The sequence below is a fragment of the Xenopus laevis genome, chromosome 7S (genome assembly GCF_017654675.1).
Source record: "Xenopus laevis strain J_2021 chromosome 7S, Xenopus_laevis_v10.1, whole genome shotgun sequence".
Lineage (NCBI taxonomy): Eukaryota > Metazoa > Chordata > Amphibia > Anura > Pipidae > Xenopus > Xenopus laevis.
This window is the reverse complement of record NC_054384.1, coordinates 100,367,167-100,493,179: the sequence shown is the minus strand read 5'-3', so window position 1 is coordinate 100,493,179 and position 126,013 is coordinate 100,367,167. Positions and strand designations below refer to the sequence as shown.

At 40.9% G+C, this 126,013-nt stretch overlaps 4 protein-coding genes across 5 annotated transcripts; 2 read left to right on the top strand and 2 right to left on the bottom strand.

Annotated features, from left to right (window-relative positions):
- Positions 1-4,579: 4,579 nt before the first annotated feature.
- On the top strand, positions 4,580-16,423 carry LOC108697813 (toll-like receptor 13). The gene is given in 5 exon segments (XM_018228244.2): positions 4,580-4,906; positions 5,658-5,728; positions 11,220-11,770; positions 11,772-13,990; positions 15,741-16,423. Coding segments are annotated over 3 exon segments (2,847 nt in total). The 5' UTR covers positions 4,580-4,906; positions 5,658-5,728; positions 11,220-11,299; the 3' UTR covers positions 15,898-16,423.
- A 1,817-nt stretch (positions 16,424-18,240) lies between these two features.
- LOC108697994 (neuronal pentraxin-1) lies at positions 18,241-28,903 on the top strand. The gene is made up of 5 exons (XM_018228448.2): positions 18,241-19,317; positions 22,909-23,095; positions 23,569-23,816; positions 25,306-25,485; positions 26,996-28,903. Exons 1-5 carry the CDS (start codon positions 18,472-18,474, stop codon positions 27,203-27,205), a joined length of 1,671 nt encoding a protein of 556 aa, XP_018083937.2. The 5' UTR covers positions 18,241-18,471; the 3' UTR covers positions 27,206-28,903.
- A 7,788-nt stretch (positions 28,904-36,691) lies between these two features.
- On the bottom strand, positions 36,692-72,787 carry cyth1.S (cytohesin 1 S homeolog). Of its 2 annotated transcripts, none has more exons than XM_041570602.1 (12): positions 72,416-72,787; positions 59,545-59,692; positions 58,218-58,284; positions 57,919-58,037; positions 56,111-56,191; positions 52,897-53,009; positions 51,525-51,673; positions 50,968-51,079; positions 44,504-44,580; positions 43,576-43,647; positions 42,439-42,593; positions 36,692-41,405 (listed from the first exon to the last, which is right to left on the bottom strand). In XM_041570602.1, exons 1-12 carry the CDS (start codon positions 72,432-72,434, stop codon positions 41,300-41,302), a joined length of 1,218 nt encoding a protein of 405 aa, XP_041426536.1. In that variant the 5' UTR covers positions 72,435-72,787; the 3' UTR covers positions 36,692-41,299.
- A 21,489-nt stretch (positions 72,788-94,276) lies between these two features.
- Positions 94,277-102,944, bottom strand: kcnj14.S (potassium inwardly rectifying channel subfamily J member 14 S homeolog). Its single transcript, XM_018228243.2, has 2 exons — positions 102,203-102,944; positions 94,277-94,994 (listed from the first exon to the last, which is right to left on the bottom strand). Exons 1-2 carry the CDS (start codon positions 102,932-102,934, stop codon positions 94,425-94,427), a joined length of 1,302 nt encoding a protein of 433 aa, XP_018083732.1. The 5' UTR covers positions 102,935-102,944; the 3' UTR covers positions 94,277-94,424.
- Between the last annotated feature and the right edge of the window lie 23,069 nt (positions 102,945-126,013).

Sequence of the window (126,013 nt, the reverse complement as noted above, 5' to 3'; positions counted from 1 at the left end):
ATTTTTACTTTCTTTAATGAAAAAGAAACCTATCTCCAATATACTTTAATTAAAAAATGTGTACCGTTTTTATAAGAAATCTGACTGTCTGCAGTGAAATTCTCCCTTCATTTACTGTTGTGGATAGGAATTGGCAGATGGTCCCTAACTACTGAGCAGGGAAACAATCATACTTATGAACAGCAGGGGGAGCCCCCGCCTTACTTCCCAGCCATGCAGAACTCAAGCAGCTTTGTTTATGACGATCCCTAAGCAGCACAGACCACACTGAGCATGTGCACAGTCTTAGTCTTGCAAAGATGTTTAACAAAGTTACAAGATGGTGACCCCCTGTTGCCAACTTTGAAAGCATAAATTATTTGTTTGATTAGGCTTGTGGTGCAGTAAGTTCATGTTTAGGTTTAGTATACAAAATACAGCATTTCTAGCCTTATTCTATTTTAGACTTTACATGCCCTTTAATTTATGGGGAGTCAGCGCTGCAAAAGCATTAGGAAACAAGCAGTATAACGATACGGTAATATATAGTGTAGTGTATTTATACCTTTGTTGGATTTGTTTAGCCAAATTACCAGAAAATCTCAATTAGACAAGAAGTAAATGTGCACCACACTCATGCGTCATCCAAATAGGTTACAGACAATTCACCGCGTGCAGTTTAGGTGTGAACTCACAGACGTTTAGATTATTTTCTAAGTCCTTCAAATTGTCTTAGTCCCTATCAGCATGCATTCTCTCACTCCGCCGCTTTAAATATGAAGTAGTGACATAGTGTAAAATCTTTTTATTTCGTTAAAAAAATTTACTAAAATTCACTCACAATTGTGGTATAACTACTAGCGTCAAAGTTCCCCAGTCAGTATTTCACCGGCACTGCCCGTGGTTGTTCTCCGGCCAGCGTTGCTTTTCCTCCGCGTGTATACTTTCGGGTGCTTGGGGATGACGTAGGGTCCTTGTGTCTCGCTCTGCCTGACGCGTTTCGTCGGTCGCCTGTAACCTATTTGGATGACACACGAGTGTGGTGCCAATGTACTTCTTGTCTAATCGAGATTTTCTGGTAATTGGGCTAAACAAATCCAACAAAGGTATAAATATACTACAATATATATTACCGTATCGTTATACTGCTTGTTTCCTGAAGCTATTGCAGCGCTGACTCCGCATAAATTAAAGGAAGTTTGGAGCAAGTTTTTGGGAGCAAAACAATCTTTGGGTATATCTACTCACAGGTAACAAAGGTTGCAAATGCTTGGTATTAGAGATCCAAGATTCGGTTCGGGATTCGGCCTTTTTCAGCAGGATTCAGATTCGGCGAATCCTTGTGTCAGGCTGAACCGAATCCGAATCCTAATTTGCATAAGTAAATTAGGAGCAGGTAGGGAAATCACATGACTTTTCATCACAAATGAAGAATTTTTTCCACTTTTTCCTTTCCTACCCCCTAATTTGCATATGCAAATTAGGGTTGGGATTCAGTTCTGTGCATCCCTACTTGGTATAAACTATTTGCAACAGGAGAATCACAAAAGTGTTGATATTGAGACAAAATAAAAGCGGAGATAAAAATGTCGGATTTCCCACCAAATTTACTAACCTCGATCTCCACTTTTGTGAATTTGTCTTTTAATGAGGCTTTTACACCTATAGGGTTAGACAGAAACGTGTGCCCTAACTATAAAATGCTGATCCCTATTAATATGATAATAATTCTCCAATGGGGCACCTATAAGAGGTGTGAAATGAAGATTATTTTAACCAAAGCAGAGCAATTTATTTTAGAATTGATCTGACACATGGGGAAGAGTTACACTGAGCTTTACTCCATTTTTAAAATGTCTGGAGAAAATGGCGTTTAAAAGGTCGTTTTTGCAGCAGTTTTATGTCATTTGAAAGACCAATTCATAAAAGTCTCTGTAAACTGTCTTTCTTCCACTAAATATGGAGAAAGTATTTTACTCGAGTTACCCACTACTTTTATTCCAAAAAAGGACTCTCTCCACTTTTGTGAATTCAAAGCACATGAACGTCTTTGCTGCATGTTAGGTAAACGTGTATGAGGTATGGAACCGTCATTACTCTATGAACAACTATGGGTCATATTAAGAGAGGTGCAAACTGTATATCTGTGCCACTTTTTACACATTGCTGTGCCATAAGAGAGAGAGAGAGAGAGAGAGAGAGAGAGAGAGAGAGAGAGAGAGAGAGAGAGAGAGGCTTTTTAAATATTCAGAAATTGAACTGAGCTGCATCGCTGGCTGAATTGATGAACTGATTTGTTCAGAAGGGTGGAGAGACCTAGTTCTATAGGGTTGTTACCTAACTGTGTGTCAAGAGCACAGAATGTGGTGGAATGTTGAACTCTATACTGCATTCCTCAAAGGTTTTAAGGTTCTTATCTTTACTGTAAATTAGAGATGTCGCGAACTGTTCGCCGGCGAACTTGTTCGCGCGAACATCGGGTGTTCGCGCTCGCCGGAAGTTCGCGAACGTCGCGCGACGTTCGCCATTTTGGGTTCGCCATTGTTGGCGCTTTTTTTTGCCCTCTCACCCCAGACCAGCAGGTACATGGCAGCCAATCAGGAAGCTCTCCCCTGGACCACTCCCCTTCCCTATAAAAACCGAAGCCCTGCAGCGTTTTTTCACTCTGCCTGTGTGAGCTGAAGAGATAGTGTAGGGAGAGAGCTGCTGCCTGTTAGTGATTTCAGGGACAGTTGAAAGTTTGCTGGCTAGTAATCGTTTTGATACTGCTCTGTTATTGGAGGGACAGAAGTCTGCAGGGTTTGAGGGACATTTAAGCTTAGGTAGCTTTGCTGGCTAGTAATCTACCTTCTACTGCAGTGCTCTGTATGTAGCTGCAGTGGGCAGCTGTCCTGCTTCTGATCTCATCTGCTGACTGCTGCAATAACAGTAGTCCTTGTAAGGACTGCTTTTATTTATTTTTTTGTTGTTTTACTACTACTACTACTACTACTATAAGAGCCCAGTGCTATTAGTCTAGCAGTGTTGGGGAGTGGGACTGGTGTGCTAATCTGCTGCTCCTAGTAGTTCAGCAGCACCAACTTTAATTTTTTTTTTTTAATATTCATTTTTTTTTTATTTTACTTTTTTTTATTTTACTACCGCTGTAGTAGTGTATAAGTTGACCTTTTAGGCATTATTTGCCCTGTAGGCATTATTTGCACACTGTTTTCTTCAACCCGCCATCTAGCTGTGTGACCTTGTTCACATTCTGTCTAAATATCCATAATATTACCGTCTCCAGAAAAAACACCGGAGTGACTTTTTTCAAGCAGCCATAATATATTTTACGTAATCCGTATCCACCGCTGTAGTAGTGTATACGTTGACCTTGTAGGCATTGTTTGCCCAGTTTTTTTGGGCCGCAGCCACTGAAGCACAGAGGCCAGAAAAAATATGCCATATAAATGCTGAAAATAGTCATTTTTTGCCATACGTTGACTCAACGTATATGGCAAAAAAATTACTATTTTTCAGCATTTATATGGCATATTTTTTCTGGCAACTGTGCTTCAGTGGCTGCGACCAAAAAAACTGGGCAAACAATGCCTACAAGGTCAACGTATGGCAAAAAATGACTATTTTCAGCATTTATGTGGCATATTTTTTCTGGCAACTGTGCTTCAGTGGCTGCAACCAAAAAAACTGGGCAAACAATGTCTACAAGGTCAACGTATTGGCGAAAAATGACTATTTTCAGCATTTATATGGCATATTTTTATGGCAACTGTGCTTCAGTGGCTGCGTCCAAAAAAACTGGGCAAACAATGCCTACAAGGTCAACGTTATGGCAGTTGTTTAAAGAGAACAGTAGATTACTAGCCAGCAAAGCTACCTAAGCTAAAATGTCCCTCAAATCCCTGCAGACTTCTGTCCCTCCAATACAGAGCAGTATCAAGCAGATTACTAGCCAGCAAACTTACTATCATCTGTCCCTGAAATCACTAACAGCTCTCCCCCTACACTATCTCTTCCAAGCACACACAGGCAGATTTTTCAGATACATTTTTGCCCTTGATCCCCCTCTGGCATGCCACTGTCCAGGTCGTTGCACCCTTTAAACAACTTTAAAATCATTTTTCTGGCCAGAAATGTCTTTTCTAGATGTTAAAGTTCGCCTTCCCATTGAAGTCTATGGGGTTCGCGAACCGTTCGCGAACCGCTCGCATTTTTGCGCAAGTTCGCGAATATGTTCGCGAACTTTTTTTCCGACGTTCGCTACATCCCTACTGTAAATGAGCTGAAGATGGTTGAACACCCCCATCCAGGAATTACCAGAACATTTCCATGGTGTGCTGCAACAATTCTTGGAGTCAAGCAATGCTCAAGTTTGGAGAGAAAGTAAGTTGATCATGGGACAATGTTTCCTTATGACATCAGTCAAAATTGGACGAGACATTTGTGTGATGAACTCCATCTTTAGTCTCCATTCTGCTATTAGGGTCTAGTAGAGTTTTTTTTTCTTTGTTTAGTTTCCCATGGGTCACATATGGCTGAAGCATGTAGAAGATAAGAGTTGATAATGCTTATAGCAGCACTTATTTGTTAGTTGGACTATTATTTTACTTTCTTCTTTATATAAGGCACATTCACTAGTAACGCACTTGGGGAAATTCCATTTTTGTTGTTGACTTATTGTAATCAGTCCAGTGTTCCCTCCTTCAAACCTGCATAGACCAATCAAAGTCTGAGGTTATAGAATGATGCTATGTTACAGTTCAAGTCAAACCTGTATAACCAGGCAGTCTACAAAGGCCACAGAAACTTTATTATAGGGAAAGCTACATCACTGGCAGCACTGAAAACCCAACGGGAAATAATTGAACTAAAACACGCCATGCAGATTTCATTGCCGCTAGAGCCTGATAATTACAGCACTTCGGAGAAGGTAAAGTAATGGCAATAAAAACATAGACTACAGCAGAAGGAGCCCAGTTTAGTCCATTTCATACATACAATAGGTAACCAGTAGTATCATTAGATTTTCATTTTCACTCTCCCTTTTCTTGTTTCTGTTGCAAAGTCTGTTGGCATTTTGTACATTCTCAGCTATAAATAGTGATGGGCGAAATTTTGGGCGTTTTACTTCGCCGAAATAGTCGCGAATTTCCCGCGAAACTGTGAAAAATTTGCGAAACGGCACAGGCATCTCGTTTTTGACGCCGACGTCTGGTTTTTTGGTTTCTGCAATTTTGGCGAATTTATTCCCCAGCGGGAAACGGTGAAAAATTTGCGAAACGGCACAGGCATCTCGTTTTTGACGCCGACGTCTGGTTTTTTGGTTTCTGCAATTTTGGCGACTTTATTCCCCAGCGGCGAATCATGGGAATTCGACACATATTCGCGACTGGCGAATAAATTCGCCCATATGTATATGTAGGGCCACTAATGTAAGCTGTACATTCTAAAATTATGCCAAACTTACACCCATGGTGCAAATGCCCAGGATATGGGCAGCAAATTCTCCATACTGGAAGACACATCAGGAACTTCTTTCCCCTTCTCCTGTCCATATGTCTGTGGACTCCTTTCAAGACAATGCAAGTGCCACCAATCTGTGTTTGTCAATACTTTCACAGGAAGGTAATATATTTATACTTTTGTGTTAAGTTCTCCTTTGTGTGTGTTCTATTCCAAAGGTAATTCTGTGTATCAAGCACCACCATAAAACCTGTCTTTAGGGGCGATTTTCGGATGAGGGCTATTACAGGTAAGTGCAGCTTCTATGAACATTCCATGGCTATGGTCTTGAGGTGCTGAGTTTGGAATCCCCGCTGTTGCCTATTTTACTGCTATGGATAGAGTAAAGCCTTGTGTTTCTCACCCATTCCAGGCTGCATCACTATACAATCATTTTTTATTATCTAGTTACAATATTCTGTACATTGTGGGCCTCTTGGTCACTGTAAATTGAAAATTAGACTGTAAACATAAAAAGCTGAACTAGGAAATGATCAGAAAAGGAACACAAGAGTAAAAATGCTACACTTAGGGGCACATTTACTAGGGGTCGAATATCGAGGGTTAATTAACCCTCGATATTCGACCCTCGAAGTAAAATCCTTCGACTTCGAATATCGAATTAGAAGGATTTACTGCAAATACTTTGATTGAAGGAAAAATCATTAGATCGAACGATTAAATCCTTCGAACCGAACGATTCGAAGGATTTTAATCCATCGATCGAAGGATTTTCCTTCGATCAAAAAAAAAAGCTTAGAAACCTTATGTGGAAGGTCCCCATAGGCTAACATTGAAGCTCGGTAGGTTTAAAGTGGCGAAGTAGGTAGTTCAAGTTTTTTTTAAAGAGACAGTACTTCGACTATCAAATGGTGGAATAGTCAAATGATTTTTAGTTCGAATTGTTCGAATCAAAGTCGTAGTCGAAGGTCGTAGTAGCCTATTCGATAGTCAAAGTACCCAAAAAAAAAACTTCGAAATTCAAAGTTTTTTTTACTTCGAATCCTTCACTCGAGCTTAGTAAATGTGCCCCCTAGTCATTACAATCAGTTGGTGAAAGCATATTGACTTTGATATGGTGCAGCTAGCAGTCTAATGTTTTTCTTATGAGCGACATGAGGTTGGTTATTATTATTGAAAACCCACATTCACAAGGAAAGCAATAGGGTAAATATTGGATCAGAGTGTTTATAATGCATCCAGGGACCCCAAACTTTTGAAAATGTGTCATGAGTCTGGAGGGAGAAAGCTAGTTAGTTTAGGGTAGATAGGGTAGATATTAAATCAGAGTGTTTATAAGGCATCCAGGGACCCCAAACTTTCATAGATGTATCATGAGTCTGGAGGAGGAAGCTAGTTAGTTTAGGGTATTATTATTAGCATTTATTTATATAGCGCCAGCATATTTTGCAGAGCTGAATAGATAGGGTAGATACTGGATCAGAGTGTTAATAATACATCCAAGGAACCTAAACTTTCAAAGATGTATCAAGAGTCTGGAGGGAGGAAGCTAGTTAGTTTAGGGTAAATAGAGTAGATATTGGATCAGAGTTTTAATAAGGCATCCAGGGACACCAACATTTCAAAGATGTTTCATGAGTCTGGAGGAGGAAGCTAGTTAGTTTTTCATTTCTCATAATCCAGTCAACTTTCTGTTTAAATGCCTGGAACGATATTGTTTTAGGTTCAATTTTTGTTGTTGGGGTTAAAACCTAGATTCTCGCAGTCATACAGATGCCTTGTTGATCAGCCATAGATGATTCAGAGTTTACAGCACTGAGCAGCAAGTTCCATAGAGCCCCAGGGAAGACAGAACATCAAGTTGAAACCTTGGGGTTGGAAAGAGATGGCTCAGGGCAGTGATTCTCAACCAGTGGCTCATGAGCAACATGTTACTTTCAACTCCCATTAATGTTGCTCCCAGTGGCCTCATAATAAGTGTTTAAATTCCTTGCAATTCAAGTTTTGGAGGCATAAAGACATGGGTTTTCTCCAACAGATCCTCCTGCAGACTAGCAGTGCACATGGGGCTGTCATTTAGCCTATCGCAGACCCTATTTGGCATTCCCAAGGAATTTCTTTTTTGTTTGTGTGGCTCATCAACAGGTTTTACATTTGAGTGTAGCTCAAGGGTTAAAAATTGGTTGGGGACCCTGGCTTATGGAAATAAGCAGAGCTGTATTTAGGACTGGTGCTCCCCTAGGATTTACATTGCAAGGTTTCCAGCAGCGGCTGGGACATTTTCTATTTTTTCTTTAAAAAAATTTCATTTTTTATATAGGCACCTGAGGGCCGCCCTCTTAAAGCTGCCACCCTAGACACAGGCCCTCAGGTGCCTATATATACATAAATACAGCCCTGGAAATAAGGGAAGGTCCCGCAATCCGACCGCCCGGATCAGCCTGATATTGCCCACCTCAAGATGGGCATATCGGAGGGAGATCTGCTCGTTTGTCGACATTGCCAAACGAGCAGATCTCTCAGTGTATGGCCACCTTGACAAAACATTAAGGAGCATGGAGACAAAGCAAAGAATCAGAGGAGAATAAAAAGGAGGATGAGGGGCTGAATACAGGAGGTGATACAGAATAAAATATTAGCGGGGGTAAAGGTGTGTGACAGAAGGGCGTACAATGAATGCAGCTGCTGTGAATCTACATTCCTTTCCCTTCCCAGTCCTGCATCTGAGTGTAGAGTTTAATTTATCCCTCCATGTATTCATATTGCTCCATCCTCCCCAGGCGCTGGTGCGTGACTAATCAAAGCCCCCTTAATATCCAGCAGCCTCAGTCCTGCTGGTACAGTGCATGGATCTGAGCATGTAGAGAAGCCCCTCATGCATAATGAAATGGCACATAGACAAGAGCTGGATTGCTTACCTCTGCACTGTGCATTCTACTATAGAGGGCTGCAGGCCTGGGCTGTGACTGTACGGAGTCGGGTTGTGTGCTGCAGTGGAGTATATTAGTCTGCGAGTATGTTCTCTGTGTCTGGAGCTACCACCAGGTTCTGTGCTATTAAACCAATGTGAGTGTATCAGAGCCCTCTCAAGGCACATACATTGGCAGTGCCTCAAACTGGGAGAAAACGATGACCTGCTCTTACAACTTGTGGCTGTTGTGGAACTACGGCTCGCATCATCCCCCAACTCTGGATAGCAGGTCCCATACCTGTATTTAGATTTTAAAAAAAGGTTCTCTACAAACACAATGATAGGTCAGTGGGACTTTAAAACCCGCATTATGATTGTAGTATGATTGTAGTCTGAAGTATGAATATATATATATATATATATATATATATATATATATATATATATATATATATATATATATATATATATATATATATTGAGAATAATAAGCTCTGTTCATCATAAATACTTGGCACACTGTGGCATTTAGTGGGTGTGGAATCACTTCCCCTTATAACGTGTCATAGTCCAGGTTTCTGAGAACTTGTATTATTTCATGTTAAGGGAAGTGTTGCCGTTTGAGTGCAGCGTCATTAGAGATTATAAGCAAATGAAAGCTCCAGGAAAGATCTGCACCAGGTAATGTATCAGTTTAAACTTGCTGTATCCTTCCAAGCCTGGATATTTTCATCCTGCTTTGTATTCCCTAATTTCTGTGCAGGTGTTAGTGATTCAGATGGCAGTTTCATATTGTTCGTAATACTTGCTTTTGCTCTTACCTACCTATTTGGGTTAGAGATGCCTGCCATAAAACAATATCAGTTCTCATCACCCATTTCTCACTATGTGGCACAGTTAAATAGGAACAGTTAAAGGGCACCTATCACACCCAAAATCAAACACATTTTAACAATCTGACCAGTACAACATAAACACGTTTAATCAAACTACATATATAGTTTTTTGAAAAAAACTGCAGGTTTTAAAGAATCCCTTACTTTGTCAAATGGGGAGGGAGGCCATACTGAGACTATAACAAAGACTATAATATGCAAATTTCAGGAGCATGCTCAGATTGTAACACTGCTTTGAGTATTCTACCCAGAATGCCTTGTTTTAGAAAAAATCCTCGACTAGAAGTATCATGAGATTTCCCTATCTTGTCCCCTGCTGGTGATGTTATTATGCAAATGAAGGGCACACACTAACTTCCAGCAGGTGGCAGCACTACTGTACAGCAGCTAACACACAGGTTTGGCTGATTTGAAAATAGCTTAGAAGGGTTGATAAACAACAAGGAATTTGAACTGAGCATGTGCGAGATTTCAGAGCTACAGTTGGCTGGGAAGAAATAGGTAGGAGGAGCCAGTGAAATCCAAGATGGCTGCCTCAGCTAGAACTGCAGGGGAGATAGGGGAGATTTTGCAGAAGGAATAGTGAGCTGATGATTTACATTATAGCCCAAGGCAACCACAGCCCTTTAGCAGTAAAGATCTGTGTCTCCAAAGATGCCCCAGTAGCTCCCCATCTTCTTTTCTGCTGATTCACTGCACATGCTCTGTGCTGCTGTCACTTACTGAGCTTAGGGACCCACTCACAATATACAGTATAGAAAGAATAGAAATGTCACAATAGAAGGCTGATTAGTAATTAATACAGATAATTACTACATGACAGCACAGAAACCAGTGCAATTAGCATCAGAATTTAATAATCAGCAAACCTGTAGCATCAGCTTATATTACAGCCAGGGAAGCTCATTTTCTGCTGGGTAATTAGTGACGAGCCCTAAGCTTAGCTTCTCAACAGCCAATCAGAGCCCACTGAGCATGTGAGTGTCACAGACACTTTCCAAGATGGTGACCCCCTGTGACAAGTTTGAAGTCCTGGATCATTGCTGCTATTGAGATGCTGAAACTTTAGGCTGGTGCAATAAGTTCAGTATATACCATATGGCATTTAGCCATATTCATTTGTAGGGTTTAGTTCTCCTTTAAGAGAAGCCCTTTGTGATGGTTTGACTGTCAAAGGACCCAATAGGGAACCTGGACATCCAGACAATGTGAGTATTTGTCTCACGGTTCCCATAGGAAGTAGAATTATACCATCTTAAAATTCAACTGATTTTATAGTATTTGTACAACATACAATTATGGCATTTTAGCCATATTCAGTTGTAGGGTTAAGTTCTCTTTTTAGAGAAGACATTTGTTGTGGTTTGACTGCCAAAGACATGAAAGGACCCAATAGGGAACCTGGTAATGTGAGTATTTGTCTCACGGTTCCTATAGGAAGCAGAATTTTACCATCTTAAAATTCAACTGATTTTATAGTATTAGTACAACATAATTATTGGGAAACAAATGCATGTGCCATGGAAATGTTAAAAAAAAAAAAAGACATCAACTGGCCAAGTCTAGTTGGGTCAACGCAAATGAAAAATTATGTCTAAGAAATGCATCATGAGACACAAGAGAAGAGATGTTTTGAGATGCAGAGGAATGATGGGCTTTGAAGTCACGGGGAAAAAGTTTGTAAATTATTCTTAAAGCACCTAAGAGAGAGAGAGAGTGTGAAAGAGAGAGAGAGAGAGAGAGAGAGAGAGCGAGAGAGAGAGAGAGAGAGAGAGAGAGAGTGAAAGAGAGAGAGATAGAGAGTGAAAGAGAGAGAGATAGAGAGTGAAAGAGAGAGAGAGAGAACATGGATCTACATTATATAAATAATAAATTAAAATATCCAGAAGTAATATAATAAAAGGTGCAGAGTTTGCTACTGGTCTAATCGCTTGTATCTGCTTCAGCTTTAAACATGTCATTTTCCATTTCAGATCAAAGGAGTGACCAAATTGATATTATGTGTCGTTAGACTCTAACTTGGCTGGTAAAGCTGTAAAGAAGATTGTCAGAAATGAGGCCTTACCATTCGACTTGCCAAATTGCTGCCCTGATGACACTGATACTTCAACGTTTATCATTGACAGCAGGTTATGGTTATAGGAAGTGTTCTCTGGAGGGTATTCATATGGAGTATGCTAACTGTGTAGGGCAGAGCATTGACACTTTAGCCAATGCCATTCAAGATCTTCCTTGTCAAATGAGAGTGTTGAATGTATCTGAAAATGGAATCAGCAAGATCGATAATTACACCTTTTCTCGTCTGCCCCAATTAAAAGAACTTGTGCTGAGTAAAAACACAATCGGTCAATTGGACACTTGGGCTTTCCACAACCTTGGCAATCTTCTTATCCTTGACCTGAGTTATAATCTGATTCAGTCGCTGGATACAGTGGACCTTACAAATCTCAGAAGTCTTCAAATATTTCACCTAAGTCACAACAGAATACACCAAATCCAGACCCTTCGACCTTTAGGAGCACTACGCACTACAAGAACTTGATCTATCATTTAATAATGTGTCTGATTTTCGATCCGTGGCCAATGCATTGATAGACCTGCCAGATTTTTTAAGACTTTGTTTGTGCTCTAATTTAATAGCAGATCTGAAAAGTGAGCAAAGTTTGCTTGTCCTCTTATCTCTACAGTCTTTAAACCTGTGCAATAATTCTATTTCTGCTTTGGACTTTACATTCTACTCCATGCCAAGTCTAACAGAGCTCAACGTCACAAGAAACAATATGTCTGCAGTGAACAAGAGCTCATTCAGCAACTTGCCCATGTTGTCTAAAGTCACTTTTGATGAAAACAATTTAAACATTTCACAATTATCGGGAATCAATCTTACCAACCTGACGGAATTTCATTGGTCAAGCATGCGACCGGCTCTCCAGAATGACTCTGCTTCTGCTTGCAAGGTTTTCCAAACATTCCCAAAATTGAAGTTGTTGGATATCAAACATTCCAAAATTGGAAGCGCTAACCTATCTGTCATTGGTAGGTGCACAAACCTGACTACACTCATTCTTACAACAAGTCCTTTCCGTAGACTCAAAGGAAAGGATCTACAAGATTTCAAGCATCTTGAGGTACTTTATCTTGACAAGTGTAAACTACAAAACATTGTTAATAGCTCCTGGATGGGTCTTGAGGCTCTTCATACTCTAATACTTGAAAGAAATCAACTTACGGTTCTGGAAAATTCATTGTTCTCCCCCTTAATTGGCCTTCGGTATTTGGACCTATCAAAGAACTACTTGACACACCTTAATGAAGAGGCATTCCATGGCCTCAGGCGTCTAGAATATCTCAGTCTTAAAGGATGTAAAATAACAGAGGTAACAAAGAACAATTTTAAGTATTTCACAAACCTTCATGTCTTGAATTTGCAAGACAACAGTATATCAGTCATTAAAGCCAATGCCTACTACTACCTTAGAACGCTAGAAACCCTTTTGCTGTCAGGGAACAAAATTTTAACAATTCAGAAAAATGGCCTGAAAGGTCTCGTCTCACTGAAGGAACTCTCACTGGCCAGCAATAATATATACAAACTCACTAATAATACTCTTAAATGGCTTAAATCCATCAGGAGTTTGGATCTCAGCAGAAACCAGCTGTGGCCTTTGCACAAACTTCAGTCTCCGTGTCCATTTCTAAATCTTACGCATTTGGAAATTTTGGATGCAAGCTATCAGACAACAGATAACATTCACATTCCTACTACATTATTTCGAGGTCTGCAGTCTCTTAAAGTACTGAAGTTCCAGGGAAACCCAAGTGTGTTCTTTAAAAACATATCATTTGAGTTTCTTTTAAACTTGACCGACTTAGACATGTCAGCAACCGTCTATACAATGACAGACCCTCCAGTTAGTTTTAAGAAAGAATTATTTAACATGCTTGGTCAACTTAGAATTCTTACACTGGACAACAATGGGATCCAATTCCTTCCAGAAGACATATTTACTAATGTACCCATGTTGGAACGCATATCTTTAAGATACAACAGATTGACCAACGTCACTGAAGCAATAATGAAAAATCTGTCTAAATTGACTTATTTTGACATGTACATGAATACTCTTTCCTGCTGTTGTGACAACTATTGGTTTCAGAATTGGTCTATAAGTAACACAAAAGTCCAGATACCCTATATTCAGTCATATAAATGTTTTGGCCTAGGTTCAGACGTGCTCTTTGTAAATCAAGACTTTAGTTTTTGCAACGAAATTGGCTACTACTACTTTCTTGGGAGTTTCATGATAACATTTTCTTTTTTGATTGTGACTCTTCTAATGGTCAAGCTAAAATGGACAATAAGGTATCTTTATTGTATGTTAGAAGTGTGGTTTCAGGGGAAACTTGAGACGAAGAAGAAAGCACACGAGTATGACGCATATATTTCTTACTGCGACGATGATGAGAAATGGGTAACGGAAAAGTTACTGTATATGTTGGAAGTCCAAGGCCCACGTAAATATAAGCTGTGCTTCAAGCCAAGAGACTTTATTCCAGGAATGTACCAACTTGACAACATTCAGGATGCTATCAGTAACAGCCGCAAGACTTTGTGTGTGGTCAGTAGAAAGTATTTGCAAAGAGAATGGTGCAGAGAGGAGATGCAGTTGGCTTGCTCTTGGGCCTTCTCCTATAAGGAAGATGTCCTTCTCATGGTGCTTCTAGAAGAAATTCCAGAATACAGGTAAAAGAGCATTTTTAGGAACCACAATAGTGATCATTTTGAAAATGTGATGTCATAGAAATAGGTAGACGGTCTTCAAGATATTAAAAAATAAACCTATAAATTACAAAACCAATTACAAACCTTGAGGGGAGCAAATAGTTCATCACAACAGAATATAAGCCAAACCATCAACTGGGAGGGTTCTGTGGGCTCTTATCTCTCACCAAACCACCACTATACCACCTCCTTGGCTTTGATGGTGTGGGGGAGACGGGGCTAAAACAGTGTTATTGGGAGATTTAAAGGGGTGGCTCACTTTTAAGTTAACTCTTAGTATGTTATAGAATGACCATTTCTAAACCGATTTTCCGTTCGCCTTCATTATTTATATTTTGTAGATGTGAATTATTTGCCTTCTTCTTCTGACTCTTTTCTGCTTTCAAATGAGGGCCAATTACCCCATCTATAACAAATGCTCTGTACGGCTACAAATGTATTGTTATTACTACTTTGTATTACTCATCTTTCTATTCAGGCCTCTCCTATTCATATTCATAATCAATGCATGGTTGCTAGGGTAACCCTAGCAACAGATTGATTAAATTGCAAACTGGAGAGCCGCTGAATAAAAAGCTAATTAGCTCAAAAACCACAAATAATAAAAAAATGAAAATCAGTTATGAATTGTCTCAAAATGTTAGTACTGACATCATACTTTAAAGGAGAAGGAAAGGCTTAAATTTACTAAGCTTTATCCAGAATGTGACAGATGTAATGAATTGCAATTGGTTTTAATACTGGGTGGGTCTATTTGTAACTGAGTATAAATTTTTGGAGAGATGAGTCTCATTTGGGATTGCCTATGACTATAAGTGCTAGGTAAGCATGAAATGCGTTAGGCTCCATGAGGGGTTGTCTTGATATTTTAATATGATGGAATAAAAACTTTATAATTATAGAGCATGCTTACGATATATTTTTTTGTACTATTATACATAATGCTTGGGACCTGGGGCTTTCCAGATAACGGATCTTTCCACACCATAAGTCTACTAGAAAATCATATAAACATTAAACAAACCCAATAGGCTGGTTTTGCTTCCAATAAGGATTAATTATATCTTAGTTGGGATCAAGTACAAGTGTAACCCCTTTTTGACTGAATAAGGGTATGGGCTACAAATGACCCTCTTTTACCAGAATGAGCTTTCGCTAAAGGGAAAGAACACGCGCTGATGTTGTTAAACTACAACTCACTACTGCCAAAAATGTAAAAAGAATAGAGTTGAACAGGGAAAGGAGGCACTGACAGGTAATGAAGCCATAGGGGCCATTACACTTATGGATTTTTGGATATGAGTCACTGTACCATATATATATATATATATATATATATATATATATATATATATATATATATATAATATATATATATATATATATATATATATATATATATATATATATATATATATATATATATATATACACACTGTATATCCTTTACTGTACAAGCCATGTATCATAGAATTAACCACAGCAGGTATCCAGCTGTTTAGCAACTATAAAACCACACAGACTGAGGTAGAAACTGAGGTTGGTTTCAAGTTTGTAGCTGCCTGGATATCTGCTCACTGAGTAACTGATAATGGGTGCCCTGCAATGAACCCCTTTCAGTGATGCCATTAGCGTTCCCCTATGCAGGTCATGTCTTGAGTTCTATTCTCTCAGCCTGTCTCTCATGCTGTTTCTCTTTTGTCTTCTTTAGACTTTCAGCCTACCACAAACTCAGAAAACTGATAAAGCAAAACTCATACATTGACTGGCCTGAAGACCCCCAGGGAGAAAAGGTCTTTTGGTTGAAGCTCCAGAAAGCATTGGATGGCAGGGTGTGTGAAGAGAATGACATTCAGTTGTGTGACTGACCGAACTGTTACACTCTACAAAACTTTGTGGTGTCTATAAACACAAACTGAAAGAGTCACTGCTGTAGAATAAAAAAAACAAGAGGGACCAAAGAGTATCAGAACATGTTTCTCATGTGTGAAGATGTAGAGTAATAGTTTAATTGGCAGACACGAGGACGTGTCTGGTTTTCAGGCGGGTGAGATGTAATAGGGGAAAATGTTAATAGTTTAATATAAATGTTTAAGTATTGGTTAATACATATATTTAGGTTGGCCACCAGGTTAACAGTTGTGAGGATAAGTCCCCAGTGGGTGGAGAAAAGTAAATTAGAAAAGGGAAAGTTTCAGGAAGTGATTTTTAGAGATGCATCATGGGACAGAGGCACTGCAGCAGAAGAGTGATCTCCTGGAAGAGATATTTAGCCTAGGTAGTGTGAGGCCTAGTGGTGTAATAGTATGCTCTAGGGAGTGCAAGTTAGAGAGGAAACTAGCATGGGCAGCTATGGCCCCAACTAAGTGGCAAATTCACTAACCTGCGAATTTTCGCCAGCGTCCGTTTCGCACCCATTGCAACACTTTGCCAGGTGCAAATGCCCTCAGACTACGCCAATTCACTAATATGCAGAGTTTCGTCCTGGGCCCCGAATGCTGGCGACTTTTAGCTAGTATTATTTCGGAAGTGCGCATTTCAAAACAAAGATGCACTAGCATTCATTTCTGCCTAGCAAAAATTTGGTAGTGAAAAAAACGGTTCCCCAAAAAAAGTTTGTTAGGACTTTTGCAGGCAATCAGGCTGAAAGTCTCCAGCGTTTTTTGAACTTTGATGCATTTTCGGCTTACAGGATATGATGTAAGTGACAGAAGATTGAGGAAGATGTAACTGCTTTATAGCACTTCTCCAGGTCTGAAGCGGCGAAGGCAAGGCTGCAGAGTAACGTCCATCGGGCAGAATGAAAAGTCGCCTGGCGATAGAGTGCGAATGACCGCTAGCGATGGTCTGTTGACGCCTGCGCCTGTTAGTAAATTGGTGGCAATGCTGGCGAAAAGTCTCTAGCGTTAGCCACTTCGCTCTTTAGAAAATTTACCCCAAGTGAGAGTAGACATAGTGTTCCCAGCGGGAATCCCACCAGCAAGGGTTTAAGAGGAAAGGCTAGATCCAGATTCAGGAGGGGTTCCTGTGAGCGTGAGTCTCCCCTGACAGTGTGCTGTTACGGGCAATGTTCTGCAAAAGGCTGGGCGATTGAGCCTTGTGAATTGCTCCTGTTCTAACGAGGGCCATGACAAATAAAGAGAATGTGATTAAACTGCAACTCTCTGAACTGTTTGTTTCACTGAAAGTTTCCCCCACACAATAGGTCAATGGTACATCAAGGGTTAACATAGGTACGGCACAAGAGATATTTGCCCCCTTTACACATATCTAATACATAATAATGTGTTAGTGTAACTGACTCTGCGCCAGGAACTTGATTTCTTTCTCCCTCTCAGATCTCTCTCTCGTATCTCTCTCTATTTCTCTTGTATCGCTCTTGTATCTCTGTCTCTCATATCTCCCTCTTTCCTCCCTCTCTCCCTCTTTCCTCTCTCTCTCTCTCTCTCTCTCTCTCTCTCTCTCTCTCTCTCTCTCTCTCTATATATATATATATACTGTATAAAAAAAGGAAGGAATAAAGAGCTCCCTCAAGTGGCCATGAGTTGTTGGAATACTTGGTTAGCGTTTATTTAGCAACAGTTTTGGAACAATACCGACTTTCTAGGTCTTAGCTATCTAGCTATCTAGTTTTAACAGATTGTCAATTGCAGTACCACTTCTTACCTGTTCTTGCTATTTTTATTTCAGGACAGAACCGTAGTTCTTATGGTGCTACAGATCAAACATGGATATGTTTTTTTAATACACATGTGTACATAGTAGCCTGTGTAACCCCTTAATTTGTCAAATAATAATTGTCAATATTTAACAGCAATGTGTTTGAATTTTTATTCCCTTTTTTTAGCCCTGTTGATCATTGTCCAAAAAAGCAGTTTTCCCTCTCAGTCAGTATAAATGTATTTTTCCCCCCAGAATAAATATTTTTCCAGTTTGACAAGTATTTGTTTGTCAATTTTGACTATTTAATTAGGGTTCTATAATCTGCCGACAGTTTGCCATATAAAATATGTAATAAATTGAATGGGGGGAATGGATTGAACTGACTGCCTGGTTAGTTTACCAGGACTTAATCTCTTTAAAGTTTTCCCGAGTTTATTAGCTATGTTTAATATAAGCCTATGATCTGCTCTGGTTACAAGTAGGGCACACAGACAGGAGGTAGGGCCTCCCAGGGATTAAAGAACATTAGCCTGGGACCTAATGCCCATCCAGACCAGGTTGCTGGAGTAAAGGAGAGGAGGGACAGCATCAGAAGAGGATTTGATAATTACACTGGGAGGGTGACATTAAAAACAAACCAAAGCAGATTTAGGAATCCTTTGAAAGCCTTGTCTGCTAAGAAGGACGACTAAAACAGCGGAAGGAAGAGAGGGAGGCAGAAAGGAACTGCAAAATCTGCTCTGACAATTCAAGACGTTTCATAAGATTTTAATATTAATATGAAGCTTTTCTTAGGATTCCTGGCTGTATACCTTTTTCTGGTGCATGCTTCCCTGGGGGAGCACTCTATTCCAAAATTTGTTTGCACCCCAATGCCTTTAGATATGGACTGCCATTCAAACACGCAACGTCACAGTAGCAGTGGGCATTGGATGGGCATGCAAGAGGAATCTAAAGAAACTATCCTGCATCTTCGTGAGACAGTGGTACACCAAAAGGAGACTATCTTGGATCAGAGGGAGACGATTAGGGAACTGACTGTAAAAGTGAGCCGATGTGAAGGCTACCCTCTTGGTAGGGGACATGAAGAGAGTTATGGTCATTCTTTGGAGCATGGACGTGATAGGGATCATGGGTATGAAGACAGCTATGGGCATGATAAAGATCATGGACAGAAAAGGGAACATGGACATGAGTGGGAAGAAGGTCATGACAGAGACCATGGCCATGAAAGAGATCATGGGCATGACAGGGATCACGGGCATGACAGGGATCAAGGGCATGACAGGGACCATGGGCATGAGAAAGAGTTAGAGTTGGGACACAAAAGAGAGCATGGGCATGAATGGGAAGAAAGACATGACAGGGACTATGGGCATGAACGAGAGGCTAGCCATGAGAGGGATCATCTTCATGGCCATGAGGATGTTCATGGTCATGGTAGAGATCATGAGTACCATCATCTCACCCACCGTGAGTTTCGTGAGCAACCAGCATATGATTCCTACCGCAAGGCCAGTGGTCTACCAAACACTATGGACGATCCTCCACAAGTAACACCACCAAGTATTCAACGAATGGAGAGAATGCTGGAGTCTTTAAAGGAAAGACTGGAACATCTACAGGTAACTGCTGAGGCACTGGTCAAGCTACACCTTGCTGCTTAACCACTAGGAAACTTTTGCTTCTAGAATTGCATGTGATCAAAGCATTTACATGCATATATGAGTGGATGAATTTGTGTGTATCAATGTGTGTGACAAAAAAAATCACCTTTGCCAGCACATGTAGAACATTGTTTATGTATTCAAGGCCCATACAAAATATAAGTAGGAACAAAAACAGCAAAAATTCTTAGTATTTATTCATATGTATCCTAGGTAGTGATCATAAAGGTAGAGTTCGAAATCCAGGTTGGTTTTTATATAACAGACAGGTGAGAGTAACAATAGTGTTATTTCCTGCTTCACACCTTCCAAGTACAGGTATGGGACCTATTATTCAGAATGCTCGCCACCTGGGGCTTTCTGGATAACTGATCTTTCTGTAATTTGGATCCTCATACCATAAGTCTACTAGAAACATTAAATAAACCCAATAGGCTGGTTTTGCTTCCAATAAGGACCCAACAATTGGATCGCCGGTGGTAAAATCTTCTGAAGTCACCCAAAGTTGCTCTAAGTGGAAACTTTGGGCAACTTCGGAAGACTGAGACGACACATGGGTCTTACCACCAGCGATTTACTTCATTGCCAGTGAGAAAGCATTTGGATGAGATTAGTCGGCCGCAGAAGAGGAGATTTGTCACGGGGTGACTTCTCTGACCCAAAGTTTTAATCACCAGCTGCCTTTTTCCATGAAGAAACTTTGTTTGATGCCCTTCCTTTTTCAAAAGATATTTTAAAACTGTCATGTGAATGCTAATTTCACTGGAAATTTGGGTAAAAACCACATTCTTCATGCATTTCCTAAAAACATGGATTTTACCAACTTCTAGAAAAGAATAATATTTGTACTCAATATATAGAAATAGTCTCACAGATATTGGAAAGTCCAGTGCTTTAATAAGGAATGGAAATAATTTGTAATGTCAATTACAAATTTTTTTGTAGTCGAAGTAAAATCGTTCGAATTGTTCGATTTTACTTCTACCGAAAAACGGTCAGATTCGTATATACTCGAGGCATATCCATTCAATGGTCGAATTTCGAAGTATATTTCACTTCGAAATTCGATCTTTGATAAATCTGCCCCATAATGTCCTTTTTTTATGTAATCAGCCCTTGCTACAAGCATCAAATTGGAAAACTTTGGTGACACAGTAGGCATTAAATGCCTGTAATACCACCTATAAGACTCACCCTCTACAGAGCTCTACAGGATTAAAGTAAAGGTAAAAATTAAACATGCCTTTAAGAAAAGTGTACAACTTCACTACAAGTGCAAAATAACCCGAAAACCAACACACAACCTCTTAAACTGCCATCACTAGAACTTCCCTTCAAAGGCGTGGTTCACCTTTAAGTTCACTTTTAGTATGAGATTAATTTAGAATGGCTTATTCTACGCAATTTTCAGTTGGGCTGCTTTTTTCCTTTTTTACCGTTTTTGAATTATTTACCTTCTTCTTTGGACTTTTCCCAACTTTCAACTAGGGGGTCACTGACCCCATCTAAAAAAATGAATGCTCTGTAAGGCTACACATTAAGGGGCAGATTTATTAAATGTCGAATTTGAAGCTATGTTAATTTTTTTTAACTCTAATAAATTTGAATGCACTCACAATTTGAATGGGAGGTGATTTATGAAAAAACTTGAACGTCTGATATTCAATCGAATATGAAAAAAATAAACAAACTCGAATGTCAGGAAGGCAATTGACATCTGCAAATGGTTCAACGGAACTCGGGCAGGTTTTAGATGTGATAAATCTCATATTCAAATTCGAACAAATTTGTGAGTTTTGACCCAAAACTATTTTGAAAATTCAAATTTGACATTACCATTCAAACCTTAATAAATCTGCCCCTTATTGTTATCGCTCCTAGGGATGAATTTTTTCGCCATGTTTCGCCGCAAAAATGACGCCCATAGACTTGTATGGCGTCGTACGTCAAAAAAAATTTGCCGTACAACAAAAAAATTTGGACGCCCATAGACTTTAATGGGCGTCGGCGACATTTCGCTTGCAGCGAATTTTGGGCAAATCGAAACGGGTCAAATTCGCCCATCCCTACTCCCTATATCATAATAAAAATGTATTTAAAGAGCAACCCCTTTAATTCCCTTTAACCTTTGTTTTTTGTTTCTCCTCTATCCTCTGATTACCCTTTGATAAGGACTAGTCTTTGTACACTCATTTAGCGCTTTTGACATCGTACATATCTGGAATCAGCGTCTCTGCCAGGTCATGTAAACATGACCTGCAAATCAGTAGTTACAAGTATTATTATTGTGATAAGGACACATAAAGCAGTAGCATCAGTAGCAAGTTACCTTTGTAATTCATTATTACAAATAAAAATAAAATCACAAGAACCCTTGGAGACAGGGGGGGTTCAGGCATGTAGTAAATTTAATAGCAAAATTTGCAATTCTTTAAAACAGCCCTGAATAAAAATGTAATAAAAAATATCATACAGGTATGGGAACGTTATCTGTAAACCTGTTATCCAGAAATCTCCAAATTACAGAAAGGCATCTCCCATAGACTCCATTTTATCTAAAGAATCCAAATTATTATTTTTCCCTTTTTCTCTGTAATAATAAAACAGCAGCTTGTACTTGATCCAAATTAAGATATAATGAATCCTTATTGGAAGCAAAACCAGCCTATTGGGTTTATTTAATGTTTTCATGATTTTCAAGTAGACGTAAGGTATGAAGTTCCATTCTCTGGAAAAACCCCAGGTCCCAAGCATTCTGGATAACAGGTCCCACACATGTACATTTTTTAAAACATATTACTGTAATTTATAAACCTATACGGTTTCTTTTTTAATTTGCCTTGTTTTTTAGTTTAGTCTTTGGATTCCTTGTAACTTGCATCTTGGAGTTTGAAAGTGAGAACAGAAATGAGACAAAGCTGGGAATAACCTGACTACAAGGTATAAAGTAATGGTCAATTTAAAGACTACAGTAGGGAATAGACAAGTATAATGTGCAACTTGGTGGAACTAAAATGACAAGGCAACAATAGGCAATAAAGAAGGATAACGTGTAACTCAAAACACAAGGCAATAAAGGTTGAATGCAAATTTATGGAACTAAAAACATAAGGCAACTGTAGCTAATAGAGATGGATATTATGCAACTTGGAGGAACTCAAAACACAAGTCTGCAGTAGTCAATATAGTGGCATAACATGCAACTTGGTATAATTTTAAGCACAAGGCTACAGTAGGCAATACAGATTGATAAAATGCCGCTAGGTGAGACTCAAAACACAAGGCTATAGCAGTCAATCAATGTCTTAAACATATTGATAATGGGTTGAGTGCAAAGGACCTCATGTATTTGTCTATAGTAGTCAATATAGTGGTACAACTTGGTGTAACATAAAACACAGGGCAACAGTAGACAATAGATAGAGAAATTATTCAGGCAAGAGTAGCTGAGTTCTTTTAAACAGGTCTGGGAACGTCAAAGTGACTTCATCCTCATCTTTTACAACAGGGGTTACATGATTTGTTGAAACATATTCTTCTGTATTGCAGGTCAACAGGAACTCTTCATTATTCTCAACATCTCTCAGAGACACACTACAGAAAAAGATCAGCATCTTGGAACACCAAATCCTTGAGAAGCACAATAATACTGAGCATCATGACAAAGAACATGAGCAGACCCATGAAGACCCAGTAAGACATAATCTGGATTCCACCATATCAGGAATTGAGAAAGGTAAACCATCAGGCCCCTCTATATCCAGCCCCCCCTAAAGCTCATAGCTAGGTATAGAGATATAAAAAGATTACTGTTTCAGCCATCATGATATAGTTGATATAGAAATTCCTAGGGCAGCAAATAAATATGTTACCCTACTTGACCTTCAAGCTTGAGTCATTGATATTCCCAAGAAATGACAATGAAGACCATACACTTCAACGCCAACTTCAAGTGCTGAGAGCTACAGTATTTCACATCTATTTTTTTAACAGACAGAAATATCAAACATGAATTTCTATTTTAAAGACTGTCACACAAAGATAAAGAAACCTCATAGCTTAAATATTAACTTAACTTCAATAACTATGGCTTAATAGTGATAATAAACAAAGACTTTATATACTTAGACATTTACTGACACTATTCAAAGTTCTGGGTGGACCTACTTATTTTAATGTTCTTTTTATCTTTGGCTCTTGTTTCTACAGGAATTAAATCGGATAAGCAGTTGAATGATTTTAGGGTCAGTTTTCCACTCAGAACAAGCTACATGTACACCAAGGTGAAAAGGACCCTACATCATGACATTTTTGCCTTTACCATCTGCTTGTGGCTGAAATCAAATTCATCTCCTGGAGTTGGAACACCCTTCTCATACTCTGTTCCTGGTCAGGCCAATGAGGTGGTGCTGATTGAATGGGGGAACAATCCCATGGAATTGCTAATTAATGACAAGGTAAACTCAGTTGTATCAAGCCTATCTATTGTCTTAGGTTGACCAGAGGTAGGTCAACATTTTGGCAACCCTTTGGTGGACCAAATTGGCTGATCATTCACCCCCAAGCCAAAAGACCATATTGTGGCTTTTGTGCAGATCTGGCACTCTCATGCATGACCTGATGTGATTCCCTGGCAATAGTCATTAAATGTAGTGCACTATTTGTAGTCAATATAAATATGGCTGCTATTGCTTGTGTTCAGATTGAACAAGAGAACGCTCGGGTATGTGATGCTGGTACAAAGTCCAAATTGGCCAACATGTAACAGCATAATATGATCCAAACTACATTAATTCTATTCAGAAGAATACAGATCTTGGTAATTTTGGCCAATTATAACATCAGCACATGTCATATAAAGAATAACTAGGCCTCCCACCTGATTTAACCATTGTATTGACCAGTTTGGCTACAGGTGATGTCCAAGGCAAATGTTGTCCAAGGATCTTCCCTTTTAGTTGTTGGGTGGAATAGGTGCATTTTGTATCAGAATCCAACTTAAACTCAACCATTGTAAACAATATGCCAGGTAATAATCTTTAGCCGTGTTGCAAGTCTGTGGAGGTTTGTATGTTTTGAAAAAAATCTGAATGCATATGTCCCTATGTGAAGACAATAAGGGGCAGATTTATCAAGGGTCGAATTGAAAATTCATAGTATTTCAAGCTATTTTTGTGTACTTCAACTATTGAATAGGCCAAAATTTGTTTCGAATTTGAAAAATATTAGACTATTCTAAGACTATTCTTTATCATGTACCATCTCTTTAAAACTTCAACTTCTACCATTTGCCATCTAAAACCTGCCGAATTGCTGTTTTAGCCTATGGGGGACCTCCTAGAACCTATTTGGAGTCATTTAGTGGACTTAAAAAAATCTAAGTTTTTTGGGGCAAATCCTTCTATTTGAATCGAATGCGCTAAAACTTCAATTAGAACAATTCAAATACCGCCTATTCACCAGAAGTTAAAAACGTTGATTTTTTTAAATACATTTTGATTTTTCTTTTTTTATTCGAATTTTGAAGTTATGGGAGTTCAAAAAAACCCCCATTACTTCGAAATTCGACCCTTGATAAATCTGTCCCTAAGAGTTGTAGATCAAGATTAGTAAACAGAAAAAAACCTAAATTAAATATTTGGCCTGGAGAAATTCATACCTGATGACCTAGGGATAAATTTAGCATTTAAGATCAGTTACAGATCCTTAACCGACCCACAGGTTTTTGTGAGATATATAAAACGATTTCCAGCATGAAGGATTATTCTACTAGGAAGTAGAGTATCAGTCTTAAGCCAATACACTATGTGTTACGGTGATGGTCTCTCTGCTGGGCTTTACTTGAAGTATTTAAATCAAGGTAAATCCATAATGCTTAACAAATGAGATTACAGTTCCAGTTTCCTTTTTATCTTTATCCTTTTACCTCAACGTTAATTTACTTAGGCTACTACTCTTCCACTTGCAATAAATGATGCAAAATGGCACCATATTTGCATCACTTGGTCAAGCAGAGATGGAATTTGGGAGGCTTTTCTGGATGGTGTGAAGAGGGGAACTGGTGAGAACCTTGCAGCCTGGCACACCGTTAAACCTGGCGGAGTCTTCATCCTTGGACAGGAACAGGTAAGGCTCCCTTTTTTTTATAAATAGAGGTACTACTCATGATAAATAGCATTTTAAGGAACATGTTCACTGCACTATCTATCTATCTATCTATCTATCTATCTATCTATCATCTATCTATCAATAAGTCTATCTAAGGGTTAGGTTTCAGGCAGGCCTGGATTTGTGGAAAGGCCACCTAGGCCCAGGCCTAGGGTGGCAGGATTTTAGGGGGGGCGGCATGCTACCCAACCACACCCACATTGGTTCAAAAACACTGGGAATGCGTTGGAGATACAATCATTTTTAAAATTTCCCCATTGATAATGAAAATTTGCACGAATAAAGGGGAGAGGACAGGGGCGATGAACGGCAGTGGGCCTAGGGGCGCCCACTATGTAAATCCGGCCCTGGTTTCAGGTGTAAAATACAAACTTTCAGAAGGGCTTGTGAAGAAAATATTGACTATTCAACCAACTTTCTCTTAGTTGATCAAGCCATCCTTGATTGCATCAGACAGCTCTTCATTACTGTACCTTGGGGCTTCTCCTTAATAGCTATGGTCTGGTCTGGGAAATAGTTACATGAACCAGAAGGAAGGAAGGAATAGTGCCAGCTGTAGAAAGAATTCTTGGTTACCTACCTCACTTGGGACAGATCATCAGAAATTATGAATCAGTTATAATTAGCCGCTACTGGCTAATTCCTACTTACTCAAGTGAGACAATTCCTAACATCTGTCCAGTTACCAGTTGCCTGGAGCAGAAATGGACAACCTTAGGTGCACAATATGTTGCATAATATCTATGTCAGAGCATCTTATCATCACCATGACCTTAAAATGCAGAGCTTTGTGTCTGGGAGCCGGGATGCTCCCACCATGGAGGTTGTCATGATCTAGGAGGAAGCCCACTGTGGGATCAAAAGTCGCGGTGTCCAAAGGGTTTATCAAAAGGATTATCAGAGTCCAGGCAAGAGTTCAAGGGCAGGCAGATAACAAGCAAAATCCAAAGTCTAGGCAAGGGGTCAGGCAACAATCAGGAACAAGATACAGCCAAAAGTAGCTCACATGAAACCCAGGAAACACACAGTAATGAATCCTAAACTTGGGCGCCATTCTGGCGTCTTGGTAGTGTTTTTATATTTGAATTTGGCGCCATAGTGACGTCATTGGCGTCCTTACGCCGACGTCGACGCCGGCGCCTCTACCGACGTGGCGGCCATGGGTGCGGCCATTTTGGGAGAGACGCCGGCAGAGGAGGACACGCCGCCCGGAGCTCCTGGAACTGCTCCGGGCGGCAATCGTGACACTTTGTGGTTCTGGAATACTCTACAAAATTAGAAGGGTAGGATATTGCCTTTCCTTGTTTAAATGTACTGGACTCCTTCCAAATACAATGTTTTATATGGAGCTTGAAGAAAGGAAGGAATAAAATGTGAAAGGTCTGTTAAGCAGATAGAGAGTACAGGTTTCTTCATAATAAACATATAATGATAAGTGTTGAAAGAATGTCTCTCCTTCTGTTATTAGGACACATTGGGAGGAAGATTTGATGCCACACAGGCATTTGTGGGTGAGATTTCTGACTTTAACATGTGGAGTGACATCATGACACCTGGTGACATCTTCAAGTTGGCCAGCTGCTCATCTCACGCCACTGGTGATGTCATAGAATGGGCAGAGTCTTCCATGGAGCTCCATGGGGGTGTGACTAAACTTCCATTTAACACTTGCCATTGACATGAGGAGTCCCTCCAGCAGCAGCATTCTCTCTTCCAGAACCCCAACATGAAATGGGCTCCCGACACCACCCCAAAGGCTACTGCTTTTGCCGGAGCAGACCAGCTTTCTGTGTCGCCATTTTTCTTACATTTTTATGTCTATATTCAATTTATAATGCATTGTTGGATTTAATGCACTTTTATTTGAGTGGGAAGAATAGTCATTGCTTTACTACATGATAAATCCAGGGTCTGGTATCTCAATTTCCAAAAATCCTTGAAGTAAAACCAGGTGTATGAAGAATGCAACCCAAGACAGGGCCCATAAATTTGACTTGTTTCTGTGCACGGATAAAGACTTGTAGACTGTAGAATGCTGGTCACTCTACCCAGGTTAAGAAGATGGGTTTTCAAATGGGTACACTAGTTTGGGTTACTACACTACTCAGGATTCTTAAATTGATACAATATTCAATTCACAGTCAATTTCGATTTAACATATTTTTGCATTCCCCAAAAATTGTCTAACGTCTTCCATGTAATGGGCATGTTTTAATAAAGAGATGATATTTCAAAATGAAGTCAATGCAACCCTTGTAGGAATGGACTGGACTACCAGAAGATCTCCAAGTGGACCCTAACCCCAGTGGGCCCCAGCCAAGGACAATTTCCAATGACCCTTTCTTATTTCTACCATAGGTATACAAAACACATATTACACTGTCTTTATTAATTGGTGTGAGAGTGGACCCTCAATGGCAGTTTTTTTATGGTGGGCCCAAGGAGGCCCAATCCAACACAAAACCCTTGTAAATTTCAAGGGCCATAACAATGTCTTTCATGGGCCATAACAATGCCGATCTGCTGATGTCCCAAAGCCACAAAAAGACTCAAATTGACGAAAAGAGCCGATCTCGATACCCTGAAGCCGCAAAATAACCCGAAGTGACGAAAAGAGCGGAACCTGAAATCCTGAAGCCACGAGTTCAGTTCTACTGAACACCAATGTGTGTGTTTTTGTTTTTTTTTAAAGCCCTAGCCACCAATATATTATTTTAATACTTTACAGGCCCCTGCCACCAATTTTTTTAAAAAATATTTTTTAGGGCCTTTAGGGTGGTTACCTTTTTTAGCCCTGATGTCTGTGTGGTCTTTTAACTGTGGGGTGGGCGGGATCAGGGGATTGTACGAGGCCCCATGATTTCTAATGGCGACTCTGTGTTCATCTGACCAAAAAAGCATGTGGGTGATTCCCATGGACAATTTGAATTTTTTGTATATGACAAATCTCTAAGCTGCTTTTTACACAGCTTTATAAATATTCTCCTAGGTGTTGAACTGCAGCTCCCTCCATCCTTGTTCACGGAGTTGTAGGAATTCAAACTGAATGCCACTGATTAAGCGACTGTAAATATTTGGTGTGGTTTACATAGTTCATGTAGTGCCTATAATCCTTGTTCTCTTCTGTCTTTATACAATTTAATTTGCTATATTTGTGATTTTCTGGGGTTTGATACAGAACATTGATTTCATAGCATCTGACAGTGATATAAGTCGACTGCAAATGCCGCAAAGTGGAGGCTCCTACCCATTTGTACATACTGACTATCCTATTATCTGTGTGGATTTTGCTTTACTCTGTGTCTTCTTTGTACTTTAGTAACTTGTATTAATGTTTTTGCAGAATGCATATAAATTGCTACTTTCTTGCACTTTCTATTTGAACTCTCAAGTGAACTCTCTGGACAATAAACTAAAAAAGGGAAGTAACAAACACAAACATTATTTACACAAAAGCAACATTTCCCTTTTTAAAATTCACTCCTGATGTAGTTTGGATTGTAATATTTAACTTGTTCATTAATGACTTAGGGGAGGGTGTTGTAAGTAATGTATCAGTGTTTGCAGATGACACAAAACTATCAGCCCAATTAATTCCATCCAGGATGTGGCACTTGCAACAGGATCTTGACAAACTGGCAATCTGGGCAGCTAAGTGGCAAATGAGATTCAATGTTGATAAATGTAAAGTCCTGCACCTGGGATGTAAAAATATCCATTATACCCTTAATGGGACTGCACTAGGCAAATCCATTATGGAAAAGGACCTTGGAGTCCTTGTAGATGATAAACTTGTCTGTAGCAAGCAATGCCAGTCAGCAGCATCAAGGGCAAATAAGGTCTTGAGTTGTATTAAAAGGGGCATAGAGTCACGGGAGGAGGGGGTCATTCTTCCACTGTATAGAGCACTGGTAAGGCCCCATCTAGAATATGCCGTACAGTTTTTGTCTCCATCACTCAAACAGGACATTATTGTATTAGAGAGGGTACAGAGAAGGGCAACTAAGCTGGTAAAAGGTATTGAAAATCTTAGCTATGAGGAAAGACTGGCCAAATTGGGGATGTTCACGCTGGAGAAGAGGCGCTTAAGGGGTGATATGATAACTATGTATAAATATACAAGGGGATCATATAATAATCTCTCTAATGCTTTATTTACCAGTAGCTCCTTCCAGATGAAACAAGGTCACCCATTCCGATTAGAAGAAAAGAGGTTCCGCCTAAATATTGGGAAGGGTTTTTTTTACAGTGAGAGCTGCGAAGATGTGGAATTGTCTCCCTGAATCAGTGGTACAGACTGATACATTAGATAGCTTTAAGAAGGGGTTGGATGGTGTTTAGCAAGTGAGGGAATACAGGGATATGGGAGATAGCTCATAGTACAAGTTGATCCAGGGACTTGTTTGTATATGACGAAAAAAAACACCAAAACATATTTAACTTTACAATCGCAAAATTTTATTAATAAATAACTTACCAAAACGCCGAAAAGGTGACAATCCATCATGCAGCGCTCGATTTCTCCTCCCTGGCTTTCTCCTATAGAAGGCAGGGAGGAGAATTCAAGCGCCGCACAATGGATTGTCACCCTGTCACCTTTTCTGCAGAGGAGCACAAGTGGAGTTTCGGTAAGTTATTTATTTATAAAGACTTTGCGATTTAAAATTTAAATATGTCTTGGTGTATTTTTTTTTTGTTATATACAAACAATTTTTTTTTTAAAAAAATTGATGTAACTGGTCCTTTAATAAGAAATTTGACTTTGTAGGTAAATGACTTGCAAGTATATTACCAGGGGCAGCTGGGAAATTGATAAAATGTCTAGCCCCATGTCAGATTTCAAAATTAAATATAAAAAAAATCTGTTTACTCTTTTGAGAAATGGATTTTTAGTGCAGAATTCTGCTGGAGCAGCACTATTAACTGATGTTTTCCGAGGACAGGATCACTTTAATAAATCTGCCCCTATATGCTTCACCAGCACTGCACTTTCGCAAAGCCAAGAACTCAGCACAATTACAGTATAAGGTCAAGTATCTGATGGGTTGCTGATGAGGTGCCACAGACACAGAAAATTAAATCTTTTATCACAGGATAAACTTTGGTATGAAGAATCCATCGTACATCCCATATGCTAGGCAATTATCCCAACTGTGGCTCAGGAGCAATATGGTGCTCACCAACCCCATGGATGTTGCTCCCGGCGGCCTCAAAGCAGGTGCTTATTTTTGAATTCCAGGCTTTAATTCAAGCTGTAGTTGTATACAAAAACAAGTGTACTGCCAAACAGAGCCTCCTGTAAGTTTCCAGTCCAATAAGAGTCTGCCAATGCCCAATCACAGCCTATATATGGCACCTCCGGGAACTTTTTGCATCTTATGTTGTTCTCCAACTTTTTTTCATATTTCAATGTAGCTCACAAGTAAAAAAAAAGTTGGGGATATCCATGCTAGGGGATGAAGGTCTAGACATGCTGGAATTAAGAATCTAGAGTCCACTGGGGTCAGTGTACCTGAAAGGTCCCCTAGTTTTGCCTAAATAGCCAACTGCATGGATAGTGTGATGTAGATAATGGCAGGCTTACAACCAGACATCATCCAAGCATAACTGGTATGTCCCACTCCCTTGAAATATCTGACCACAAATGCCGCATGCATCATATAAGCCAATAAATAACATGCTGAATGCATTCTAATCCCTTTTATAGTTACATAGTTACATTGTTAAGGTGGGTTGAAAAAAGACCATCAAATTCAACCCCTCCAAATGAAACACAGCACCCATACATATACACACTTACACAACCCCTCTATACACTCATATAAACTATATAGACCAGTGATCCCCAACCAGTAGCTCATGAGCAACATGTTGCTCTCCAACTCCTTGGATGTTGCTCCCAGTGATCTCAAAGCAGGAGCTAATTTTTGAATTCCAGGCTTGGAGGCAAGTTTTGGTTGCATAAAAACCATGTATATTGATGAACCACATAGGGGCTACCAAATGGCCAATCACAGCACTTATTTGGCACCCCAAGAACATTTTTCATGCTAGTGTTGCTCCCCAACTCCTTTAACTTCTCGATGTTGCTCACGGGTTCAGAAGATTGGGGATCCCTGATATAGACCAATATCTATATTAATTATGTAAAGGTATGGGATCCCTTATTCAGAAACCCATTATCCAGAAAGCTCGGAATTATCGAAAGGCCATCTCCCATAGACTCCATTTTATACAAATAATCAAAATTTTTCAAAATGTTTTCCTTTTTCTCTGTAATAATAAAACAGTGCCTTGTACTTGATCCAAACTAAGATATAATTCATTATTGGAAGCAAATCCAGCCTATTGGGGTTATTTAATGTTTCCATGATTTTCTAGTAGACTTAAAGTATGAAGATCCAAATTATGGAAAGATCCTTTATCCGGAAAACCTCAGGTCCCGATGAATTCTGGATAACAGGTCCCATATCTGTATTAAGGGCCACCAACAATATTTTTCTGGGCCCCCTACAAGTTACAAAAAAAACATTGGTGGCCAGAGACCGGTACATTTCTATTCTATGTGTACTGTATATTGTGAGTGGGTCCCTAAGCTCAGTAAGTGACAGCAGCACAGAGCATGTGCAGTGAATCAGCAGAAAAGAAGATGGGGAGCTACTGGGGCATCTTTGGAGACACAGATCTTTACTGCTAAAGGGTTGTGGTTGCCTTGGGCTGGTACAGAAGCACAAAACATAATGTACAACATTTCTAGCTACTTCTTTAGTTTAACTTTCCTTGTCCTTTAATGCTCTAATCTCTGTCTCTTGCTTCTCTGCTGAAAAACATTCACTGTAAAGTCCCCAAATCCTTGAATTGAAGAGCTGGGGTCCTGAGTTCTCTTCCAGCCTGGGCAATAACTGGAGTTTGTAAGTTCTCTCAATGTCCATCTGGGTTTCCTTCCATGTAGAAATAAGAGCACAGTTACTCCATGGAGGAAACCATACTTGGTAGGTCACTATAACACCTTAGCTCAGATGCATATGGATCTTTCCCTGCTTGTCTATGATCCTCAAATTGGGAACCCCCACGTCTATAAATTGTTTGTAAACTGTCAAACATTTCAATGGAGTTGAGGATTTGTTTGTGTCTCTGCCAATGAAGTGCATTTGGAACAATTTGACATTTGTAATGTTTCCTTCAGTTGACATTGCACTGGTGTCTAGCTGCATTAGTAAAGGTTTTGTACCCTAGATTGCAAGTCCTTTCTTCACCTTGGTGAAGTCTTCTCTCCATACAAGAATGGATAATGCCAGCAGTGCTCACTGTAGCCTTTACTTCCCACCACCCTGTTAACAGATCTTTGGGTTACTCTGTTGTTCTCCAAAAATGGGCCTGGATTGAGCCAATAGGATACAAGAAGCAGGGTGCCATTTCTAGGAGAGATTGCCAGTCTTGCCTCATGACTCTAGAAGTAAAATCCAGCAGGGATCGGATAGTATGAATCTTGTATATAATTTTACCTGACATTACTAAAAGCACTTCACTATAATGCATTGCTGCATTACATGTACATGTACAAAGTGCACCACTCCTGAGAAGTGGCTTAAGTGTTAAATACTGTATAAGTATAAAGTAACATTCTCAGAGATCTAGGGCAGCAAGTCACCTCGCCCAAACTGGCCTACTGTGCCCTTTTAATTCAAGTGTCACTTTAATTGACAGAAACATCCCTCATCTGGAAAACCACAGGTCCCAAGCATTCCGGATAACAGGTCCCAAGCATTCAGGATAACAGGTCCCATACCTGCTCTGTGGTTAATGACCCTTAAAACTCACCAGGTACTTGTGATTATGGGACTATGTTGGTAAGAAAACTGGCAACATTTCGGTCCACCTGCAAATATCTTTGTGTGTTTTTTTTAATCATATAGGTTTTTTTTAACTGTCAGCTCTAAGATTTGGACTTGACATTGGCTATGTGGCTGCTAAGGTGTAATTAACCTAGCAACAAGGCTGATAGGTAACCTGGCATAGGAAAAAGGATAAGTTACCCGTGATCTATGGCATACTCAATTGTGTTGTTTAACAGTACCCTTTCCCCTAAAGCAATACTGTATATCTCCAGAGCAGAGGGGTAGCATGTCAATGGGCTTTAGTTTTGGAATAAAAAATACATTTTAGAAAGGGATGAGAAAACAAGTCTGATTGTGCCCCAGGCAGTTCTCCTGTGCTGGAAATGACCGGAGGAGAGAGTTTCCTGTGAGTGAGCACTCATGGGGTATAGGACCTGTTATCCAGAATGCTCAGAACCGGGGTTCTTTCTGTAATTTGGATCTTCTGACATTAAGTCTACTAGAAAATCATGTAAATATTAAATAAACCCAATAGGCAGGTTTTGCTTCCAATAAGGATTAATTATATCTTAGTTGGGATCAAGTACAAGGTACTGTTTTATTATTACATAGAAAATGGAAATCATTTTTTGCATTATTTGAATAAAATGGAGTCTATGGGAGGCGACCTTCCTTTAATTCGGAGCTTTGTTGATAATTGGTTTCTGGATAACGGGTCCCATACCTGTACAGGGTTCTTGTGGAGGGCTGGAGTGGTAACAGCAGCTCTTTGCAAGATCAGCACCTATGGGATTTCATCCATTGTTGAAAACAAATCCCTTGGCTGATCAGCTCATTAGCAAGCGCATTAGTTCTGATGTCATTGAGTGACAGGGACAAGGTCAAGGCAAATGTACTGTACACTGTGGATTTCTCCGAAACATGCGTTGGTCCGATTCCTCAATACAGTTCATAAGCAGAAGAGAAATATTTACATACGACACACATATCTACATATGTACATATCTACACTCCCTTATAATACACCCAGCTTGTAGTGATGGGCAAATTTGTCCCGTTTCGATTCGCCACAAATTTCGTGAATTTCCAGTGAAATCTTGACGCCGCTGACAATTCACCGGTGTCAAAATAGGCACCGGTGTTAAAGTTGATGCCGGCGCCCATTAAAGTCAATGGGCGTCCATTTATTGTCGCTGGCGTCTAAATTCAGCGTCGGCGACAAAATGTTTTCGAAGCTGACGAATTTTCGCAGCAAATTCGCGAATTTATTCACCGGCGGTGAAACGGGCAAGTTCGCCAGCCGAATAAATTCGCCCATCACTACCAACTTGCATCAGGGATGCCCCGCCTAGCCCAAGGAATCCAATGAAAGCGAGTGTAGGACTGGTCTGACCAGGGATGACTTTGATGTAGTTGTTCAGCTTAAATATATTATAATATATGGATAAACAATCTCTGTTTTGTTTAAAGGGTAAGGCATTTTACATTTGTCATGATTTAGTTTTTATTACAAAATTACCCCGTGAACATTGCACTTAAATCATTTTACCATTAAAAATTTTATTCTTGAACCAATAAATATATATTTTTGATAGTTGTAATATTGGTGTGAAGGCGCCATCTCAGGTCATTTTGCCTGGTCATGTGATTTCAGAAAGAGCCAGTACTGCACTATGGAACTGCTTTCTGGCAGGCTGTTGTTTCTCCTACTCAATGTAACCGAAGGAGTTGCAGTGGGACATGGAATTTTATTATTGAGTGCTGTTCTTATATCTACCAGGGAGCTGTTATATGGTTACCTTCCCATTGTTCTGCTGATTGGCTGCTGGGGGGGGGGAAGAGAGGGAGCGTGACATCACTCCAACTTGCAGTCCAGCAGTAAAGCATGACTGAATTTTATCAGAGCACAAGTCACATCACTGGGGGCACCTGGAAACCCCATCTCTGATTTAAAAAACAAAAAAATCTGTTCTTTTGGAAAACAGATTTCAATTCAGGATTCTTCTGGCGTATTGTGAGAACTCACCCTGGTGGTCTAGTGGGGGTGCGATGGGGACGCCTGCCGTGTCCGTCTGCCGTGTCCGTCTTCTTGCGCTCCTGTGCACATACTGAATACTGAGTGGGGGAAACAAATTTTGCGACATACGCAATGATGTCACCTGCGCCGCTTCCTCAGACTTGGAAGTTAGCGGCTCGGGTGACATCATTGTGCAAGGCGCAAAATTCAAATATTTAAAGGCACAGGTAAGCAGTGACCTTGAGGTTTACTCTGGGTTTGGGAGACCAAACGTCACACGTATTTTGTTGAAAACATGTTTTCCTGCGACAGAATCCCTTTTAATACCTTAATGCATAAAAGGTCTTACAGGACAAGGAAAGTTAAACTAAAGAAGTAGCTAGAAATGTTGTACATGATGTTTTGTGCTTCTGTACCAGCCCAAGGCAACCACAGCCCTTTAGCAGTAAAGATCTGTGTCTCCAAAGATGCCCCAGTAGCTTCCCATCTTCTTTTCTGCTGATTCACTGCACATGCTCTGTGCTGCTGTCACTTACTGAGCTTAGGGAGCCACTCACAATATACAGTACACATAGAATAGAAATGTCACAATATAAGGCTGGTTAGTAATTAATACAGATAATTACTACATGGCAGCACAGAAACCAGTGCAATTATCAGAATTTAATAATCAGCCCTGTAGCATTAGCTTATATTACAGCCCAATGATTTTATCATTCTGATTTGGCTCAAATCTGGTTGCTCAAAGAGCTTAAAGGGCATGTAAAGTCTAAAATAGAATAAGGCTAGAAATGCTGTATTTTGTATACTAAATATAAACATGAACTTACTGCACCACAAACCTAATCAAACAAATAATTTATGCTTTCAAAGTTGGCTACAGGGGGTCACCATCTTGTTACTTTGTTAAACATCTTTGCAAGACTAAGACTGTGCACATGCTCAGTGTGGTCTGGGCTGCTTAGGGATCGTCATAAACAAAGCTGCTTGAGTTCTGCATGGCTGGGAAGTAAGACGGTGGCTCCCCCTGCTGTTCATAAGTATGATTGTTTCCCTGCAGAGCAGTTAGGGACCGTCTGACAATTCCTATCCACAGCAGTAAATGAAGGGAGAATTTCACTGCATACAGTCAGGTTTCTTATAAAAACTGTACACATTTTTTAATTAAATTATATTGGAGATAGGTTTCTTTTTCATTAAAGAAAGTAAAAATGGGATTTTATTTTTTTGTCTTTACATTCCCTTTAACAAGCGAGCAGATCTTACCTTGTTTGCTCTGAAATTTAAAAAAAAAACCCCAGTAAATAAATAGGATGTCAGAATTTATTATTTAAGTCAAAGGTTTGCATACAATATTAAAAAGGAACAAATAGAAACAAAAACTCCAAGTCAAATCATATCCAGTCCGGACGTAGTTTCACAATACTTCCCCTCATAAATCTGGCGTCAAGACAGGCACAGCGCAGTGGGGGAAAAGGATGAAACCGTTTTCCTTTGGCACAAAAAGTTACAAAAATATATACCTGCTGAACGTTACAGAGACATTGCAAAGCTGAAGCCTTAATGCCCCTTACAGAACATATTGAACGAGATGTGCTTTTCTTCCCCCGGGACAGTTCATACGACCGGATGGAAATTGGTGGATCAACGTTGGGTGAATTGTTTAAGCTCCTCTGACAAACTGTAGTGTCTTATTGCCCAACAGGTCGGAGACCTCCATCAAATATTCCCATGGCTGTTTAGTTTAGCATGGGTGCTCCTCTACAGGTTATTGCTCTCCAGTAGCAGAGGTGCCAATGGTGGTGAGTGTCATCTTCCCACCATGATATACAGGAAGGGATATAAGCTCGTTCGGGATTCCACCGAATCCAAATTTGCATATGTAAATTAGGGATGCACCAGATCCAGGATTCGGTTCGGGATTCTGCCTTTTTCAGCAGGATTCGGATTCAGCAGGATTCGGATTCGGCTGAATCCTTCTGCCCGGCCCAACCAAATCCGAATTTGCATATGCAAATTCAATGTGGGAAGGGAAATCGGGTGACTTTTTGTCACAAATCAAGGAACTAAAAAATGTTTTCCCCTTCCCACCACTTATTTGCATAAGCAAATTAGGATTCGGTTAGGTATTCTGACGAATCTTTCGCGAAGAATTCGCAGGATTTGATGCATCCCTAATTAGGGATGCACTGAATCCACTATTTTGGATTCGGCCGAACACCCGAATCCTTCTTGAAAGATTCGGCCGAATACCGAACCGAATCCTCCCCGCAACTAATTTGCATATGCAAATTAGGATTTGGATTGGGTTCGGCCCGAATCCTGCTGAAAAAGGACGAATCCTGGCCGAATCCCGAACCAAATCCTGCATTCAGTGCATCCCTATCCCTAATATAAATCCGGGTGAGAAAGGGAAATCAAAGGACTTTTCATTACAAAATATTTTTTTCCTTTCCTAGCCCTAATTTGCATATCCAAATTAGGATTCAGATCCGGTTCGTCCAAAACTTTTACGGAGGATTCGGCTGAATCCCAAATAGTGGATTTGGTGCATCCCTAATGCTCATTAGCTTCTTCCGGATACAAATGAATATTTAATGTGCATTTCAGCATATCGAACCAATTCTAGGTATAAAAAGACCTATACACCAAGCCCAGCTGGAAGGCATGAAGCATTGGGCTAAAACAGAACATTTAACTTGGCACACACACACACAGATTAAATAAACACAAATATGCAAATAATGTCTATCACTAGATCATATAAATGGTACAAAGTCACAGAATTGTGTTGATAAAGTATGGTTGTTTGAACAGCATAAACTTCTCAATAAATATAAACCTAGCGACTGCCCTCAATGAAGAAGATAAAATATCCTGCAACTGGTCAGGCACAAACATGTCTTCTTGGCAGTGCTTTCGTACAAGGGAAAGATATGGATTTGGATAATATGGAACAGACTCTGGGTGCTGGGTCAAAAGTTAAAATACACAACTGCATTGGCCTGACCGTGCCACAGTTCTCTGTGCGATCCGACACCTGGAGAAAATTAGAGGTCAGCTCTTAGGCCAACATATGGGTTGCCCAAATATTTATTTTGCTGCCCTGCCAAGCAGATGCTCCCATGTATGCTCAGCTTGATTCCTGACTTTCCCCTTTAGAGGCTAGTGTTATTGTCCATTCTTTGACTAGAATGTACAAACCTAAAGAAGAAGGAAAGCTACTGAGGCAGTTTATTGCCAATAGATTAGCCTCCAAAGTGCAAGCTAGAACACTATATTTATGCTGAAGAATGCTTTACCATACCTGAGTAAATAGCTCTAAAACTTTCTCTATTTGTTTAGGATAGCAGCTGCCATATTAGCTTGGTGTGAAATCACTTCCTGCCCGAGTCTCTCCCTGCTCACTCATAGCTCTGGGCTCAGATTACAGCAGGAAGGGGAGGAGGTAGGGGAAAAGGGAGGAGCAAACTGAGCATGCTCAAGCCCTAGCCCAGGAGGTTTAAGATGAATATATGAAGTCTGATACAGAAGCCCATGTGTACACAATAGAAGGGAAGAAATGTGGTGTTTCTTTTGACAGAGGACTCAGAGCAGCATTACTTTGAGGGTTTACTGGTGTATTTATATAGACCTTTCTGATAAATCTTACTTAATTTTAGCCTTTCCTTCTCCTTTAAGGTGGCTATCCACAGATAGAGCTCTCTGGTGAGGTCTCCATAAATTGGGCAGATCCAATCTTTGGCCCTAGGGCAAAGGACTAGATCATCCATTGGGGGTTAGAGACTTGTCAGATGAGGTACATGAGCAGTCGTCCTAATGCCACAGCATTTTGGGTTCCTTCCCGACTGATATCTGGACAGTTTTCAGGCAGATAGTCAGGCAGGCTGTCAGTCTAATTCCATGAGCTGCCCAGACCACACAAAAAAAATGTAAATAAATGGCATGTTGCAAATGGTCTGGACAGTTCTAAACATTAATTAAAAGGTAAACAAGCCCTTTAATTAAGATCCTATGAAGCTACAGGCTCAAGAAGGGGACTGAAGTGGCAAAAGAATGGGGGTGGGATTAATGAAACGAATAAATATGCAAATTGTGTCTCCTGTTTGGAGAGGGGAGTCGTCATACTGACAAAGTAAAGCCAGGGCAATAGAGTCAGTGTAACATTAAAGGGGTTGTTTTGAGTTAACTTTTAGTATGATGTAGAGAGTGATATTGAGACAATTTGCAATTGTTTTTATTTTTTTTTTATATGTGGTTTTTGAGTTATTTAGCTTTTTATTCAGCAGCTTGTAATTTCAGCAGTCTGGTGGCTAGTGTCCAAATTACCCCTTGGTTTGAATAAGAGACTGGAATATGAATAGGAGAGGCCTGAATGGAAAGATGAGTAATAAAAAGTAGCAATAACAACACATTTGTAGCTTTACAGCAAATTTGTTTTTAAGATGAGGACAGTGACCCCATTTCGAAAGCTGGAAAGTCTCAGAAGAAAAAGGCAATTAGTTAAAAAACTATAAATAATGAAGACCAACTGATAAATTGCTTAGAACTGGCCATTCTATAACTTAGTCAAAGTTAACGTAAAGGTGAACCACCCCTGTAGAAAATCTGAATTTTGGCATAAAACAAAATATGGTCCGACTATGTGACCTTTTTTTATTGCTTTTCTAAAGATACAGCCAAATCTCTCCCAATTCACAGTAACAAAAATGACTAAGAAGGGAATAATTTTAATTTATAAAACGGCTAATTGTGTCTGTGCCAAACGCTGGTCACGGATGGAGGCAGAAATGGCGGTACAGAAGATTTGTCTATCCCCCCAAACGAGAGAGTATAAAAGGATCCCTGGGATAAGTCCCGTACTGAACACAATTTGCTGCCAGGAGTCGATTATATAAAACAGTGCATGGCAGTTAATGTGTAATCACAGAATTAACCCACCCTTCAAATAAAATACAAAGAACAAAACAGCATTGATCCGCTACAATCACACTAGTCCAGTGGTTGGAGTGAGTGGTCTTGTTATGGCTCAGGCATGTGACATATGTACACGATACATACAATCGGGTTCATGTTTTGTTTTAGAAATTTCAACTGTCAATTTCTTGCCTTGTGGTTTCCTGTAACTCACACCTTTACGTGACTAAATCCGTCACCAAGAGCTGTTACATTGTGCTTCAAACCCTTTTATACGCTCAGTACTAAGAACATACTCTAAGCGGCCAATGGCTGGCCAAAATGATTCTGCTCCTCGGCTTTCTGTGCTTTTCTAATAGTGGTTCAGCCTCTTTATCAGCGTCTGTCTCATGATTTCCAGCAGAAATGTCAGTCTCCAGTCAGGGATCTGGGATACAAAGCCTTATATAACTTCCACAGTAGCAGTAATATATTCGCAGAATGGAATTCCCGGAGTTGAGGTTCATCTGATAGTATCTGGCTAGGCTTGGAGACCATATATAAGCCTAGCTACATCCCAAACTTGCAAAAGGTAAGAGTTAAAGAAAAGGCAAGGGTCATGTGTATTTTCCAAGTTAAAAAGCCACATCTTAAACTGGATATTGTCACGGATTTATAATGAGGTTAAGTCACATTTCCATTGAACGGGTTCACAGCTCAAACCAACAAAGAATGTACAGAATAAGACAAAAACGCAATCCAAGAATAGTGACCCTGCCATGGAGGCTCTTGTTCGCGGACTCGATCCTCCGTCCTGTGCAGACGGCGCCAATGAAATGCGGCAAACCAATAATACTTCAAGCTACAGTAGAAGATCTTCAGAGAAAATTGGTTTTGAAGGAGGCATCATTTTATTTCCCCCTCAAGCGGCTACTATACTGTAGATTGGTGCAACTTCTCCTCTCTACTTGGGGCGTGCATGGAAGTAGTGGCATCAATGAAATGTTACACGGAGGCTCCTTTAAGGCTGCTCTTGCTGTTGCTGCTGCATCTGGTTTTTCTTGACAGAGATGCGTTTCTTACGGGCCGCCAGCATCTCGTAGAACGGGTCCACACTAACGGCTGCCCTGAAGATGAAAAAAAAAGGGGTGCATTTAAAGCACAGCTACATATACCAGAAGGACAAGCGTATCATATAAACTCATGACGGGGGGCTAATTGTGCCCCTCCAGCTGCTGTGCAATAAAAGCAGTGGGTGAGGTCTGTGCCAGTTTTATTAAAGTTCATTTCTTGGGTTTGCCAACCAAACCAGTCACAGGGTAAAGAGATGGACAAGCTGCACTAGTTTACCATTAAACCAATATCATCACAAAGGAATGTAGAAAATGCCAGAAGGGGCTGCTATAGGATGTTATGGACAATCACTATTTATTTGGCTGGTGGGGGGCTGTTTGGGCCTCTGGGTACTTGAAGTGCCTGGGTCTATTTATAATCCCTGTCTGGGCCTGTAATTTATCACATCCACAACTCTATTTCATTATGCAGGGGAGTAAATATCCAGCTACAAAGAGAAGCCAAATTAATCCCGACATAAACATACGGTATGTACATACAGTTAGGTCCATAAATATTTGGACAGAGACAACTTTTTTTTCTAATTCTAGTTCTGTACATTACCACAATGAATTTTAAATGAAACAACTCAGATGCAATTGAACTGAAGTGATTGTGTTAAAAAAAAGGCATTTTTTAATGCAATCTTTTTGTTCGACCCACTGAGTTAAAGCTGAAAGTCTGCAGTTCAAATTCATTGTGGTAATGTACAGAACTAGAATTAGAAAAAAGGTGTCTCTGTCCAAATATTTAAACACAATTTTCTTCCAGACACAGAAAAACAGTTGTATAACCCAAACATAGATTTTAATTGTTTATCTGTGTCGGGAAGAAAATTGTGGGGGACAATAAAAATAGGAGAAACCAATAAAGAGTGAATTAAATCTTTGTAAGCCTATGAGCTAGTAAACACATTTAATTAACATATAATGTGGTTTGATTACACCTACACTTTACCTAGTAACGAAAGGAGTGAGTACCAGTTGGATACATTTGTAATTTAAAGTTCAAGTGCACTTTGAACGATGATCCAAAGTGATTCCTTACTTTATACACTTAATCCATTCTTCCTTCTCTTCCGGCGTGGGTGCAGAAATTCGGTACACGTTATGGTTTCCTTCCACCACCCTCCCATCAGCTTCAGTCTTGCAGGCTTTAATCAGCTGCCCCCTATTGTTCGGAATATACAACTCGAAGCAGTTCTGCAAGAGAGAGAGAAAGGCAACATGTCAATTCCAGGACGGCACTGACAAAATGTCACATTAAACAAAAACCACATTGTGAAGTGTTAAAATCCCCCACCCTTATCAGAGATGCTGCTACTTGCCCTTAGTTGTATCTAATTCTATAAGAGCACGGATAATCAGATAAACCAATATTTTAAAATTGCATGCTGATATACACTTGCCTTGCAGGATGCAGCAACTGTGCAACTAACCCTGAAACTCCTAAAATCAGTAGGTAATGAGCCCTCTTCCTTCTCACTGATCCCTAATTTTTAGGTTTACAGATAAGGAGGATCTCATTATCCAATGTGATTTATTGGGAAATCCAATAAAATACTTTCGCCTAACCCCACAATTGCTAAAGAAGGAGCAAGGTGGTTAGGGTGAGATACAAAATGAAAATGTTCTGCATTATTGTCAGCAATGATCACGTTTCTGATCCACTCGAGCTGAAATTATAGGGCTTGTGTTTAATTAATTAATTTAATCAATTCTCCAGTCTTTTTTTTTTAAACTAGACTTCCTCCCCCATTCCTCACTAGAAGACATTTTGAGCATGGTATAAATAAGCCCAACCATTTTCCGAATTGCTGTCTGTGTCTCAGGTTTACAGATATGGAGGAAACCATGAAATCAACAAACTTATGAAAAAGCTTCCTTAATAAAAGTATAAAAGTCTCCCTTGTTATAGACTGATGAAACTTGTAGCTGCATTCCAAGATCAAGCTCTGGGCCTCAGGTTGCTCTGCTGAACTTGGCTTCAACAATATTCATTTGCATTGGCAGATGAATATTTCAAACCTGAACAACTGATGAACTGACCAATATCCAAAGATTTGTCAGGAGGGTCGACCCAGTATACACCCTAAGTAAACTTCTGATTTTAGTGAGGGAATATATCTCAATTCAGCCAACAAGGGGGCATGTAAACCACTCGGGCTTTAGCTCTAGTGCTCACCGGCTTTCTTGGATCCTCAACTTCCCGAATACAGAGATTCTCAAGTGGGATGATGCCTCTGGGCTCTTTATCCTGTTGAGATAAGAGAACGTGATTAGTGAGGACCAGAGGCCCATCAAAATGGAAGGAACATAAGAAAGGACTGCTATGCAGAGCAGCTGGGACAATTAGAAGGGACAGACTATCTTACGGGGTACAGAGTTCCAGAAAGTCTGACACATGCAGGAGGCATTTTTAAAGGGATTTCGGTCATAATTTTTATGATGCCGTTTTTATTTCTAAATTACATGGTTTACACTGCAAATAATTCCCTCTACAATATAAAATTCCAATCCTGCACCAACAATTGTATTTTTTTAGTTGTACTATTGGTGTGTAGGTGCATTTCGGGTCATTTTGCCTGGTCATGTGCTTTCAGAAAGAGCCAGCACTTTAGGATGGAACTGCTTTCTGGCAGGCTGTTTCTCCTACTCAATGTAACTGAATGCAGTGGGACCTGCATTTTAATATTGAGTGTTGTTCTTAGATCTACCAGGCAGCTGTTATCTTGTGTTAGGGAGCTGTTATCTGGTTAACTTCCCATTGTTCTTTTGTTGGGGCGGGGGGGTGGAGGGGTGATATCACTCCAACTTGCAGTACAGCAGTAAAAAGTGACTGAAGTTTATCAGAGCACAAGTCACATGACTGGGGGCAGCTGGGAAACTGACAATATGTCTAGCCCCATGTCAGACTTCAAAATTACATACAAAAACATCTGTTTGCTCTATTGAGAAATGGATTTCAGTGCAGAATTCTGCTGATGTGTTTTGAAATTTTTTTTTTTCCCATGACAGTATCCCTTTAAAGATCTGGTATGTACAGACAGTCAAGGGATAGATAGAGCAGATGGAATCATTTTCCCATATGCCTTCACATTCATAGTACTCACCGTTGTATATTCAAAATAATATAAACAGTTGTCTGTCAAAATGAACCAACGCCTCTTCCATGTTTTCACTCGCCCACCTGCAAAATATTTTAAGACGCGGAGAGGAAGGGGGAAAATCATGTATTTTGCTCCAAAACCATCGGTTATCAGAGAAAATAAAACCAAGCTTTTCCCAGTCCCAAACAGATTACTAGGAGGAGGATTATTTATGAAAATAAAATGAAATAAATAAAAATGAATCCAAAGTTATTACGTTTAATACGATGCTGATAAAAGGGAAGGTCCACTCACAATGAAAGAAAGAGAAGAACGGGGGTTGATTCGTTTAAGGAATGCTAAAGCAGTTTGTTTTTTAGGTGCTGGGTCAGTTGAAGAGGGCAAACTATTCTAATTAACCAGCATACGATTTGCATATTTTGATTTGCTTAAAAAAAAAAAAAAAAAAAAAGCTTCTGCACAGGGAGACTAGTCCATGTCTGTCTCTCTGCCCCGGGGCCAGGGAGTGGGAATGTGGCTCGAATGTCGGTATTTACATTCAGTTCTATACAGAGGGGTAGAAAAGTGGGAGAAGCTCACTAGACAAGCAGCTCATTAGATGCCCTTGTGCAGCAGCAGGGCTAAGGCTTGGCTTTACTATTTGCCCAATTTCAACAATATTTTCCAAACATTTGGGAACCTGTAATGGACAGAATACCCACTGATCCTACCGACTTCTTGGCAAGTGGTACTACCCCCTCAGATCACATTGGAGTGGACTGTCTGGCTTCCACACGGAGACATTAGTCGCCAAGCAACAAATCTTCTCAACTGCTGGCGACTAATCTCACCAAATGCATTCTTGCTGGTGGGATGGCCTACGTATATCGCTTCGTTTTCTGAAGTTGAAGTAAACTTCAGGCGACTTTGGGAAAACTAAGCGATATGTATGTCATCCCACCAGCAATTTGCAATCTTGCCTGCGGGAAAGCCTTCTTCGGGGAGATTAGTAACCCACAGTAGCGAAAATTTGACACTTGGCGACTAATCTCCTCATGTGTTACCACGCTTAAAGGAAAATTATACCCCCAAAATGAACACTTGAGCAACAGATAGTTTATATCAAATTAAGTGGCATATTAAAGAATGTTACCAAACTGGTATATATATTTAAGTAAATCTTGCCCTTTTACATCTCTTGCCTTGAACCACCATTTCATGTGCTGCCTCAGAGATCACCTGACCAGAAATACTGCAGCTCTAACTGTAACAGGAAGAATTGTGGAAGCAAAAGACACAACTTTGTCTGTTAATTGGCTCATGTGACCTAACATGTATGGTTTGTTTGTGTGCACAATGATCCCAGGGGGCGGCCCTTATTTTTTCAAACGGCAATTTTCTATTTATGATTAGCCAATGGCACATACTACTAGAAAAGTATATTATTATGAAAATGGTTTATTTACATGAAGCAGGGTTTTACATATGAGCTGTTTTATGCAATATCTTTTTATAGAGACCTACATTGTTTGAGGGGGGGGTATAGTTCTCCTTTAAAGTATCAATGTGGAAGCCAGTGATCTGGGGTTGGTAGTACAAATGCCCCATCCACGTGCCAAAAAGTCAGTAGGATCAGTGGGTGTTCAGTCCACGATAGATGTCCAAATAGTTTGGAAATATTGTGCCGCCACCCTAAAGGAGAAGGAAATCACTGGCAATTGAAAATTTGATAATCTTGCCCCATGACTCATATCTCTTGCCTCCAATCACAGGCTGGAACTCCTTTTTTAAAAAGTGCACCAGCCCAGGGATACTTTCCTGTGCCACCGTCATCTTGCTCCGGGCATCCTGGTGTCCCGTAACAAAAACTAGCACCCACAGACATCTCCTAATACATAGGCAACACCAGAGATTTAGGGTTTCCTTCTCCTTTAATAGCCAAAAACTACACATGCCACTAATTGAATAGGTAATAGATTTTGTGAGCAGCACAAAACCACACTAGACTGATCCATCCCCGATTAATGAGAATGAGCAGGAGAATCAGACATGCTGGTCCCCAAAGTAAAGGCAAATTAAGAACGTCTATTGGTTCATGATTGGACACTATATTCTAACATAAACAAAACAAGGGAGGAATGAATCTCCAGCACTACCTACCTCCTGGGGAGTTATTGTGAGCAGACGGAAGAGCAAAGTTCATCAGCGGCGGAGCGCACAAGGCAGGGAAAGCAGAGGAAAAGTGGAAACCACGAGAGAGGGAAGTAGACAAAGGAAAGAAGGCAGCGAAGGGGAAGGAAGGGCAAGCGGGTGGGTGAGGAGAAAGAGAAAAGGAAAAATAAGTTACATAAATGAAAGGCGGAAATCTAGGTTCTTACACATCCTCTAGTCACAGTGCACAGCAGCGACTATTTCTAGCACTGCGGGGAGAGCTTAATGCAAAGCAACATTTGTGCTATGGGAAAAGCCGACTATACTTTTTACAGGTGCTTTACACACATTTGACATTTCATTGTGGTGGATAAAAGTGTGCACAAAGGACACAGTGAGAGATTGAGATATGGGCTATGCAGCTCTCAATTCATTTCTATGGGATTTTGAAAGACGTATTTATCAATGGGTGAAAGTAAAAGTTCACCCTTTGATAAATACGCCTATAAAAATCCCATAGATATGAATGGAGAGTGGCGGAATTTCACTCTAGTGGCGGAACTTCACTCTTTGATAAATATACCCCATAGAGTTTATATAAATGCAGTTCCAAATGCCACAACTGTATCCAACTGCCATGTGTCTAACCAGGGTATGAACTGCATCTGACTGTAACTGGGTATATGGAAGGCCTGGCCCACGTAGCCAGTGACAGACGGATGCTGTGCAGGTCCCTAAAGGGGTGATTCAACTTTAGGTTACCTTTTAGTACAGTTTTAGTTATAGAATGGCTAATTCTAAGCAACTTTTCAATTGCCCTTTTTTCTTTTTGATAGATTTTGAATTATTTGCCTTCTTCTTCTTCTGACTCTCTCCAGCTTTGAAATGGGGGTCACTGACCCCCATCTAAAAAAATAAAATGCTCTGTAAGGCTACAAATGTATTGTTGTGGCTTTTTATTTCTCATCTTACTATTCAGGCCTCTCCTATTCATATTCCAGTCTCTTATTCAAATTGATGCATGGTTGCTAGGGTAATTTGGACCCTTGCAGCCAGACTGCTGAAACTGGAGAACCGCTGAATAAAAAGCTAAATAACTCAAAAAACACAAATAATAAAAAATGAAAACCGACTGCAAATTGTCTCGGAATATTATCTACAACTTACTAAAATTTAATGCAAAGGAGAACAACCCCTTTAAAGTCATGTAGCAGTTCAAAGTAGTAGCAGAGCTTATCCACAGGCCAAGAACCACCACATGAGACAGGTTGAGATTTGTTTGAGAATCAAATAACTGGTGCAAACACAGGTGCTTATAAAAATGATGCTTGTTTGGGGTTTCTCTAAATATCTTGCAATAAAAAATAGACAGGACCCTGAAATCCCTAGCAGTCCCTTTTCTGTTTATGCTGCACAGCAGTACACGACTACAATTAGTTTGCACTACAGATTTACTCAGATACAGTGCAGCATGAAGCTGCCCATACTCCTTACACTTTCTCTGCTTGGTACAATGGAACTCACATCCACTACTTCAGTGATGTAGCAAAAGGGCAACCTTGAAACATGTAAATAAAGAGAAAGAAAAAGAACTGACCCAAACATTTTCAGCCCCCCATCTCGTGCGTCCGAAAAGGCTCATATATAAAAATTAAAACTTAACTTTTAATAACCAAAATGAATTAAAATTGTCCAGTATACACCAATAAAAAACAGGTTAGGAGCAGGGATTGACAAGAGGCAATGGGCTGGTAATGTGCATAAGCACCTGTATTATAACTGGGAAACTAGTCTGTCAACCTGATTTGATATATATTACAGCCACAGGTATAAACCTGTAAGAAGTTAGGGAGAGAGAGGGATCAATCAGTTCACCCACTCAGGCTTAGATCACCAACCCCTTCACCCGCAGAGAATCCCTCCCAGAGGGTAGACAGACCGATATAACAAAGAAATATGCGCACATCACTGTATTGGTATCTGTTCCGACTATAAATTTGCTATAACGGAAGCAGTATAAAACAGTTGAGGAGCGGTTGCATAGCATTGCCCGAAGGCACTAATATGCTATTAGTGAGCGGTTAGCGAATACTGTTCCAAAATCGACTTCCAATCCAACCCCTTTACCCACAGAACATACCCTCCCGGTATGTGGATATCTGCCCCTTAATCTAAGTCTGTTCCGGTGCCCTGCCTAGCCATCTTAAAAATTACGACTGACCCGCGTTTTTAATTGCCTTCGGCCAGATTAAGGGGCAGATATCCACGAACCAGAAGGGTATGCGCTGTGGGTGAAGGGGTTGGTGTGCAAGTGGATTTTGGGGTAGTGTCCACAAACCGCTCCTCAACTGTTTTATAGAGCTTTCGTTATAGCAAAATTCATAGACAAACAGATACCGATACAGTGATGTGCACATATTTCTTTGTTATATCGGTCTGTCTTCCCTCTGGGAGGGATTCTCTGCGGATGAAGGGGTTGGGGAGTATGAGTGGTTGAACCGATTGATCCCTCTATCTACTTAACCTCTTACTGGGTTTTACCTGTGGCTGCAATATATCAAATCAGGTTGACAGACTAGTTTCCCAGTTATAATAGAGGTGCTTATGCACATGGCCAGCCCATTTCCTCTTGTCAATCTGTCTCCATGCTCATAACCTGTTTTTATTGTTGTATACTGGACAATTTTAATTCATTTTGGTTATTAAACGTTACATTTTGATTGTATATATGAGCCTTCGGATGCACGAGATGGGAGGGTGCAAATGTATGGGTCAGTTCATTTTCTCTCTCTTTATATACATGTCATTTGTCCACTTGACCTTGCACAGCACAGCATCTACTGTTTTCCATATTTGAACCTGGCACTTGGAAACAGAAAGCTATGGGCGAGAGCGACCACTTGCCCAGGCAGCAGTAGCATCATACAGTATGTACAGTGGTCAGTCTGTAGAGTAAACAAGCATTTAAAGAAACAGCACGGTGGCAAATCTTCAATCAAACAAATATAGCAAAATGCTCTCCTATTGTACTTTAAAGGTAAGTTTGCCATATGCTCATGCAAAGCGTAAAATATCCTGAAAGCACCCTTTGTGCAAATAACCCACCACATGCAAGAGCCATTATAATCTGAAGTGCAAATATTCCCCATGTATATACTATAGACCTTTATTCTGATTAAGCTTCTCAAGTGAGGAAAGGCAAGTAAGCTCTGAAAGGTTGGGCCTGTGTATAGTATATATTTATATACGTATGTGTACATATTATATATTTATCTATGTGTATATATAAACACACACACAATCACCTTCAATAAGTCTGGGATTAACTCACTGCTGTACATTTACTGGCAGCCATTTTTCTTTATCCTATCAGTCATTTCCTGGTGGCAGAAGAAGCCCAGGGATATATGTATCTATAGTACTAATACGTTTAGACTGCATTTGTATAGAACTGAAAGCACTGTAGTGTCTGGTAACGCACATGGATAGGATTATAACAAGGCCAACTACAAGAGCCTATGATTAAGTGCCTCACAGCACGAAATGTGTGAGGCTTTTTATAGAACGTAAAACTTTGTTTTAATTGAACCATCAACGTTGATCTTCGTGAGTGCCTACTGAATTCTGTTTAATATGGTCTAATCCACTTTCTCTGGCTGTAGGTGTAGAGCAAGGCACCCAAACCCAGAATATCTATTGGGGAGTCTTACGTTTTACAGCTACTAAGTAATTTATAATTCCATAACTGGCCTATTTATTAAGACAAACTTAAGATATTTCTGTGCTGTCAAAATATTTTAGATCAGTCCACATAGTGGGCCGTTAGCTGTACTCTCTAACTATGGAATATTTGGGTGCCTAAAGACCATAAATTGTGTTAGAGGGCCACACTAAGCCACCGTGCCTTTAACTAAACACCACTAATTTAATTCCTATAGATACTGCTAAAATATCCCACCATAGGAGGAGACAAACTGCAGTGGCACAAACAGTGGGAGAAGTGGCCTTTAACCTTTGGATGCTGAATCTGCCCTCACCATGTGTTGCTAGTAAACATGCAGCGCAGCATAGATTGTAGGGAAATCTGGAAATGTAGAATGTATGGCGTCAGCACAATGATACTTTTATGCCGGTGCCATTGGTTGTATAGCAGGAGGCTAAAAAAACATTTTGCATTCAATATTGATTGAATTGGCGAAAATACATTTTTCACAGTTCAACTAAAGCGACTCCAGAGGGATGTGATGGGATGTAGAGAGAGACAAGAAGACACAGAAGAAAGAGAGAGTTGAAAAAGTGAAGAGTGAAATGGAAAGCGGCAGAATCCATATTCTTACCCAGTTTGAGGAGCCAGCCTTCTCGGTCTGGATTAAAGAAAGTATGAGTCAAATCGTTCCCATCATCCTCTGGGATCTTAAATGGCTCATTTCGAATGCTATCGAAGAGATTCTACAAGATAAGAACAAAGAAATATATATTTAATATAACAACTCAGAGCAACTATTACAGCAGGGGCACACAAAGCTAACGGGGGAGATTAGTCACCCAGCAGCAAATCACTTCTTTTTCGGGCGACTAATCTCCCCGAACTGCCTCCCCGCCACCGAGAATCTAATTAGCCGGCGGGATGGCACTCAGCGGAAACCGGACAACTTCGGAAAACGTATCACTCCGAAGTCGTCCGGTTTCCTCCAAGTGACATCCCGCCGGCAAATTAGATTCTAGCCAGCGGGGGAGGCAGTTCGGGAGATTAGCTGCCAGAAAAAGAAGCGATTTGGTGCTGGGCAACTAATCTCCCTCAGTAGCTTCTTGTGCCCCTGCCCTAAGGAAATTAAACACCGGTGGTCTCTTTAAAAATTCCAGTCTTCTACCTCTGGGCAGCCATTGTCCTTACCCTTAGCAGTTCTTCAGGAAGGTCTCCTCCATCGTTGATACCTCGGTTCATAGAGATGAAACGGTCCAAGCCGGGCTTGTCGCGAACATTGGGATTGTGCAAGCTGGTGTTTAACATGATGACGGCGAAAGACAGGACGTAGCATGTGTCTGTGTTGGACAGAGAAAGTGGCAAAATATGAAACAAGGTCATTTTTGGGTTTCTTTGTGCAAGAGGTTTCGTGGTCTCGGCTGTCCAGCTGTTGTAAAGCATAATTTTTCCAGTCGACATGGCTTATAACAATTGGCAGAGAGTTTACCCCTGCAGTATAGAGCATCCCAAGAGCAATGTCCATATCTGTAGATTTCAACTAGCTATACAGTGGGAAGGATGCTTCATAAAAGTAATCCTAGCATGGCAGCTCCCTCAAATATTCAGACACAGAGATTTATATAAACAGGACTCTCTATAATACTATATTTACCCCATGGTGTTGCCAAGAAGGCTTACAGGAAACCAAAAACTGCAGACAAAACCAATTTATAAACAGGTCTCACCTACCCTGTCTGTAGCTCGCTCATCTGCCCTTACCTCTCTCCTGTCAGTCCCCCTCTCCTCTGAGCCTCCCTCCCATATCCCTCCCTCCTATCTGCCCCTCCCTCCTCTGTCCGGTGCGTCCCTCCCTCCTCTGTCCGTTCTGTTCCTCCTTCCTTCCTCCGTCCGTCCTTCCTTCCTCCGTCCCTCTCTCTCTCGCTGCCTACTCTGTCCTTCCGTCTCTCCCTCCTCCGTCCGTCCCTTCATGCCCCCCTGTCCCTCCATGCCCCCCCTGTCCGTCCATGCCCTCCCCCGTCCGTCCTCTGTCCAGCTCTCCTCCGTCTGTCCTCTGTCCAGCTCTCCTCCGTCTGTCCGATGTCCCTCCGCCCTCCCTCCTCCGTCTCTCCCTCCTCCCCTCCCTCCCTCCCCGCCCTCCCCCGTCCCTCCCTCCCTGCATACACACGTGTGTGTGTGGGGGTTAGCCAACCGGGTTACCTGGGGCGCCCAGTCGGTTCGGCCAGGTTCTAGACTATACGTCTCCTTAGTTAACTCATCTAAGCATACACTGCTATAAAAAAGTCTGCTACATTTGAGACTTTTTTTCTTTTTAAAAATTAGTGTCAGTTTGTCTTAGCCAAAAAAAAAAAAAATCCCTATAAATAATAGTCCGGGAACAAATAAGGAGACGCCTAGAACCATCTGTGCCTTTATATTGTCTGTCCTATTCCCAGGAGGCAATGATAGCACCTGTATCGTGTGTATTCTTTGTATGCTATAAGGAAATAAGGCCAAGACTGATTACTTTCCTCTCAGATGCAAAGTCTAATGTTACAAATGACTAGGTAAGCAATATACATACCCGTGGATTGAAACACGCCTGGGTTGCATATGCAATACCTCTGCGCAAATGCCTCCATCATCCTGTCTATTTTCTGGGCTTCCCCTGGTAAACGGAAACTCCACAGGAACTGCCTGGATATGAAATATGTACATGATCAGTAATTCGGATTAACAAAGGGTTCACTTGCATTACTGCCCAAAGGCAACTCCGCGCATCCAAGCTGCTGTGTAGCCATGGGGGCAGCCATTCAAGCACAGGATACACAGTAGATAACAGATAAGTACTACTATAGTTTATATAAACAAGCTGCTGTGTAGCCATGGGGGCAGCCATTCAAGCACAGGATACACAGTAGATAACAGATAAGTACTACTATAGTTTATATAAACAAGCTACTGTGTAACCATGGGGGCAGCCATTCAAGCACATGATACACAGTAGATAATAGATAGGTACTACTATAGTTTATATAAACAAGCTGCTGTGTAGCCATGGGGGCAGCCATTCAAGCACAGGATACACAGTAGATAACAGATAAGTACTACTATAGTTTATATAAACAAGCTACTGTGTAACCATGGGGGCAGCCATTCAAGCACATGATACACAGTAGATAATAGATAGGTACTACTATAGTTTATATAAACAAGCTGCTGTGTAGCCATGGGGCAGCCATTCAAGCACAGGATACACAGTAGATAGATAAGTACTACTATAGTTTATCTAAACAAGCTGCTGTGTAGCCATGGGGCAGCCATTCAAGCACAGTAGATAACAGATAAGTACTACTATAGTTTATATAAACAAGCTGCTGTGTAGCCATGGGGGCAGCCATTCAAGCACAGGATACACAGTAGATAACTGATAAGTACTACTATAGTTTATATAAACAAGCTACTGTGTAACCATGGGGGCAGCCATTCAAGCACATGATACACAGTAGATAATAGATAGGTACTACTATAGTTTATATAAACAAGCTGCTGTGTAGCCATGGGGGCAGCGATTCAAGCACAGGATACACAGTAGATAACAGATAAGTACTACTATAGTTTATATAAACAAGCTACTGTGTAACCATGGGGGCAGCCATTCAAGCACATGATACACAGTAGATAATAGATAGGTACTACTATAGTTTATATAAACAAGCTTCTGTGTAGCCATGGGGGCAGCCATTCAAGCACAGGATACACAGTAGATAACAGATAAGTACTACTATAGTTTATATAAACAAGCTACTGTGTAACCATGGGGGCAGCCATTCAAGCACATGATACACAGTAGATAATAGATAGGTACTACTATAGTTTATATAAACAAGCTGCTGTGTAGCCATGGGGGCAGCCATTCAAGCACAGGATACACAGTAGATAACAGATACGTACTACTATAGTTTATATAAACAAGCTGCTGTGTAGCCATGGGGGCAGCCATTCAAGCACAGGATACACAGTAGATAACATAAGTACTACTATAGTTTATATAAACAAGCTGCTGTGTAGCCATGGGGCAGCCATTCAAGCACAGGATACACAGTAGATAGATAAGTACTACTATAGTTTATCTAAACAAGCTGCTGTGTAGCCATGGGGCAGCCATTCAAGCACAGGATATACAGTAGATAACATATAAGTACTACTATAGTTTATATAAACAAGCTGCTGTGTAGCCATGGGGCAGCCATTCAAGCACAGGATACACAGTAGATAACTGATAAGTACTACTATAGTTTATATAAACAAGCTGCTGTGTAGCCATGGGGCAGCCATTCAAGCACAGGATACACAGTAGATAACATGTAAGTACTACTATAGTTTATATAAAGAAGCTGCTGTGTAGCCATGGGGGAAGCCATTCAAGCACAGGATACACAGTAAATAAATTCTGAATAATCCCATTGTATTCTACAGATCTTATCCGTTATCTGCCGTGTATCCTGTGCCTTTTCTCATTCAGCTTTGATTGGCTGCCCCCATGGCTACACAGCAGCTTGTTTATATATAAACGATACTTGTGTTTCTGAATTAAAAACACCAGTTTATATACTACAATATATTGTCATTCCTTTTAAAAAATAAAAACAACTTTAATTCTTAGCTGTTACTGTTCCTTTAAGCAGGCAAAATGGCAAGGGTTGTGTATAAGAAGGAATGTAGTGTGCACAGACTAACCAATGCCATCTTTAAACAAATATAAGGTAAACAATGCCTTCGACTGGATCATTCTCCAGATGGTAATAAATTCCAAGCTCAGATCTGGCCTGATGGCAGACAGCTTACTGCTTTAGAGTGGCTACAACCTGTTCTTCCTTTCCAACTAGGCTGGACTTTGCTCCCAATCTCCCAGTGCTGTCAGCATCTAATCATGGAATGATATTGTCCCTTGTGCCTTTAGTACAGACGCTATGGATACGAGTCCAACCAACTGTGATTTATGTTCACAGGCTGAACATTTGTTCCTATGTATATTTTCACCTGCATTTCCTTTTATTGCCCTTTAATGTTAACATTAAAGGGGTGGTTCACCTTTCAGGTAACTTTTAGTACGTTATAGAATGGCTAATTCTAAGCAACTTTTCAATTGGTTTTCATTATTTATTTTTAATAGTTTTATAGTTATTTGCGGCTTTCAAATGGGCGTCACTGACCCCGTCTAAAAAGCAAATGCTCTGTAAGGCTACAAATGTATTGTTATTGTTACTTTTTATTACTCATCTTTCTATTCAGGCCTCTCCTATTTAAATTCCAGTCTCTTAAGCAAATCAATGCATGGTCGCTAGGGTAATTTGGACCATAGCAACCAGATGGCTGATGTGACAAACTGGAGAGCTGCTGAATAAAAAGCTAAATAACTCAAAAACCTTAAATAATAAAAAATGAAAATCAATAGCAAATTGTCTCATAATATCCCTCTCTAAATCATACTAAAAGTTATTTCAAAGGTGAACAACCCCTTTAAATGATGAATATGTTCCGTGTTCCGATGTGGGCATGTGGCAGTGGTCAGAAAGCAGAGAACATTTTGTTAAACTGACAGTTTCCTGAAAGAGACTCACTCGCTGTGGTACAAATGACCACTTCCCTTTCTCTATCTTCTTTCCGGTCTCTTTAATTTTAGCAGTGGCAGAAGAACCAGTCTGCGGTTGTGCATCAGGCTTTTTTTGTAACATTGATTCGCAGCCCGTGTTATTTGCTTTGAGGAAGCCAAAAAAACAAAAAAAAATACTGACCTGAGAGCCTGCACCAAGTTCAGGTCGGTAAACTCGTGAAGGTCCACAAAGGAGTGGAGAACTGAAATGTTGAAGTCATCTCTGGAAATAAAAATAAATGATGGGTAAGGAAAAGAGAACTACCTGTTTGTACATGTATGTAGGAGGACCTGCCTTCCATCTTTAAAGGAGAACTAAAGCTTTACTAAAGAAGTAGCTAGAAATGTTGTACATAGGTTTTGTGCTTCTGTACCAGCCCAAGGCAACCTCAGCCCTTTAGCAGTAAAGATCTGTGTCTCCAAAGATGCCCCAGTAGCTCCCCATCTTCTTTTCTGCTGATTCACTGCACATGCTCTGTGCTGCTGTCACTTACTGAGCTTAGGGACCCACTCACAATATACAGTACACATAGAATAGATATGTCACAATATAAGGCTGATTAGTAATTAATACAGATAATTACTACATGGCAGCACAGAAACCAGTGCAATTAGCATCAGAATTTAATAATCAGCAAACCTGTAGCATCAGCTTATATTACAGGGGAAGCTCATTTTCTGCTGGATAATTAGTGACGAGCCCTAAGCTTAGCTTCTCAACAGCCAATCAGAGCCCACTGAGCATGTGAGTGTCAGACACTTTCCAAGATGGTGACCCCTTGTGACAAGTTTGAAGTCCTGGATCATTGCTGCTATTGACAAGCTGAAACTTTATCCTCGTGCAACAAGTTCAGTATATAAAATATGGCATTTTAAGCCACATTAATTATAAGCAACTTTTCATTTGGTCTTCATTATTTATTTTTTTGCGTTTTTAAATTATTTGTGTTTTTCTTCTGACTCTTTCCAACTTTCAAGCGGGGGTCACTGACCACATCTAAAAACAAATGCTCTGTAAGGCTACAAATGTATTGTTATTGCTACTTTTTATTACTCATCTTACTATTCAGGCCTCTCCTATTCATATTCAAGTCTCTTATTCGAATCAATGCATGGTTGCTAGGGTAATGTGGACCCTAGCAACCAGTTTGCTGAAACATCAAATTGGAGAGCTGCTAAATAAAAAGATAAATAACTCAAAAACCACAAATAAGACATGAAAACCAGTTGCAAAATGTCTCGGAATATCATTCTCTACATCATACTAAAAGTTATCAAAAAAGGTGATCAACCTCTTAAACATTAACAGCACATTTATCTTCTATTTTCAGCGGTTTCAGAAATACTGGCCGGTTTATACTTTCAGTTTAGCAACTCTTTTTCAGATTTAAGTGTCAGCAACCCTAGGGTGAAACAACAATTCAGCAACAGCCTACCCAGTTAGGGTGGCTAACACTTTTAAAGAAGAGCTGCTGGACCGAAGGCCTGGTAAACAGCAGTCTAAAACTGCAAATATATCTCAGAACTCCATAGAAAATGTATGCATAAATGCAAAAGTAAGGTTACATAGGGTTTACATGACCTTTTAACACCATGAAAAAAATGTTTAAAGATGATTGTTGGCAGCCAGCATAAGACAGCGGAAACGCTCTCATGAATGCTACAGGCTGCTTGAAACACACTCAAAAATATGCTTTGAACTTGTGATTTAAAAAAAAAACAAAAAAAAAAAACTATAGGTGGGTAGTAAAATATTTAGTGAGCATAAGAAACTTCCTGTAGTGGGGTCTATGATTTCACAGGCAAGGTGAGGTGCAGGCAAAAAATTAAACATCCTCCACGAGAGCACAGAGACATACCATAGAATTTAGTATCATCTCTCTTCCTGTACTAAGAAAAGACAATCGGAAGGCAATAAAAGCTATTTAAATGACTATATTAAATGCTCACCTTTCTCCTAAATAATCCCCTATTGCAGTCTTGTTCAAGCCTTCCCCTTTATACAAGAAACGGGCGATGTCTTCTGGAGTGTTCCGGAGCAACTCGTTCTCCTGCAGGTATACAATCCCCTAACACACAAAAAAAAAAAAAAGATTTCAGTTACAAAGCCCCTATATAAAACATGTATTCCCTTCAGTTATATGGCTCACGCAGCAACATGGGAAAAATAGGCCCGCTCCCATGAAGCAATTTACGGATGTTGGAATAGCTAGCCAACGTGCTTGAATAAAAAAGGCAAATATCCAAACCTTTTTAGGATCCATGTTAAATTTCTTCCTTCCCATTCCCATTTTTCTGTTTCGTTGCAATGTCTTGCTGCAAGGGAGAATAAATGCACATGCATAGGTTAACTGCATTTTTATGGACTGGGCAATAGTTAAAATTTAAATAAAAGCAATGAAAGTTGCCGATGAGGCCCTCTCCAGATGATGCAGCAGTTTATTGGCCCAAGGGGCTATCGTGGGTTGCCTGACCAATATCACTAAAAGTAGACCTCACGTGGGCACTACTGCTTTAAATGATATCTTCCATAAAAGATATAGAAATGTCATATCTGACCCATGACTCACAGGAGCTTGTATCTTACAATAAACAATGCACTCCCTATTGTAAAATATGAGGATATTAGCAGCTACTTTGGAATTCCAAGACCTGTAGGAAAACACTTTTTCTTCTGGTCCTCTACTGACCTGCTCCTCAACTCTGCTCTCGTTACCTCCTCACGTTCTCGCATTCAAAACTTTGCAAAGGCTGCAACCCTCCTCTGGAATTCTCTCCCACGGACTCTCTCCCAAGCTTTATTTAGAGAAGCCTACCCTCACTCTGCTTAACTACCAAATGCAATACCACTCCCACACCTTGTGTCTTATTCCCTTCCCTTTAGATTGTAAGCTCTTTTGCACAGGGCCTTCCTCACCTTTTGTGCCGGTATTTGTTGCGATGTATGTAACTACATATGTTCTATGCATGTAATAAATGTGATTTAGTTGTACAGGTATGGGACCTGTTATCCAGAATGCTCGGGACCTGGGGTTTTCCGGATAACAGATCTTTCCATAATTTGGGTCTTCATGCCTTATGTCTACTAGAAACTCATTTAAACATTAAATAAACCCAATAGGCTGGTTTTGCTTCCAATAAGGATTAACTAAATCTTAGTTAGGATCAAGTACAAGTTACGGTTTTATTCTTAGAGAGAAAAAGGAAATCGATTTTAAAAATTTGGATTATTTGGATAAAATGGAGTCTATGGGAGACAGCCATTCTGTAATTCAGAGCTTTCTGGATATCGGGTTTCCGGATAAGGAATCCTATACCTGTACAAACACATTTACTTTACAGCCCTGCGAAATACCCTGGCGCTATATAAAGAAATGTTAATGAAATGTTAATAACGGTTATGGAACTCTTGAGTGACTTATATTATCCTTGTATTTACAATAGGGGGAAGGGGGACGTTAAATTATTATTCAGAGTCTGACATGACCGTTATATTAATTTCTAAACAGAATGCCAACTTTTCCTTCCTTGAGTTGGTATTAACAAGCATGACAATAGACCTAGCTCATGTCATACCTTCCTTCGTTGGCCTCCAGGCCTTCCACCTCATTCATGGCCTCGCTCAGCTCATCCCTCAGCCTCTGAATCTCTTCCAGCAGTTCCTGTTTCCTGCGGCGAATGTTTTCCAACTCAATCCGCTCCTCAGGAGTCAGGTCAGCGGGGACTGCAAAGGAAGGAAGGAAAGAAATATTCTCAGGCTCGTTTCTGCTCAGCACAGATCTAGCACTACTGAGAGCCCCTGAATGTACTGTGGGAATAATATCAAGGAGATGTTTTTCCTCACAGAGGCCCATGAAGCAATGACATGAGCCAACACGACCTATTTTGTTTATGAAATGCTCAGAAAAAAAAATCAGGGGAAATGTAACATTCTGAGAAATTCCTTCTCACCGACTGCTCTGGAGGAAATTGCTTACTTAGGGGAAATGCCGTTATCAGTCAATTTCAGGAATTTATCGCAGATTGGACACAAACTTTAGACTCATCCTTGACCACAGCGGAGGCTTTGTTAGCAATCAATTCCTGGCTGACGGCATAAGATTGAGCTCACGTGCCTTCCCAGAGACCGGCTCCACTAGGAACCAATGGACTTAAAGCAAAACTATTCCCCCAAAATGAATACTTGAGCAACAGATAGCTTATATCGAATTAAGTGACATATTAAAGAATCTTTCCAAACTGGAATATATATTTAAAGGGATACTGTCATGGAAAAACATGTTTTTTGTAAAACGCATCAGTTAATAGTGCTGCTCCAGCAGAATTCTGCACATAAATTCAATTCTCAAAAGAGCAAACAGATTTTTTTATATTCAATTTTGAAATCTGACATGGGGCTAGACATTGTCAGTTTCACAAGTCACATGACTGGAGGCAGCTGGGAAACTGACAATATGGGGCCGATTCACTAAATTCGAGTGAAGGATTTGAAGTAAAAAAAAATTCGAAGTATTTTTTGGGCTACTTCGACCTTCGACTTCGAATCGAAGGATTCGAACTAAAAATCGTTCGACTATCCGACCATTCGATTTTAATTCCTAGTCGAATATCGAGGGTTAATTAACCCTCGATATTCGACCCTTAGTGAATCAGCCCCTAAGTCTAGCCCCATGTCAGATTTCAAAATTGAATATAAAGAAATCTGTTTGCTCTTTTGAAAAATGGATTTCAGTGCAGAATTCTGCTGGAGCAGCACTATTAACTGATTGGTTTTGAAAAAAACATGTTTTCCCATGACAGTATCCCTTTAAGTAAATATTGCCCTTTTACATCTCTTGCCTTGAGCCACCATTTCGTGGTGGTCTGTGTGCTGCCTCAGAGATCACCTGACCAGAAATACTGCAGCTCTAACTGTAACAGGAAGAAGTGTGGAAGCAAATGACAGAACTCTGTCGGTTAATTGGCTCATGTGACCTAACATGTATAGTTTGTTCAGTTTGTTTGTGTGCAAAGTGAATCTTAGGAACCCAGGGGGCGACCCTACGTTTTTAAAAATGGCAGTTTTATAAATAAATTGTATTATAAATAAAATGTGTAATATTTACACACAAACACAGGACCGGTTATCCTGAATGCTTGAGTTTTCCAGATAAGGGATGTTTCTGTAATTTGGATGACCATCCCTTTAAATGCTGTATTTAATAAACCCAAAAGGATTGTTTTGCCTCTAATATAGATTAAAGGGGTGCTTCACCTTTGAGATAACTTTTAGTATGATGTAGTGAGTGATATTCTGAGACGATTTGCAATTTTTTCTTCATTTTTTATTATTGAATATTTTTGAGTTTTTTCGCTTTTTATTCAGCAACTCTTCAATTTGCACCTTAAATTTGGTAACTAGGGATCAAATTACCCTAGCAACCATACATTGATTTGAATAAGAGACTGGAATATGAATAGGAGAGGCCTGAATAGAAGGATCAGTAATAAAAAGTAACAACAACATTTGTAGCCTTAAAAAGCATTTGTTTTTCAGAAGGGAGTAAGAAGAAAGGCAAATAACTAACACTATAAAAAATATATAATGAAAACCAATTGAAAAGTTGCTTAGAATTGGCCGTTCTATAACATAATAAAAGTTACCTTAAAGGTGAACCACCCTTTTAATTATAGCTTAATTCACTTTTTTATTTTTTTAAATGTGAATTATTTAATTACAATGGGAGTCTGTGGGAGATGGCCTTCCCGTAATTTGGAGCTTTCTAGAGAAGGGGTTTCTGCATAATTGATTCCATACCTACATGCAAACCCTACAAACTGTAGCTGTTATTCTACCTCACGTGTGAATTCATACCTCCCCATGTCTAGGGGACAGCCCCGATTTTGACAGCTCAATCCCCAGTCCCGGATTATTACTGAAATGTCCTGACTTTCTCTTTTATCTCCTGCACTGAACAGCCAGAAAAAGATACAAAGCTTCTAAAACTCAATGGCTTTTGGCAGAGAGCCCAGAATATGTGGCAGGTGCACAGATACGTTTGTAATAATTTAAGATACGCAAAGGAACAATTACAACAATTTAAGATAAGCAGGTCTCTTGGGGAAACTGTGACTTGCAGCTTAAAAAGGTAATTCACCTTCATTAGCAAAACTGTAATAACACAAAATCCACAGAAAGGTGTTCAAACTTTCATAACCTGCCCAATTTTGTAAAAAGAACATGGTAATTAGGGGGTGTGACCACAAAAAATGGGCGTGGTCAAAACGTCGTCTGCTGCTTGACGATTCTTTTTGTCCCTTTTACTATTTACAAAATGTTGGGAGTTATGTGAATCTACAGCTTATGTGGATGAGGACTACAACTCCCAGGATCCTTAGGCAGCTGATAGCTACTGGATACAGATCCCTGCTCTAAACCGAGAGATGGGCAGTACATAGGATAGAAAGGGCCATTGGATGGTTCTGACTTCCAGACAATGGATTGGCTTAAATCAGTATAGGGATAGAGTATGCCCTTTAAGCACAAATAAACATAAAAGAAGTGGAAATTTAGAGTATATGCACACACACACAATGGCACACAGTATTCCTGGAGTAAGAACAAACAACAGCCTTTCCACTCAGACTCCCATAAATGACCAGAGCTAAATAAAGATCCCATTGTTGGGAACAGCTCAAATACTGTATCACAAAATCATAGTGCAAATGAATGCTGGCCCTGGATACTTTACATACCACCCAAATGAAATCTTCCACAAAAGACTTATTTTTCAGAAGCCGCTTTGGCCGGCTCAGATGCTTATGGTCTTGTGACCCCGCTGGCAAGGGAGCTTGGTGAACTGGCATCCGAAATTGTTATATCAAGCCCAGAGTGATTTAACAATCCCATTCTATTCTCTTGGAAAAGCAGCTGAAGGGCAAGTATTCCACATATTGTAGAGAGACTCATTACAGTCATGGACGCATTTAGTGTGGCTTTTCTTCCTGAGCAAAACAACGCTTCAGTGTCCAAGAGATGGTTAGTTTCAGATATAATCCCTCGTTACCCAAAGCCAAGCAAGGGCTGAATACTAGGGATGCACCGAATCCACTATTTTGGATTCGGCCGAACCCCCCGAATCCTTTGCGAAAGATCTGCCCTAATACTGAACCGAATCCTAATTTGCATATGCAAATCAGGGTTGGGAAGGGGGAAAACATTTTTTACTTCCTTGTTTTGTGACAAAAAGTCAAGCGATTTCCATCCCCGCCCTAATTTGCATATGCAAATCAGGATTCGGTTCGGCCGGGCAGAAGGATTCCGACAATCTGAATCTTGCTGAAAAAGGCCAGATCCTGCTGAAAAAGGCCCTAACCGAAACCGAATCCTGGATTCGGCGCATTCCTAATAAATACAAATACCCCAATAAAGAAGGCTTTTTATATTTTACTAAATACTTAAGGGGGACTCACATGCAAGCTATATGTTCCCTTTAAACACATTCCCCATGCATTCCAAAATATCATCGGGTCGTATACCTATCAACCTCATCATTCAGGGGCCATAGTCCTGCACATCCAATGAGGGTAGGACTACACGGACGTTTTCAGCGCGATCCGACGGGCTGCAACAAGATGCATGCGACAAATCACATGCAACGAAAATAAGGTAAGAGATAGAAATGTCTGATGAAGTTGCAGCGCTGATCATACGCAACGCGACTGTCGGACGCAGACGCAGCGTACAGTCATGTCGCTTCGGATCAATACTGTGACTTGATCAGACATTACTATCTCTTACCTTATTTCCGTCTAATGAGATTTGCCGCAGTGCGTCGGATCGCGACGAAAACGTCCGTGTAGTCCTACCCTAAGGCCACTGTAGCTTTGCACCGCTTTTATACACTGCCCGAATGTTTCCCCCATATTCATAAATATAGAATTGCAGACATGTCAGAATGACAGCAACTGCAACTGACATTCAGAGAAAAGAAACTGCTGCCTGTGTGCCAGATCAGAGGCGGCAGTCGCTACTCAGATTAGAGCAACAAAGAAAGAGAGAAAGGAATGTCAGGCAAGAATAGGCCTCTGTCTGAAAAGGATGTAGTCAGGAAATACCCAGAATGACCACAAATAAGGAAGAAAAAACACTCAAACAAGGGCCACTGCACAAGAATACAATATATTCTCTAGATACTGGGACTTATCTGGCACACAAACTATTTCACATGTGCCCAAAGCACAGGGACAATATTCCTGTGCTATAAATATATTTTGTGCATCTCTTTCTCATAGGAAGAATCAGTTTGGCAGCTTTCTCTCAGTTCTGAAGGCACTCGTAAACATACGGCTGCGTACTTTCATTTATTTTATAGGACTATAAAATCTACATATAGAGAGGCTAGAATTAATGTACAACAGAATATATGCTGGTGTGCCAGGAACAGATTACCAGCAATCAGAGAGAAGCCCGTATCATAGATTGGTTATAACTATACATGGGTGAATTTTTTCGCCTTGTTTCGTTGCAAAAATCAAGCCCATAGACTTGTACGGCGTCAGCAAATTTTTGGCAAAATTATACGGGTCAAATTCGCCCAAGTGTCGCGTCATTTCGTCCGCGTCAAATTTTTGCCAAAATGAAACGGGTCATATTCGCCCAAGCCTATAACTCTATTGTGCCTCAGATCACACCCCCTATCCTGCAATTGACAGACTGCAGCGGGGAACATAATAACAGACCCGACCTGGAAAAGCCACGCCAACTGGCTGCCCAATGAGATTTCAGGTTTTTCGGGCAGGGGTCGGAGTGGTCGGCCGTGCAACAAGGACCGCAGTTTCTATGCAGAAGCCAGGCCAACAAGAGGTTAAACAGAGCAGTAAACCGATTCATTCCCAGAGCATTGCTGCCTTTGTTTCGGGTCTCCCATTACCATGGTAACCAAGACTCTGGGGGGGGGTAGATGCAAGACAACTACATTGACATCCAAAAAAAAAAAAAACGACTCTTCCAGGAACAAATTCCCAATCTGGGCTCAGCATTTATTAATTTTAACAAAACAAGGAGTGGAAGCAGATGAGCTCTGTCTCCCGAAGGAGAAGCCCTGATTTTGCCCCCCCATTTAGACCCCACAATAAATCCCCTTAATTGAATTTATCCCTACATACACCTTAATTTCTAGCACAGCCAATAAAAGAATCACAGACAGTGTTGCTTTAATTAAACAACAAAGGAAAATGCCACTGGCACCTCCAGGCAGGGGATCGTGTGAGCACACGGACAGGAAATGGAAGCGCACCCTCATTTCTCTTCCTCCGTTCTCCAAAAATAAATATTAAGTGTGCAGTGTAAGGAAAGACTCAGGTGCCGTCATAGTTATCAGGATATCCTCACCAGTAATGAACTTGTACCCACTTCCGCTGTGCAAATATAAGGATATCCTAAAAATGGCTAAAGGAACTACATGGGTATATTATTACAGGGGGTGGTTCACCTTTAGGTTAATATTTAGTATATTATAGAATGGCTAATTTTCAATTGGTCTTCATTTTTTATTTGTTATAGTTTTTTGTTTTAGTTTGTTTTTGCCTTCTGATTCTTTCCAGCTTTCAAATGGGGATGTATTCTGCCAGTTTCCTTTTTAATTGGTGGGTCAGCTTTTAGTATGTTATAGAATGGACAACTCTAATCGGACTTCATTATTGGTTATGTTTGTTTTAATTGTTTGCCTTCTTCTTCTACACTTTGCAGCTTTCAAATGGGGGTCACTGACCCCATCTAAAAAACAAATGCTCTGTGTAAGGCTAAGGCTTATTGTTTTTGCATCTTTTTATTACTCATCTCTAGTGATGGGCGAATCAATTTGCCTGGGGCTAATTCGCTGCGAATTTCCGTGTTTCGCAGCAGACGAATAAATTCGCAAAACTCCAGCGAAAATTTGGCGGTGTAAAACAATTTTGGTTCGAAAAGTCTCTCGCTTCAAAAACGCTGCGCATCAACACTATTTGGATGCCCATGGACGGCGAAGCAAAGCGGGAGAAATTCGCCCATCACTACTCATCTCTATATTCAGGCCTCTCCTATTCATTTTCCAGTCTCTTATTCAAATCCGTGCTTGGTTGCTAGGGTGATTTTGACCCTAGCAACCAGATTGCTGAAACTGCAGTCTAGAGAGCTGCTGAATAACTAAAAAAACAAAAATAATAAAAAATGAAGACCAATGGCAAATTGTCTAAGAATATAGCCCTCTACATCATACTAAAAGTTAACTCAAAGGTCCCTGCCCCAGTGGAGCTGACAATCTAAGTCACTATCTCACTCATACACACTAAGGTCAACAAGAATGACATGGCCAAGTACCCAGCACATCTGCACGGAATACATTTTACAAGAAACTATAAAGTGATTTTTTTATTTTTTTACGCAATTTAAATCCGTGATAATAAATGATTTGGCCAAATGTAGACAGGCGTTCAGTTATGACGGCACAGCATATGGCAGCCGCAGAACATTGGTATTAATAGAAGATAGAACAGATTCTGCACCTGTTGGGAACATATGGATCAATACTTCATCTTCATGGAGGAAAGCAGCAGCTCCGAAAGTTCCAGTCCTATGAACCAAAGGCTCAGTATTTCTCACATCCCAGCAATGTAATGTCACACTGAACAAGTTCCCAGCTATGGGGCAACATTAGGGGATTCACCTGAGACACGGTTCCTGCTGTGATGGAGTTGAACATGTGTGACAATTTTTCCTGAGTACACATGAATATCCTGCCAATGGTATGGATACCCTAGGCAAAATGCAACTAATATATTCAGTATAATGCCCTTCTACTGTAGGTGGTCTGAAGGATAGATGACAGATGCATCTGGAGCATAATTTTGCTAAATGCACGTGTGGCCTGTACAGGTATGGGATCAGTTATCCAGAAACCCGTTATCTAGAAAGCACCAAATTACGGAAAGGCCATCTCCCACAGACTCCATTTTATCCAAATAATCAAAATTTGCAAAAATGATTGCCTTTTTCTCTATAATAATAATAATAACAATAATAATAATAATAATAATAATAATAATAATAATAATAATAATAAAACATTACAGTGCACTATAGCCAAACTAAGATATACAGTAAAACCAGGGGACCAGGAAAAAATGATGTAAAATCGGGGAAAATGTAATGTGTTAAAGTAACTTTTTCTTCAAGTATTGAAAGGATATAAGCACAGGAGTCAGTTTTACTTTGAGATACAATATTTACTGTGTTAATAGCAAGGGTTAAACATTGCAGTGTTAATGTTACATTATGGGGGGCACGTGCAAGACTCTGTCACATACACAACCTAAAGCAATAAGTGATTGGTGCAGGACTGTATAAAGGGACTCATTGCAATTGACTTTACAGGCAGAACCAAGGCAAAATATACTCATGGTTAGTATTTTAAACCTCTTTAATTCACAAATAATAACATTCATAGAGGGGAAAAGAAAGCTGTTTTTGGGAACATCAGGACAAATTTTGTTGTAAAATCTGTGAAAACATTACTTAAAAATCAGGGAAATGCACCCATTGAAATGCATTATAAATTGGTGGGACAACAAATAAAAAATGTAAAATTCCGTAAAACTTAAAATCAGGGGACTTAAAATCAGTTAAAAACTGAAATAAGTTTCACTGGAATTAATCCTTATGGGAAGCAGCACCAGCCTATCGGGTTTATTTAATGTTTACATGATTTTCTAGTAGACTTAAAGGTATGAAGATCCAAATTACGGAAAGATCCAGAATGCTTGGGACTTGGGATGCACCGAAGCCCCTATTTTGTGAAAAGTCAGCCGAATACCAAACCAAATCCTAATTTGCATATGCAAATTAGGATTTGGTTTGGCATTCGGCTGACTTTTCGTGAATTAGGGGTGGGAAGGGGAAAATCCTCAAGCTAGGGTACAGATATATCTCTGTGCTCTTGACTACTGCTGAAAATGTGCCCCAAAACTCACTGGAGCCAGGGGACTTACTTAGGGCAACCACCATCCACTATATGAAAATACTCAAGCCCCTCCTGCATACTCATGTCTGCCACACCCCTTCTGGTGATGTCAGTGAGGGGCGGGGTCAGGTGCAGGTATACAGGTTATGGCAGCATGGCCGGCTGGCAGTTTGTATTCTCTGCACTCCTGGCTGTACTTTTATATATTTATATTAATAGACATTGTTACAGTTTGTCAGTAAAATGCTGTTTATTACAACACAAGAGACTTTGTTTCTACACGAAATACAGTAAGAGCACAATCTGTAAAAGATATGCACATGGCCAAAAAATAAGCGCTGTCACATGACTCCGGAATCACCCAACGGTCAACTCGGCACAAAAGCAGCAGCTCACTTTGGCCTGAATGGTAATGAAATAACCACTATCCACAGCAGATGCTTTATGACCCTAGCAACCAAAACGTTTTTACAAGCAACTTGCGGGAACATGGGAGAGAGAGAAAGGATACACACAAAAGCAGAAGAATAAACTTCCCCTTTAAGGACTGTTAGAAAAAAATCAACCAAAAATAGAACTTCCCCATATGAAATGTTTTTATTGTTTGACTGTAACCTACACGAAGCTGCACCCTGATGTAAGTCAGTGTTGTAGCTAGAAGGGTGGCAGGGCCCGTTACGGGGGGGGGGGAATCAAGTGTCAGCATGTGACCTGCAATTCCCTGTTTTGGCAGCGACCTGTGGTTGGGGGGGGCATGGGTATCAAAAGGGCTAAAATGCCATATTTTATATACTGCACTTATTGCACGAGGCTAAAGTTTCAGCTTGTCAATAGCAGCAATGATCCAGGACTTCAAACTTGTCACAGGGGGTCACCATCTTGGAAAGTGTCTGTGACACTCACATGCTCAGTGGGCTCTGATTGGCTGTTGAGAAGCTAAGCTTAGGGCTCGTCACTAATTATCCAGCAGAAAATGAGGTTCCCTGGCTGTAATATAAGCTGATGCTACAGGTTTGCTGATTATTAAATTCTGATGCTAATTGCACTGGTTTCTGTCCTGCCATGTAGTAATTATCCATGTTAATTACTACTCAGCCTTATGCTGTGACATTTATATTCTATGAGTACTGTATATTTTGAGTCGGTCCCTAAGTTCAGTAAGTGAGAGCACCATGGAGGATGTGCAGTGAATCAGCAGAAAAGAAGATGGGGAGCTACTGGGGCATCTTTGGAGACACGGATCTTTACTGCTAAAGGGCTGTGGTTGCCTTGGGCTGGTACAGAAGCCCAAAACATAATGTACAACATTTCTACCTACTTCTTTAGTTTAACTTTCCTTGTCCTTTAAGCCCTTGGATATAGAGTATAACAATTTGGCCTTCAAATATACAGTGGCCCACTGTATGGACACTGCTGGACATAACTGCTCTTCCGGGTTTATGCCCAAGACAGGAGGTGGTGCTGTACCCACTGGGGTGGTAGAGGATCTCTGGTCCTGGCCAATACTCTTATATAAGGACAGGAAAGAATAGATGGTGTATCAGTGGCATATAAAAGGAACAGTACACCATGTCTAAGGAGTTAAGCAAGAGCTCAGTTAATTGTCTGCACAGAACATTTCTTCTTTGAATTTCCCCCATACGCGGACAGCTCCATAATTACCATCTGCTATAGACGTCCCTTTATAGAAGCGTGCAGCGTGAGTGGGTTCCTTCCTCTATGGCAAGCAAAGGCTGCTATGGGCAAGAACTGGATGACTAAGTGCCAGCGTCACACAAGCTGCCAGAACACCAACAGCCAATTGGACTGCCACTGTTGGTTCACACTGAAGTTGACTATAAAGGGGTTGTTCCCCTTCAAACAACTAGTTGTTTTTAGAAAGATCACCAGAAATAATGACTTTTTCCAATTACTTTCTATTTTCTATGTGTCATTCTTTTTTCTAATATTGAAGTGTAAAGTGTCATTTTTCAACTTCTAAAGCAGCTCTGGGAGGGGGGGTCGCCGACCCTGTCAACTGTTCTAAATTGATACATTTCTTATCTTTGTCCCTGCTGAGCAGAATCTCTGCGTTTCATTACAAGCGGCTGTTAGAATTGATACAATAGTTGTTAATACTCCAGAGATGCTGCTGAGAAATGGATCAACTAAATGATGCAAAATTGTAACAGTTTAGAATCGGAACCTGAATTCCTGAGCTGCCAGACTCAAACACCAGAGACAAGAACTTTAAACTGTAACAATAAATAATTGAAAGTAATTGGAAAAAGTCTTTATTTCTGGGGAACAATCTGAAAACAACTAATCTGAAAAAAGTGTTGAATAATCCCTTTAAGTGTGTTATAGAATGGCCAATTCTAAGCAATATTTCAATAGGACATCATTATTTATTTTTAATAAATTGCGAATCTTTTGCTTTTTTCCTTTCGACTATTCCAGCTTTCAAATGGGCCCCATCTAAAACACAAATGTTCCATAAGGCTACACATTTATTGTTATTGCTGCTTTTTATTACTTATCTTTCTATTCGGACAATCTCCTAGTCATATTCCAGTCTCTTATTCATATCAGTGCATGGTTGCTAGGGGAATTTGGGCCCTAGCAATCAGATTGCTGAAATGACAAACTGGATAGTTGTTGAATAAATAAACGAAATAACTCAAAAACCACAAATAATAAAAAAATAATTAATCTCATCGCCTCATACTCAAAGGTTATTAACCCCTTTAATAGTCTTCAGTGGGGGGGGATTCATAAAATGAAAGATATTTATAATGAGGGACTTTCAGGACCCGGTTACTTTATCAGGGCAAAAGACGGGTACAAAATGTAGAAAAGGTGCAAGCACGATTAAATTGAGTTTACCCAATATAGGATTGCTCCGATTCTCAAGTAAAACAACACGAACGATAATGATCAGTCTGGGTCCAAATATGACAGCTCTAAATCCACTTGGTAGGGGCTGCCAAGTCCAATAGACATCCTATCGTAATCGGTTACTCAAATAAAAACCAATATTCAGCATGTTTTTGGTGCGAGTCCAAAGAACTGGGTTTTTCAATCTTTGGCGAATGGGGGTTTAAATTAAATTAAATTTGTAATTGTAGCGATGATTTGCTATAGAATTAATTAGCTGTCTCCTTTTAATTAATTACCGGGGCAGCACTGGGGTTCTAGGTTTGATTCCAGCTCTATCTGCAAAGCATTTGTATGTTCTTCTTATGCTTCTGTGGGTTCTTTTCAAAAACATAAAGGCTCCTGATCAAACGGACCCCAGTGAGGGAAGGTGATAGGGACTTTAGATTGCAAGCTCCACCAGGGCAGCTATGTGAATAATGTATATAATTCTATATAGCGATGGTTCCTGACCCATAAGTTAACGATCACATCTCTCCATACACCCACAGTCCCATATTCAACTGGGGCCCCCAATGCCGTAATTTGGACGTGCTTCCTTTGTGTTGAATCATAAGAAAGCACATTGTGCAAATATGCAGGAAATCCATGGCTGTACATAGAGCTGATTCTGTTAAAGGGCACGCTTGCCTCTTGAATCGATGGCCTTTTCGGTGAAACTCGGCAAAAGCTCATGTTTTATTCCAGATTTAGTGAGCAGGGCCAGTGATATCGGTTCAATAGGTGCGTATGGAGAGGCACCTGGATTCCTGCAAGAGCTGGGGCAGGAAAATCCCAACGTACAAGGATAACAAATCAGATATACAGTATTTAAGAGCTGGCTTATGAGGAAGGTGCAGCTAACCATTTAATAATAATAATAATAATAATAATAATAATAATAATAATAATAATGGACCACAGCTGGGCAGAGCAATAGAATATCCCTGTACATTCTACTTCCCCATACTTGTGTAACAGGCAATAATTCTCTATCAGTGACAATACCCTGCCTGGGACTTAACTATAACAATATCCCTGTTGGCTGTTGCAGAGGAAGCTGAGAAATGGATATGATTTTGCCTTACTATACACACACACTTGCAATACATTCCCTACCCTATCATGCACATTAATAGCCCCACACCCCTCTAAACTGCTCATGAATGGGCCACCCCACTTGCATGCATCCAAGCTATAGTGACAGCAAAAAGGGCCATCCAACCTGCACCTCTTGGTAGGGGGGGGATAAACACAACTGGTAGCACCACCAGCAATTGTAAGAACTCCCAGGAGAGCTGCAGGGAATCAAAGAGAAGGCATCTAACAACTGTAACACAATGGGGGGCCCTTTGTACCAGGTATCCAGTTGTTGCACTACAACTCCCAGCATGCCCCTTACAGAGACGGACATACCAAGAGAATGTACAACTGAAAGGTCCTACCCCATGTTTCCCATAGCGCTCGCTTTTCCCACGGTAGCGTTTGGTTGTTTTAGCAGAGACAATGTGCCCAAACTGGGACCAGGTTCCCCCTCAAGTGCCTGTGCAATTGGTACAGGCCAACACACTCACCAAAGATGGTATCTTCCATTATTAGGGTGGGAACGGGTCACTGATATCGCTGTGCCCTGGGGATCTGAAGACAGCGCCCCCCTGTCCCTATGTGGTTGGTATTCCCCAGGCCCAGACAAGTCGCTCCACTCGGCTTCCTGCCTCAGCTATACTCCCAGCCGGCGTCCTCTCATCAAACACCCTGAAACGGGCCCGCCGCCTTCTCCATCGCAACCAACCGCGAGCCTCGCTACTCCGCTCACGGAATCCGACGGACAGAAGACGCCACCAATCAACGCATAAACTGGGTAATTGCGGTTGGAGCTAATGGGCGGGTCCTCGGCGAGCTGCCTCTTTGTCTGGAGGACGCCCTCGCTTCTTTCCATACATTGATTGGCTGCCGGCGCTTCTCTATTCGTTTAGGAGAACGGGAGGGGCATAGACTTGATTGACAGGTTTAAAGCGAAGGTGGCGTTGGCCAATCAGTGGGTCGGGAGTAAAGGAAGGTGTGACGTCAGGCGAAGGAAAGCAAGAGAGGGGAATTCTAATGGAATCCCGAGCAGTTCCCTACCTGTCTGTCAGCTGCCTGGATACGTGACCCTTTACTTGTTTAATCATGGCGGGATGTATTCTGTCAGTTTCCTTTTTAAGGGGTAGTTCACCTTTAAGTCAACTTTTAGTATGTTATAGAATGGCCAACTCAGCCTTTGTTATTTGTTATAGTTTTTTTCAATTATTTGTCTTCTTCTTCTTCTGACACTTTCCAGCTTTCAAATGGGGGTCACTGACCCCATCTAAAAAACAAATGCTCTGTAAGCTAAAAAAAATATATTTTTAATGCTACTTTTTACTACTCCTTTTTTTTATTCAGGCCTCTCCTATTCATATGCCATTCTTTTTTTCAAATCAATGCATGGTTGCTAGCGTGATTTTGACCCTAGCAACCAGATGGCTGAAACTGCAAACTGGAAAGCTGCTGAACAAAAAGCTAAATAACTCAAAAACCACAAATAATAAAACATGAAAACCAATTGCAAAATGTCTCAGAATATCCCTCTCTACATCATTCTAAAAGATAACTCAGAGGTGAACAACCCCTTTAAGTGCCATGTAGTGAGGCCCCCTTGGGGGAGGGGGGGGGGCTGCTGGAGCATTCTGAGAGTTATAGTTCTACCAGTTATTATTATCACTGCTAGAGCTTGAGAGGTAGGAACTGTCCTGCTGCTCTACAAGTAAATCATTGAAATACAAGAAACATGATGGCGATCCTATGATAAGATTTGTGATTGGGAATACAGCAGTAACGTAAAAAGGAGTTACTTGGCCCCACAGCAGAATCAGTTTAGGGTCCCCCTTATTTTGGGTAGCAAGACATTTTACTGATCCCCTTCTGCCTACTGTGTAATAAAGTGAGAGGAGGGGAGCGCAAAGACATATCCTATATGTCTCCTTTAAAAGACGAAAAGAGGGACAAAGCCATGTACCACGCTGTATGTGGGAATTTTTTTGGCCACGCTCATGTTGTGGCCACACCCCCTAATTACCATGTCCATTTTACAAAATTTGGCAGGTTATAAAAATTTGAACACATTTCTGTGTTCTATGCTTCATGTGTTATTACAGTTTTAATTGCTCTTTAAGTTGTGACAGTTTCCCCAATTGTTACAATTGTTTCTTTGCTTATCTTAAATTGTTACAATTGTTTCTTTGATTATCTTAAATTATTACAAAAGTATCTAAGTGCAGTTGGTCAGTGTTCTGGACTCTCTGCCAAAAAGACTTTTAATTTAATTAAGTATCAGAAACTTTGTACCTTTTTCTTGTCAGTACTTGAGATCAAAGAGAAAGTCGGGACATTTCAGTAAAAAATCCAGGACTGCGAGCTGAGCTGTCAAAATCAGGTCCATGGTTGCCAGGTTGATGGTTTTCCAGCCAAATTGGGCTACTAATTTAAAGCTCAGGTGGGTTTTGAAAGTACAAACTAGCCAAGGTACGGATTTGGGCTAGCTTTTGAGCCTTTGGCTGGTTTGTTGTTTGGAAACCATCCAACGTTTTTCCTTGCCCTAATGGGCAGAGCCCGCTTCTTCCAATGCATTTTGGGTAATGTAGTTTTTGTTTAACAATTTGGCAACTGCCAAGTTTAATGTAAGACTACAATACCCAGCATGCAATGGGACTGACAGATTTTGGGCTCTGTACCCCCATTCTCCTGTCCCTCTGGTGACTTTCCTTAATTTCAGACAATTTTGGGGCAAATATCTGCTGGCCACCAAAATGTCTAGAGGTTGAACTGGCCACCAAAATGTCTAGAGGTGGAGCTGTTTTACAAATATTTATTGAAATTGTATATGTATTAGGGCCTGATGGGGACAACTATACCTCCTGGGCTCCCCTCTGTAATAATGCCCCTGGTGACAGGTGACTCTGTCCCATTTTGCTTCATGAAAATTTGGCAAACTGTGAAAATTAAAAAAAGATTTACACATAAATCCATTTGTTTTTTAGACTTTTTTCACTGCACAGTGCTGTTTTTGGGCTACTTTTGAAGTGCCTCTTGGCTAGTTTTGGGCTGATTTTGTAGCTGACTTTGGCTGGTTTTGAAAATTAGACCTGGCAACCCAGATCGGGACTGTCCCGCAGAAAACGGGACAGTTGGGACTCGGGAGGTATGATCATGGGCGGTACACAGATTCATTGGAAAGCAAAGGGACTTCAGGCAGGGGGGCTCCAGTAATGAGGTAAATTGGGAAACTTAACTTAGGCAGCACCACCCACCCAGGTTACCAGGAGCTGTAAAAAATGGCTCCTGGTTAAAAAAGTTAAAATGCTGGGTTTTTAAATTGGGATTTTGTCTGTAATAGTGCAGAGAGTCCACTGGTAATCCAACCCCAGGAGATGATCCAGTCATTCGCCAGCACATGGGCGGACAAATCAGGCAGAGATCCCCCCACATGACAATGGCTGCGCCACATTTATACTGAAATTCCTCTGAATTTTTTTTTTTTGCATTGGCCTTGTATATTCTTGTATGTCTGTATATTACCTCTTTTTAAGTAAATGCTTATGCTTTGTCAAACTATTCCTTGTATGTGAAATTATTCCGTCCCCCAATTAAAGTAACAGTAACACTAATAAATGAAAGTGTTTTAAAGGAGAAGGAAAGTCGTTTGGGGTGCCAAATTTTAGGCACCCCCAAGTGAGTGTATTTTATTTACCTGAAACCCTGGGCTGGTGCTCCTATCAGCAGAAAACTGCACCAGCTCAGGGTTATACCAGTGAGCACCACGGAGTGATCCTCTTTTCCGGCTTCTTCTTTCGTCTCGCGGCTGCGCATTACAGTGAAAAGCTGAACTTTAAATAAAAAGTCGGCTATTTCATTCTACTGCCATGTGTCTACACTGGGAAATTTTAAAAAAGAAGAAGCCGGAAGAGGATCGCTCCGTGGTGCTCACTAGAATAACCCCGGGGTTTCAGGTAAATAAATACATTCACTTGGGGGTGCCTAACATTTGGCACCCCCAAGTGCTAATCGACTTTCCTTCTCCTTTAAAGGAATGACATAATAATGTACTGTCGCCCTGCACTGGTAAAACTGGTGTGTAGCCGTGGCGGCAGCCATTCAAACACAGGATACACAGCAGATAACAGATACGTTCTGAAGAATCCCATTGTACACTACAGAGCTTATCTGTTATCTGCTGTGTATCCTGTGCCTTTTCTCCTTTTTCCAGCTTGAATGGCTGCCCCCATGGCTACACAGCAGCTTGTTTATATATTATAAACTATAGTAGTCTTTCTTAAAGGAGTACTAAACCTTAAATAAAGAAGTAGCTAGAAATGTTGTACATTATGTTTTGGGTTTCTGTCCCAGCCCAAGGCAACCACAGCCCTTTAACAGTAAAGATCTGTGTCTCCAAAGATGCCCCAGTAGCTCCCCATCTTCTTTTCTGCTGATTCACTGCACATGCTCTGTGTTGCTGTCACTTACTGAGCTTAGGGAGCCACTCACAAAATACAGTACACATAGAATAGAAATGTCACAATATAAAGCTGATTAGTAATTAATATAGATAATTACTACATGGCAGCACAGAAACTAGTGCAATTAGCATCAGAATTTAATAATCAGCCCTGTAGCATCAGCTTATATTACAGACCAACATCATGGATAATTAGTGACGAGCCCTAAGCTTAGCTTCTCAACAGCCAATCAGAGCCCACTGAGCATGTGAGTGTCACAGACACTTTCCAAGATGGTGACCCCCTGTGACAAGTTTGAAGTCCTGGATCATTGCTGCTATTGACAAGCTGAAACTTTAGCCTCGTGCAATAATTTCAGTATATAAAATATGGCATGTTTAGCCACATTCAGTTTTAGGGTGTATTTCTCCTTTAAGCCAACACGCCAGTTTTACTAGAGCAAGGCAACACTACGTTATAATTTCATGATTTAAAAAAATTCAATATTTTTGGTGTTACTGTTCCTTTAAGCTAGTTGCTCTTATTTGCACGTTTTGCAGTTCAGCCCCAAAACTGTATCCTTCTAAAAGCAGATGGTTAAAGTCATAGGGATGCCGTGATGCTTCCCACAGCAAGCAACTCCATGTCACTGTAGGCACAAACCCCAAACTATATGATACCCTGACGCGGTTCATGCTCCACCACATGCCTTATAACCTCCGTACACATGAAAAGAGAGAGAAACGTCAGTAATAATGGGAGGGTGTGGCGAACCTGGAAACCGCAAAGCACACGGTGGTGAAATTAGCCCTAGTTATGACAGTGATGAGTCACAATAAATCCAATAAACATGGTGTAAGGGGAAAGGGAAGCAATGTAATAACCCCAAGGGATACAGAAATGTAATATTATCCTGTAATGATGACAATGCACAGTTATGCAATACAAGGCATATAGAAGCAGCAATGGTGATAATGCTTAGCTCAGACAATTAAAGGGACACTGTCCTTCCAAATATATCATTTGAACTATAGGGATTTGGATTCCCCCATGCAGATGCTGCTTTTAGAAGAATGCAATGTCCCAGGTAGTATAGCATTGAGCTCAGCAGGTATACCTTTCCCCTTTGCTATTAGATTTACTGGCACCCCCAGTGATTTTAGCAGTGTAGAACATCCGGACAGCGCACTATTTACTAGGGATGCACCAAATCCACTTTCGGATTCAGCCGATCCTTCGTGAAAGATTTGGCCGAATATACCCCATCTAAAAGACAAATGCTTTACAGATTTATTGTTATTTCTACTTTTTATTACACATCTTTCTATTCAGGCACTGTCCTATTCATATTGTACATGGTTGCTATGGTAATTTGGACCCTAGAAACCAAATAGCTGGAAACGCAAAATGGAGAGCTGGGCAGCCATTCAAAGCTAAAAAAGGAGAAAAGACACAGGATACACAGCAGATAACAGATAAGCTCTGTAGTACGCAATGGGATTCTTCCGAACTTATCAGTTATCTACTGTGTATCCTGTGCTTGAATGGCTCCCCACATGGCTACACAGCAGCTTGTTTATATAAACTATAGTAGTACTTAACTGTTATCTACTGTGTATCCTGTGCGTGAACGGCTGCCCCATGGCTACACAGCAGCTTGTTTATATAAACTATAGTAGTACTTATCTGTTATCTACTGTGTATCCTGTGCTTGAATGGCTGCCCCCATGGCTACACAGCAGCTTGTTTATATAAACTATAGTAGTACTTATCTGTTATCTACTGTGTATAATGTGCTTGATTGGCTGCCCCCATGGCTACACAGCAGCTTGTTTATATAAACTATAGTAGTACTTATCTGTTATCTACTGTGTATCCTGTGCTTGAATGGCTGCCCCCATGGCTACACAGCAGCTTGTTTATATAAACTATAGTAGTACTTATCTGTTATCTACTGTGTATAATGTGCTTGATTGGCTGCCCCCATGGCTACACAGCAGCTTGTTTATATAAACTATAGTAGTACTTATCTGTTATCTACTGTGTATCCTGTGCGTGAACGGCTGCCCCATGGCTACACAGCAGCTTGTTTATATAAACTATAGTAGTACTTATCTGTTATCTACTGTGTATCCTGTGCGTGAACGGCTGCCCCATGGCTACACAGCAGCTTGTTTATATAAACTATAGTAGTACTTATCTGTTATCTACTGTGTATCCTGTGCTTGAATGGCTGCCCCCATGGCTACACAGCAGCTTGTTTATATAAACTATAGTAGTACTTATCTGTTATCTACTGTGTATAATGTGCTTGATTGGCTGCCCCCATGGCTACACAGCAGCTTGTTTATATAAACTATAGTAGTACTTATCTGTTATCTACTGTGTATCCTGTGCTTGAATGGCTGCCCCCATGGCTACACAGCAGCTTGTTTATATAAACTATAGTAGTACTTAACTGTTATCTACTGTGTATCCTGTGCTTGAATGGCTGCCCCCATGGCTACACAGCAGCTTGTTTATATAAACTATAGTAGTACTTATCTGTTATCTACTGTGTATCCTGTGCTTGAATGGCTGCCTCCATGACTACACATCACTATGTTTATATAAACTATAGTAGTGTTTATGCAGCAAACACACCAGTTGTACCAGTGCAGTGAAACAGAACATTACATGCTCATTTTATTTGAAAACACTTTCCTTTTTTCGTGTTACCGTTCCTTTAAATCTTATGTGTATTACGATTATGTCTTACTGATAAAGTATATTTATTTCCTAGACTAACATTTTACATTTGTTCTTTAGAAATCGTTTCCGTTCCTGCCGCCGTTTCATGTAACAAGTTGCCCCCCGCGCAGCCCCTTTTCTTCCCCCTGTATTTAGAGTGTGACGTTGTGCAAGAAATACAGCAGGAACTGCCAGTGAGTTGCTGTTCTACAATAATAACCTCATACGGGTCAGAACATTCTAACTGGCCGCACACTGTTTCCCATTGTTCCACAATCCGCCCTTCCTCGACTCACACATCCTTCCTTTCTGACGTTGCCGTTTCTCTGCATCTTGGGATTTCTGTAGGCCGCCCCTCCCTGGGGAACATGTGCCTGTATTGCACTTCAGTAGTCACAGTTATTCTGTTAGTAATTACTATTCAAACTGTTAATCCTTTAGGGTATTTCTGGAAATAACAACAAAAGAAGTAAATGCCGGGCAATTAAACACGTCAGTGATTGATAATGGCTTTTATGTGGCTCACAGTGGGCTCGGCATGCTAAGTATAGACAGAGATCCGGCAGAGCAGTACCACTATACATTGCTGCCATCGGTGCTATAAATGGAAATGTATTGAATGGGGAAAAGTATGCCGGCGTGGGATGGTGGCAGCATGGAAGCTCCGGTGAGATCCGATCAATGTGACTGAATGGCAGCAGTGTGACGACAAGGCTTAGGGGGACACTTATGGAAGCTGGAATTTAGATTTATAAATAAAATCGAATATCTAAAACTTGGATAAATTTCACCGACTCGAAAACTCAAATTGAATTCAAATTAAATTAGACTAAACTCGATTAGAGTATATTTCTCCATTAAAAAAACTTTGAATGTCAGGAATAGTGGTGGGCGAATTTCTCCCGTTTCGCTGACAAATGTTAGAAAAATTGTGAAATCGGAAAGTTCACGAAAAAAAACGTGAGTTTTCGCGAAAAAATTGTGAACTTTGAACGTTTTCACAAAAAAACCGAGCAATTCAAAAGTTTTCACAAAGAAAAATCTAACAATTCGAACGTTTTCACTAAAAAAATCGAGCAATTATAAAGTTTTCACGAAGAAAATCGAACAATTCTAATGTTTTCACTAAAATCGAGCAATTCAAAAGTTTTCACTAAAAAATTTAGCAATTTGAACGTTTTCACAAAAAATCAAGCAATTCGAACGTTTTCACAAAAAACCGAGTAATTATAAAGTTTTCACGAAGAAAATCGAACAATTCTAATGTTTTCACTAAAATCGAGCAATTCGAAAGTTTTCACTAAAAAATTGAGCAATTCGAAAGTTTTCACTAAAAAAAACAAGCAATTCGAACGTTTTCACAAAGAAAATCGAACAATTCGAATGTTTTCACTAAAATCTAGCAATTAGAGCGTTTTCACAAAAAAATCGAGCAATTCGAACGTTTTCACTGAAAAATCGCGAAAATCGTAAATTGACGCTAGCGATTTTTTGCAGGAGAGTCACAAATGTATTCGCCGGCGGCGAAACACGGAAATTCGCTGACAATTCGTGCCAGGCAAATTTATTCCCCATCGCTAGTCAGGAAGGCTAATAACATGTTCAAATTAGTCTCTGGACCTCTCCCATTGACTTATACATGAACTCAGCAGGTTTTAGGTGTCGAATATTCGAATTCGAGTTCTTAAAGGACCAGAGTATGATAAATCTCGAACGTCGAATTAAAATTAAAACTCGAATCGAGTTTGAATAATTCACATTTCAAATTTGAGAGTTTTAACCATAAAAAAATATGTTTGTGAACATTCTCATTCATCCAGGTCTTGGTATATCTTTAGAAATAAGTCAAATCAATTGGACTTGCTGCGTGTTTTTCTTAAAGACTTTTCACTAGTCATACTTCGGCTTCGGCTGTTCAGGACTTTGGCTCTTCCGGACGTCGGCTTTTCGGCTCTTCTGAAGAGGTGGCACGGCTTTAGCGATGTCAAGGGAGGCTCGGCTATTTCGAAAACTGCAGCACAGCTGGGCCCCCCTTTAAAACTGACTGCTGATTGGTTGCAACTGACCACCTGCAGTGTGTCTGAGCCCCATGGAGGGGTACAATACACATACTCTCTTGCTGGGTGCCTGGATGTGTGCAACCAACAAATATAAGGATTAAAGGGGACCCGTCACCCAAAAAAATTATTCATAATCCTATTTTATCACATTAGTCAAGCAAAATGAACTTTTACTATACACTATATAAATTATGTGAATCTTGTTTCCTTCAGTCTGGGAACTCAAGGCTTGCATCATCTCAGAATCTTGTTTGTGCACCAGAATGGGGGACCTGATGTCCATCCCCATGTCCTGGCTACACAATTAAAGGTTGAAGAAAATGGGGGAATGTGGGGAGAGCAGTGACATCTAGGAAGTGCTGAATGGAAAGTGAAAGTAATTGCTTGCCCCGCCCCTATGACCAGGGCATAGAGGAGGGGCAAACAATATTTGATTGACAGCTGAGATTTTTAAATGAGCTTACAACAGCTATGAATGCTTTGATAAAAAATGAAAATTGGATTTCATGTTTAATTTGAAAAGGACTTTTATTATACAGATTTTTTTTGTCTCTGGGTGACAGGCCTACTTTAATACAAACAGCATAATAACTAGCGCTGATTTCACGTAGAACGGTGCAACAGGGTAATGTGTGGATATTGGCACCATGCTGCCACCTAGTGGATAATGTGATTATTCTAAAGATTAGGGACACTGGGGAATTTTACTAACATTGGAGATAAATATTTGGAGAGATTAGATCTTAGGAAACATGTGAGCTACATGCCTGTAGCCAGGTTCAATGTCCCACTCCAAAAGGGCTCGTTAACACATTTCTGGTCCTGACATTCTTCTAGATAGTGACTTTTAGCCAAACTCATTTTATGGTCACATCCATTCTACAAAATTTGGCAGGTTATGAAAGTTTTGGGAGTTTTAGTGCAATGTTTTATGTGTTGTAACAGTTTTACTAATGAAGGCGAATTGCCCTTTAAGCTGCAAGTATCAGTTTCCCAAGAGTCCTACTTATCTTAAATTGTTACAATTGTTTCTTTGCTTATCTTAAATTGTTACAAAAGTATCCAAGTGCAGCTGGTGGCTGTTCTGGGCTCTCTGCCAAAAAGGCTCTTATTTTAAAGGGGAATTATCACGAAAATAAAAATTTTATATAAGCTTCATTATACTGAAATAAGAAACTTTCTAAATACAATCAATTAAAAATTCTGTACTGTTTCTGAAATAATCAAGTTTATCTTCACGGTCCCTCTCTCAGCATCTGTTTCTCTTCATTCTGTCTTCATGCAGCAGTTGGGTGTCAGATATTCACTGACAGTTAGATCCAATATATCTTATGGGGGGGCTCCTTTTGCCTAGAAGATGTATTAGAGCTCACTCTATTAAAATCACCAGACATCATGTCTCTCTACATGCAGGATTTGTGCAAAAGGAAGTCATTTTGTTAGATTTTGTTTGTACAGAGTACTGGAATTAGTTATTTGAGTGAGCGCTTATTTTTGGGGCAAATTTTTTGCTTAAAAACCAGATGTACTGCCAAACAGAACCTCCTATAGGCTGCCAGTCCACATAGTTGCTGCCAATAGCAAGTCAGAACCCATATTTGGCACCCTCAGGAACTTTTTGCGTGCTTTTGTTGCTCTCCAACTTTTTTTTTTACATTTGAATGTGGCTTACAGGGAAACATGTTGGGGACCCCTGGTCTATAGGGATCTCTGTAGTCTGATTCTAATTGGCTTTTCAATAATGCAATTTTTGAATTCACCACAAGAGGTCACTGAGCTCTTTTCTTTTGTAACAAATAAACCCCAGAGACAATTATTTACAGGGGATATATGTAATATGTGTCGTCAGGGCCGGCGTTAGAAATCATGGGGCCGCGTACAACAACATTTTCAGGACCCCTTGTGCTCCGCTCATCCCAGCCCCACCCTAGATCCCGCCCACTCCACATCACAGTTAAAAGACCACACAGACATCAGCGGTAAAAAAAGGTAACCCCCCCACACACAAGTTATAAAAAGCTATTGCGGACCAGGGCCCCCTATTAGTTTAAAAAAAAAACATTGGCACCAGGGCCATAAAAGTTTTTTTTTTTTTTTTAAATTAGTGCCAGGGCCCCCTTACAAGTTAAAAAAAATTGGGGCCCCAAAGAATATTTCTTAAATAAGGTCCAATATCTTATCAAGAGCCTTCCATACCTCAGTAGAGTTGTTAAGGGATTAAAACAAACTCTATAACAGCAACTTTTCAATTGGTCTTTATTCTTTATTTTTTCATATCGTTTTTGAATTATTTTGCCATCTTCTTCAGACTCTTTCCAGTTATCAAATGGGGGTCACTGACCCCATCTAAAGAACAAATGCTCTGTAAGGCCACACATCTATTGTTAATGGTACTTTTTATTATTCATCTTTCTGTTCGGGTCTCTCCTATTCATATTCCAGTCTCTTATTCAAATAAATGCATGGTTGCTTAGGGAATTTGGACCCTAGCAACCAGACTGCTGAAACTGCAAACTGTAAAGAGGCGGAATAAAAAGCTAAATAACTCAAAAAACACAAATAATAAAAAATGAAAACCAATTGCAAATTGTCTCAAAATATCATTCCCTATCTATGTCATACTAAAAGTTAATTTTAAGGGGAACAACCCTTTTTATTAAAATAGGTCTATGAAAGATGGCCTTCCCGTAATTCGAAACTCTGTGGATAATGGGTTTACAGATAATGGATCTAATACCTGTTGTTGGTATATCCGTTTAATTACCTGCCGATAATAAAAAAAAATACCGTGACCCCCTTCAAAGTACAAGATAAAAGAAAAATCTCAGAGATTCCCAGTAAAGGGAAAGGGTTGTTTACCTTTCAGTCAACTTTTAGTAGTCCTGCCTACATACTTTTTAGACGGAGATAGTGACCCCCATTTGAAAGCTGGAAAGAGTCAAGAAAAACTATAAAAAAAAATAAAAATAATGATGACCAATTAAAAGATTGCTTAAGATTGGTTATTCTACAACATACCTAGGGGGTTAATTACTAAACTCCAAATGCAAAAATCATGAAAAAGTCCGATGGAAAAGTCCGAATCTGAAAATGCAGCATCTCAGACCTGTTGAGTAGTGATGGGCGAATTTATTCGCCAGGCGCAAATTCTCATTGAAAAAATGGATGCCGGCGCATTTTCGCCAAAAAAACAGAGGCCGGCATCAAAAACGAGACGCCAGCGCTGTTCCGTGAATTTTTCGAAGTTTCGCAAATTTTACGCGAAATTCGAATTTTTTTGCCGAAGCGGCGCAAAATCGCCCATCACTACTGTCGAGGTTGCATATAAGTCAATGGGAGAAGTCCCAATGATTTTTTTGATGTGCACTGGGTTTTTGGCAATACCCCCAAGTTTTCGGAGTTGTCGGGCAAAATTCAGAGTTTTCAGGTGAAAAACCCGAAAAAATCGTGAAAATCAGATGAAAAATCTGAAAAAAATCGTGAAAATCTGATTTTTTTCGTATTTTTTCCGCAAATAAAATTTTCGGGAAAGTGTATTAATGAATAAGCCCAAAAAACCCGTGCAGATTTGGTCGGAACTTTTTCAGAAAATATTGAGATAAATTCGGACTTTGATAAATAACCCCCTAAATGTTGACTTAAGTTAGTATAAGTTGAGTATATTATTATGCTGGGAAACTATATCAATGAATATGGTTGTTTAGAGAACAAAGCCATATTCTGCCCCATCGTTGTACAAAAGCCGTGATTAGAGCCGTTACTGTTAGGCCAAGGCACTAGGCAGTGGGTGCAGCACTTTTCCCACTATTTTCCAGCACAGAAGATCATTTAAATTGTGTCGAGCCAAGCGGAAAACGTGCACAACAAGTGTTCAGACCAGACGAAGTGCAATACAGTAGATAGGAGTTCCTAAAAAAATAGTTGAAGTCCCAAAAAATGCTGGCGTCTTTTCCTTTTTTCAGGGTGATAGCCTGCAAAAAGAGTGTAAATTTTTTTGGGGGTAACTTCCCCATGACATTTCCTACCATATGGGACATAAACTGTAAACTGGGCACATGTATAGGGCAATATAACAACTTTATTTTATTAAGCTTTCTCAGGCTTATGTAGTGTAATGTATTTGCTGCAACATATACGTCCATTCGACTTTAACTTCCCGCCGTATTCTAGTGAATTTTAGTGAATTAGCGTTGTCCTGGCGAATCTACGCCTTGCGCTGTGATCAAAGCCGTCGCTGGCGAATTTTCGGAGGTTAGTGAATTTGCCCCATAGACTCCATTTTAATCAGACAATTCAAAATTTTAAAACATATTTACTTCTCTGGTCCCAATCATTCTGGAAAACAGGTTCCATACCTGTATCCCCACAACTTCTTTCTAGCTTTGGATATACCATAGTTATTATGCTGGAAGACAGGTCAAAGATCCATTGCTATAGGATCTCCAAACTGGCCTTTTAGCCTTGGTGCAGAATGTGCACCTGGGGCCCCTTCCCTCTGGAATCTTCTCCAGCATTGTGCATGCCATTTCACCCTCTCCAGTGGAGCATGCATTCTAAGGTCTAGCCGCCTTGTGCAGATGTTAGTTAGTAATAGTTAGTCTTTCTGCCTCGTATGGGTTTTTGCTCATATGACATCAAGTACCTTTCAATAGACACCTCTCTGATTAGTCAGAAGAATTTGTTCCGTCACCTTAGATCATGTTGTACGCTATGCTAGAATGGCTTCTGCTCTATTATTAGCCGTCTCACAGAGAAAGAACTCTAGGGGAGAAGTGTTTGCTCTCCAAGGGACTTCTGGTGGGTGCTAGTTTTAGAACAGTGGTCCAGAGAATATCATCAGACGTCCTGAAATAAACACTGTGTACGAGTGGCGTTGAAATGTCTTCACACCCTTTGCGTAATGAACTTATCATTCCTTATCATAAACCACTCGTCAGCTAATTCCATATTCCCTTCCTAATGGCACAAGGCATGCAGAGCACACAGCATGTGAAAATTATGTCCAGTATATTGTGAAATACTTAACTCTTCCTTGAGCTGGTTATGTAGGAACTAATGCCTCTTATTGCATTATCCCCCAACAAATACCCTATGGACTTATTTGGGCTGTAAGAACACACTGATGACTTTGTTGCAGCTCAAATTCTCGCCAGTTTGGCCAATCTTTCCCAAACGAGAATAAAAAACATTGATTTTGCTCAGTTCTACTTACTTCCTCAGGTTCCTAAATTGCTCTTTCTGCATCACTCAATTTTGGTTTGAGATTCTGCCGCATCCCACCAAATTCCACAGGATTCCAGACAAATCCTTAGTGCCACGTGACTTTAATGGAACTAATACTGTATAATGTACAATTGTCGTAATTTTGCCACCTACAGATTGGCTTGTGGGTATAAAAACACTCAGAACTGCCCCTCCTGTGATCTGAAGGGTAAACACCGGGGCTAGACCTCGTTTACTCATGGGTTGATGATTCTTGCTCATAAACGTGGCCGTGAACATTTCCAAGCATTAGTCGCCTGACCAACAGATTACCATTCAGTTCAATAGAGGGGCAAAGACCCTAAAGCACTGAAGAACCATAGGAAATCATTTTTTGGGTTGGGTTTGGGTTAGGTTCAGAATTTTAGTGATACCATAGGATAATGCAGACTACTAGCAGTGACCTACCATCTACACAGTGGCATGGAACTGCATTATTCACACCCTGCAACTAGATTCACCCATGCACGCTTTAAAAATTTCAACAACTTCTCCAGCAAAAATTTTTTTCCAAAAACTAAACATTAAAACAATTTGGAATTGATTAAATGGACCCACCCCAGAAACACGGTAGTAGGGGTAGAAAGCATCCCAAAAAGATGGAAGTAAAGTGGTTTTATTGGCTTACACCAGGGAGCAGGACACTCCAAACAATTGCACATGGTTATGTCATTTGTCTCCTCAACCCAACATATTCCAAGTATTTTAACTGCATCAGGTGCCGAGGGCAGAATAAGCAATAACATTCTGTTAATATGGGTTCCTGGGGCAAAATCTGTACAATTTTAACTCTCTTGCCTAATTCTTTAAGGCAAAGAAAAAGAAAAGGCCAGGGCATGATTCCCACTCCAGTCAGAAAAGGGATCCCACTGAGCAGGGGGAAGAACCCAGTAGAATTGTGGTGCTACAATAGCAGCCTATCATGCTGGCTTCCAATTAAATATACTACAGGTATAGGAGCCATTATCTGGAATTCATTAGGGTAGGATTATGCGATTGGAGTTGACACTTCGCGATGCGACTGTCGGATGAAAACGCAGTTTAGACCTGGGGTTTTCTGAATAGGAGTTATTTCTCTAATTTGGATCAGCCTACCACAAGCTTCAAAAAAATCACCAATTTAGGGATTTTCACTAAGAGTTGTGCTGTTCATTTCACATTTTTCTGAATCACATTAGAATTTTTCACTGAGGCGTTGGAGAATTACTCTCAGAAACGTCAACCTCCAGGGTACTGGATTACTCCTTCAGTTATGCCTCCAACCATGCCCTGTTACATCCAAACATGCCCCTTGCTTGCCCTTGGGTATAAATATGGGTAACACTTGACAGGTCTGGATCCTGTTGACATACAAGCTATTTTTTAGGTTGGAGAGCATATGGTTGCAGATATCCCGTCTGTCCAAGAAGCAAAAACAAACAATTCAGGCAGTCATCAGCATGGCACATTATGGGCCTCTGTGTAGAACAACTCAACAATGCTATATTAGACTTAATTGACTTTTTATTCTCATTCCCAAACTTATCTCACTTTCGCAATTACAACCTGGCACACAGTCTACCGGCCAAAACTTCCTTGTGTTGGTTTTAAGCAAGTGCGGGTAACTAGCTTAGAGGGCACTCTGTACCGGAGCTCAGAATAATAAGGCTGCAGATTGTCTTTGGGAATCGGTGAAATGTTTTGACGTTAAGCAGATGGGATTAGTGATTGAAACTGTGTCGTTTTAATCTCTATTCCTCCAGCTGGAAAGCCAATCTGCTCCTCTGACCTTGAGGCCTCTCACCGCCTTTGCCTTTGCTGACAGCAGGGTATGGCTCCAGCAGCACAACACAAATAGGCAGATGTTGCAGAGAAAGAAAGGTAGCATCCAGGGGTACTACTGTACCGGGTCCAGGCCTAAAGTGGGGCCTGGCTGTGCTGCACTTTTCAAATAGCCAGGCCCCCCCTGACAGCGCCAAAGACGTGCCCGCAGTCTTCCATAGTCCCGATCTGACAAAGAACCGAAGTCCTGAACAGCCTAAATCCCGAAACGCCAAAGTTGAAGTCTGATAGCCACAAAAAGACCTGAAGACACGAAAGGAGCCGAAGTTGAAGTCCTGCAGCTGCGAAAAGACCTGAAGTCACAAAAGGAGCCCAACTTGAAGTCCCAAAGCCGTCAAAAGACCCAAAGTCACGAAAGGAGTTGAATTGGAGTCCCGAAGTGACAAAAACACCTGAAGTCACGAAAGGAGCCGAACTCGAAGTCCCGAAGCCGTGAAAAGACCCTAAAGTCACAAAATGAGCCGACATTGAAGTCCCAAAGCTGCAAAAACAACCGAAATCACAAAAGGAGCCGAAATTGAAGTCCCTAATCTGTGAAAAGACCCACAGTCACAATAGGAGCTGAAATTAAACTCCTGAAGTGACAAAAACACCGAAGTCACAAAAGGAGCCAAACTTGAAGTCCCAAAGCCATGAAAAGACCCAAAGTCGCGAAATGAGCCGAAATTGAAGTCCCAAATTGACGCAAAGACCCAAAGTCACGAAAGGAGTCGTAATTAAAGTCCCAAAGTCACGTAAAGACCCGAAGTCACGAAAGGAACTGAACTTGAAGTCCTGAAGGCACGAGTTCAGTTCTACTGAACACCAATGTGTGTTTGTTTATTTTATTATTCCCCTGGCCACCAATGTATTATTTTAATACTCTATAGGCCCCTGCCACCAATGTTTTTTTTTTTTTTTTAATATTCTCTGGGGCCTGAATGTTTCTTTTTAACTTGTAAGAGGGGGCGCTGGCACCAATGTATTTTTAAAAAACTTTTATGGGGGGCCCTGGCGTCAACATTTTTTTTTACATATGGGGCCAACAATGATTTTTAAAAACTTTTATGGAGGGCCCAAAAAAATTATAAAAAAAAAAACATTTATGGAGGTCCCTGGTGCCATAGTTTTTTTTTTTAACTTGTAAGGGGGCCCTGACCATCAATGGCTTTTTATAACTTGTGTTTGGGGGGGGTTACTGTTTTTAGCACTGATATCTGTGTTGTCTTTTAACTGTGGTGTGGAGTGGGCGGGATCTGGGGTGGGGCGGGGACCATATGGCCCTGAATGTTTTGTTGTACAGGGCCGCATGATTTCTAATGGCGGCCCTGGTAGCATCTATCAGGTCCCCACCATCTCAATATTGTTCTATCGGTGATACCGCATTTAACTCCTTCTCCAACAAAATTGTTATATATGTATCTGTATCCAGGGGCGATCCTGGCCCCTCTGCCGCCTGAGGCAGCAGCAGTTGCTGCTGCCCCCCCTCCCCCGGAAATTCACTCTTAAAGTACCAGGAGCAGCATTTTTGCTGCCCCTGGTACCTAGTGGGGCGCTGCTGCCTGAGGCGACAGCCTCAACTCACCTCATTGGCGAAGCACCCCTGTCTGTATCTCAGTCAGGCATGGGTCTGTGGACAGGCAACAAAGGCTGGGGCCAGGGAGTCAGATTTTTAAGGGGTGTTAGGCCCCCACAATTCCTTCACCAGGCTAAATACATACAAGGAATTATAGTTCTTGTTTGGCATTTAGTATCTCTTTTTTATCCAAAGGTAGGGATTAAAACCCTTTATTTTTGTAAAATCAGAAAGTTTACTGTTTTATTATCTCTGTGCCTTCTATTTAATAAATACAACAAAATATGATTGTTTTTCCTTGAAAGGTATGCATGCTGGATGGACCTTTGGCCACTTAATCCAATGAACAAGCAAAAAGCTATTACAGTATACTCATGCACTAACTGTAGATTTTAGTATTACAATAGACTTGGATATAATTTGCTTGTCGTAGAAATCATCCAAGCCACTCTTAAAGGAACAGTTCAGTGTAAAAAGAAAACTGGATAGGCTGTGCAAAATAAAAAATGTATCTAATAAAGTTAGTTAGCCAAAAATGTAATATATAAAGGCTGAAGTGACGGGATGTGTAACATAATAGCCAGAACACTATTTCCTGCTTTGCAGCTCTCTAACTCTGAGTTAGTCAGTGACTATAAGGGAGGCCACATGGGACATAACTGTTCAGTGAGTTTGTAATTGATCCTCAGAATCCAGCTCAGATTCAAAAGCAACAGTTGACCCATGTGGCCCCCTCAAGTCTCTTATTGGTTACTGCCTGGTAACCAATCAGTGGAAACCAAGAGAGCTGCAAAGCAGGAAGTAGTGTTCTGGCTATTATGTTACACATCCAGTCACTCCAGCCTTTATACATTACATTTTTGGCTAACTAACTATATTAGATACATTTTTTATTTTGCACAGCCTATTTATTTACCCAGTTTTTATTTTTACACTGAACTATTCCTTTAAAGGCATTAACTGAATCAGCATCACAACATCACCCGGCAGTGCATTCCACAACCTCACTGTCCTGACTGTGAAGAACCCCCTACGTTGCTTCAAATGAAAGTTCTTTTCTTCTAGTCTAAAGAGGTGGCCTCTGGTACGGTGATCCACTTTATGGGTAAAAAGGTCCCCTGCTATTTGTCTATAATGTCCTCTAATGTACTTGTAAAGTGTAACCATGTCCCCTCGCAAGCACCTTTTTTCCAGAAGGGCTGGCCGGGTCAAGACTGTTTTCAAATAAGGAAAACTGGGCAGGATCTCCCCTGATTGACATGGCAATCAACCAAGCGCTGATAGCCATGTGTTAGCCCCACCACATGACGTAGCATGGCCCGCCCGCAAGGTCACTGTGACATCATGGCCCCACCCCCTGCCCGAATAGTGAGCTGCACAAAGGCAGGCCTGGATTTGTAGAAAGGGCCTAAGGCGGCAAGATTTTTGGGGACGGTATGCTGCCCAACCACACCCACATTGGTTCAGAAACAGGAGATACAATAGTTTTTTTAAGATTCCCATGCGCCAATCCCCATTGCTCCCTAAATTTGAGCGAATAAAAGGGGAGCGGACAGGGGTGATAAACGACAGCAGGCCTAGGGGTGCCAGCTATGTAAATCTGGCCCTGCACAAAGGTGGCAACCCTAGTTCCCCTGCTGACGGATGGTTTCCTATTAAATCTGACAGCAGAGGTGGGGGGTCCATCTAGCTTTGCACAGTGACATCACACTCATGCGTGCCGTGATGTCACATCCACTGACATCATGCAAGGGAGCTCATAGGTCCAGCACTCAATATGCTACTGACTTTACTGTATGTGCAACTCTTTAGTGATCCTTTTCTAATCATGGGGCATAACAGTGCACCTCTTAGTGCTTATCTCATGAGCATATTGACTCTGGGAAGAGCAGCGTTAGGGCGGAAAAGACAGTTCCTGATGTGAGCGGAGCCTCCTGGTGCTCCCTAATTTGCACATCTGAATGGATCAAGGCAGGAACCCCCCTGTGCCATCACCCTAAGAGAAAAAAATGGAAAATACTAATCCTCCATACTAACACTACTAATAGAATTATACCCTGTATAACATTATTTACAAAGGGATGGCAAAGAAGAAAGGGAACCGTGTGATTTTTAAATCTTTATTTGCATCATTTCATTTGCACCATAGCAGGGTATGACAGAGAAATATGTTGATCATTTTACACAAGGACTGAACCACTTCCAACACTGCTGAAAATGTAATTTGGCAAAATGTTTGCGGACACAAAAAAAATACAAATGATTTCCTGTATAGTTTCTTGCAATGGATCAGGAGGGTTTGGGCTTCATCTTATCCATATTAGTGCAGATTCCACCCCCCGAACTGGATTCCTACCTGCAACTCTGCATACTTTACACTAGGGATGTACCAGATCCAACATTTGGTTTGGAACCTTAAATGTTTATCCAAACTAACCCTGAACCCTTAGGGGGTTATTTACTAAACTCCGAATGCAAAAATCACGAAAAATTCATGTTTTTTTTGTTATAAAATTGGACTTTTAAAAAAAACACTACTTTTTCGGAATTTATTAAACCCCGAGGATGGAAAAGTCCGAATCGGAAAATCCGGCATCTCAGACCTGTCAACGATGCATATAAGTCAATGGAAGAAGTCCCAGTGATTTTTTGATGTGCGCTGGGTTTCGTGCAATACTCCGAAGTTTTCAGGTGAAAAATTCCGATAAGAATCCGAAAAAATCGTGAAAATCTGATTTTTTTTTTCCCGTAAAGCAAATTTTCGGGAAAATGTAATAATAAATAAGTGTAAAAAACCCGAGCAGATTTGATCAGAGTTTGTAGCAAAAAATACTGAGATAAATTCGGACTTTGATAAATAACCCCCTAGTCATGTAAAGCTTTCAACAACTGAATTTGACACTGTTTTAGTCACAATTGATCCTTTGAATATGCAAATTATGGTTTGGTTCTACAACATATTTAGGATTCACCCAAATCTTATTTAGCCTAACCCAATAATTATGGATTCAGTGCATCCCTATGTTACAGTAAAGTGTAAGGGCCCTGCAGCTTTTTACCATTTGGCCAAAAAAGTCTGAGCATAACCTACCCTCTGTAGAACTGTCTCTGCATATATTCATATTTGGCACTTTAAGCTAAAAATAAAAAAATAAAAAATTGTTGATTTGGGAACGTGACCCAGTTTGATGCTGCTGTTTAATATTTGTAGAATATTGTTTCATATGTTGCAGCTTCAAGGCTTTTCTATTTAGATTGCAGACTCTTGCGTTTTCCTTGCACCTCACTTAGTTCTTTTGGGGAACGTTGCTGCAGGGCCCTGCTTTGATTTCATTGATTTATGTCATCAGAAAATATACAGTACCTCTTCCTGGTTTCTATTATTCTTACTGACATTTACAAGAAAGCAAGTCTGCTTTAAAAACGACTCCACCCAAACCTAATTAAGCTCAAATAACCTTCTTTGTATGAACTTCGCTTTCAGGTCAGTTTTTCATCCATTTCCACTTGCTGCAGACTGCTTACATAGTTATGGGTTAATTGCTAATCAATGCTCGGAATCATAGTTCATAAACAAAAAAAATGACTTGGATTGTAAGAAAACACAGTAAAACCTTCTTTAACATGAACTAACCCTTTAAAGGCGAATGGAAGCTACTGAAGCAATTTATTGCCAATAGATTAGCCACAATAGTGCAAGCAATAACACTATATTTATTCTGCAGAATGCTTTACCATACTTGAGTAAACAGCTCTTGAAGTGTTCTCTGTTTGTTTAGGATAGCAGCTGCCATATTGGTTTGGTGTGACATCACTTCCTGCCTGAGTCTCTTCCTGCTCACTCATAGCTCTGGGCTCAGATTACAGCAGAGAGGAGCAAACTGAGCATGCTCAAGCCCTAGCCCTGGAGGTTTAAGCTGAAAACAGGAAGTCTGATACAGAAGCCCATGAGTACACAATAGAAGGAAAGAAATGCTGTGTTTCTTTTGACAGAGGACTCAGAGCAGCATTACTTTGAGGGTTTACTGGTGTATTTATATAGACCTTTCTGATAAAGCTTAGTTGATTTAAGCCTTTCCTTCTCCATTAAACATGGGTTAAAATCAATATTCTCTATAGCAGTAGCAAAGTATGGAGAAGATATAAGGTGAAGGGGTTTTACACTCTGTACGAGTCGATACTAATGGCATTCGGGTTCGAACCGTTAGCTTATTCGGGTAAACTTTCAGGCTACACTTCATGGAAGTCGTTACAATACTCTCCCAATCAGACAAGAAAATCTAGCCATATTTAGGAGTATTTAAATTACAATTTGCATATTTTATTTCTCAGTAGATATTTATATAAAACATACCTGTGCTGTGGCTTTTTAACCTGAGCCACCAAACAAAAGAAAAGAAATTTGCATAGAAGGAAAGATTTGATCATTTTCAGCAACCTTGCTATCAAGATCACCTGGTTTTAGGAAGATCCTTCATCCCCCAGCTTCATAACTGTTCATGGGAGACCCTTTTGGTGCATTGGCTGCTTAATCCATGTAGTCCCTTTTAACTTGAGTGAGAAATGCATCTTAACGGATGGAAGTGCAAGTTGCAAGTCAGTAGAACCCATCTAATTGAGATTTCTTTCTTCAAGCAGAAGATCATGTCAGTAGTATTTCCTCCAGGGGGATGGGAACTCCAAGCATGCCAAGCTCATGGGACATATTAGGAACAGTTAATATTGTGTCCACAAGGGTAGGGGACACTTCATCGCTAATGCAGTTGAGCGCAACTTCATTCTCGTAACAAAAAGAACTGCGACCCACCAGTGAATATTTCCTCTCTGAAAGTTCTTTAGCGCTGCAAGTGGGCGTGCTGGGTACTTCATATGTGCTGTTAAAGTGGAGGTAATCCACCTCGTAATAATTACGTTTCTCAAAAAGTACTGGTTCGAAGCGACTTCCCCACAAGATCTCAGAGGGAAGATAAGAACTGCGACATTGTGTAGTCATGGCCGTGGCCTCCACCATGCCTTCAAGGATTGCAACCAGCTCAAAGTTAGCTGCCTCCAATTCTTCCTTGCCGATCTCGTATAGAGGGGATTCTTCATCAATCTCATGAACAATGGTTACTGGGGACACCAGGAAGATTCTGTCTGTGCCGCTGTCAAACCCAACATTGATATCAGTGTTATCCAGAGGGAGGTACTCTCCTTCAGGGGTGACACGAGGCTGGTTTAGAAAGTAAGAATGCAGGTCAATATCACAACATTTGAGTAGAAAAAAAATGCATATTTATAGAAATTCTGCATCTAAGGTGGCTTTTTATTGTGTTGTATCCAAAGAACTGGCCTCCTGTGTATAATATAGATCAATAACTATGGAACAGATCAGTAGGCAAAAATATTCTGTTTATTTATGTCAACTTCTGTGGCTTATTCTTAAGGTGGCCATAGACACACAGATCCGATCGTACGAATCGAGGATTCGTACGATTTTCGGATCGTGTGTGGCGTGTCCCGACTTCTTTCGTCCGGCGGAGATCGGTCGTTTGGTCGATCGGTCAGGTTTGATTTTGACCCGACCGATCCCGCCGGAACCCAGGGCACATCGTAATCGGATCGTTCGGCCATGCGGCCGAACAATCAGATTACACCCGATATAGCCATGTTTGTTTAATGGCATATCGGGGAAAGATCCGCTCGTTTGGCGATGTTGCCAAACGAGCAGATCTTTGCATCTATGGCCACCTTTAATCCCTACGCAGTTAATGTTAGAATGTAAAACATGGCCCCAAAAAGAATATCTGGAAGAAGCATATATATCTGACGTAGCTGCTCCTGCACATGTTCCAATTCAGCAGCAAATTGGATCCAGCTTGAACCAAAGAAGGGACAAAATCATGAGGCTTTTGTGGTGTTTACAGGGCCGGAACTAGGGGTAGGCAGAGTAGGCATGTGCCTAGGGCGCAAAGCTAGGGGGGCGCCAGGCACGTACCTTACCTGCCATCTACCCCTAGTCCAGTCCCCTCTCTCCTTGCCATTTTGTGCTTCCGTGCGCTCGTTGAAGCGTGTGAGCGCACTCCCAGCCGGCGCCGTCACCAGCCAGGTTGCCTAGGGCGCCTGGCGGGTCTGACCCGGCTCTGGGTGTTTATACAAAAGGCCTGTAGATGTCACTGTGCTCAAGACCTATACTGTGCATACAGCTTGTGGTGTTAGAGTTGCTTACTGTTGTGTAATGGCTGCGTGAACCTGCTAATAAAGCACTGTTATACTCTACTCATCCTTGACGACCAAAACATAACAAATTGGTGACGAGGTAGCCGAGGATGAGTACAGTATAACAGCGCTTTATTAGCAGGTTCATGCAGCCATTACACAACAGTAAGCAACTCTAACACCACAAGTTGTATAGAAAGTATGCACAGTATAAGTCTTGAGCACAGTGACATCTACAGGCCATGTGTAAACACCACATATTCCCCTTATAGTTGTCCAAATGCTTTGCTACTATAGAGGAACTATGTGTTGTTTATACAAATGGCCTGTAGATTTTACTGTTCTCAAGACATACTGTGCATATTTTCTATACAGCTTGTGGTGTTAGAGTTGCTTACTGTTGTGTAATGGCTGCTTGAACCTGCTAATAAAGCACTGTTATACTCTACTCATCCTCGGCTACCAAAACATAACAGCTTTGTCATGTGATATGTTTGCAACCACTTAAAAAGGAAAATATTTGTACTTTTGCAGCGTACAATAGAGCCAGAGTGTCTCTACAATTAGATGCGGATTGTATTGTGTGTATTTTTATTTATTTAGGGCTCTATATTCCAGCAGCTCTGAAAATCAGAACAATACATTCATCGAACGGACAGGGGGTTAATACACACAATTTGGTAGGATGACGGGAGACTGGGGGAGAGGGCCAAATTTGGGTAACTCCCAAAAATATAGGGGGGTTGCACTCCTGGATCCTAGGTAGTTCTAAAACACAGCCAAAATGAGAGTCACAACGGATACCCACTTGTTAATGTTTGGACTCATAGTGGGATACAGAAGACAGTATAGAAGCCCCTAGTAATTTAAAGGGATGCTGTCATGGGAAAAAAATTCAATCAACAGTGCTGCTCCAGCCGAATTCTGCACTGAAATCAATTTCTCAACAGATTTTTTTATATTTAATTTTGTAATCTGACATGGGGTTAGACATATTTTCTGTTTCCCAGCTGCCCCCAGTCATGTGACTTGTGCTTTGATAAATGTCAGTCACTCTTTACTGCTGTACTGCAAGTTGGAATTATATCACCCCCTCCCTTCCCCCCTGCCCCCCCCCCCACAGCAGCCTAACAACAGAACAATGGGAAGGTAACCAGATAGCAGCTCCCTAACACAAGATAACAGCTGCCTGGTAGATCGAAGAACATCACTCAATAGTAAAATCCAGGTCCCACTGAGACACATTCAGTTACATTGAGTAGGAGAAACAACAGCTGCCAGAAAGCAGTTCCATCCTAAAGTGCTGGCTCTTTCTGAAAGCACATGACCAGGCAAAATGACCTGAGATGCACCTACACACCAATATTACAACTAAATAAATACACTTGCTGGTTCAGGAATGAAATTTTATATTGTAGAGTGAATTATTTGCAGTGTAAACAGCGTAATTTAGAAATAAAAACTACACCATAAAAATCATGCCAGAATGCCTTTGAAGGAGAACTAAAGCCTAAAAATTAATGTGGTTAAAAATGCCATATTTTATATACTGAACTTATTGCTCCAGCCTAAAGTTTCAGCTTGTCAATAGCAGCAATGATCCAGGACTTCAAACTTGTCACAGGGGGTCACCATCTTGGAAAGTGTCTGTGACACTCACATGCTCAGTGGGCTCTGAGCAGCTGTTGAGAAGCTAAACTTAGGGCTCGTCACTAATTATCCAGCAGAAAATCAGCTTCCCCTGTAATATAAGCTGATGCTACAGGTTTGCTGATTATTACTAATCAGCCTTATATTGTGACATTTCTATTCTATGTGTACTGTATATTGTGAGTGGGTCCCTAAGCTCAGTAAGTGACAGCAGCACAGAGCATGTGCAGTGAATTAGCAGAAAAGAAGATGGGGAGCTACTGGGGCATCTTTGGAGACACAGATCTTTACTGCTAAAGGGTTGTGGTTGCCTTGGCTGGTATGGAAGCTTAAAACATAGTGAACAACATTTCTAGCTACTTCTTTAGTTAAGCTTTAGTTCTCCTTAAGGGCTCTTACTCACTGGCGTTCTGACCTGCGCTTCCCTGCGTTCCGTTTTTCGGCGTTCAGCCGCAGGGGAGCGCAGGAATAGACGCATGTCATTATTTGAAATGGGGCTGTACTCACTCAGGCGCGTGTAGGCGCCGAACGCAGGTTGAGACGCAACATGCTGCATTTTTCCTGCGTTCGGCGCCTACACGCGCCTGCGGCTGAACGCCAAAAAACGGAACGCAGGGAAGCGCAGGTCAGAACGCCAGTGAGTAAGAGCCCTTAAACACCATGGCTCTTCTTTGACTGTATCCCATCGCAAATCAGACAAAGCAAGCTGAGATTGGGTGTTTTGGCCCACTCTGAACCAGTAATTTCCACAGGTGTATTTATGACTGTGGAGAAAAAGCCTTCAACTCCCTGTATGTGTGAGAACTGATAGACACAGGATCTGCTTGTCAGCGCACACACAGCAGATATTCGGCATGGAAACCCCATTTATACATTTCTGTAGTGAATTCCAATCTGTGCATCTGTCAGAGATCAAGTGGAGAAATAACTGATTTGCCATTATCCGTAGTGATTAAAGGCTAATGTGTGGGTTAACCGCTATTGAAGGCTCTCTACGAAACTGTAAGGTATGAAAGAAGATTGTTGCTAACAACATATGCAGTTCTGAGAAAGACCAATACGATCTATAAATGTGCACCAGGCATTTTGCAAATTGGGTACTACAGTGATATCATGGGCCACAGTCTTTGTCATTAACTTCGAGTGAAGGATTCGAAGTAAAAAAACTTCAAATTTCGAAGTGTTTTTTGGGCTACTTCGACCATCGAATGGGCTACTTCGACCTTCGACTATGACTTCGAATCGAAGGATTGACTATTCGACCATTCGTTAGTCGAAGTACTGTCTCTTTAAGAAAAAACTTTGACCCCCTAGTTCGCCACCTAAAAGTTACCGAAGTCCATGTTAGCCTATGGGGAAGGTCCCCATAGGCTTTCCAAGTTTTTTCTGATCGAAGGATAATCCTTCGATCGATGGATTTAATCGTTCGATCGAACTATTTGCGCTAAAATCCTTTGACTTTGATATTCGAAGTCGAAGGATTTTAATTCTCAGTCGAATATCGAGGGTTAATTAACCCTCGATATTCGACCCTTGGTGAATTTGCCCCCTAGTATCTGGGTATCAGGAAACCCATTATCCAAAAAGCTCCAAATGACATGAAGGCCATCTCCCATGGACTCCATTTGAAGCAAATAATTCACATTTTTAATAATTATTCTCTATTTTCCTGCAATAATAAAATAGTACCCAACTTCGATATAGACAATTCTTATCGGAGGCAAAACAATCCTATTTATTTAAAATTATATACATTTTTATTATTGCACATTTATGTTCAGATGATTTTTTTAGTAGACATGAAGTATGTCGATTCGGGTTACGGAAATATCTCTTATCTGAAAAAAAAAACTGGTCTAGAGCATTCTGGCTAATAGATCCCATACCTGCACAGCATCATTTTCACAAAAGGAAGCTTTAGTGTTGGACTACACGGACGTTTTCGGTGCGATGTGACGCGCTGCAACAAATCACATGTGACGGAAATAAGATATGCGTCTGCATCCGACAGTTGAGTCGCGACGGCTCAATGATGCGACTTAATCCGATATTTCTATATTGTATCTTATTTCTGTCGCATGCAGGGGCGTAACTATAGAGGAAGCAGACCCTGCGGTTGCAGGGGGGCCCAGGAGTGTAGGGGGCCCAGTGAGGCCCTAATTAATTAGCAATTTTAATATATCTTGGTAAAATAGGCCAACTTATAAATATTTTAGGGCCCTAAATTGAATTTGCTATGGGGCCCAGTAACAATTAGTTACGCCACTGGTCGCATGTGTTTTGTCGCAGTGTGTCGGATCGCGCCGAAAACGGCCGTGTAGTCCTACCCTATGTAGACAACTCACACCGGAGGGGATTGGGGCAGGTGGTTTATGAAAGCTAAATGCTAATAAAAGTCAAGCAAACCATAGTATGTTACTTTAATAGCCTCTGTATTTAAGTTGTGTGTAAGTCGGGTGTATGTAACGCGAGGACTGCCTGTAATCCTATTGAGAAAAATATATTTTAGTGATTACAAATATACATATTTCTCTACCTATACAATAAAAAAAACAAATAATTCCACCAAACCATCACCATTAACTAAATATTTCAGTGTATCTGGTATCATTTGCATTAGAGCTTCCCCAAATACTTGGCTTTTCATGCACTAATCAAGCAACAACAAGGCAAATAGTTAATCATAAATTCAAAGATATATTTCCAGTCAATTCTCAAAGTTAAAAAGTCACTTTTTATTCATCATAAATATTAAAAAAGTAGGCAAACAGACCAACCGATACGGTTGGTCTGTATGCCTACTTTTTTAATATTTATGATGAATAAAAAGTGACTTTTTAACTTTGAGAATTGACTGGAAATATATCTTTGAATTTTTGAATTGAGTGCCCTTTGGAGTTGGGGGCTATATTCCAGCACTTGGCCCTTTTTGACAGGCCTATATAGACTGCAGCAGTTGAGTAGTAAAGTCTTTTGGAAATAGTTAATCATAACTGTGTGTAAAACAAACCCTAATACCCTACATATAGGAAAGAATCAATAAAACATTACCGTCTATATGACGGACATCAAGAGAATGGCAAAGAAAAAAATGATGACCACTAGAGCACAAACAATGAGTTGACTTGACTTGACAGTACTAGTCAATACAGAGTCAGCAAAGCTCCATTGAGTTATAGTAAAGAGCAATCAGGAAATAAATAGTAGAAGGACCCTAAACCATACTTCAATAAATTCCACTGCCATTCTATGTCTGAATTCCTGGGATGCAGTTTATTCTCAGCAGAAGACCTCTTTTATACAGAGGTCTTCTCATATAGGGGTCGAATTTCGAATGAAGAAAACTTCGAAATTCAAATAAAAAAAGACCAACCGAAATATATTTTAAAAAAATCCTAAAAAAATTTTCAGGTGAATAGGCCGTTTTGGTTTGAATTTGAATCGTACGAATCGAAGTAACACAGTCTTCGATCAAATTAGATTCAAAGTTTTTCCAATTGACTCCAAATGGGTTCTAGGAGGTCCCCCATAGGCTAAAACAGCAATTCTGCAGGTTTTAGATGGCGAATGGTCGAAGCAGAAATTTTAAGAGACAGTACATGATAAATTTCGATATTCAAATTTTTGAATTTTTTTCAAACTCAAATCGAATCTGGACTATTCCCTAGTCAAAGTACACAAAAATTAGCTTGAAATTCGGATTTTTTAAATTCCAATTTTCTCTTCGACCTTTGATAAATCTGCCCCTAATTATCCAACATCTTTGGAATGCATTGTGCATCAGCATATTCTGTCACCACCTTCAAGGTTCTCTTCCAGCTACATCTCCTCAACAATCTGCTTTAATTGTCCTAATGAAAATGTTCTCTCTGATCCCAGCAATAGACTATCATGACTCAGGTCCCTACTATTAATGTACAGGTATGGGACCTGGGGTTTTCTGTTATCCAGAATGCTCAGGACCTGGAGTCTTCTGAATAAGGGATCTTTCTGGATCACCATACCTAAATTTGCTTGTTTCTCCTACTCAATGTAACTGAATGTGTCTCAGTGGGACCTGGATTTTACTATTGAGTGCTGTTCTTAGATCTACCAGGCAGCTGTTATCTTGTGTTAGGGAGCTGCTATCTGGTTACCTTCCCATAGTTCTGTTGTTAGGCTTCTGGGGGAAAAGGAGGGGGTGATATCACTCCAACTTGCAGTACAGCAGTAAAGAGTGATTGAAGTTTATCAGAGCACAAGTCACATTACTAAGGGCAGCTGGGAAATCGACAATATGTCTAGCCCCATGTCAGATTTCAAAATTAAATCTAAAGAAACCTCTTTGCTCTTTTGAGAAACGGATTTCAGTGAAGAATTCTGCTGGAGCAGCACTATTAACTGATGCATTTTGGGGAAAAAACATGATTTCCCCTTTAATATGATTGCAAATATAATGAGAGAAAATTATCTCTGCAAAAACATTTCCGTAGACCCTTTTACTATGCTTTTAATTAATAGTGTAGTTCATATAGTAGAATAGTATTCTCTGTTCATAACAAAATAGCCTTGCGCCCTAGAATCGATATTTACCTGAAGAAGCTGCGCTCGGACATGTGCTTCCACCAAGTGGCTCTTGCGAAGGTTTGCAACTCTCCACATGAGGCATAGCTTCTCATCTCTCAATGCAATCACAGCATTTTGCGTGAAAACGAGAGTTTCGTTCCTCTTTTTGGGTTTGGCTATTTTTGCCATGATGGCTCCAATGATGAAAGCATCAATAATACACCCCACAATACACTGGAGGACCACAGTTAACACAGCCATTGGACATTCCTCAGTCACACTTCTGAATCCATAGCCAATAGAAGTCTGTGTTTCTAATGAAAACAGGAAGGCGGCCATAAAACTAGTGACTTGTAAAAAGCAGGGGTCATTGTGCGCCTCCTCAGAGCCAGGTTCGGGTGGTGGTGCCAGGTCCCCGTGCAATGAGGCGATTAACCAAAAAGTAAAACCAAAAATAAGCCACGAGACCACAAATGTAAAGGAGAAAACGAGGAACATCCATCTCCAGCGTATGTCAACACATGTGGTAAATAGGTCTGTTAGGTAGCGTTGGCTTTTCTCACTGAGATTGATAAATTCTACATTGCAATGTCCGTCTTTCTGGACGAAGCGACTGCGCTGGCGAGTAGGCTTCGTATGCATTTTGCCATTGCGGTAGGGGGTAGGCCTCATCGTCTGAGTCAACTGTGATTCCTCCTCCTCGCGGAGAGGGTCAGGGATATCTGTACTGAAGCGACGGATGGCACGTGCTACCCCCATGGCCAGTCCCCCCCGGGGGAGGATGGTGGTGCTACCCAGCTTGGCTATCAGAAGGTGCCAGATAGATGAGAACTTTGGTATCTTGGTAGTTTAAAGGCACAGAGTGTTCATCTTGCAATGCTTTTTGCCAACCCTATACCAACAGAGAAAAAAATTCATGAATAATATTCAAAACTAAATTCTACGCATAATATCAATCCTGATTGGGTGACCATAGCTGCCTGATTAATGATACAATTATTAGCTGCACATAATAATATTCAAAATTTACCATTTTTTTTACACAAAATATGGTTTTGGACAAAATTCCAGTTTCTTTGCATGGGCTACAAGATATTGCTCCTGTAAGCGGTTCCCGAATTACGGGGTTGCTCCCTTAGAGATTTGGCTGGGAGTCCTATCTTGAAGGCCACTGGAAACATCAAAGCAGGCTGGCACAAACCGAACCACAGTTGAAAAGCAGGAGACGGTTGTAGAAGTAGTAAAATGTCACATTTTAATTTCCAAAATTAAATATCTTGAAGGCCAGTAAGGATCATATTTGAGTAGAATGGCTTTTACTGTTCTAAAACATCTGGAAGCCCACAGGGAAGTTCAGTTCAAGTAAAAATGTTTTTCAACACTTATCTTATGTCTTAGATATTCTGGAAACTATGGCTGATAACAATGTCATCATATGTTTGTAATCTTGTTATTGGCTAATCGTGATGCTGGGCCTTAAAGGGGAGTTTGAACCAAACAAAGTTTGCACCCATGACGTAATTGCCCAATTGTGTATAAATATGGGCATCAAGAAGCATAACATGGGCATGTTTCTGTTTCCATTCTGTAAGCCCCTGAATAGTATGTAGAATGCAAATAGAAGTCAGGACTTAATTTAGGTGATCAAAGGCAGATGGACAGTACAGAACTCCCTTGCACCCACCAAGGGCACCTTGTGTTATAGCTAGGGATGCACCGAATCCACTATTTTGGATTCAGCCAAATCCCCGAATCCATCTTGGAAGATTTGGCCGAATACCGAACCGATTCCGAATCCTAATTTGCATATGCAAATTAGGGGCGGGAAAGTAAAAATTAGTTTACTTGCTTGTTTTGTAACAATAAGTCACATGACAATTTACATATTCGGATACGGTTTGGCCAGGCACAAGGATTCGGCTGAATCCGAACCCTGCTGAAAAAGGCCGAATCCCGAACCGAATCCTGGATTCGGTGCATCCCTAGTCATAGCCATAGACAAGCTAGGTTATAGCATACTTAACATAGTACAGTGGCATGGCACAGATGTGTATGTTTTTGCACCTAAGATATAAGGCACTGTTTTTTAAATGGTGCCCTTAAAGGGATACTGTTATGGGAAAACATGTTTTTTTTCCAAAATGCATCAGTTAATAGTGCTGCTCCAGCAGACTTATGCTCTGAAACCCTTTTTCAAAAGAGCAAACAGATTTTTTTTTATATTTCATTTTGAAATATGACAAGGGGCTAGACATATTGTCAGTTTCCCAGCTGCCCCCAGTCATTGTGCTCTGATAAACTTCAGTTACTCTTTACTGCTGCACTGCAAGTTGAGTGATACCAGCCCCCCCCCCAGCAACCCATCAGCAGAACAATGGAAATGTAGCCAGATAACTCGCTCCCTGGTAAATATAAGAACATCACTCAATAGTAAAAATCCATTTCCCAGTTCTAGTGCAGCACTGGTTCTTTCTGAAAGCACATGACCAGGCAAAATGACCTGAGAGGCACCTACACACCAATATTACAACTAAAAAAAATACACTTGTTGGGTTAGGAATGAGATTTTAAATGGTAGAGTGAATTATTTGCAGTGAAAGTGCAATTTAGAAATAAAAACTACACCATAAATATCATGGCTGAATCTCTTTAATGTAAAGCTTAGTGAACTTGTATATTCAGGGATGAGGCGACCTTCAACCTTCCAACTTCTGCAGAACCAAATCTCTCAGCATTGCTTCTGTCCAAGCTCCACTATCTGAAGAATGTTGGGGTTTCCATAAATGCTGTACGGAGAGCCAAAGGTCCCTTGTTATAGAAACAGTACCTGCTACCCATCTCTTTGCTCTTCGCGTGATTATATTACAATTCATGACCATTTAACCGTCAGCAGTAATGCTTAAATACAGGTTTATCCTAAGGGAAGCCTCTTAGCAGGTCTTTGTTGACTTGTTTGTGTTTACCTTGAGGCTATTGTCCTGGCACCTCCCACTGCAATTCTATCTCCTTGTGTGATATAAGCCTTATCTGGTACTATCTTACTGTCCCTATATAGTATATTCCAGAGAAAAATAACTAAATGTATGGTTCAGGTACTGATTTCCTTTTATTTGTTTGCAGTCTGTGAACTCGTGCCTGCTACTGTTTATTTACATATTTTAACTCCCTTATTGTGTCCCTTTCTTGTGCTATTATTATAATTAATGTGTAAAGATAAATAAGTACAGATATACGATGATGTTAAATTAATTTGTATCAATATCTTTTTAGTGTGCTAAGTTGGACGTTCTGATGATCATCACAACGAGACACCATCCCATCCTCAAAATCTGCAATTTAAGATGAAATAAAGTTCATGGATTAGGGATGTCCACATCATTTTTCCACTTTGGGAAGAAGAAATGTCGTATTCCTCCAAGTTTAGGGGGGAACCGAAAACTCTTTTGCTGTGGGATCCAGCAACTTCTAGTAGCACTAATGTTGAAAGCCAACACATTTACTTAAGGTGATTAGCCCCTGCATGTCAAACTTTTTGGGTTCAAGTCCCCCTATTTAAAGACCAATCTTTCTTCAGGGTTTCCCTCAACAATAAGGTTACAGATGTATAAAAACATTATCTCCAAATCTCACCAATTGGGTGTTCAAGGCTTCTAGCAGTATCTTGAGAAGAAAATTAGCCTCCCCCAGAAAGCTCACTCTACCTGGCTTTAGACTGGGTCCCCATCCTTGGGGGTAGATTTACTAAAGGGCGACCGCTTCGCCATACCTCGCACAACTTCACCAGGCACAAATCCGATACGAATACTCTAATTCACTAAAATGTAAAGTTTCGTCCCCGGCGTCAAACAATGGCGACTTTTCGCTGTCATAACTTCAGCTGTGTGAGCATTTCATAGCGAAGATGCACTAGCGTTCATTTGTGCCCAGCAAAAATTTGTTCGCGATCTTGCGCTTATGTCAATTTGCATACGGCGGGTAATTTAAAATTGTGTGGAGGTCTTTATTATAAATGTTGGTGCAAATGCTTTAAATTACCACTTTTTATTACAAATGTCCAGGGAACCTTAATAAAGACAAGAGAGTCAATATAATGCCCTACACATGAAAAACTGTAAAATCAATGTTCCCTATGTTAAAAAATGTCTGGGGAAAACCGGTTACCCAAAAAAAGTTTAAGTCAGGACTTTTGCAGGCAATTCCGCTTCAAAAAAGGAAAAGTCGCCAGCGTTTTTGGAACTTTAATGCATTTTCGGCAGACAGCATATGATGTAAGTGATTGATTGAGAAAGATCTAGCTGTTTTTAAGCACTTTGACTGGTCTGAGGTGGCGAGGTCAACTCTGGTGAAAGAGATAACGTTCAGTAAAATCCGCACTTCAGTGAATTTGCAGAGTAACGATCATTCGCCAAAGCAAAAAGTCGCCTTGCGATAGAGTGCAAATGAACGCTAGCAACGGTCCTGTTCGCTATTGAATTGGCACCTGTGCCTGTTAGTGAATTGGAAATGTCCCTGTGGGTGGCAACGGTGGCGAAAAGTCACTAGCCACTTTGCCCTTTAGTGAATCTGCCCCTTGGCCTGTTTCAGGCAAACCCACTGATGTACTATTGTTTGACTTTCATTCTTCAACCAATTTATAAGGGTATATTTATCAAAGAGTGAAATTAGAGATCTCCACAGTCCACTAAAGGGAAATTTTGCCACTCTCCATTCATTTCTATGGGATTTTTAAAAGAGTATTTATCAATGGGTGAAAGTGAAAGTTCATCCTTTTATAAATACGCCTTTCAAAATCCCATAGAAATGAGCGGAGAGTGGCGGAATTTCACTCTTGAAGACTGTTGCTATCTTTAACTTCACTCTTTGATAAATATACCCCATAGAGTACAGGCATGGGATCTGTTATCCGGGAAACCTGTTATCCATAGACTCCATTTTATCCAAATAATCCAAATAATCCAAATTTTTAAAAATGATTTCCTTTTTCTCTGTAATAATAAAACAGTAGCTTGTACTTGATCCCAACTAAGATATAATGAATCCTTATTGGAAGCAAAACCAGCCTATTGGATTTATTTAATGTTTACATGATTTTCTAGTAGACTTAAGGTATGAAGATCCAAATTCCAAAAAAGATCATTTATCTGGAAAACCCCAGGTCCCGAGCAGTCTGGATAACAGGTCCCAAACCTGTAATACTAAAGTTGAAATCTCATTGAACTTATTTCCTTAAATAAGTAGAACTGTGACAAAAATAGGTTCACATCAGAAAAAATGGGAAAGATACGACTTGGAGCAGAGGTTCTGCTGCAAGATGTGTCTTTATTCAACAGAACAATGTTATGGTGAATGAAGGTACATCTTGCAGCAGAATGCGCCTAATGCTATCTTTCCCATTTTTTCTAATTAGAACCTATTTTGTTGTGGATAGGAGCAAGGGAAATAGATATCTAATTGTATTCCTAAGGAGGAGTCATATATCCAGTTGGTGGAGTTGAGGGCCATTTTTCCTGATGACCAAAAACATGGTCTGATATCACTCAGCTGAAACCATGCTTGACATGCACTGTATATAAAACTCACCCAATTCTGATAACAATGTTGGAGCCCACACATGTGCTGATGTCGAATTTGACTATATTGGCCATGACTATGCGCCTACCCATGCTTGACCTCCAATAGCTACACTTGCACAAATCACACCTCTGTGTAAAAACCGCACTGAGGATGGAAACATTAAAGAGGTAGGTCTAGAATTGTATTATGGAGGTGCAGCTGGGCTCCTGAGTATAATGTTAGATGTACAGAACCTCTTAATCTTTCCATTAGACAGAACTCTCAGTGAAGTTCCCTACGAAGTGGTGTATATTTCATGGGGACTGTGTAAATAATTGGGCTTGTAAAACATGAAATAATAAGGGATGCACCAAATACAGGATTCGATTCAGGATTCGCCCCTTTTCAGCAGGATTCGGATTTGTGTCTGTCCGAACCAAATCCGATTCCTAATTTGCATATGTAAATTAGGTGTGGGGAGGGAGAAAAATAATTTTTCCACGTTTTCCTTTCCTGCCCCTAATTTGCATGTGCAAATTAGGATTCAGTTCGATATTCGGCCGAAACGTTCACAAAGGGTTTAGGGCTCTGGGCGAATCCCAAATAGTGGCTTTGCTGCATCCCTACAAATAACCAGATGGCGGGTGTAAAGGCCCCCTACACAGCGAGATAAAAGCTGGCGGCAGCTTATTGGCCCGTATGTGGGGCCATCCGACGAGCGTCCCCGAAAGTCGGCCAGATCTCAATCGAGCAGGTTAAAAAATCCCGTCAGATCACGGTGCATCTAAGCGTGTATGTGGCCCCGCGATCCGACCGCCAGTATCGGATCTATTCTGATCCGATCGTTGGGCCCTAGGGCCCACAATCGGATCAGCCCAATATTGCCCACTTCAATGTGGGCATATCGGGGACAGATCCGCTCATTTGGCGACATCGCCAAACAAGCGGATCTCTACGTCTATGGCCACTTTAAGGATAGCGCCAGATGCCTCTCATTCAGTTTATGCTAACAGGAACCAGGAATTAAGTTATTTTCATGTTTAATGTCCAGTAATATATCATTTTTTGTTAAAAGCAATGAAAATAAGTAGGGATGTAGCGAACTGCCGATAATGTGTTCGCGAACGCCGTTCGCGAACACCGGCAAAACTTGCGAACAGTTCGCGAACTTCGAACATCCGAAAATCATTCGATTCGAACGATCGAAGGATTTTAATCGTTTGATCGAACGATTTTCGTTCGAATCGAACGAAAATCGTTCGATTTTAGCGATCGAATGGTCGAACGATTTTGACGCGAACGCCTATTGGCGAACGTCGCGCGACGTTCGCGAACTTGCGGCGGACGCGAACAGCCGATGTTCGCGCGAACAAGTTCGCCGGCGAACAGTCCGCGACATCCCTAAAAATAAGTTACAACAGTCACTTAGTTTTCACATTTTGGTTGGAATGAAATAAATATGAGCCATGACCTCCGGTCTATGTGGGTCAAATCCTTCTCGTGGCCTTGGCCCTCGTGACAGCTATAGACCTCACACACTTGTCTCCACACAAGAGCTGCTTATGTTTCCATATAAAGCAGATGTGAAGCTTAGTGGCAACAGACGAGGAATTTCATGACAATGTCATATCTAATCTCAGACAAGGTATCCAGTTTAAATGTGAGGTCAGTGATGCAGCAAGAAAAGTAAAGGCTCCGATTCCCATGTTGACAGCAACGTGAGAAACTGACGGTCGTTATTCCAAACACTGCGGCTCCAAGTTGAGAATGTTGACTCTTAATTTTAATAAGGCTTTACTAACTCACTAACTGCACGTTCTTTTGAAGTCACAGTGAGTTACAGTGAATAACCGTGCCCTTTCTGTCATATTTTAGGGGCTCTTTACACCACATACAAACCCTACCTGAGATTTTGGTCTACTGTAGGTTCTCCTTCCCTGTTATTTTAGTTAGATTCTATGAACTCAAGAGGAAATATTTATGAAACCAGTTATACAATTAAATTTGTTTTATTGAAAAATATTTCTAAAAACACAAGCAGGACTAAATGCAATTTTTTGTATTTTTTTTTATGAAGATGGAAATTGTCTTTGGATGGAGAACACAACAACGATGGACATACAACCAACTCCAATGGACCTTTACACATTTTATTAATTTAAAATACAGTGCAGTAGGGCTCATATTGAGCTCTTGGTTCATTACAATAAGCATTGGATTTTTATCGCATCAGTTTGTTGGAAAGATTTTTTTTCAAGTCATGGCCCAAGGTATGGAGCCTGCTTTCCCAACCCTATTTTTTTCCCCACAAGATCCATCCTTTCATTTTTATTTGGGTATCATGAAAGCTAATTTTCAAATCAAGAATAAAGGTGTCACAATTAACCAATGAAAAAAACTCACCAGGTAGAAACAGTAGTCCAGGTGCACCATCCCCAGACCCTCAGCTCAGGGAGTAGAAAACCATTAATCTTGCAAAAAAAAAAAAAAAGACAAAGAAGGGCCTCCTGGCACTCTAGGCAATCCAAAGAGCCACAGATATGAAAGTAAAACATTTTTTATTGAAAAAAAGTTAAAATACAGATATCTCCAGAGCTCCAACACGTTTAATGCCCAGTAGGCACTTGGCCCAAGTCCAGGCTTGGATTTGTGGAAAGGCCACCAATAGGGTTGCCACCTGGCCGGTATTTTACCGGCCTGGCCGGTAAAAATGATGGTTTATCCCAATGTTATTAATAGGGAAAAAAGTTTTTCTGTATTTTTTTCCAGAAAAGGTGGCAACCCTAGTCACCAAGGCCCAGGCCTAGGGCAGCAGAATTTTAGGGGGGCGGCATGCTGCCCAACCACACCCACATTGGTTCAGAAACAATGGGCACACGCAGGAGACACAATAGTTTCCCGCAAGGGCGTAAATACTGAGGAAGCAGACCCTGCGACTGCAGGGGGAGCCAGGGAGTATAGGGCCCCCACGAGGCCCTACTCAATATACAATTTCAATAAATATTGGCAAAACAGGTCAACCTCTAGTCATTTTGGGGACCCCAAAAATAATTTGCTGTGGGCACAATAATATCTAGTTACGCCACTAGTTTCCTGTGCACCATTCCCCATTGCTCCAGTCCCGATGATGAAAATTTGTGCGACAGTGAGAATAAAGGGGTGGGGATGGGGGGGCGATGAATGGCAGCGGGCCTAGGGGGACCCACTATAGAAATCCAGCCCTACCCATGTCATGTCTGTGTTTTAACTTTTTTATGCTAAATTTTTTAACTTTTTAATTTCATCTGTGGCCCTGTGGATTTACTAGAGTTCCAGGAGGCCCTTCTGCAAGATTAACAATATCTTGATGTCAGGGGCCTATCGGCTTCTATCGGAGAAGTCTGAACCAAGGAGGAAGCTTAGGGGTTAAAGTCCAAGTTTGCAGTATCCAATGGGGTCAGGCGTATGCGTAGTCAAGTTCAGGTAAAAGTTCGATAAGGCAGGCAGCAAGAATCAGAATCAGGGTCTAGCAGAGGGTCACGAATTCAGGAAACAGTAGTTTAGGAACCTAGGAAATCCAGGAACACGATTCAGCAATATCTATAATCGGGCATTGAACCCGTGACCTGGAAGTCCTTTTATTTAAAATTTTCACCCGCCAGGCACGTGACTTCATCACGCCGGCGTCTTAGCCCATGTAGTTCGAAGACGCGAGCACCAGCGTTCCTGCCACTTGAAAGCAGCCATACAGAATTGTATATGATCAGAGATTACCATGGAGACCACAAATGCTTGGAAGAAATATAAAGCTTTCAACGTCTTCGGGAAGGACCCAGTACAGTCCATGATATACTCTGTGCATCAATGTAAATCCCAACATGCAGCACCATCCGAATTCATATGACATCCCTACTGCAATGGGCATTTATCAGCCTATGGCTTAGAGACTGTCCCACACTGCTGTGCAAGTTATTTAGAGCACATAACACTGTCGGGCTGTGTAGAACAGTTATGGATCCAGACCTTGATGACAAAACTTTTGTAGTGGAATCCCTAAGGCATGTCATGGCTGTTTAATAGGCCATTGCCTATAACTCTTTCACGGCTGGAACATAATATATAAAGAACTAAGCTGCCCTTCATTGACGAATGCTTGTGTTTTTCGATGGGATTTCATTAGTCATCAATGGCAGCCAGTGAATGGTCAGCTTTACAATATTAAAAATAACTCCTGATATGTATTGCATTCAAGATATTGATCTGTGGCTAAAGATCCCTTCTAATCTGTGTCTGTTTGTTCAGGAAAACCCATCTTGAAAATCCCCGGCTCCAGCCAATTGGATTGGCCGGATGTGTTATATGAATTTAATCATTTATGAACTGAGGGCTTTCCTGGGAGAGAGGAATTAGCTTATAATGCTATTTTATATCTTATATGTGTTGTAGCATTAAAAGGTTTGTTGTGGGGAGCATCGGTTCATAATTAGGGATGTAGCGAACGTCGGAAAAAAAGTTCGCGAACATATTCGCGAACTTGCGCAAAAATGCGAGCGGTTCGCGAACGGTTCGCGAACCCCATAGACTTCAATGGGAAGGCGAACTTTAACATCTAGAAAAGACATTTCTGGCCAGAAAAATGATTTTAAAGTTGTTTAAAGGGTGCAACGACCTGGACAGTGGCATGCCAGAGGGGGATCAAGGGCAAAAATGTATCTGAAAAATCTGCCTGTGTGTGCTTGGAAGAGATAGTGTAGGGGGAGAGCTGTTAGTGATTTCAGGGACAGATGATAGTAAGCTTGCTGGCTAGTAATCTGCTTGATACTGCTCTGTATTGGAGGGACAGAAGTCTGCAGGGATTTGAGGGACATTTTAGCTTAGGTAGCTTTGCTGGCTAGTAATCTACTGTTCTCTTTAAACAACTGCCATACGTTGACCTTGTAGGCATTGTTTGCCCAGTTTTTTTGGACGCAGCCACTGAAGCACAGTTGCCAGAAAAAATATGCCATATAAATGCTGAAAATAGTAATTTTTCGCCATACGTTGACCTTGTAGACATTGTTTGCCCAGTTTTTTTGGACGCAGCCACTGAAGCACAGTTGCCAGAAAAATTATGCCATATAAATGCTGAAAATATAAATTTTTTTGGTTGCAGCCACTGAAGCACAGAGGCCAGAAAAATTATGCCATATAAATGCAGAAAATATGCATTTTTTTGGTCGCAGCCACTGAAGCACAGTTGCCAGAAAAAATATGCCATATAAATGCTGAAAATAGTCATTTTTTGCCATATACGTTGAGTCAACGTATGGCAAAAAATTACTATTTTCAGCATTTATATGGCATATTTTTTCTGGCCTCTGTGCTTCAGTGGCTGCGGCCAAAAAAACTGGGCAAACAATGCCTACAAGGTCAACGTCGTTGACCTTGTAGGCATTGTTTGCCCAGTTTTTTTGGCCGCAGCCACTGAAGCACAGAGGCCAGAAAAAATATGCCATATAAATGCTGAAAATAGTAATTTTTTTGGTCGCAGCCACTGAAGCACAGTTGCCAGAAAAATTATGCCATATAAATGCTGAAAATATAAATTTTTTTGGTTGCAGCCACTGAAGCACAGAGGCCAGAAAAATTATGCCATATAAATGCTGAAAATATAAATTTTTTTGGTTGCAGCCACTGAAGCACAGAGGCCAGAAAAATTATGCCATATAAATGCAGAAAATATGCATTTTTTTGGTCGCAGCCACTGAAGCACAGTTGCCAGAAAAATTATGCCATATAAATGCAGAAAATATGCATTTTTTTGGACGCAGCCACTGAAGCACAGTTGCCAGAAAAAATATGCCATATAAATGCTGAAAATAGTCATTTTTTGCCATACGTTGACCTTGTAGACATTGTTTGCCCCAGTTTTTTTGGTTGCAGCCACTGAAGCACAGAGGCCAGAAAAAATTAAACCAGTAGGGTTTGCACCCTAGTTTGTAACGGTGGCGGAGGGAGGAGGAGGACGCTAAAGGACAGCTGTGTGTGGAGTCATGAGGCTTGAAGAGAAGGACAGCTGCATAGAAGTCAGAACAAGTCTTCCGGCGTGCAGTAACCCTCCGAGATCCACCCCTCATTCATTTTAATAAAGGTCAGGTAATCGACACTTTTGTGACCTAGGCGAGTTCTCTTCTCAGTTACAATCCCTCCTGCTGCACTGAAGGTCCTTTCTGAGAGCACACTTGAGGCTGGGCAAGACAAGAGGTTCATGGCAAATTGTGACAGCTCTGGCCACAGATCAAGCCTGCGCACCCAGTAGTCCAGGGGTTCATCGCTCCTCAGAGTGTCGATATCTGCAGTTAATGCCAGGTAGTCCGCTACCTGCCGGTCGAGGCGTTCTTTGAGGGTGGATCCAGAAGGGTTGTGGCGCTGCCTTGGACAGAAAAACATTTGCATGTCTGACGTTACAGACTGGCCAAAGGGCTTTGTCCTTGCAGGTGTGCTCGTGGCAGGATTACTGGCACCTCTGCCCCTGGAATGTTGATGAGTTCCTGAAGTGACATCACCCTTAAAAGCATTGTACAACATGTTTTGCAGGCTGGTTTGTAAATGCCGCATCTTTTCGGACTTGTGGTATGTTGGTAACATTTCTGACACTTTATGCTTGTACCGAGGGTCTAGTAGCGTTGCGACCCAGTACAGGTCCTTCTCCTTAAGCCTCTTGATACGGGGGTCCTTCAACAGGCATGACAGCATGAAAGACCCCATTCTCACAAGGTTGGATGCAGAGCTATCCATCTCCGCTTCCTCATTATCAAGGACTGCATCATCCACGGTCTCCTCCCCCCAGCCACGTACAAGACCAGGGGTCCCCAAAAGGTCACCACTAGCCCCCTGGGAAGCCTGCTCCTGTTGGTCCTCCTCCTCCTCCTCCACAAAGCCACCTTCCTCCTCTGACTCCACTTCTGGCACCTCTCCCTGCGTTGCAGCAGGTGCCTGGGTTCGTTCTGGTGATTCCGACCAGAAATCGTGCGCTTCCAGCTCCTCGTCACGCTGGTCTACAGCCTCATCTGTCACTCGTCGCACGGCACGCTCCAGGAAGAAAGCGAAGGGTATTAGGTCGCTGATGGTGCCTTCGGTGCGACTGACCATATTTGTCACCTCTTCAAAAGGTCGCATGAGCCTGCAGGCATCGCGCATAAGCACCCAGTAACGGGGGAAAAAAATCCCCAGCTGTGCAGATCCAGTCCTACCACCCAGTTCAAAAAGGTACTCGTTGACGGCCCTTTGTTGTTGCAGCAGACGTTCCAACATAAGGAGCGTTGAATTCCAGCGAGTCTGGCTGTCAGAAATCAAACGCCTGACTGGCATGTTGTAGCGCTGCTGAATGTCAGCAAGGCGTGCCATGGCTGTGTAGGAACGTCTGAAATGGGCCGACACCTTTCTGGACTGGGTGAGAACGTCCTGGAATCCTGGGTACTTGGAGACAAAACGTTGGACTATTAAATTTAACACATGTGCCATGCAGGGCACATGTGTTAAATTGCCTAGTCTCAACGCTGCCAACAGATTGCTTCCATTGTCACACACCACTTTTCCGATCTGCAGTTGGTGTGGGGTCAGCCACCGATCGGCCTGTGACTGCAGAGATGACAGGAGTACAGATCCGGTATGGTTTTTGCTTTCCAGGCACGTCATCCCCAAGACAGCGTGACAACGGCGTACCTGGCACGTCGAATAGCCTAGGGGGAGCTGGGGGTGCACAGGTGTGGAGGAGGAGAAGGAGGACCCAGCAGCAGAGTAAGAAGAAGAAGAAGACGAGGTAGAGAGCGATGGAGGAGTAGAGGTGGTGGCAGAACCGCGTGCAATCCGTGGCGGTGACACCAACTCCACTGTTGTTGTTGAGCTACCCATTCCCTGCTTCCCAGCCATTACCAAGTTCACCCAGTGGGCAGTGTAGGTGACATACCTGCCCTGACCATGCTTGGAGGACCATGCGTCAGTAGTCATATGGACCTTTGGCCCAACACTAAGTGACAGAGATGCGGTAACTTGGCTCTGCACATGTTGGTACAGGTGTGGTATTCCCTTTTTAGAAAAAAAATTGCGGCTGGGTACCTTCCACTGCGGTGTCCCAATTGCTACAAATTTGCGGAAGGCCTCAGAGTCCACCAGCTGGTATGGTAAAAGCTGGCGGGCTAAGAGTGCAGACAAGCCAGCTGTCAGACGCCGGGCAAGGGGGTGACAGTCAGACATTGGCTTCTTACGCTCAAACATGGCCTTCACAGAAACTTGGCTGGTGGCAGATGACTGGGAATGGGAACAGGTGGTCAAGGTGGAAGGCGGAGTGGAGGGTGGTTCAGACGGGTCAAGGAGAGCAGAGGTAGAGCAGTAAGATGCTGGACCAGAAGGAGTGTGGCTTTTAGTTTGCCTGTTGCCTTTGAGGTGTTGCTCCCAAAGTGCTTTGTGCTTGCCGCTCATGTGCCTTCGCATAGAAGTTGTACCTATGTGGCTGTTGGGCTTACCAAGGCTCAGTTTCTGACTGCACTCATTGCAAATTACAATGCTTTTGTCAGAGGCACACACATTAAAAAAATCCCACACTGCTGACTTTTTGGAAGTGTGCGATCTGGCGGTAACAGTAGAAGTTGGCGGAGTTGGCGGTATTGGCGGCAATGGCGGGTGCGTTGGCCGGCTGAACACAGGTGCCGATACATGTTGTTGCCCTGCTGATCCCTGCGGGCTGTCCTCCCTGCTTCTTCTAAGTCTTATTCTCCTACTGCCTCTCTGACTCTCCGTCTCTCCATCTGAACTACCCTCCTCTTGCTCTCTTCTACTAGGCACCCACAAAACATCAATCTCCTCATCATCATTCTCCTCAGATGCATCAATTTCTTCTGACACATCACAGAAGGAAGCAGCAGCGGGGACCTCCTCCTCATCACTCATTATGTCCATCTCTATCGTGTTCTCTGCCAGAATTAAATCTGGTGTAAGGTCCTCATCTCCTTCATCTTCTTCTGGCAATAATGGTTGCGCATTACTCAGTTCAAGAAACTCATTGGAAAATAACTCCTCTGACCCCAGTGAAGAAGGGGCACCGGTGGTGGAGGAAGTGTTACGTGGGGTGGCCATAGCAGTGGAGGATGAGGAGGATGTTGTGGTAAAGTTAGAAACGGTAGAGGATGGGGTGTGCTGTGTAAGCCAGTCAACTACCTCTTCAGCATTTTGGGAGTTCAGGGTCATTGGCTTTTTAAACTGGGAAATTTGCTAGGGCCACAGGATTGCATAGCAGCACGGCCCCTAGCACGGCCTCTGCGTGGCGGCCTGCCTTTGCCTGGCATTATTTTTAAAAAAACAACAACAACAACAAAAACTCAGTTGGTTTTTCTGGAAACAATAATACACACAGCTAGATGGCGGGTTGAAGAAAACACTGTGCAAATAATGCCTACAAAGTCAACGTATACACTACTACAGCGGTGGATACGGATTACGTAAAATATATGAATGCTGCTTGAAAAAAAGTAACTCAAGTGGTTTTTCTAGAGACGATAATATTATCAATATTTAGACAAAATGTGAACAAGGTCACACAGCTCGATGGCGGGTTGAAGAAAACAGTGTGCAAATAATGCCTACAAGGTCAACGTATACACTACTACAGCGGTGGATACGGATTACGTAAAATATATGAATGCTGCTTGAAAAAAAGTAACTCAAGTGGTTTTTCTAGAGACGATAATATTATCAATATTTAGACAAAATGTGAACAAGCTCACACAGCTCGATGGCGGGTTGAAGAAAACAGTGTGTAAATAATGCCTACAAGGTCAACGTATACACTACTACAGCGGTGGATACGGATTACGTAAAATATATGAATGCTGCTTGAAAAAAAGTAACTCAAGTGGTTTTTCTAGAGACGATAATATTATCAATATTTAGACAAAATGTGAACAAGCTCACACAGCTCGATGGCGGGTTGAAGAAAACACTGTGCAAATAATGCCTACAAGGTCAACGTATACACTACTACAGCGGTGGATACGGATTACGTAAAATATATGAATGCTGCTTGAAAAAAAGTAACTCAAGTGGTTTTTCTAGAGACGATAATATTATCAATATTTAGACAAAATGTGAACAAGCTCACACAGCTCGATGGCGGGTTGAAGAAAACAGTGTGCAAATAATGCCTACAAGGTCAACGTATACACTACTACAGCGGTGGATACGGATTACGTAAAATATATGAATGCTGCTTGAAAAAAAGTAACTCAAGTGGTTTTTCTAGAGACGATAATATTATCAATATTTAGACAAAATGTGAACAAGCTCACACAGCTCGATGGCGGGTTGAAGAAAACAGTGTGCAAATAATGCCTACAAGGTCAACGTATACACTACTACAGCGGTGGATACGGATTACGTAAAATATATGAATGCTGCTTGAAAAAAAGTAACTCAAGTGGTTTTTCTAGAGACGATAATATTATCAATATTTAGACAAAATGTGAACAAGCTCACACAGCTCGATGGCGGGTTGAAGAAAACAGTGTGCAAATAATGCCTACAAGGTCAACGTATACACTACTACAGCGGTGGATACGGATTACGTAAAATATATGAATGCTGCTTGAAAAAAGTAACTCAAGTGGTTTTTCTAGAGACGATAATATTATCAATATTTAGACAAAATGTGAACAAGCTCACACAGCTCGATGGCGGGTTGAAGAAAACACTGTGCAAATAATGCCTACAAGGCCAACGTATACACTACTACAGCGGTGGATACGGATTACGTAAAATATATGAATGCTGCTTGAAAAAAGTGACTCCGGTGTTTTTTCTGGAGACGGTAATATTATGGATATTTAGACAGAATGGGAACAAGGTCACACAGCTCGATGGCGGGTTGAAGAAAACAGTGTGCAAATAATGCCTACAAGGCCAACGTATACACTACTACAGCGGTGGATACGGATTACGTAAAATATATGAATGCTGCTTGAAAAAAGTGACTCCGGTGTTTTTTCTGGAGACGGTAATATTATGGATATTTAGACAGAATGGGAACAAGGTCACACAGCTCGATGGCGGGTTGAAGAAAACAGTGTGCAAATAATGCCTACAAGGCCAACGTATACACTACTACAGCGGTGGATACGGATTACGTAAAATATATGAATGCTGCTTGAAAAAAGTGACTCCGGTGTTTTTTCTGGAGACGGTAATATTATGGATATTTAGACAGAATGGGAACAAGGTCACACAGCTCGATGGCGGGTTGAAGAAAACAGTGTGCAAATAATGCCTACAAGGCCAACGTATACACTACTACAGCGGTGGATACGGATTACGTAAAATATATTATGGCTGCTTGAAAAAAGTGACTCCGGTGTTTTTTCTGGAGACGGTAATATTATGGATATTTAGACAGAATGTGAACAAGGTCACACAGCTCGATGGCGGGTTGAAGAAAACAGTGTGCAAATAATGCCTACAGGGCAAATAATGCCTAAAAGGTCAACTTATACACTACTACAGCGGTAGTAAAATAAAAAAAAGTAAAATAAAAAAAAATGAATATTAAAAAAAAAAATTAAAGTTGGTGCTGCTGAACTACTAGGAGCAGCAGATTAGCACACCAGTCCCACTCCCCAACACTGCTAGACTAATAGCACTGGGCTCTTATAGTAGTAGTAGTAGTAGTAGTAGTAAAACAACAAAAAAATAAATAAAAGCAGTCCTTACAAGGACTACTGTTATTGCAGCAGTCAGCAGATGAGATCAGAAGCAGGACAGCTGCCCACTGCAGCTACATACAGAGCACTGCAGTAGAAGGTAGATTACTAGCCAGCAAAGCTACCTAAGCTTAAATGTCCCTCAAACCCCTGCAGACTTCTGTCCCTCCAATAACAGAGCAGTATCAAAACGATTACTAGCCAGCAAACTTTCAACTGTCCCTGAAATCACTAACAGGCAGCAGCTCTCTCCCTACACTATCTCTTCAGCACACACAGGCAGAGTGAAAAAACGCTGCAGGGCTTCGGTTTTTATAGGGAAGGGGAGTGGTCCAGGGGAGAGCTTCCTGATTGGCTGCCATGTACCTGCTGGTCTGGGGTGAGAGGGCAAAAAAAAGCGCCAACAATGGCGAACCCAAAATGGCGAACGTCGCGCGACGTTCGCGAACTTCCGGCGAGCGCGAACACCCGATGTTCGCGCGAACAAGTTCGCCGGCGAACAGTTCGCGACATCTCTATTCATAATGTTTGCTCCTGTGCAAACAAAAGAATAATAATAGGTGTATAAGAGGAATACAGTAATGGGACCTGTTATCCAGAATGCTTGGGAATGCCAGGTAACAAATCTTTCCGTAATTTGGATCTTCAAACCTTAAGTCTACTAGAAAATCATATAAACATTAATTATACCCCATAGGTTGGGTTTGCTTCCTGTAAGGATTAATTCTACAGGTATGGGATCCGGAAACCTGTTATCCAGAAAGCTCCAAATTACGGAAAGGCCATCTCCCATAGACTCCATTTCATATAGCCATTCTGTAATTCTGAGCTTTCTGGATAATGGATTTCCGGATTATGGATCCCATACCTGTGCTGGCATATATAGGAGATTTCTCCTTCAGATGCAAGGCATCTCATAGGTGGAGAAGTTAATCCCCAACAAATGAGAAGTGGGATTCCATACCAGTACAGTTAAGCTGATGCCTGGCACTGAATGTGGAGCTCAAGGTATTGTATGGCCTTCAAACCCCCATTGAACTTCAATACCTTTTTGTATGTTCAACAAAGAATGTAAGGACCGAACAGTCTGCTGCTTGCCTGGTGCTAGGGTTCAGCAGGCCTGGATTTGTGGCGAGGACACAAAGGCCCGGGCCTAGGGCGGCAAATTATTTGGGGTGGCATGCCCCCTGCCACTTGCTGAAGAGCACCGGGGATGCGCAGCTCCCTGGTGCTCCTGTGTGTGCGCTCGCGCAGGCGCAATCCGAATCCAGCCCTGGGGTTTGGTATGTGGTGGTACGCGTGGACACATTATTGGGAGGGGCTGGGGAAGACCCAGCGGTCTTGGTACACATAGGTACCAATGACAAAGTTAGAGGAGGTGGTGAAGTCCTCAAGAACATTTTTAAAAAAAACTAGGAGTAAAGTTAAGGGCGAGGATTTCCAAGGAAATTTTCTCAGAGATATTACATGAGCCACGAGCAATGCTAAGAAGACAGCGGGAGCTTAGGGAGATTAATGCGTGGCTGAGAGATTGGTGTATGGAGGGAGGGGTTTTGGGTTTTTGGAGAACTGGGCTGATTTCTCAGTCGGCTATAGGCTCTTTGCTAGGGATGGGCTGCACCTCAATGATGATGGTGCAGCTGTTTTGGGGAAGAAGATGGCTAGACGGTTGGAGCGGTCCTAGCGCCCGCCTACACATTCCCTTCCCAGCGCGCCGGCAAAAAAACGCCGGCGCAGCTGGTGTAATTGAATGGGGATGCACACGTCCCCATAATGCGGCTGGGCGGCATGCCGCCCCTATTTTTTGCCGCCCTAGGCCCAGGCCTATGCCTATCCGGGCCTGCCCATTATACATTTAATGGGACTGCACTAGGCAAATCCATTATAGAAAAGGACCTTGGAGTCCTTGTAGATGATAAACTTGTCTGTAGCAAGCAATGCCAGTCAGCAGCATCAAGGGCAAATAAGGTCTTGAGCTGTATTAAAAGGGGCATAGAGTCACGGGAGGAGGGGGTTATTCTTCCACTATACAGAGCACTGGTAAGGCCCCATCTAGAATATGCCGTACAGTTTTGGTCTCCATCACTCAAACAGGACATTATTGTATTAGAGAGGGTACAGAGAAGGGCAACTAAGCTGGTAAAAGGTATGGAAAATCTTAGCTATGAGGAAAGACTGGCCAAATTGGGGATGTTCCTGCTGGAGAAGAGGCGCTTAAGGGGTGATATGATAACTATGTATAAATATATAAGGGGATCATATAATAATCTCTCTAATGCTTTATTTACCAGTAGGTCCTTCCAGGTGACACAAGGTCACCCATTCCGATTAGAAGAAAAGATGTTCCTCCTAAATATTCGGAAGGGGTTTGTTACAATGAGAGCTGTGAAGATGTGGAATTGTCTCCCTGAATCAGTGGTACAGGCTGATACATTAGATGGGAGTTGGGGGGATAAAAATCTCTTTTGAATTTGTAGCTACTTATTTTCCCCTCACTAAGATGATGATTTCATCTGAGCATGTTATTATTATTGCATGTTGCTTTATTTATCTGATCTGCAGACACTCCAAGTTACACTCCCCTGGTTTCAGTTATATATATTGCATATTTTCCTTTTAAATAATAAACATTTACCCTGTTGCCAATATATATGAGTTCTTTTTTTAGTTGTGAAGGTTACACCGTGCTTCCTACTCTATATTTAAGCCCTCCAGCCGTACAATATAGTGTAACACAGAGGTTCCACTGAATCCTGACACTCAATCATTTTGGCTCATTCGGAAAGTATTCATGGACAAACCAACCACGTAGAAACCCCCCACTACTGCCCGCTCTTTCTTTTCAATACCACGTCAAGGTAAAACCCATATGGCGGTCCCTAACTATTTACCTCTGGTCATAATTTCAAATGCTAAAGCCTCCCGGCATAAGAGCATTACCTGAAAAATAAGGTCTCCCGACCTGGGCATTGGTTTTCATCATAGGGCTTAGTCCTCCCCCGCCATTAGCTTTCAAAGGGGAGAGATAACCTAGAAGGTTTTACCTTGACGTGGTATGGTGGCTTATCAATCTTATGATCATAATTTTGTAACTAAAAAACCCCCTGTCTTTGTAAATACATGCATCTCCATAGATTACTGATATGACAGGGGCCCAGGGAATGTGCATTGATCAATTTTTCTTCTTTTTTTCTATGTCTGTAGTTAATTTGGCCAGATCAGTAGCACTTCCAATGTATTTTAGTACATTTTTATTTAGCCATGGAGTGCTCTCACAATTTTTCCATTTTGTATTGTAGCAGATTTATTCTGTTTGGAAGTTCAGCAGCTATGCTGCAGGCCAGGCTTCCATGTGGTTGTAGCACCCCCATAACTGTCTCTTTAAATGGTGTAACAATGCCTTTGGAAATGGGTGTTGGTCTGGGCAGTTTCTCTCTCTTAAAAGCCGCAAGCGGGGGAGGATTAATCTCATGGAACCAATGCTGGGGTCTAGGTTATCTCTCCCCTTTGAAAGCTAATGGCGGGGGAGGACTAAGCCCTATGATGAAAACCAATGCCCAGGTCGGGAGACCTTATTTTTCAGGTAATGCTCTTATGCCGGGAGGCTTTAGCATTTGAAATTATGACCAGAGGTAAATAGTTAGGGACCGCCATATGGGTTTTACCTTGACGTGGTATGGTGGCTTATCAATCTTATGATCATAATTTTGTAACTAAAAAACCCCCTGTCTTTGTAAATACATGCATCTGCATAGATTACTGATATGACAGGGGCCCAGGGAATGTGCATTGATCAATTTTTCTTCTTTTTTTCTATGTCTGTAGTTAATTTGGCCAGATCAGTAGCACTTCCAATGTATTTTAGTACATTTTTATTTAGCCATGGAGTGCTCTCACAATTTTTCCATTTTGTTTTTAATGTTGCCCTGCTTTTCTGAGCATGGGGTACAGATCTTTACTGTACTCGAATGGAGCCAGCATTTTATATATATATATATATCTATAAATACAGGCATGGAACCTGTTATCCAGAATGCTCGGGACCTGGGGATTTTTGTAATTTCTGTAATTTGGATCTTCATACCATAAGTCTACTAGAAAATCATGTAAACATTAAATAAACCCAATAGGCTGGTTTTGCTTCCAATAAGGATTAATAATATCTTAGTTGGGATCAAGTACAAGCTACTGTTTTATTATTACAGAGAATAAGGAAATCATTTTAAAAAATTTAGATTATTTGGATAAAATGGAGTCTATGGGAGACAGCCTCTCTGTAATTCAGAGCTTTCTGGATAACAGGTTTGCGGATAACGGATCGCATACCTGTACATGGTGGCAGAAAAGCAGCCTAGTTTATAGTTTATCTATATTTTATTTGTACCAACTTCATTATGCTCTTACTTTAAAAATAATTAAAGGGGTGCATCACCTTTGCGTTACATTTTAGTATGTTATAGAATGGCCAATTCTAAGCAACTTTCCCACTGGTCTTTATTATTTAGCTTTTATTGTTTTTTAATTATTTGCTTTTTTCTTCTGACTCTTTTCAGCTTTCAAAAGGGGGTCACTGACTCCGTCTAAAAAACAAATGCTCTGTAAAGGTGGCCATACACAGGGAGATCCGCTCGTTTGGCGATGTCACCAAATAAGCGGAATTCTCCCCGAAATGCCCTCATTGAGGTGGGCGATATTGGGCTGATCCAATTGTGGGCCCTAAGGCCCAACGAGCTGATCAGAATTGAGGCGATACGGGCGGTCAGATCACGGGACCGCATCAACGAACAGATACGGCTGCGATCCAACTAGATTTTTTACACTGCCCGATCTGATGGACTTTCAGCCAGATATCGATCCGGGAAGCCGTCAAACGGCCCCACACATGGACCAATAAGCTGCCGTCGGCTTCTGTCGGCAGCTTTTATTGGCCCATGTATGGGGGCCTTAAGGCTACACATTTATTGTTATTGCTACTTTTTATTACTCATCTTTCTATTCAGGCCTCTCCTATTCATATTCCAGTCTCTTATTCAAATCAGTGCATGGTTGCTAGGGGAATTTGGAGCCTATTAACCAGACAGCTGAAATTGCAAACTGGAGAGCTGCTAAATAGAAAACTAAATAACTCAAAAACTACAAGTAATAAAAAATGAAATCCAATTGCAAATTGTCTCAGAATATCACTCTCGTCATCATACTATTAGTTAACTCAAAGGTAAACAACCCATTTAAAAAAAAGAAAAATTTATATATGTGCAACCACATCCTGCAATCAACAACTGCCTGGTAGTGATGGGCGAATTTGCGCCGAAATTCACGAAACAGCGAAAAATTCGAGAAACGGAGCCGGCGTCTCGTTTTTGATGCCGACGAACTTTCGCGGCCGTTTCGCGAATTGATTCGCCGGCGGCAAATCGCGCAAATTTGCAGCAAATACTGCTTGGGTGCTGGTTATGTCAAAATATAAATGTACAGAAAAGGAACCGCACTCACAGGACTACCAGTGTAAAAAATGTTTTTGTTTCTTTTCTTTTATATATTACTTCATTGTAAGTTGTAAATTTTGAATATTGTGTCATTGTATTGCAGCACATTTTCTTTTTCTGCATTCTACTTGTTGCCATACTGTCTTTATGGTTTATCGTGAAAATCAAATAAAATATTTTAAATCTCAAATCTCAAAATTTCTTTGTTTATTGCAACATTTCGGCTCCTAAACTTGAGCCTTCCTGATGACGGCTCAAGTTTAGGAGCCGAAACGTTGCAATAAACTAAAAAAAAATTTTGAACTAAAAGTCCTATGAGTGTGGTTCCTTTTCTGTACATTTATATTTATATACTGTATATATACAGAACCCATGCCTTATCCTATGCCTATTGAATCTCCTTCAATTGGTGTATATAAAAGCAGCACACAGTATTTGTAAAGCAAAAATAAAACATATTTGATAAAGGGAGAGCAGGATCCTTTACTAATTCTGTACAGGCATAAAAGTTTCTCCTGGAGACCATAATGCAGTATTCCATAGAGTGTAACACGGCTGCCCCTTAACTACATGGCCATAAAACACAGTGGAGACAAATCAGAACAGAATATCAAGTTCATATCACTTCAGTGACTTTGTGTACTTTCTTGTAAGCCCGTGTCACGTAGATCTAATCCCCTTGTCCTGGCCTCTTCTGATCTCACCTCTGTATAACTGTCTGGGACACAGCGACCCACCAAGAGCAAGAAATATTATTTTCTCACCCCATTGTATTGAAAGGTAAATCTGTTACCCCCCAAATTCTCCCTAAGCACAAAGCAAAACTGTGTCTTACCTTTCACATCGGCAACATAGTCACTTCTCTCCTTAATGAGATAATTGCTGCCAATAATCACATAAACTGGTTTTCCTCTTTTCCTTCTTCATAAGGTTTTTCTTGAAAAATAAAATTCCCTCCTTTGTTGTGCCAAATGCACAAAGTGAGTTCTTTGGGAGTTTTTTTTCCTTCCTTGCTTTGTCAATTCTCTCTCAGTGTCTTTGCTTCATCCTGCTTGGGCTACATGTGGGCATCTCAGAGAATAAAATTAAATCAC

Coding starts and splice junctions, on each gene's coding strand:
- LOC108697994 (XM_018228448.2), top strand. CDS start 18,472: ATGAAGCTTTTCTTAGGATTCCTGGCTGTATACCTTTTTCTGGTGCAT. Junction 19,318..22,908: donor AAAGACTGGAACATCTACAG/GTAACTGCTGAG, acceptor TCTGTATTGCAG/GTCAACAGGAACTCTTCATT. Junction 23,817..25,305: donor AATTGCTAATTAATGACAAG/GTAAACTCAGTT, acceptor TAATTTACTTAG/GCTACTACTCTTCCACTTGC.
- kcnj14.S (XM_018228243.2), bottom strand. CDS start 102,934: ATGGGGGTAGCACGTGCCATCCGTCGCTTCAGTACAGATATCCCTGAC. Junction 94,995..102,202: donor TCCGAGCGCAGCTTCTTCAG/GTAAATATCGAT, acceptor TTTCTAAACCAG/CCTCGTGTCACCCCTGAAGG.
- cyth1.S (XM_041570602.1), bottom strand. Junction 53,010..56,110: donor AACTTGGTGCAGGCTCTCAG/GTCAGTATTTTT, acceptor TTTCATATCCAG/GCAGTTCCTGTGGAGTTTCC. Junction 43,648..44,503: donor ATTATTTTGAATATACAACG/GTGAGTACTATG, acceptor TTATCTCAACAG/GATAAAGAGCCCAGAGGCAT.